At 42.3% G+C, this 124,921-nt stretch overlaps 1 protein-coding gene and 1 long non-coding RNA gene across 5 annotated transcripts; one reads left to right on the top strand and one right to left on the bottom strand.

Moving 5' to 3' along the window:
• Window positions 1-36,264: 36,264 nt before the first annotated feature.
• pasd1 (PAS domain containing repressor 1) lies at window positions 36,265-116,765 on the top strand. 4 transcript variants are annotated; one of them, XM_062964048.1, is made up of 22 exons: window positions 36,265-36,339; window positions 38,002-38,160; window positions 59,098-59,195; window positions 62,378-62,434; window positions 63,145-63,299; window positions 65,231-65,322; window positions 71,924-72,013; window positions 72,413-72,533; window positions 74,136-74,249; window positions 76,455-76,573; window positions 77,955-78,037; window positions 88,240-88,346; window positions 93,037-93,184; window positions 94,258-94,339; window positions 96,451-96,574; window positions 99,647-99,756; window positions 101,098-101,184; window positions 102,603-102,761; window positions 105,305-105,511; window positions 106,857-107,068; window positions 108,109-108,307; window positions 108,862-116,765. In XM_062964048.1, the coding sequence occupies exons 4-22, from the start codon at window positions 62,403-62,405 to the stop codon at window positions 109,033-109,035; spliced, it is 2,415 nt and encodes an 804-aa protein (XP_062820118.1). In that variant the 5' UTR covers window positions 36,265-36,339; window positions 38,002-38,160; window positions 59,098-59,195; window positions 62,378-62,402; the 3' UTR covers window positions 109,036-116,765. The 4 variants fall into 4 exon arrangements, with proteins under 4 accessions (XP_062820118.1, XP_062820119.1, XP_062820117.1 ...); XM_062964049.1 differs by lacking the exon at window positions 38,002-38,160; XM_062964047.1 differs by lacking the exon at window positions 36,265-36,339 and having other exon boundaries at window positions 37,364-38,160.
• LOC134294111 (uncharacterized) lies at window positions 93,659-94,581 on the bottom strand. The gene is made up of 2 exons (XR_010001089.1): window positions 94,466-94,581; window positions 93,659-94,349 (listed from the first exon to the last, which is right to left on the bottom strand). It is a non-coding gene; the product is annotated as an uncharacterized LOC134294111 (long non-coding RNA).
• Window positions 116,766-124,921: the final 8,156 nt, after the last annotated feature.

The following is a 124,921-nucleotide window of genomic DNA, read 5'->3' as shown; positions in this document are numbered from 1 at the left end:
CGTTCGCTGTTTAGCATTGCTCTCTGTGGAATCATGGGTTTGAGAGTGAAGGTGTCCATTGGTGGCTTGAAAGGGGCCCAGTTGGGAGGATTTGATGCGCGGCAACTGAATATATCTGATGTGAAGTATAGATTGAACCGTGGTGTTTTTCTCAAGACGAAACCAATTCCCAGCGGCCTGAAACTTAAATATTTTTTTGTTGTCTTGCTAGGTTTGATATATTATTCCACTTCTTTCCCTTCCGTGGTGTTCAAACTTTGTGAACATCTTCCTGATCTACAGATTATTAATAACCTCTGTCTTGTGTTAATATAAAACACTGGAAAATTCAAGTCTATGATGATGATGGGTTAGGCAGTCAAGGAGTCAAAGGAAGATTTACTGTTATTGAATAGGAATGTCTACTGTTGGGCTGGCACTCATTGTCACTTTCAATTGCAAATTTATTTTTTGGGGAAGTTTTTGTCTTCCCTTCTATATGAAATCTATGTTGTATGGTGAACTCTTCCTTTTAATAAAATATACTTGTTAATTTCTGGATCCAGCTAAATGCAGGTGTTGAAAGTAACTTCTGAACCATCCCTCATTAACTAGCACATTAATGTTTTATTGCTACTGCTGTTATTTTGCTGCTGACCATCTTACGCATTGGCTGTATGACATACCATGGGTCCGAGGCCTTATCCACAGTATACTCCACACCTGGGAAAACTATTATTTCCTTCCTTCTGGTGAGAAAATTGCCACCATAGACCAGTTCTGGAATGTTCATGGGATCTGTTTGAGTTTTGTTAGAAAAAGTTCATCTCTGGTACAAAACAGAGTGACAAGTGACACATAATATAGATCATGGAAATGTGTTGATAAGGAAAATAATTAGGAGGGGGGTGTTATATCTCTGTATCGTACTTGGAGGGGAGACCACCAAGGAAAACCAGGTGCTGTCGGTGATATTTTGGAGGAGGGAATTGGCAAAACATTCCTAAGGATTCCTTGCCTGAAAACAAAGCAAATGCAAGTGGTTACCATAAGTCAACAGAGACACAAAATACTGTTAAGTGTTGTATGAAATATGAATGAGCACCCTGAGAACTATGTACTTATGATTAAAATATTTGTACCCTACACTCAGTCTAAAAAATCTCAGGGCACTATACGTTAAAACCAATCCAACTAATTGAAAACAGCATAACAGTAAGAGAATTTAATAGACGGACAAAAGATTACATCATTTGGTTGCTGTGATTTTTCTGGGCTGTCTCACCATGTTCCAGAAGCACTCTCTCCTGACGTCTTGCCCACACCTATGGCAGGCATCTACAGAGGTTGTGAGGTCTGTTGGAAACTAGGCAAGTGTGGTTTGTATATCTGTGGAATAATGTCCAGAGTGGGAGAAAGAAAGAACTCTTGTCCGTTGGAAGCAAGTGTGAATGTTGCAATTGGACACCTTGATTATCATTTAATGGCTTTGCAGCTTAAAAGCCTGGCTGCTTCTTGCCTGAGGGAATCCTTTGTTGGGATTCCTCAAACTTGCCACAAACAGACAAGGGCTATTTCTCCAACAGATACACTTGCCTAGTTTCCAGCAGACCTCACAACCTTTGAGGATGCCTGCCATAGATGTGGGTGAAACGTCAGGAGAGGATGCTTCTGGAACATGGCCATATAGCCCGAAAAAATCACAGCAGCCCAGTGATTCTGGCCATGAAAGCCTTCGGCCAGTAGGTGTCAGCCTTGGATTTCAGTTGCAGATACACAGTTGTCAAAAAAATACCAAACAATCCTGTTTCCCTGATTCGGGAGATTACAGCTAAAGCTGACATGCGTGGTTGTGATCTCAGTGTTTTGGCGTTTGAGTTGATTAGATATGCAAAGTAGACAACCCCCCTATTAAAACAGCTCCACTGGCTGCCGATAATGTTCCGAACCCAATTCAAGGTAATAAAGCCCCAAACGGCTCGGGTCCAGCTTATCTTTGCAATCACATCTACTACTATGTATTTTATGCTGTATTTTATTGTACATTACTGGGCTTGGTCCCCATATAAACTGCCCCGAGTCCCCTCGGGGAGATGGGGCGGGATATAAGAATAAAGTTATTATTATTATTGTGTTAGAAGTGACTTGAGAACATACTACAAGTCGTTTCTGGTGTGAGATAATAGGCCGTCTACAGAGACGTTGCCCAGGGAATGCCCAGATGGGTTACCATCCTCCTGGGAGGCTTCTCTCATGTCCCCACAAACTAGAGCTGACAGACAGGAACTCACCCGATCTCGCGGATTCGAACTGGCAACCTTCAGGTCAAGTAGTTCAGCCAGCACAAGAGTTTAACCCATTGCACTACCTGCTTCTATTGGACTGTGATAAGTTGTAAAAGAGGAAGTGTAGAGCTACCATTTCCTGGCGAGTCTCGAGAGCCAAAAACTGTCCTTAACGCCTCAATTACAAGAAAATGAAATCTGGCGCAGTGAGGTAGACTGATATTATATTGAAATGTCAAATTGAACCTGCTGCGAGCCCCCTCTAAATGTAATCCTCAAAGGGGGAATTCCTGCTCGGCTTTTCTTCATAATTGTGGCGACGTGCTCAGCTTTTTGCTTTAATCAAAATTCGGAAGCGCAGAGAAGTCCAAAGAAATCTCCAGGCTCGGCTTCATGAAAAGACATCAGAGGCGAAGGGAGGAAAATAGACTTGACAAAACCAGGTCACACCATCTGCGAGAGGAGCGCTTCTTCTCCAACTCCGAAATTGGAAGAAAGGGTGCCTGTTTCAGCCACAGGGAACCAGGGATCTGTGGGGCAGGATGAACACTGCACTCTTCCCACTCTTTGGGGTCGAACTTGTCCAACACATTGCAAAAAAGGGCAAAGGGCCACCTTCTCTAACAGTGCCTCAAGCCTCATGGATGGGCCAAAGCAGTTCCCAAATTCAGGGTAAACCCTGTTCTGTTTTCGGTATTCAGATTACAGTGGACCTCCAGATCTGTTTTTTGGGAACCTCTCAAATCCGTTTGGGGAAAACAACCTGTTTTTCGATCTGGCAACCAATAGATCTGGGAAGATCAAGCCCATTGGCGGCAATGGGGAACTTATGAGGCTCCCCTTTCCATCATTTTTAGGTCGTTTCCCTTATATACATCAATAAGACTTGGGTTAAGGAGGCATCAGACTTAAGAAACCACCCTTTCTGGGATCCTTTCTCCTTACATCCTCCAATAAGACTTGAGTTAAGGAGGCATCGACTTAAGAAATCACCTTTTCTGGGATCCTTTCTCCTTACATCCTCCAATAAGACTTGGGTTAAGGAGGCATCAGACTTAAGAAACCACTCTTTCTGGAATCTTTTCTCCTTATATCCTTCAATAAGACTTGGGTTAAAGAAGCATTGATTTAAGAAACCACCCTTTCTGGGATCCTTTCTCCTTATATCCTTCAATAAAACTTGGGTTAAGGAGGTATTGGCTTAAGAAACCACCCTTTCTGGGATCCTTTCTCCTTACATCCTCCAATAAGACTTGGGTTAAGGAGGCATCGATTTAAGAAATCACCTTTTCTGGGATCCTTTCTCCTTACATCCTCCAATAAGACTTGGGTTAAGGAGGCATCAGATTTAAGAAACCACCCTTTCTGGGATCCTTTCTCTTTATATCCTTCAATAAGACTTGGGTTAAGGAGGCATTGGCTTAAGAAACCACCCTTTCTGGGATCCTTTCTCCTTACATCATCCAATAAGTCTTGTGTTAAGGAGGCATTGGCTTAAGAAACCACTCTTTCTGGAATCCTTTCCTCTAATATCCCTCAATTAGACCTGGGCAGGAATTGAATTGAAAGAGCTGAAAGAGCCGAAGCCTGTTTTGAAAAGCGTATTCATACACAATCCTAGTTCTCAATGTTTGTGCCCAGCTTCTTCGAGCTTTGAGCAGTTGTGTGCAAAGACTTCAGGCTTGCTTTCTGAGTTTTATGTGAACTTCACAATCCACCAGTTTGGCCCCAAGTTCAAAAGTAATTGGTTACAAGCAGGGCATGGCATGACTCATGACATGACTCAGTTTGGTATGTAGAACCATTTTGAAAATGAATTTTATCAGTCCAATTTAGATTCTGAATCCAAATTGGGATTTAGGAATCTAGAGCTGGTTCTAGACTGACCACAGAATGGAATAGAATGACTAGTGACAAATATATTAAAAAAATGTACAAGAAATGGTTTAACCAAACATCAAAAGGCACTAAAATAACAATTGAGACCAGCATCATGTAGAAGAAACCCTGAAGTGGTGTTCAAATGATGGTTGGAAAGAGGAGAAAGGAATCTGATGCAGGCATGAAGTTCTTGGGAAATCTTGGTTGCCTTCAAAAACGATATGAGTGGGTTGGCTTGGAGAGGCGTGTACATTTGTTCGACATTTTCTGTCTTCGTGCCTCGATGTTGCCGCATCTTGTTAGGGCTCTGTCATTAACTCATTAAATGTCGCTGGAAGCATCCAGTAATTGTATATATTTGGAGCTGTTATGGAGGGCATGGGGCGGAGGAACGGGAAGCTAGCAATCCATTTCCGACGCAATACAATATAAAAGGGATCCCTTTAAGACAGCGTCAGGCTGGAGGGAAAATGTCCCAATGTTGTTGTTGTGTTGTGCCGTTTCCTAGTAGCCCGTGTTCATCTGCACGAAGAGTATACATATAAAAGCAAGATATTTTTGTTTTCGCAAAGGGCCGATGATTAAAGAGTGCACGGGTTTGGGTACAGACTGAGGCCATAAACAGCCATCCACTCAGCCTTTTAACAACATCAATATAATTTTGTTCAAAGATGAGAGACAGCACCTGGGTAGCAGGACAAGCAGGCAGGCTCGGAAGCTGTGTTTTGATCCCTGCCTCTGTTTCATGTGCTTTTGTAGGTTTAGAATTTTGATATTTCCAAAAAAGAGTTGTCATTTGGATATATATGTGAACATTTATAAAGTGTAAGAATTTGTACAAAACCATCATCTGTGCCTGGCTGGATCTACACAGTCATATAATACAGTTTGAATGTCATTATAAGGTCAGTATAGATCAGGCATGGGCCAACTTGGGCCCTCCAGGTGTTTTGGACTTCAACTCCCACCATTCCTAACAGCCAAATTATTATTATTATTATTATTATTATTATTATTATTATTATTATTATCATTATTATTATTTTATTGTATGACACAGCAAACAAGATAGATATGCTGGATTTCGTATCACAAAATCACAAGTCGAACACTTCCCAAGTGTCTAGGACTGTGTGATGTATTTTCGGATGATGCGTGCAGATCCCAGCAGGGTGGCCTTTTGCAGTTGGCAGATAGTGATTTTGTCAATGTCTATTGTTTCCAAATGCCGGCTGAGATCTTTTGGCACGGCACCCAGTGTGCCCATCACCACCGGGACCACCTGCACTGGTTTCTGCCATAGTCTTTGAAGTTCAATTTTGAGGTCCTGATAGCGGCTGAGTTTTTCCTGTTGTTTTTCGTCAATGCGACTGTCACCTGGGATGGCGACATCAATGATCCAAACCTTTTTCTTTTCCACAACTGTGATGTCTGGTGTGTTGTGTTCCATAACTTTGTCAGTCTGGATTCGGAAGTCCCACAGTATCTTTGCGTGCTCATTCTCCAATACTTTTGCAGGTTTGTGATCCCACCAGTTCTTTGCTGCTGGGAGGTGGGACTTGAGGCATAAGTTCCAATGGATCATTTTGGCCACATGGTTGTGCCTCTGTTTGTAGTCTGTCTGTGCGATTTTTTTACAGCAGCTTGCTGTATTATTATTATTATTATTATTATTATTATTATTATTATTAGTCTATGGATAGAGGCTGGATGGTCATCTGTTGGGGTTGCTTTGATTGTGCCTTCCTTCAGGACATGATGGGGTTGGACTAGATGGCCTTGAGGGTCTCTTCCAGTGCTAGGATTCTGTGATTCTCTGCTTAATTGGGCATTTGTTGCTTGCAAACCCTGCACTCGGCTGCACCTGCCTTCGCTACGGAAGTGACCGAGACAGCCGCCCGTTCTTGCTGGCAGGTCGCCCTGCCCTTTTCCAACCCGCCCTCCTTGCAATTTGCAAAGGCACCGTGACCTTCCATCAAATAAAAAGGAAAGCGCAGCCTGCTTCCTTTGTGGCTCACCTAAGAGCTTTGAATTGGCTCTTTTGTCAGGTTTGTTTCACGTCCCAAGAAATTCATTCTCTGAACGACGGAGCGGAGGAGAAGAGCACAAGGCAATCTCGAGCAAGGTCTGCGTCTTTCTTTTTCAAGGCACCAGAGATCCAGGAAGGGGCGAGGTGCACTGGGATTAGTTTGTTTTTCATTTGCTAAATTACAAAGGATTAATTACACTATGTAACACGGTTTTTAGTTCCGGAGGTTCTAAATGTCATTTCCTAATTGTCTCGACCGTAAAAACACGGGAAATGTTTATTAAACTGCAAAACACTTTGGGTTGCTGTGAGTTTTCCGGGCTGTCTGGCCATGTTCCAGAAGCATTCTCTCCTGATGTTCTGCCCACATCTATGGCAGGCATCTTCAGAGGTTGTGAGCTTGAAAGACACACAGCAACCCGGTGATTCCGGCTGTGAAAGCCTCTGACAATACATTTATATGCTGGAACACATTTTGCTCTAGTTTTTCAATGAATATAATAATAATAATAATAATAATAATAATAATAATAATAATAATAATAACAATAATAATAATAATAAACTTTATTTATACCCCGCCACCATCTCCCCAACGGGGACTCGGGGCGGCTTACATGGGGCCATGCCCAGAACAATACAATTTGACAGAATATAAAAAGAGCAACAAATCATAACACATTGAACAATACAGTAAATGATAATATACACTACATTACGCAAAATCAGAAGAACAATAAAACCAAGGGCGGGCCACATGAACACTTAGTTAAAACTCGGGGTGAGAAAATATCTATCTCATCATCGAGTCTCAACCAATTCAACCTAGTTTGTGGCACAAAAACAAAGTTTCTGGAGTAGAACAACAACTTTCAAAGTAAGGGCCACACAATTAAACAGCAAATAGCTCCTTGATACCAAGAACAGAAAATTTCTCAAATTCTCTTATTCCAATTTGCTGGTCCTACTGCAGCTGCAAGTTACCTGGTGTGCTGTCTATTACGCAATGACAAGGTATGGAGCATCACAACACATTTGAAGTCGGGATTGTGGGACAGAGGAGGACAGTAGACTTCTGCTTCCCAGTCATGCTACACTGTATCTCCATTTTTGGGACTTCGCCAACACTTTCCTCTCCAGCCCTATACTACGTATCTTTTCTTTCCTCCTCTGAACCTCTGCATCATTGCAGAGATAATAAGAACAAATAACAGAATCTCAGAGTTGGAAGATACCACTGGGACCATCTAGTCCATCTGCCTTCTGCCATGCAGGAAAGACACAATCAAAGCACCTCCGACAGAAGGCCATCCAGCCTCTGTTTAAACACCATCCTTATGCTGCCCCATCCTTATGTTGGAAGGAAGGCTCAAGGAAGGCACACAGTGACATATACAACATAACCTATATAAATCTCAACAGGAAAAAAAGTTCTAGTTTCTGGTATACACATGACACAACAACTGGTAATTCTGGATACAGAGTCGGGGATCCTTCATCAGTAATGTAGTCTATAACAGTCTCCTGATGTGTGATTGCTTTCTTATTAAGCCCGTGGTCAATAAATCTTCTCATAAAATAGACTTTGGTGTGCTGTTTCCAATATATTGCTGACTCTTTATCTTAGTTTCACTTGCTTGGTCTTGCTCCAATTCAGAGCATGTCAGTGCTACTTGTTTTATGACGTAGCACATACAGAGCTCCATCAGTCCTTTCAAGTTGTAAGATATAGATATCTGATTGACTGTACACTTGTGCACCTTGAGCATCCATTGCCATACAAGTGTCCAATTTGCAGATTGAATAAAGCTCCGGTAATTTGCTTTCCTGATTTCTGTCTCGGAACATTCGCTGTTAGCAGATCTCGCCAGGCTTCCCTCGGTATCCGCGGGTCCTCAGAAAACCTCAAATTTTCGGTTTCAGTAGCAGTTGATGATAGATACTTCTTGGAGGATATGTTTTCTCAGGTTCAACTATCTATATTATAGCATGTGTTTTTTTCCATTTTTGCAGAGGTCATGTGCTCCTGACCTCTACAGTGAATTTGAGATTTCAATGGGAACATCCTACCATCTCGCATGAGATATATTCCTGTTCTCTGATCTTTCTTTCAACTGACCAGAAGCACCTCTCTCATGTTGATAACATTCAATCCATTAAATTAAATGTGGAGGGCTTGCTAGACCTCCTTTCTTGGTTATCCGAAGCCAGTTTTGACTTGCCTTGGCCAATGTCTGTTTGGAAACTTGCGGTACCTTGAGTCTCCTACTGTCATCGCTTTGAAAGGTTCTTGTTGCTATGAATTCCCGCTGCACGCTTTGGTGACCTGGAAAATCTCATTTGCAGGTGGTTGTTTTATTTTGTTTGCAGACGATCTCTCTATTCCCCACTTGTTTTCTTTGGCTCTGTTTATCCATCGCATGGCAGCCACATCGAAAAGGAGTTTGGGTATTTGGAAACGCAGGCACCTTTATGCGCAATTTACGGCTTTCATTTCCTTTGTGAGGCCACCCCCAAAGCAATTCTTATTTCCTAAGGTCATTAACACGAGAGTTGGTGTGCGTTGTATAACAGCACCTGATTGAACTTTGATGGTATAGTGTACATTTAACATGATTATCCTTCGCCTTAGCGGGAGACTTAAGGCCAGAAGGTGAAACCGGCAATGGGAATAAAAAATGCCAGGCTTTCCGTTGACGGCAGAGTTTTTGCAGCTTCGGCAGGTGGAGCGAAAGCAAGAGATGCGGATGGGAATCTTCCATGTCTAAAAATGCCTTTTGAAAACCCACGCTCCCGACAGCACAGGCCTTAAAATCACGGAATTAAGGAGCCGGTGAGAGGATTACGACTTGCATAAGAGTTTTATGTCTGTGCTGGAGCTTCGGGATTCATTTGTGCGCATTTGGGCTCTGCCTGGTCAGCCCACATCTGACTCCGGCAGGAACGGAAAGCGATTGTTTGCGACACCGCGCGACCCCGTCTGGGCAAAGCACGAAAACAGGAGATAATTCCCTCCTCCACATATTCAATTTTTTCTCTTTCTCCTGATGAAGAAGCTGATAGATTTCCTTTCCAACCCACATGCCGAGAGCGCAAGACTGAATTTCCTTCCCGCCTGTTGTTTCTCCCTTTTGGTGTCAGGCAATCGAGTGGCAGCCCTTTCCATCTCACACCTTCCAAATATATATTAGACTTGTCCTGGCCATTTGGGAATCAATAAGGCTGGAGCTACGCTGCCATATAATGCGGTTCAAACTACATTATACAGTCAGTATAGACGAGTGTTTCTCAACCTGGGGGTGGGGACCCCTGGGGGGGGGTCGTGAGGGGAGTTTGAGAGGGTTGCCAAAGACAACAACAACAACAACAACAACACTTTATATACCACTCTATCTCCAAAAGGAGTAGTTTACACATCATAAAAACAATCAATATACAGTAGAGTCTCACTTATCCAAGCCTCGCTTATCCAAGTTTCTGGATTATCCAAGCCATTTTTGTAGTCAATGTTTTCAATGTATCGTGATATTTTGGTGCTAAATTCATAAATACAGTAATTGCAACATAACATTACTGCGTATTGAACTGCTTTTTCTGTCAAATTTGTTGTAAAACATGATGTTTTGGTGCTTAATTTGTAAAATCATAACCTAATTTGATGTTTAATAGGCTTTTCCTTAATCTCTCCTTATTATCCAAGATATTCGCTTATCCAAGCTTCTACTGGCCCATTTAGCTTGGATAAGTGAGACTCTACTGTATATACAAAATACAAGAAACCAATATCACAGCAATTAACAAATATGTTTAAACAATAATGAAACGATGGCATCAAATGAACCGGGGCCTAGAATCAAAGCGTTCTGTTGACTCTGATGTGTCGGAGGCGTTTCCATCAGTGATGAAAAGCAAACAGCTCCTTCTTTCTTCCATTTGCATGAATGGTCATCTTCCAAGCTGTGCCAGGAAAATCTAGGCCAAGCTGAGCCAGGGTTGTTTATTTCTGCAGACGAGAGAACATTATCAAACTATTGAGCAGTGCGCTACGGGAGCTGCGGGTGTGGCGCATGATGTGCCCCCATCGGTTGTGGGAATCCTTTGGAATATATCCCTCCTGCGTGCCCCGTTTCCTCCCTCTCCCCCTCCGCCTTTCCTATTAAAACCATCTACCAGAGCCTGTCCGCCCCATTTATTTCCCTCCATCGCCTCACCGCAGCAGAGTGTTTGCAATATATATATGTGTGTGTGCCAGTCGGGGTGGGTAAGGAGCATCATTTCAGGATGCAAAAGTGGCAACGGGTAGGCACTCGCTGCCTACAGAAAACGGTGCCGGTTATATAACTCCCACTATGAGTAATAAGGCAAAATAAAAAGAGATGGGAAAGGGGTGGGAAATGAAGAAGAAAGCCTCTTGGCAGGAGGCTGTCGGAACTTATTCCAGGTCTGGCACATTTCAAGGTAAGAAGGGCTTTTTGGGTGCCCACCCCTCCGCTTGGCTGCCAAGTTGGCTTCTGGTGCCCTGCAGTGGTTTGCAAACATCTAAATGTGCAGTGGTTGAACTGTGCAAGATGAAGACGATAATACCAAACGAACAAGGATAATGCCTTGTTTGAAGTGTGGAGATAGATATAAAAACAACAACAACAAAACTTTATTTATATACCGCTCTATCTCCGATAAGGACTCAGAGCGGTTTACACATCATAAAAACAATACATACATATACATAATACAAAATACAAGAAACCAATATAAGAGCAATTAACAAACATGTTTAAAATTCCAACATTTTAAAACAATATAATACCTAGTAGGAGCAATTGCAAATCGCTCCATTGAGTGGTTTTGGGAACTGTGTTTTTAAAAAGGAAACCTCTTTGAGGAATATAGTTAAAAGCCTTCAGGAAAGGAAGGGCTGAGAACTATATTGTGACTCTATAGTCTAGAATGTTAATGTTAAATCCCAGGAGAAGTGGATTTAAAAGCTGAAATTGTCCTGTTTGTGTTTTCTTTGTAAAAGACCATATTTCCACAGAAACCAAGTTTTAAAACCATCCTTTATAAGTGAAAAGCCTAACTTGTTATTGAAACCACTACGCATCTTTACTGTTATTGAAACCACTACACATTCTTTACTTCTTGTTTTCCTCACATAAAGTGTCTCGTGTGAGTCTCTCAAATCCTAACATAGAAGAGGCTCCTGAATATAACATTGGCGGCAGCATTAGTAGAGGATGCGAGTTCGAATCCTCCATATTTTTGGTGGTAACTAAAACAAAAGCCTGAGAGATGCGGCTGGAAACACTCTGAAGGAAACTCTTGTGGATACGTAATTCCTAGCCATACTTTTAAAAACATTAATCTGCTGTAAAATACGAGGCTCCTTTGTAATTTTACGGGTTTTGATGATTTAACTAAGCGGCAATGACTCATTAGTCAGGAAGCCGCTAATATGTACTGAAATGACACGGCTGGAGGGAGCTGTATTAGAACCATATGAAAAGGAATCTCCTGCCAGTCTGCGGAAACATAAGCTTTTTGGCCTATTTAGTCTTTCTGTCTCCAAGCGAACCCATCTGATGGGTTTTGCATCCCTCCTCCTGCAAGCCCATCCATCACTGCTAATATGCCTCTTTGAAATGCACGCAGCGGCGGTTTCTGAGCTTCTTCCGACCCACTCCCTGTCTCCGTTTGCTTTCCTCCAGACGGTAGCAGCAAGCTTCAGAAAGTCCAAGGAATGAAGTCAGACTTCTGTGTTTGAGCCAAATAGAACTTTAAGGAGCTTGAAGAGAGCTCCGTCCCTCTCTGATTTGCAGCAAAACGCAATTCCCTACCAGCCTTTTTCTGAGGCCAAAAATTTGGTTTAGTGTTCCCATAGCCATGGTGGCACTCTTGTGGACCAATGTCCTATGAGGGTTGAATGAAAAGTAATGCCTCCACCTTCGTAACTCCTCAAGAGATAGCAGCCCTGGTCTGCGTCAGGTCCTGACTTGTTCAGTAGATTCTCCTCTACAGTTAGTTCCATTTGGCGGGAAGCCTTAGCATTGAACGATTGTGTTGTTAAAGTGCCAAGTATGGAACTCTGCGCAGACGGGGAAGCCTTAGCATTGAACGGTTGTGTTGTTAAAGTGCCAAGTATGGAACCCTGAGCAGACGGGGAAGCCTTAGCATTGAATGGTTGTGTTGTTAAAGTGCGAAGTATGGAACCCTGCGCAGACGGGGAAGCCTTAGAATTGAATGGTTGTGTTGTTAAAGTGCAAAGTATGGAACCCTGCGCAGACGGACAAGCCTTAGCATTGAACGGTTGTGTTGTTAAAGTGCAAAGTATAGAACCCTATGCAGATGGGAAAGCCTTAGCATTGAATGGTTGTGTTGTTAAAGTGCGAAGTATAGAACCCTATGCAGATGCGGAAGCCTTAGAATTGAACGGTTGTGTTGTTAAAGTGCGAAGTATGGAGCCCTGCGCAGACGGGGAAGCCTTAGCATTGAATGGTTGTGTTGTTGAAGTGCAAAGTATGGAACCCTGCGCAGATGGGGAAGCCTTAGCATTGAACGGTTGTGTTGTTAAAGGGCGAAATATGGAACCCTGCGCAGACGGTTGGTCAATGCTACTTGAGTAACATGCAGTCATTGAATTCTTGACACCTCTTGTTCAGTTGCTGATCAATTCCTCTCTTAACTGTGTGCCATAGAAAAGGGTAGCAAAGGGTTAAGGGAGAGGAAGTGGGCAGGGCCATGCAAATTAGGGAACCCTGGGATATCCATTTTGGAGGAAAAACAGAACATCTAGGAGGGTGTCAGTGGAGGGAGGGCCATGGGTGTCTCCTGCTCAGTGGGAACTAGAGCTGTTTGTGGAGGCCCTACACCAGGGGTCCCCAAACTAAGGCCCGGGGGCCGGATGCGGCCCTCCAAGGTCATATACCTGGCCCCTGCCTTCATTTATAATATAATACTTTATATCAGTTTTAATCATATAATATATTGTATATACATATGATATTGATAATATTATCATTTTATACAATATAATGCTAATAATAATACCATATAATAATATATGTTATATATTACATATAATATTACAGTATAATGGTATAGTTCAATATAGTAATATATAATGCTAATATTGTCCTATGCTAATAATATCATTTATTGTATGTACATACAGCTGCTCTGAGTTCCCTTCAGGTTGAGAAGGGTGGGAAATAAATGTAGTCAATGAATAAATAATTTTAGACAGGCTCACACAGAGTCTGAAATGAATTGAAGACACACAACAACAACAATCCTAATTAACCTGACTATCTCATTTGCCAGACTCAGACCCACACTTCCTATTGAAAGCCTGATAGGTTTATGTTGGTTAAAATTGTTTTCATTTTTAAATATTGTATTGTTCTTTCATTGTTGTTGTTGTTTTGCACTACAAATAAGATATGTGCAGTGTGCTTAGGAATTTGTTCGTTTTTTTCCCCAAATGATAATTCGGCCCGTCAACAGTCTGAAGGATTTTGGTCCGGCCCTCTGTTTTAAAAGTTTGAGGACCCCTGCCCTACACATATACACATACACATTTTTTCACTTTTATTATGTGTATAGATTTAATGAGTCATTGAAATTTCTGCCAGGCAAACTTGTTTCCATTCAGTGCTATTTGTCCTTCTCCAGCCACTAGATGACTGCAAATGTTTGTTTTTCCTACGGAAAAAGGGGAAAGGAAATGAATGATGGACTCCCTTTTGTTTTGGGCTGATGGTTTCTATGATAAGGGACAAAAACAAACGCCTGGCCTGGGTGAGCTGTGGCTCTTTGGAATATGCTCAAATTTGAACACTGGTGGAGTTTGGGGATAATAGACCTTGACATTTGGGAGTTGTAGCTCCTGGGATTTATAATTCACCTAGAATCAACAAGCATTCCGAACTCCACCAACGATGAAATTGAACCAAACTTGGCACACAGAACTCCCAAGATCAACAGAAAATACTGGAAGGGCCTGGTGGGCATTGGCCTTGAGTTTGGGAGTTGTAGTTCACCTACATCCAGAGAGCACCGTTGATTCCAAACAACGATGGATCTGTACCAAACTTGGTACAAATATTTAATATTCTCAAATTTGAACACTGGTGGAGACCTTGACATTTGGGAGTTGTCGTTGCTGGGATTTATAGTTCACCTACAACCATAGAGCCCCTTGAACCCCACCAATGATAGAATTGGGCCAAACTTCCCACACAGAATCCCCCAGGACCAACAGAAAGCTTGCTCGCTCCTCCCTCTGACTTCCCATCACATCTTGATCCATGGCCCTCATCATGTCTCCTCTTTCTCAGCCTTCTCTTTTGCAGGCTAAACATGCCCAGCTCTTTCAGCCGCTCCTTATAGGGCTTGTTTTAGTCTCCCTCCTCTGGAGACATCCCAGCTTAGAGTCAACATCTCCCTTCAATTGTGGTGGGACATCACACAGTATGATTCCAGGTGAAGAGGTCTGACCGAAGAAGAAGAGACAGGCACCAGGCCTTCCCTCAATCTGGACACTAGACTTCTTTGGATGCAGCCCTGAATCCCATTGGCTTTTTGTGCTGCTGCATCACACTCTTGGCTCATGTTCACCTTCCTCCCCATGAGGAAGACCTATCTCACAGGGATTGTTGCCAAGTCCGGCATCGTCTCCCATCCTGTATCTTTCATTTCATTTTTCCTGCCTAAGTGTCGTATCTTATACAGTAGAGTCTCACTAATCCAAGCCTCGCTTATCCAAGCTTCTGGATTATCCAAGCCATTTTTGTAGTCAATGTTTTCAATATATCGTGATATTTTGGTGCTAAATTCGTAAATACAGTAAGTACTACATAGCATTACTGCGCATTGGACTACTTTTTCTGTCAAATTTGTTGTATAACATGAAGTTTTTGTGCTTAATTTGTAAAATCATAACCTAATTTGATGTTTAATAGGCTTTTCCTTAATCCCTCCTTATTATCCAAAATATTCGCTTATCCAAGCTTCTGCAGGCCCGTTTAGCTTGGATAAGTGAGACTCTACTGTATTTCCTCTTGTTGAAATGCATAGTGTTACGTTTTGTCCAACCATCTCTCTCATCCGTGAAGGTCCTTTCGAATCCTGATCCTGGCGTATTTGCTCTCCCGCCTCATGTGGTGTCATCTGCCGTGGTTTCTCCACAGCCAGCAGACGGTTGCTTGGAACGGCTTGAGTCTGGAAGGCTCCCTTTGTGTTCCTGTCTAGTCTCGAGCCTGGTTTTTGTGGTCAAAGGGGTGAAGTCAGCAGTGAGGAGGAGGAGGAGGAGGAGGAGGATGACCACAGGCTCTGAAGTTTCCCTCCGCAGGCTGCTTTTAGTTCTCGGGAGGTGCTCTCCTGCCTCCTCTGAGGCACTGTTGGTTTTGCAGTTATGTGGAGCTCTGGAAAGTAGGTCACTGGGTCAGGAACAACAAGTTCTGACTGTTTGCCAGGGCCGCCGCCGCCTCCTCCTCCTCCTCCTCCTCCTCCTCCTCCTCCTCCTCCTCCTCCTCCTCCCTTGATGCGTTGCACTTGGCGGCTGTGACCGGCCGGGCCGAAATGGGTGTCAAGACTTCATCCCGCTGAACATGTCAAGTGTTTGGAATGAATAGGTTTGCCATACAGCTCAGGAACACTCCGTTTTGAAATTAAATTGATGGTTTCCCTACCTCCGTCACATACAAAGCCTGAAAATCATCACCCAAGTGCTGTGAGATCATGGAAATTGTAGTTTTACAAGATCTTTAGCTTTCTCTGCCAAAGAGTGCCGGTGCCTCACCAAAATACAGCCCCCAGGTCCTGATAACATCAAGTCCTTGCAGTTAAAGCGAGATCAAACTGCATTAATTCTATAGTGGAGATTTAACTTAATTACCACTGAGCCTAACTCGATGTTTTGAAAGTTTCTGGCATCTAGAAAGAGTCCTGATTTGCTATCAAAGTGTGCTGTATATGTCTCAGATTCCATTTCCTCATAAACAACAACATTATGCAATTGGTTATTATAAAATTAGGTTAAAAAATATGGCTCAGGATGATTCTTTTCAAGCTATTGTTCTCCAGTCGTTTCGTATGTTTCTTCTTACCTAATTATTCCCCAAATGCAATCTGTAACTAGCTTCGAGCGCTTAGGTGTTCCAAAAGCTGTCAAGGGCTTTCCTTAGATATCAGGCCCACGGAGCTCCTTTCGGCAGCGGGGCTGCAGCTCCAAATTGCGTTGTTTTGACTCTTCTGTGCAAAGTACTTTCAAATGGAAATGATGTATGTTTACGCTTTGGAAGAGGAAGACACGCAAGAGGGAGAGATAACCTTCTTGGCTCCCCAGGAGGGCACCCTAGATATCCCTGCCAGCGGGACGGCACAGGCTTCTTCCCTTGCAATGACGACACTTTGCTCATTTCCAGTTGTCCGGGCAGAACATTGACAGCATGGGCTCAAGTGTTTACAGTGATGAATGAGGGCAACCAAGGTCCCCAGATCAGTGGAATCCAGTCTAAGTTTTAGGCATAGAATCCAAACATACATCTACACCAGGGTAAGGCCCGGGGGCTGGATGCGCCCCCCTGGGTGCTTCCCTCAGGCCAGGGCCGGTCCAACATGGAGGCCAAAGTAAGCGCCTGCTTGTGGCGCATTGTCCCTGAGGGCGCTGTCGAGAAGTCCCCGCGCCGGCGGTGGCGGGGACCATTGGCTCGCTCGCCGCCGAATGAGGAAGGCCTCGCTCTTCTCGCAAGGTCTCATGAGATTTCGAGAGGTCTTGCGGGGCCTCTCAAGAAGAGCAAGGTCTCGCGAAGTTTCGCGAAGTCTCACGAGAAGAGCGAGGCCTTCCTACTAGGCGAAATTACCTAGGTCCACCTCTGCCTCAGGCCCTTCTCATTTTCTCTGTCCTCTTAGTAGAACGACATGGCACCTTGTCATGTCTTTATGCCAAAAATATGGAGAAGGAAGGCACATAGTAGCCAAGAGCCAACCGGAGTGCTATCAGCCACCATGTGTCTTGCCCTCCGTCCAACATAAGGACAGTATGACCCCATCCTTATACCATGAGTCTGTCTGTGCTAGGAGAGATGATGTTTTGCATTCCTGTGGTCATTCCCAAGCAACGAGGGACAGTGAAACCAGTTCTCTTGGGAAACAGCCTCTGGTTGATGGGGAGTTTTCCCGAGAAGCCAGATTAGGTTTGATAATGGAGGGAGTGAAAGATAGACAAATCTGAGAGAATCCGTGAGAAGACCTTGAAGCCTAGGTGCGTTTGGCATGATCTCATGGCTACTTGGTCAGGTTTAAATTAAGGAGTGTTGGCCTTACGCTTCTCAGTGGAGACAACGTTGCCAAAGTATGGCTGTCTCTGCTCTCAAGTTCATGTTTCCAGTATCCTCAAGTTTCCTTTTCAAGTTCATGCCTACATTTCCTTGAAGGGTTTACCTTCAAAAACTTCCTCTTGGCTTGTTTATGGATTTATGCTTGCAGTAACGTTGTGGATTTTGGCACTCTTGACTTTATGGACTTTGTCCTGTTTGGCTTATTGCTACTTTTGTATTTGTTCTTCTCCTAAACATCTTGGAATTGCTTTCCCCCCTTTTTGCCTGTTTTCTTCAATAAACATTCTTGGATAAAACTATTGATCTCCTGTGTGGTGCTGGGTGAAAAGGTGTTTCAATGCCGGTGTGCAACAGACCGCAATCGGCCCCCGGGCCGGACTTTGGGCATGCCTGCCTTACAGAGATGATAATCCCTTTTGTTCTGAAAGCCACGACACAGTGATTTTTAATTACATTACAGCTAAGGCACCGAAGTCGGTCTTATCTCCTGGAAGATTACCGCTCTCGGTCAAATGGATGGGTTATAAATGCTCCTGCAAGATGCTCACAGATATATATATATATATATGTGTGTGTGTGTGTGTGTGTGTGTGTGTGTGTGTGTGTGTGTGAAAATGGATGAACTATTCTGAGGTCACCGCATGGTCCCCAGCATTGCCCGGGTTATTTGAAAAAGTCGGTGTTTTAATTGTTCAAAATGCATAAGGTTCTGGGTGAACTACAACTCACATCATGCCAAGTTAACCCCCAGAAACTCCATCAGTTTCTTGGATACCGAAATCCATTGAAATTCAGGTCCTGTTGTATACAATGGGTTCCCCTGTACAAAATGGTCAAATCAAGGTTAGCAATTTTAAAAAATTGTCAAGCCGTGGATGGTGGAATCTGTTTGGCACAGAAGCCGGCTGTAAATGTTGTCCCTTCCCCTGAAACAACACAAAAGTAGCACCGAAAATCAGAAATGAATTCTGTGTGCTTCCAGTCACTACTTGACCCCATTAATACGGTGCCAAGAATTCGCCTCCAATCCTGTTGCTGACATTTCATTTTTCATTTCTTCTTGATCCTTTTCAATCAAATCTTTTTTTTTTTTACTTTTTCCAGACATTTTGAAATGTTTTTGTTTAGTCTGTTGTATCATTTCAGCTGTCTCTGGGTTATCTATTGGAAACGCTTGTGTTGCACCGTTCTTTTGATGATTGCCTTCAGTGATGTGATACACACACACACACACACACATATATATACACACACACATACATACATACATACATATACATACTGTATATACTCGAGTATAAGCCTAGTTTTTCAGCCCTTTTTTTAAGACTGAAAAAGCCCCCCTCGGTTTATACTCGGATGAGGATCCTGGTTGGCTAATATTTGGGTCAGCTTATACTCGAGAATATATGGTACATTTATTATTTTTCTCTATTATTATTGGTATTATTACATTTATTATTTTTCTCTATTATTATTGGTATTATTACATTTATTTTACTCTATTATTATTATCATTAATAATAATAATAATAATAATAATACATTTATTATTTCACTCTGATCTTATTATAATTATTGCATTTATTATTTTACTCTATTTATTATTACTTGTATTATTTTCCTGTATTTATTATTATTATTATTATTATTACATGTATTATATTACTCTATTATTATTGAAAGGATACATGAGCACATTTACATTGAAGAAGATGAGAATAATGATTTAATCAGAGTTGGAGAGTCTTATCTTAAATTTGAGCTTTATGTAAATATTCAAAAACATTTAACCTGCTGATGCCTCAATAAATATAATTTTATTGGTATCTATTTTTATTTCTGACATTTACCATCCTCGGCTTATACTTGAGTCAACGTTTTCCCAGTTTCTTTGTGGTAAAATGAGGTGCCTTGGCTTATATTCGGGTCGGCTTATACTCGAGTATATACGGTAAATAAATAAATATGATTCAATTCAAAGCAGATGGCTCAGTGAGGGTTTGAACTCTGTTCTCCGGAGTCATAATAGCCTATTGCTCAAACTACTACACTACCTTGGCTCTTTACAATGAAACGACTAGAGGATACATGAAGTTTAATAAGAGGCGTAAAAGTCCTAGTCATTGTTAAGTTATCCCACAATGATGGTTATATCCATTGGCATGCATTTAGTTTGAGTGTTTGTAGTTGTATTGGTCTGTTTTGCTATTTTCTTGTGGCTGGGAGTTCCCTTGAAGTGGGGTTTGCAAACGGCACCATGTTATAAACATTGCATTTCGTGATTCCTTTTCTGTTCTGCTAGGCTTCGTCTACACTTCCTTATAATGTCATTTGAAACTGCATCGTATGGTCAGTGTAGATCCAGCCTGAAAGGCATGGTTGGAGCTGTGTCACTTTCTTTCCAAGGAGAGTTGAAGCCACTTTTCCTGCCAAAACAAGGAGCCGGCGACGATGTAGGTCACTCTGGCCGGTGTGCACACACTTGCCTTCCTGACCTACATATTTGGAGCTCTTGTGAGATGTTACTCATGGTTACAGCCGCCTGGGTGCTGCTTTGCATCTGGACCCATTATCGGCCGATCAAAGGCCTCCTTTTGTGTTACTGGGTTATATGACGTGGAGAGTTTCTGGAACGCGGTAGAAAATCCACCACTTCCCTCTCCCTTTATCGCAGGGGTCGTGAGTGGACTAAGCCTTCCTTTCCGTTCTTGGTTTCTTATGGATTTCCACCTGGGAAAGAAGCAATTCCCTCCCCAAAGCCTGGAACAGGATATTTGGATGCCTGAGGCAAAGGACAAGGCGGTCCCCACTGGCAAAGTGGCAGCTGGATTTAACGCGGGTTCAAGATATATGTCGATGTATGGAGTTCCCAGAAAACAGCTCTTGAATTGCTATTGTCTATAGGCATAAAGGTGATTGGCATTGCATGGAGGACCCAGAAAAACAAGGCTTAGACCACCACTTCCTACAAATTTGAAGGTCAATGTATGGAGGACCCAGAAGAAATTCTTGGATTGCCATTGTCTATAGGCATAAAGGTATATACACAAATGCATAGAAGACCCAGAAAACAATGCTTGAGTCACCTCTTCCTAAAGATATGAAGGTCAATGCATGGAGGAACCAGAAGAAATGCTTGGACTGCCATTGTCTATAAGCATAAACGTATATACACAAATGCATAGAAGACCCAGAAAACAATGCTTGAGTCACCTCTTCCTAAAGATATGAAGGTCAATGCATGGAGGAACCAGAAGAAATGCTTGGACTGCCATTGTCTATAAGCATAAACGTATATACATGAATGCATAGAAGACCCAGAAAACAATGCTCAACTCACCTCTTCCTATGGAAATGAAGGTCAATGTATGGAGGACCCAGAAAAACAAGGCTATGGCCACCTCTTCCTATACATATGAAGGTCAATGCATGGAGGATCCAGAATAAATGCTTGGACTGCCATTGTCTATAAGCATAAACATATATACATCAATGCATAGAAGACCCAGAAAACAATGCTTGAGTCACCTCTTCCTATGGGAATGGAAGGTCAATGTATGGAGGACCCAGAAGAAATGCTTGGACTGCCATTGTCTATAGGCATAAACGTATATATGTCAATGCATAGAAGACCCAGAAAAACAAGGCTTCAGCCACCTCTTCCTATGGGCATGAAGGTCAATGTATGGAGGACCCAGAAAAACAAGGCTTCAGCCACCTCTTCCTATAGGTATGAAAGTCAATTCATGGAGGATCCAGAAGAAATGCTTGGACTACCATTGTCTATAGGCATAAACGTACATATGCCAATGCATGGAGGACCCAGAAAACAATGCTTGGGTCACTAATTCCTGTAGCTATGAAGGTCAATGTATGGAGGACCCAGAAGAAATGCTTGGACTGCCATTGTCTGTAGGCATAAAGGTATATACGTCAATGCATAGAAGACCCAGAAAACAATGCTTGAGTCACTTCCTCCTTTGGGTATGAAGGTCAATGTATGGAAGACCCATAAGAAATACTTGGACTGCCATTGTCTACAGGCATAAAGGTATATATGTCAATGCATAGAAGACCCAGAAAACAATGCTCAAGTCACCTCTTCCTATAGGTATGAAAGTCAATGCATGGAGGACCCAGAAAAATAAGGCTTCAGCCACCTTTTTCTATAGGTATGAAGATCAATTCATGAAGGACCCAGAAGAAATGCTTGGACTGCCATTGTCTATAGGCATAAAGGTATATATGTCAATGCATAGAAGACCCAGAAAACAATGCTCGAGTCACCTCTTCCTATGGGAATGAAGGTCAATGCATGGAGGACCCAGAAAAACAAGGCTTCAGCCACCTCTTCCTATAGGTATGAAAGTCAATGCATGGAGGACCCTGGACAAATGCTTGGGCTGTTATTGACTGTAAGCATAACAGTATATACGTCAATGCATAGAAGACCCAGAAAACAATGCTTGAGTCACTTCCTCCTATGGGTATGACAGTCAATATGTGGAGGATTCAGAACAACTCTGCTTGAGTGACCATTGTCTATTGGCGTGAAGGAGTGTGCATTGCTAATGCATGGAAGCCTCAGAGAAACAAGGCGTGGGCTCTGTCAGTCAAGAGCAGACAAAGCTGGGCAAGAAAATCCAGTGTTGTGGCTTCTCTTAAGAAGACAGCCTTGTACATTTCTGTTTTCCAAGGGTGGCTCCTTCTTGAAAATCTATGCGCCAATTCTAGGTCAACCCGATCTCCAGTAAATCTGGGCCAAGCCATTGCCTAAGAGGCCACCAACGTTCCCTTTCTGGAGGCTGCCTTTTGCCTGACGCAGAAAGAAAGACGTCACCTCCCAAGTCTCAGAATTGTTTTCCTTTTCCTTCCAGGCCTGTGAACGGTTGCAGCAGTTTATTTAAAACAGTGGGGCGAATTCCTTCTGCTGGGATGGAGTCACCATTGGGAAGCCACAACCCAGTTTGGTTTTCTTGCTATGTGGACTCAGAGGGGGGGAAAAAACATGTGAGATCATTTATTTGTCAAGTGCGTTTTGCTGGGGCAACTTGAAATGTGAATGGCCTTTGAAAGGGCATTTCTGTTGTAAAACCTAACACTTTTCATACCTTTTCTCACACATTCCAAGGCGTCAAAGCTGCAGGAACCAGGTGCCGTTATTGCCTTATTTGTTCCTCCCATCTGGTAATATTTGTGTTCTGCTTTTGACTCTTGCTCTTGAGTCTGTCGTGATCCGTGGAAATAACTTACCACAGGGTTAGGCAATGGCATACTTTGAAGGGCAACATGCTACCATTATTATTACTCTAAAACTCGCAAGTGCGGTGCCAATTTGGTCCCCAATTTAAGTTTAAAATGCATATCATAATAATAACAATTATCATCATCATCATCATCATCCAGCAAAGAGGGAAAGAAGAGACATTCCAGTCGGCTCAGGCAAAAGGAAATAATAATAATAATAATAATAATAATAATAATAATAATAATAATAATAATTCACTGCACCCTCGCAGTGATGTTGACCGGCTATATCTGCCTAGAAGATCAGGGGGCAGAGGACTCTTACAAGTAAAACAAGCAGTCAAAGAAGAACATGCCCTGGCAGAATATGTAAAGCAAAGTGAAGAACCTGCTTTGATTGAAGTCAAAAATCAGAAACTCCTCAAAGCACAGCAGACAAAAAACCAGTACAAGAAAACCGCACTACAAACTAGAGCTGACAGCTGGCACAACAAAACATTGCATGGAAAGTTCCTTGACAAAATTGAAGGAAAAGCTGACAAGGAGAAGACCTGGTGATGGCTCACGAATGGGACCCTGAAGAAGGAGACAGAAGGCCTGATCCTTGCAGCCCAGGAGCAAGACATCAGAACAAAGGCCATTCAGGCCAAGATCGAAAAATCAGCTGATGACCCAAAATGCAGACTGTGCAAGGAAACCGACGAAACCATGGATCATCTCCTCAGCTGCTGTAAGAAAATCGCACAGACAGACTACAAACAGAGGCACAACTATGTGGCCCAAATGATTCATTGGAACTTATGCTCAAGTACCACCTGCCAGCAGCAAAGAACTGGTGGGATCACAAACCCGCAAAAGTAATGGAAAATGAGCACGCAAAGATACTGTGGGACTTCCGAATCCAGACTGACAAAGTTCTGGAACACAACACACCAGACATCACAGTTGTGGAAAAGAAAAAGGTTTGGATCATTGATGTCGCCATCCCAGGTGACAGTCGCATTGATGAAAAACAACAGGAAAAACTCAGCCGCTCTCAGGACATCAAGATTGAACTGCAAAGACTCTGGCAGAAACCAGTGCAGGTGGTCCCGGTGGTGATCGGCACATTGGGTGCCGTGCCAAAAGATCTCAGCCGGCATTTGGAAACAATAGACATTGACAAAATCACAATCTGTCAACTGCAAAAGGCCACCCGACTGGGATCTGCGCGCATCATCCGAAAATACATCACACAGTCCTAGACACTTGGGAAGTGTTCGACTTGTGATTTTGTGATATGAAATCCAGCATATCTGTCTTGTTTGCTGTGACATAATAAAATAATAATAATAATAATAATAATAATAATAATAATAATAATAATAATAATAATAAGCAGTCCATTTCAGAAGTGAAGAGCTGAGAAGAAGGTTCCATCATGGTTTCAAACTTTAACTTTGCAGGGGACGAGGGAGTTGTGTTCGATCCTCAAACACAATAAAAACAGGACAGTTTCATTGCAAGGTTGTGCCTGAATTTATGGGATCCCTTTGTGACCATAAAAGTAGCCTTCTGTTTGCACAGGAAGTGCCAGTTCTCACACATCCGATGCTGCCTCTCTTAAGACGGGGCTTTAGATCTGATTAGACTTTGTTCACATGCAGAAATGTCCTTGTTGACTTTGCTGTTAGAAAAGTTTACGAGAAAATGGAAATGTACCAGTCACGTCTTCAACAGATAGGAGGAAACCATGAAAATGAACAAAATCTGGCTACCAGTATTAAAAAAAAAAAACAAACTCCAAAATCAGAACAGTAAATAAAGAGCAATACTCTGAAAACAGAAGAATTCCAGACATGAATGAATCAGGGGCAGCTAACAACTCTGAACAAAGGATTTCCCCAGGCCAGGATGTGAAGCTTGGAAGGCCATTTAATGCTAATCAAGGTGATTAATTATAACAATCACACTGGCTTCCAACAGACAAGAGTCCTTTCTCCCAACCTGGACCTTCCAGAGATATATAAACTTTCCTTGCTTAGTTTCTCCTTTTATTATTATTATTATTATTATTATTATTATTATTATTATTATTATTATTATTATTATTATTATTTCTCACATTTATATCCCGTCCTTCTCACCCAAAGGGACTCAGGGCGGCTTACAACAGTGGCAACAATTAGATGCCCATACAAACCAATATAAAACAGCACATCAAACAGTTTAAACTATTATATACCTCACAAAATCTGAGGATGCCAGCCACAGATGCAGGCAAAACGTCAGGAGATAATACTTCTGGGACACAGCCATACAGCCCGGAAAACACACAACAACTCAGTTCTGATAATTGCAATAAAGAGAATCTATGCTTTAAAATGATTGAAAAGCTATTCATAACACTCTTATATGCGGCCGTTGTAGTTTTGGCCATAGAAGTGCTCTGATCACTGGAGATGACCGACATTTAATATATTTTGCATACAAAAATACGAATATAGGTCAACAGCGAGAACAACTTTCCATATTTCCTAATGCCGAGGTTGTAAGTCCATTGAGGTGGAAAAGGTACATTTAAATGTCTATCTGTCTCTGTGTGCTAACACTATTCAAAGAATATGCTAAGAATCTGAACTACATTGTAAATGGCACCGACAAGGTTCGTGTTTAATTACTTTGCTGATAAGCATGTAAATTTCTCAGAGAGAGAGAGAGAGAGAGAGAGATGCAATGATGACTTGCTAAGTTAGGAAAACAGATTTGAGGCCAAAAGAAATACAATTATTTCTCGGCGATGGAAGGATCTCATTCACCTCCAGGCGAAAAATAATGAGGAGACGCTTGTTGTTTGCAAAGCATCGTAAAATGTTTTCCGATCATCCTAACAAGTTCATCACGCGCCGTCGTTTTGAGCTGTGTTCATAAAGGCTTTGAGTGGAGCTTTAATATCCGCAGGTTTGGCCGGCTTTCGTTTTCATAACGAGCTCCTTGATTAAAAGCCATTCCGTTTTCCGTGTTCTTTGCGAAAAGAACACACAGAATCACACAGAGATGAGATTGGCTTTTGTTTTTGCTCCGGGTGTCGGGAAGGAACTCTCCTGCCACAAATAACACCGTGGAGTCCAAGGTCGTAAATGGGAATGAGGCAAAAGACGATGCCTTTGAAAGACCTTGGTCATGATGCCTCCAGGGCTAGAATCCCCCCAAAAACCCTAAATCAAGCAAAGGCAAATGAGTAGCAGGCATACAGTTAAAATTAAAGACTGGCCGTGATGGTGGTCTGTGGGCATATGCTCCGCCCAAAGATTTGGAATCACTGCCAAGAACCATTCCCAAAATGCCCAAAATCTTGGAAACTAAGCAGGATCACTTCTGGTTGATACTTGGATGGGAGGCTATACCATAGGAGACCATCAAGGGAGTGAAGATATTAGAGATGTGCACGAAAAAGTTACTTCGTTTCCATCGTGCTGTCGTTTCATTTCAACTGTTCATCTACACAAAATGAATGATGACATTTTCATTGGAAACGAGAAGCAACACGAAAATGAAAGCTGCACAGTCATCATGCTTGCTTTAGTTTTCCTTTCGTTTTTGCCGCATAACAATAAGCAGATACTGACAGAGAGCTGCTTTCCCGTTACATCTGATGTGTACCAATGGGTGTTAATAATAATATTGTCGAAGGCTTTCATGGCCAGGATCACAGGGTTGTTGTTTGTTTTTCGGGCAGTATGGCCATGTTCCAGAAGTATTCTCTCCTAAGAAGAGAATACTTCTGGAACATGGCCATACTGCCCGAAAAACATACAACAACCCAATAATAATATTAATATGGGGAGATGGTGGCGGGGTATAAATAAAGTTTATTATTATTATTATTATTATTATTATTATTATTATTATTATTAAATAACGATAGCTACTCTGGGACCCTTAGCTGAGTCTGAGAGAGGAGTGCCTCCCCCTTACATCTGATGTGTACCAATGCGTGTTAATAATAATAATAATAATAATAATAATAATATAAATAATGATATTTATTCTGGGACCCTTAGCTGAGCCTGGGAGAGGAGTGCCTCCCCATTACATCTGATGTGTACCAATGGGTGTTAATAATAATATTAATATAAATAACGATAGTTATTTTGGGACCCTAAGCTGAGTCTGAGAGAGGAGTGCCTCCCCATTATATCTGATGTGTACCAATGGGTGTTGATAATAATATTAATATAAATAACGATAGTTATTCTGGGACCCTAAGCTGAGTCTGAGAGAGGAGTATCTCCCCATTACAGCTGATGTGTGCCAATGGGTGTTAATAATAGTAACTATGTGTGTGTGTATGTATATATATATATATATATATATATATATATATATATATATATAGTTACTATTATTAACACCCATTGGCACACATCAGATGTAAACACATCAGATATATATATGATAGTTATTCTGGGAGTCTAAGCTGAGTCTGGGAGAGGAATGGCTCCCCATTACATCTGATGTGTGCCAATAGGTGTTCATAATAATAGTATTAATAACAATGGGAAAAACCCAAAGGTTTTAGAAGTTGGTGGGCAGGGAGGAAGCAGTGGCAGTCTTATTTATTTATTTATTTATTTACAGTATTATTATTGTTATTAATAATTATTGTTATTAATAAATTTATTAAATAAATAAATAAATAAATACCGCTCCTCCTTGCTTTTGGGCAGGTCATTGAGACTGGCAGGCGAAGGGCGTGTGTCTCCCGGGTGCTTCTGTGTCCTGGCAGACAACCCGTGTTCCCATCGTCCCACCCAGCCGGGTTGGCAATGGGATTTCAGGACGCGGGGCTGCTTTGGCCTCCGCCTGCTTCTCCTTGCCCAACCCCTGCAACTCCCTCACCTCCTCGGAACAAGGAGGTTAGTCATGAGAAGCAGGGCTGCCAATCACCTTGAGTGGAAGAAGGTACAGGGAGATCTCCAAAGGCAGGGCGACACTGAGCTCACGGTGGATCCTTGCCCTTTTGTTTTAACCCGTTCCCAGATGTTGTGCAGGCTGAGATGACTTGGGACACTTCCAGACAGCACGAAAACACGGGTTTAAGAGGGAGGACAAAAAAACAAAGCACCTGAGAGCTGTCAATCCTGGGATTTCTTCCTCTGCCTCGGAACAAGATAGAGGGCAAACAGGGGACATCTGGCGGAAGATTTTTAATATTCACGCAGTTATGCGCTGAACCGTATATGCGATTATGCGCACATGCGAATATCTAAATATAAATATGAGCAGATTCCCATGTGCGCATATGCGGTTTGGCACATAACAGAGTGAATCAAAACAAAAGGTTCCACTGTTGAACAACTCTTATTACAGTCACGAAGTTCTTCCTAATGTTCAATGGAATCTAATTTCCTGTCATTTGAACCCATGGCTCTATTGAGTCCAAGTCTTTTGTACCTTTAAATCAAAAATACAAACACAGAGTCAGGCCCCTTCCACGCCACTGTATAAAATCCACATTGAACTGGATTATATGGCAGTGTGGACTCAGATAACCCAGTTCAAAGCAAATATTGTGGATTATCTGCCTTGATATTCTGGTTTATATGGCTAGGTGGAAGAGAACCATAATGGGCCCCGTATTCATCCCCATCCTTTGCTCCATGACAACATCCCCAGGAGCTGAGTTTCAATGCTCTACATGGTTCTAAATGCAACATTCCATGAAAAAAATATTATGCAAAGTTATGGAAATCTATATACTGTATATACTCGAGTATAAGCCTAGTTTTTCAGCCCTTTTTTAAGACTGAAAAAGCCCCCCTCGGCTTATACTCGGGCGAGGGTCCTGGTTGGCTTATATTTGGGTCAGCTTATATTCGAGAATATATGGTACTTTTATTATTTTTCTCTATTATTATTGGTATTATTACATTTACATTGAAGAAGATGAGAATAATGATTTGATCAGATTTTGATACGGCCGATGGGCTAATCAATAAAACGTGATTTGATTTGATCAGAGTTGGACAGTCTTATCTTAAATGTGAGCTTTATGTAAATATTCAAAAACATTTAACCTACTGATGCCTCAATTAATGTAATTTTATTGGTATCTATTTTTATTTCTGAAATTTACCACCCTCGGCCTATACTGGAGTCAATGTTTTCCCAGTTTTTTTGTGGTAAAATTAGGTGCCTTGGCTTATATTCGGGTCGGCTTATACTCGAGTATATACGGTACATAATGTATCCTGCTTGCTGAATTTGGCCTTTCGTGTAATAGAACAATTTCCTTTTTCTTATTAACTGGTTGTCCAGACTAACCTGGGTCTGGATATAATTTGGAAAAATCCTTCTTTGGGACTGCACTGCCCAGAATCCTTCATCCAGCATGGCTTGGCTTTGCTGGCATGAGGATTCTGGGAACTGTAGTCCAAGAGAAGTAACTTTTTCCATGCTCTGATCATCTTCAACCAGTCTTGGGGATGTCAAGGTGAGCTGCCGAAAGCGTTCAGTGCCGAAGCTTTGAAAGGAGAATGTTTTTCCTAATAAACGCTACAGGCCGCCCGCTTGCTCCTTTTTTCCGTGCCTTTTGGTTACCTTGAGAGATGCCTCCCTGGATGAGTCTCTTCTGACTCAGACGGAGATGTCAGGTCACCACTTGCCCCGCTGAAGAGCTTGTTTGTCCTTGGATCCAAAAACGCAGCCTCTGGCTAGGAAAGCGCTGAACCACGGCTGTGGCTGAGTGCACACTTGGCGGAGGAGGCTTCTTCTTTGGACAGGTAGCAATAGGGAGGCTTTAGGAGGACAGGAACTAAGCAGAACTTGGGCAGAAGAACTGGTTCCGCTGGCCCGGTTGTGTCTGATTCACTCTCAGCAGCTCCTTTGGAGTCTGAATCAACAGCTAGTAGGTCTGTGCAATCGATGAAAAAAATGTTTCAAAACATTATAAAATTAGGGTGATGGCGTTTCGTTTCTAAAGTGTTTCTAAACTGTCATAAGTGCAGATTTCGTTACTACAGTAGAGTCTCGCTTATCCAATGTAAACGGGCCAGCAGAACATTGGATAAGTTAGTATGTTGGATAATAAGGAGAGATTAAGGAGAAGCCTATTAAACATCAAATTAGGTTATGATTTTACAAATTAAGCACCAAAACATCATGTTATACAACACATTTGAGGGAGTTCTTCCCAGCCCAGCACTGATTTAAATAAATTTAAATTATATTATTATTATTATTATTTTCTAGAAGTTTTGGCCATTCCTCCTCTTTGCAGATTCAACCATTCAAGTAATGAGTAAGTTTCAGTTCTCAAGTTTTTGGCACAGGCCATGCCCACATCTTGGATATTAAACCGTAAGTACAAATTTAATGCATTTGATCCGACTTACGAGGACTAAGGAAAAATTGTACATCACTAATTACTATATCAGTCTAGTCCAAGTCTGAAATCCCACCTAGGAACCACAGAACTATAGTCTGCAGGAAGTGTCCTGAGTTGGTTTAAACAGCTGATTTTAACGTTGATATACCTGATTTAAATGTTCAATATTTTTGATGTTTAATGTTTGTGTGCATTTCTAATTGTTTTATGTCCTGGTATGGAATGCTTATATTGGAGTCAATGATTTCCCAGGTGGTTTTTTTGTGGTAAAATTAGATGCCTCGGCTTATATTCGGGTCGGCTTATACTCGAGTATATATGGTATGATGTGAGTCCCCTTTGGGGTGGGAATGGTGGAATATAAATGTTTTAAATAAATAATAAATAAACCCAACTGGAAAAGGGCACAACGGAGATGTACCTGTGAAAAAGCAACCTGCTTGACATCCTTGATAGGAAAACATAGTTGTCATGGCGAGCGCTCGCTCATACTCCCCATAGCAACTGCAGAACGGGAGAATGAAGTCCGATGGAGAAGCCTCCCTTAAGCATCCATTTGTGGCTCTGTAACTTTGAATATGAGTCAATATGGCTGTGCTATTTTGCTGCAAAAGCCCTACTTTCATTTCGAGTGCCATTAGCAGAGTGCCATCCAGGTATAAAGTCACCTTGTTGCTCAAATCAATGCTGCGGAAAAAGAAGAAAGAAACAATTGCAGCCAAGAGGCAGAAATATTGCTACCAGTTGCAGCATTTGGAGAAGGGGAATTGCTGGTTCCCCATGCGAGACAGCTTTGAAAGCACTTATGTACTGCTTTATATGTTGGAAGTTGTAGAGTATGATCCCTGGCATCTATGTGGGATACCAGCTGTGGCGCAGCTGGTTAGTAGCCATCTGCAATAAATCATTACTGACTGAGATGTCATGGGTTTGAAGCTAGCACGGATCGGAGTGAGCTCCCGACCATTAATAGTCTAGCTTGCTGTTGATCTATGCAGCCCGAAAGACAGTTGCATCTGTCAAGTAGGAAATTTAGGTACCACTTTATACGGGAAGCTAATTTAACTAATTTACAGCACCATAAAACCTTCAAGCAGCATGCGGACGAATGAGTAAGCACTCCATCAAGGACTCGGTGTCACAAGTAGACGGTGAAGCAGTAGCTCCCCCTGTGGCCAAGATCGAGCACACCCTCATGAAGCCGGAAGCTGGAAAATGTTAAATTGCCTCTGTGTCTGTCTATATATGTCGTATGTCTAATGGCATTGAATGTTTGCCATGTATATGTGCATTGTGGCTCTCGATTTTTCCCAGGAACTGCCCGTGGAGAGCCTTCTTTCGCCAATTTTCTCTTCTGCTCTGAATTGCGTGTTTACGGTATTCACTCTTTGTCTTTTGCACTTGAAGCAGTTTACTATCAACTTCCCTCAATGTTGGTTCAATGTTATTATTATTATTACTATAATAATAATAATAATAATAATAATAATAATAATAATAATAATAATAATAATAATATTTATTTTTATATCCCGCCCCATCTCCCCGAAGGGACTCGGGGCGGTTCACAACAGGGACAAGCCTGAAAGAACAACACAACATATTTGAGAAAAAATTAAAACTTCTTTATGTTTTAAAAGCGTATGGCACTTTATCACTGTTCCTCATTTCCATGATACATCATCATCCCATATTTAACCTTTGGCGCTCCCTATATTAGAAGCGACATGGAGCACGGCAACCAATTTGGAGCAATCTTCTTCCAGAGGATCTTTTGCCTTGGCCAGTGAAGCATTGGTCACACAGTTGGCCAGTTGGGATTGCCGATTCGCCTATTTTGGCTTTGAAGTCATGGTAGTCCATGCTTCTTAAAAAGCAGGAAGGCCGGCTCTTGGTGTTTTGAATAACCATTAGGAACACTATGTAAATTGTTCAATTTGTCAACACGCAAGATTACAGGCTAATTATGAAATGTAGAAAGAGGAAGTTTAAAAAAAAAAAAGGATTTGAGTTTATGTATTTTTTAAAGTTCTCTGACAAGGAAGATGGGAAATGGTGGAGCCGGTGACCCACTTCTGTTGCCCGGAGCGTCTCCAAGGAAGCGCTTTGCTCGGCGCATAAGATTTCAGGCTTTGCCGGGAGCTTCCTGCTTGCGCCGCGGTGCCATTTGTGGCAAAGGGTGGAGCAAATTCCTGTAGTCGTTGGTGGCACCCAGGAGCTGAAGAGCAGATAGTTTTTATTTAGGCCAAACAAATGAGCCAAGACAAAGGACAATGGGTAGGCGCGTGTGCCGTCCCCAGCGGAGGCGGCAAAACAGAAGCCATGCTTTCCAGTATTTTATTTTATATTAAAATCTAAACCCACAATGCAAAAAAAAGGGTTGTGTCTATTTACCTTGATATTTTGTATATGTGCAAAGTGGTTCAAGGAGCACAGCGTAATAACAAGATGATCCTATTCCAGCCTCAGCCCTGCCTTAATGAGCACTGCTGACCAGCATTGCTGATCTTGAAATTCCAGTTTGGGCGGGATGGTGTGTCTACAACTTTCTCAGAAATTCCCTGCTTGGCCGGAAACAAAAGGAATATTCATACAAATACATAAGGGCTTCTTGTTGACGCGGCTCAAAGTGCCCGCGTTGTGGCCAAGGTCTCGTTCTGTGTGCAAATCGGCCGATTCATATAAAAACAGCACGTTGTTGACGTGAGAAAGGAAATGCCATCTGCGGATGGGAGGAAAGCCGGCTTCATTCATAAATGGCTGTCAGCGCCACTTCGGATCTCGCAGGAATACAATATGACCGGCTGTATGTTTCCCTCCACTCACCTTCCCCTATAAAAGTGACCTTTGAATATATTGGAGTTGCTTAGACAAATGAGGTGAAATTTCACAGGAATGGTTCCTTGATCCCGGTTACAGTGTCGTCACCTTTTTTGGGGGGAAAATAATATTCTTAGAGAAATACTAGCTGTCCGGCCACGCATTGCTGTGGCGTATGAGAATCCTTTGTTGGCCAGGTGGAATAGCACAACTTCAGACAGTTGTGACTTGCAAAATCCATTCAGACGAAGCGAGGCCATTTCTGGCACAAAAAGGAAAGAAACGGTGTGCTTTCGTGCTGTGATGACTTTCCGGCATCCTTTCGCTGGAGCCAAAGCTCACATCAGTTCACATAACTTCTTGATTCTCTCTGCACTGATTCCGCCCTTGAAACAAGCTGTTCTGGGTGATTACTCATACAGAGTTGTGAATCACTAACTTAACATTTTCTCCTTCCTTCTTCATTTATTTTGGTTTTTATCCCCCCCCCCCCCATTGGCACATAACAACCTCCCTTACGTCTCCCTCCTAAGGATGCATAAGATTAGCATTTGCTCTTATTCCCAAAGAGATGAGACACGCAAACAAGTGGGATAAAGAGGAAGAATGTCGCTCTAGATTCTTCTCAAGTGTGAAGCATAATGGGAAGAAGAAGACTGCCATTCTGTCGTTGTAATAATACTAGCTGTGCCCGGCCACGCGTTGCTGTGCTGGTATGGGAAATAAAGTATTGAGGAATTGGTGGTAGTTAAGGTACAGGGTAAAGGTTTTCCCCTGACATAATCTGTATTTTATAGGCCTAAGTGAGGCCTAACTCTGCCTGTCCCCTGGACTGAGTGGGTTGCTAGGAGACCAAGTGGGCGGAGCTTAGCCTTCTAACTGGCAGCAATTGGATAAAAACAATTATTCCTCTCCCTCTAATTAGGACTTTATTTTTCTTTTCTTTTTGTCGTATCAACCTAGAGGCGTGGATGATGGGTCGTGTTGTCAAATTTCGAGGTTGGGAGGCCTTTAGTTTTGTTGTTTTGTTGGTCACCAGGATTCCATCACTCTTTTATATATATAGATAGAGACAATGCACTGAAAATATTGCATGCAATTTTAGTTTAATGGTAGTCACTACACTTTTGCGGTTGGTAGAGAGTTCTGGTTAACTGTATTGGAATAATGAATAATAATACATCGACTGATTGACTGATTTTAGTTTTTGCTAAAGGTTAGTAGCTGAAAACAAATTCAGCATCGCTACTAATAAAATGCTGCATTAACGGCATGGAAAACAACAGTCAGCAAGCATCTACACTGTAGAATGAATGCAGTTTGACACCACTTTACCTGCCACGGCTCAATGCTATGGAACCCTAGGAGTTGTAGTTTGACAAAGAGAGCCAAACTACTGCTACTAGGTTTCCGTAGCACGGAACCACAACAGTTAAAGTGTGCCAAACTGCATTAATACTACACTGTAGATGCATCTCTAGTTGTATGAGCAGCTGGAGTTTGATGCAGAGGCCAGGTAGGGATCAGAGATAAAAGCATTGCACACAGAAAGTCAATGATTCAACCCATGATCTGTGTGTGTTTGTGTGTGGGCTGCAACACAGTAGAGAATATCGTTATAATTAGGGTGGTGCTTTTGCGGTAAACCTTTTTCAGACTTTCTTACTCTAGAGGAGGCGTCCGACTCCTTTTATCTTTAGTGGTTGATGTTGAATCATTACTCATTTTTTTCTGGTTTTATGTGTTTTATTATATTTAAAACCTTAAACTGTTTATTCTATTTGATTGATGTTATCATTGTTTTTGTTTTGATATTCGTTGAAATTGTGTTATTCTGCTTTTGTTTTGGGCTTGGCCCCATGTTAGCCGCCCCGAGTCCATTCGGGGAGATGGTGGCGGGATAGAAAAATAAAGTATTGTTATTATTTATTATTCCTTTCTTTTTCTTTCTTTCTTCCTTTTTTCCGTCCTTCTTCTTCCTTCCCTCCTCCCTTCCTTCTTTCCTCCCCCTTCCTTCCTCCTTTTCTTCCTTCCCTCCTTTTTTCCTTCTTCTTTCTTCTTCCTTTCCTCCTATTCCCTTCCTTCTTTCTCCTTCCTTCTTCCTTTCCCTCCTTCCTCCCTTCTTTTCTTCCCCCCTTCCTTCCCTCCTTTTTTCCTTATTTTCTTCCTTCCTACTTCTTTCTCTTTCCTTCCTTCTTCCTTCCCTCCTCTTCCCTTCCTTTTTTCTCCTTCCTCCCTTCCTTCCCCCTTCCTTCCCTCCTTTATTCCTTATTTTCTTCCTTCCTTCTTCCTTCGCTCCTCTTCCCTTCCTTCTTTCTCCTTCCTTCTTTCCTTCCCTCCTTTTTTCCTTATTTTCTTCCTTCCTCCTTCTTTCTCTTTCCTTCCTTCCTTCCTCCTTTCCTTTCTTCTTCTTTCCTTCCTCCTTCCCTCCCCCCTTTCTTCTTCCTATCCCTCCTTCCTTCCTTCTTTCCATCCTTCCTCCCTCCCTTCCTTCTTTCTATCCTTCCCTCTTTCCTTCATTTCCTCCTTTTCCCTTATTTCCTTCCTTCTTCTTTCTCTTTCCTTCCTTCCTTCCTCCTTTCCTTTCTTCTTCTTTCCTTCCTCCTTCCCTCCCTCCTTTCTTCTTCCTATCCCTCCTTCCTTCCTTCTTTCTATCCTTCCCTCTTTCCTTCATTTCCTCCTTTTCCCTTATTTCCTTCCTTCTTCTTTCTCTTTCCTTCCTTCCTTCCTTCCTCCTTTCCCTTCTTCTTCTTTCCTTCTTCCTTCTCTCCTCTTCCCTTCCTTCTTTCTCCTTCCTTCCTTTTTCTTTCTCACTCAAGTCTTTCACCAGACGACCTCTCCTGTCCCAAACACCTTCAGCAAAGCCAGGCCTGGGCCAGCTCTGTCTCTCCCTCCAGGTGTTTGGACTTCAACTTCATCAGAGCCCATCGCCTGTTAGGAATGGTGGGAGTTGGAGTCCAAACCCCTGGAGCGCCGGAGTTGGCTCAGGCCGGGCTTTGCTGAATCCCTGCAAAGGGAGCTTTGCACCAAAGTCGCGCCGAAGCCTTCAGTCGCGATAGAAAGCGGCGGCGGTGTGTCTTGCGGGCCAGGCGCACGCGGAGCGTCTGTGGATGTGTTTTCCCTGCAGAAGGTTCCTCCTGTTCCGGGCCGGGCGAGTGCGCGCTCCCTCCCCCCCCCCCGCCCAGGCCCACGAGGCGCGCTCCCGAGACTGCGCGCCCGGAGAAAGTAGGTCAGCGCCTGAATGGAGCGGAGGCGCAACAAGGAAAGAGGGAGGGAGGGAGGGAGGGAGGGAGGGAAGGAAGGAAGGAGAAGAAAGAAGGAAGGAAGGAAGGAAGGAAGGAGGAAGGAAGGAGAAGAAGGAAGGAACAAATGAACGAAAGAAGGAAGTGGGTAAGAAGGAAGGGGGTAGGAAGGAAGGACGGAAGGAAGGAAGAGAACATACAGGAGGGCTTGGGAAGGGAATGACCCACGTGCGTGGGAGTTGTAGTCCACCCACCCTGCTGCACCCAGAGCACTCTGGACCCCCCCCCCCCCCGGTAATGATCTGGACCCAACTTCGAATACAGATCCCCATGACACACTCCACGTCCTGGTGCAGTTTGAGGGAGGAGGGACCATGAATGATGGGATTTGCAGTACCTTCACCCTCTTCAGCTTCCTTCCTTGTGTATTCCCTCCCGCCCGCCTTTCTTTCTTCCTTTCTTTCTTTCTTTCTTTCTTTCTTTCTTTCTTTGTTTCCTTCCTTCCTTCCTTCCTTCCTTCCTTCTGTGTTTCCTTCCTCTCTTCTTTCCTTATTTTCTTCCTCCTTTCTCCATTTCTTTCCTTCCTTCTGTGTTTGCTTCCTTCCTTTCCTTCCTTCTGTTTTCCTTTCCTCCCTCCCTTCTGTTTCCTTCCTTCCTTCCTTCCTTCCTTCTGTGTTTGCTTCCTTCCTTCCTTTCCTTGTGTCCTCCTTCCCTCCTTCCTTTATTTCCTTCCCTCCTTCCGTATTTGTTTCCTCCCTTCTTTCTTTCCTTCACTTCTTTTCTTTCCTTCCGTGTATCCTTTCCTCTCTCATTCCTTCCTTCTTTCCTTTCTCCCTTCTGTATTTCCTTCCTTTCCTTCTTTCCTTCTGTTTCCTTCCTCCCTCCCTCCCTTCTGTTTCCTTCTTTTCTTCCTCCCTCCCTCCCTGCCTTCTTTTTCCTTCCTTTCTTCCATCCTCCTTTCCTTCCTTCCTTCCTTCCTTCCTTCCGTCTTTCCTTCCTTCCTTCTGTATTTCCTTCCTTTCCTTCTTTCCTTCTGTTTCCTTCCTCCCTCCCTCCCTTCTGTTTCCTTCTTTTCTTCCTCCCTCCCTCCCTGCCTTCCTTTTCCTTCCTTTCTTCCATCCTCCTTTCCTTCCTTCCTTCCTTCCTTCCTTCCGTCTTTCCTTCCTTCCTTCTGTATTTCCTTCCTTTCCTTCTTTCCTTCTGTTTCCTTCCTCCCTCCCTCCCTTCTGTTTCCTTCTTTTCTTCCTCCCTCCCTCCCTGCCTTCCTTTTCCTTCCTTTCTTCCATCCTCCTTTCCTTCCTTCCTTCCTTCCTTCCGTCTTTCCTTCCTTCCTTCTGTATTTCCTTCCTTTTCTTCTTCCCTTCTGTTTCCTTCCTTTCTTCCTTCTGTATTCCCTTCCTTTCCTCCCTTCCGTTTCCTTCCTTTGCGTGCGCGTCCCCCCCCCCTTCTCTCTCTCTCTCTCTCTCCCGGCCCCGCCCTTCCCTTTCCTCCGACAGGGAGCGCGCGTTCTCGTGCGCGCAAGCACAAACACACTCTCTCATTCTCTCTCTCGTGCGCGCGCGCGGTGGGGCGGAGGGTGGGGCGCGCCCCCGCGTGGCGCTGAGCCAGGCGGAGCAGCAGCGCCAAAGCCAAAGCCAAAGCCAAAGGCAGATCCGCGGCGGGCGAAGGGAAGCGGGCGAAGGCGGAGCGGCGGGCGCTCCGGAGGGAGTTACACAAGCAGCCCGGGCGGGTCGCGCGCCGGGCCGGCCAATGCGGAGGAGTTCCCCGAGTCCCCCCCTCTCTCTCTCTCTCTCTCTCTCCGTCGGGGAAGGATGCTCGGGGCGCCTTCGGGGGGCGAGGACTGACCCCGGGATGGCGCGCCCCCTCCCCGAGAAGCCCCGGCGCCGAGCAAGAGGAGACGGGCGCGCGCTCCGGGAGGAAGAAGAAGAAGAAGAGCGGGACGAGACGCGCCCCACGCAGCCCTCGCCCGGTGAGTGAGTGAGTGAGTGAGTGACTTCCCCCCGCGGGACTCTCTTCTCTTGACTCGACTGGCTTGGGGACCCGGCTTCGCTTGTTTTGGGCTGTTAGGTGCTGTCACTGAAGTTTGGTCCAGATCCCTCCTCGGCTGCGTTTCGTGCTCTCTGGATGCAGGTGAACTACAACTCCCAGATTCCCAGGCAACCATCCCCAAACGCTGACCCTCCTGTGCACAGTTGGCCGTGTTGGGTCTGTGCGCCAAGTTTGGTCCAGATGCCTCCTTGGCTCAGTTTAACGCTTTCTGCGTAAGAGTGAACTACAAATCCCAGATTCCCAGGGCAGTATTTGCAGTTGGCCATGTTGGGTCTGTGTGCCAAGTTTGTTCCAGATCCGTCATCAGCAGGATTTAGTGCTCTTTGGATAAGGGTGAACTACAACTCCCAGCTTCCCAGGGCAATCACCCCCAAAGGGCCTTGTTTGTTTTTGGATGTTAGGTCATATCAATGTGGTCACATATTACGATATGTCTTAGAAAAAAACCCTCAGTCTTTGCTTTTGTTTTTTATGGATGCTCCCATTAGAAAATGCATAAGGATGTGGGTGAACTAATATCCCCAAAAATGTTGGGTCAACCCTTCCCAAACCCCGCCAGTACAGTAGAGTCTCACTTATCCAATGTTCTGGATTATCCAACACATTTTTGTAGTCAGTGTTTTCAATGCATTGTGATATTTTGGTGCTAAATTCGTAGATACAGTAATTATAGCATTACTGCGTATTGAACTACTTTTTCTGTCAAATTTGTTGTATAACATGATGTTTTGGTGCTTCATTTGTAAAATCATAATCTAATTTGATGTTTAATAGGCTTTTCCTTAGTCCCTCCTTATTATCCAACATATTCGCTTATCCAACGTTCTGCCAGCCCGTTTATGTTGGATAGGTGAGACTCTACTGTATTTACAGTTGGCCATATTGGGTCTGTGTGCCAAGTTTGGTCCAGATCTATCATTGGTGGGGTTCAGAGGGTTCATGGAACACAGGTGAACTATAACTCCCAGAGATAAAGGTCAATTATTATGAGCCACAGTGGCACAATGGGTTAAACCCGTGTGCTGGCTGAACTGCTGATCTGAAGGGTTGCTGATGTGAAGGTTGGTGGTTCGAATCCACAAGACAGGGTGAGCTCCCATCTGTCAGCTCTAGCTTGTGGGGACATGAGAGAAGCCTCCTAGCAGGATGGCAACACACCCGGGCGTCCCCTGGGCAACGTCTCTGTAGATGGCCAATTCTCTCACATCAGAAGCAACTTGTGGTATGTTGTCAAGTTGTTTCTGACATGATTAAAATTATTATTATTATTATTATAATATTTATTCATACCTCACTTTACCCCCTGAGGGATACTCAGAACGGCTTAACATAATAGCATCAGCATCGCTATTTAAAATATGCAAATAGGAAAACATAAAACAGGATTAAATGTAAACAGTGTTGTAAAAAGTTCTTAATTAAAAACCAAAACATATTACCTGTATTGTATCTCTCTATATATAAAAGCATAGCTAGTATTATTATATTGTGCGTTTTTTACAAAAATCCTTTCTGGTGAAATGGGTTGGCTGCATCCTTGGCTTCAGTGGCTCCCTTGTGCCTTTACTTATTGCTCGGCAGGAAAGCCGGTAATATAAGGACGTGCCTGTGTTTGCTCTTCCCGGGAGTGAGTGAGCGATTCCTTGATTCCTTCGTTTCCTTGTCCTCGGCCTCCCAAATTAAGAGGCAACCCAATAGAGCAGACCTTTCAAAACTTCCGGCTGACAATGTGGAGTCAAAAGGTTCCTTTGGTTGTTATTTTTGGAGCCAGTTTTTGGATTCATCTGGAAAGGAAGAGAGGGTTTATTGCAGAGGTTGTGCATTGGGCTTCCATAGCCTTGAGTACTGCCACCTTGCCAAACTATAAATCCCGGGTTTCCATAGCATTGGGTACTGCCACCTTACCAAAGTATAAATTCCTGGTTTCTATAACTTGAGTGCTGCTGCCTTACCAAACTATAAATCCCAGGATTCTATAGCCTTGAGTACTGCCGCCTTACCAAACTGTAAATCCTGGGCTTTTGTAGCATTGGGTACTGCTGCCTTACCAAACTATAAATCCCACGTTTCCGTAGCATTGGGTACTGCTGCCTTACCAATCTATAAATCCCAGACTTTCAAAGCATTGAGTACTGCCGCCTTACCAAACTATAAATCTCATGTTTCTGTAGCATTGAGTACTGCTGCCTTATACCAAGCTACAAATCCCAGGTTTTCATAGCATTGAACACTGCTGCCTTAACAAACTGTAAATCCCGGGTTTCCATTGCTTGAGTACTGCCGCCTCACCAAACTGTAAATCCCGGGCTTTCATAGCATTGAATACTGCTGCCTTACCAAAGTATAAATTCCTGGTTTCTATAATTTGAGTGCTGCTGTCTTACCAAACTATAAATCCCAGGCTTTCCTGGCATTGGGTACTGCTGTCTTACCAAACTATTAATCCCTTATTTCCGTAGCATTGAGTACTGCTGCCTTTCTAAGCTACAAATCTCGGGCTTTCATAGCATTGAGTACTGCTGCCTTACCAAACTATAAATTCCGGGTTTCCATGGCGTTGAGTACTGCCACCTTATCAAACTATAAATCCTGGGCTTTCATAGCATTGAGTCCTGCCGCCTTACCAAACTATAAATCCCACATTTCCGTAGCATTGGGTACTGCTGCCTTACCAAGCTACAAATCCCGGGTTTCCATAGCATTGAGTCCTGCCATATTACCAAACTATAAGTCCCAGGTGTCCATGGCGTTGAGTACTGCCGCCTTACCAAACTATAAATCCCGGGTTTCCGTAGCATTGAGCGGTGGCAGTTGATTTTAATGGATTTTAATGGATTTTAATCTTGGACATTCTTAAAATTTTATATAATGTGATTTTGTTTTGTAATGGTACCTGTTTTATATGAACTGTTGTTTTGTAGATGGTTTTATATGAATTGTTGTTTTTACATTGTTTTTAGGCATTGAATTTTTGCCTATTTACTGTAAGCCGCTTTGAGTCTCCTCGGAGAGAAAGGCGGGGTAAAAGTGATGTAAATAAATAAATAAATAAATAAATAGCATTAATTTTACAATTAGCCGGTATTGTGGGAGTGGCAGTCCAAATTACCTGGAGGAAAGTCCGAAGTTGGCCCATGCCCGAAGTAGACGCGAATTGTTTCCAACAGGAATTGCAGGAAAATAATCCGGTCTTCCCATAAATGGAAGTTAGTAACTAGGTTGAAAAGTCACTCCTCCCCGTGTGTCTGTGGAAAGTGTTTACAGAGAAGGTTCCTCCCTCAGGAGATCCTCGCAGGCCTGGGTGAATCAGTGGTCAATCTGTGGCTTTTCTGGGTGGCTTTTGCCAAGTTAAGCTGTTCTCAAGTTAAGCGTTGACATTGTACGGAACACTCGGCCCTTTGTGAAATCCCACCGCCCTGAGATTCGAAGCGGTACCAGCCGACGTCCAGATCTATCCGTAAGCAGATTTAGAGAAACCAAAGTGGACCAGGAGCGAAGGGAGACGGGGGAGTCTGGGGGCGGCAAGGGGGCTCCTTGGCAGAGATGTGCAGAACATGCTCGGGAACATTGCTGCCGACTTTGACCAGGTGCCTTAAAGGTGGATTGAGTCCTCATGCGGCTTTGCAGCCTTCTTTTTAGGAACTGTCGCATCTCAGAATAGTTCACCTTGCTGTTGACACCAAGTCACACACAAAAATAGGCTTTTGTAATTTTATTAAGCTAAGGCAGAATATATATATATAATATATATCAAAGCAGGCAGAAATAAAGATCCCAAAGTACAGTAGAGTGTCACTTATCCAACACTCACTTATCCAACGTTCTGGATTATCCAACACATTTTTGTTTTCAATGCATTGTGATATTTTGGTGCTAAATTCGTAAATACAGTAATTACTCCATAGCATTAATGTGTAATGAACTACTTTTTCTGTCAAATTTGTTGTATAACATGATGTTTTGGTGCTTAATTTGTAAAATCATAACCTATTTTGATGTTTAATAGGCTTTTTCTTAATTTCTCCTTATTGTCCAACATATTTGCTTATCCAACGTTCTGCCGGCCCGTTTATGTTGGATAAGTGAGACTCTACTGTAGTTGCAAAAAAAAGTCAGTAAATCCAATAGTCTTTAGTCAACAACAACTCTTTATTGATTAGTCAGTTTTGACCATATCAAAACATATAAAACATACAAAACGTACACCCTTACCCATACATACAGTAAAATCATGTAAAACAGTAAAACCATGTAAAAACAGGGCATCCTGGCCTACTAGCCTACCAACCCACTCCTTGGTAGTTGTGCAAGTACAGAATAAAAAGATTAAAATTAAGATTAATTATTCCCTTAATAGTCTTTAGTCAAAAACCATGAGTCCATTTCCAAAGAAACATTAGTCCACTGGTTGCAAGGATTCAAGAACAGGAGAATTTCCAAGGCACGAAGCGAGAATTTGCTTTGACAAAGAATTGTGTCTAAGGGTTGTTGTATGTTTTTCGGGCTGTATGGCCATTTTCCAGAAGTATTCTCTCCTGACGTTTCGCCCACATCTATGGCAGGCATCCTCAGAGGCTGTCTCTAAACACACACTTTTAAAAGCAACCCAAAAATGCATTTCTCTTCCCTTTGGAGGCCTCCCGTTTTCCAGCTAATCTCAGGCTGCGCCGAGGCATTCCTTTCCATTGCAAAGGATCTGCTCTAGATAGCAATGGCGCTCCTTGATTGTCAAAGTCAACTAATTCATTATCTTGCACCTGAATAGGAACCTGAGACAAATCCAGCTCCTTATTTCCCATGGGAATGTCTCCCTGGTTGTTATTTTTGACAGGCTGGTTCGGGAGTTCATCATCTTGCCCTTCTGAACTAGCCCGTATAACTCCATGATTTCTCACCCCATGACATCATCCTGGAATTCACCTTGCATCCCATCTTCTGGCTCCTGCATCTCAAACCCAAAATCCCCTTCCTCATCTTCACTCTGGTTCTGCTGCTGAGTCACAACAGGAACACGTCTGCATTTGGGCAACGATTAGCCCAACCGTCCCTAGCAAAGCCTTGGCCTCCCTAGATGTCCCCAAAAAGGGTTGCCGTTTTTCATTTCCCCGAAAGGCAAGGGTTACTTCTGGCAGGGATTATATTTTGCCTTGCCCAGGGAAAGCAGCCCTGATCTAATTAATGAGACAAGATGTTCCATTTGTTCAGGCGCGGTACAGCTGGGAGTGGTTTTGTGGCTAAAAAAACCTCAGCGACGCAGTATATTTATTTATTTATTTCATTGTTTATTTTATTAATTGTTGTGTTGACTCTGATTTTAGTTATTGATACTTGTTTTAACGTGTTAGGTTTTGTTTCTGTTCTGGGCTTGGCCTCATGTTAGCCGCCCCGAGTCCCTTCGGGGAGATGGTGGCAGGATAGAAAAATAAAGTATTATTATTATTTTATTATGACACAGCAAACAAGATAGATATGCTGGATTTCGTTTCACAAAATCACAAGTCAAACACTTCCCAAGTGTCTAGGACTGTGTGATGTACAGTAGAGTCTCAGTTATCCAAGCCTCGCTTATCCAAGTTTCTGGATAATCCAAGCCACTTTGAAGTCAATGTTTTCAATATATCGTGATATATCATAACCTATTTTGATGTTTAATAGGCTTTTTCTTAATTTCTCCTTATTATCCAACATATTTGCTTATCCAACGTTCTGCCGGCCCGTTTAGCTTGGATAAGTGAGACTCTACTGTATTATTATTATTATTATTATTATTATTATTATTACGGTAGAGTCTCACTTACCCAAGATAAACAGGCTGGCAGAACCTTTGATAAGCAAAAATCTTGGATAATAAGGAGGGATTAAGAAAAAAAAGCCTATTAGACATAAAATTACACTATGATTTTACAAATTAAGCACCAAAACATCATGTTTTACAAGAAATGGACAGAAAAAGCAGTTCAATACACAGTAATGTTATGTGGTAATTACTGTATTTATGAATTTAGCACCAAAACATTGCAACATTTACTACAAAAACATTGACTACTAAAAGGAAGACTGTCTTGGATAATACAGAACATTGGATAAATGAGACTCTACTGTATTATATTTATTTATTTACAGTCCTTGATGGTAGCACTTCCTCATTCCTTTCCACATGGTGCTGGCAATTTTATGGTGTTGTAAATTAATTAAATTAGCCTCCCTGTGTAAAGCGGTACCTAACTTTCCTACTTGACAGATGCAACTGTCTTTCGGGCTTCTTAGGTCAACAGCAAGCTGGGCTATTTAATGGTAGGGGGCTTAACCCGACCCAGGCTTCGAACTCATGACCTCTTGGTCAGTAGTGATTTATTGCAGCTGGCTACTAACCAGCTGCACCACAGCCCGGCCCCAGTATATCTATTTATTTACTTACAGTATTTATATTCCGCCTTTCTTTCTCACCCCAAAGGGGACTCAGGGCAGATCACAATGCACATATACATGGCAAACATTCAATGTCATTAGACATACGACATATATAGACAGACACAGAGGCAATTTAACATTTTCAAGCTTCTGCTTCATGAGGGTATGCACGATTCCGGCCACAGGGGGAGCTCCCACTTCACCGTCCACTTGTGACATCGAGTCCTTGATGGTAGTACTTCCTCGTTCCTTTCCGCGATGCTGCTGGCAATTTGCTTGATGATGATGATGCTGATGATGCTGATAATAATAAGAACTTTCGATGTGCAAATTCTATTTATACAAAACTTTCAATAAAAAATATTTGACAAAAAAAATAAGAACATTAATAGAGTTGGAAGAGACTCCTTAGGCCATCTAATCCAACCCTATTCTGCCATGCAGGAAAAGCACAATCAAAGCACCCCCCGACAGATGGCCATTCAGCCTCTGCTTAATGATCATGACGATGATCACAACAATAACAACAACAACAACATTTTTTGGACCGCGTCAGATTTAGACAAGGAAGGCGCACGGAATTGTAACCCAGAAACACCTGGAAGGCCAAACATTCCTCACCTCTGTTCTGCATTACTGGGCGGGAATGCTTTGCGCAGGAACCGTATGGATGTGGGAGTTGTTTGTGGGACGGAGACACAAAGGCATTACTCACTCATCTCTCAGCACCGGTCTTGTCTTGACATAAAGGATCAAAGGACGGGCCCCAGAGCAGAGCAGAGCAAGCGTGTAGGAGCACATAGGTGTGAAGTCATTATGCTTCCCTTGCAGAGGAACACTTCGGTTTTTAAGGAATTATGCATGCGGAACAGACACCCGCCTCTTCTTCCTTTTTGCTAGAAAAAGACAGCAGCTTGAGGGTGCTCGCCCGGAGAAGCGATGCAACGCCCGATAAGAAGTGGAAACGTGGGGAAATGGCAAAGTCATCAAAGAGGAAGTCCCGTTTGCTTACCTCCAGCAAGTTATCAGATATCCGGCAATCTTGACTTTATTCCGCTCGTGCCGCTTATGAAAGGCAGGCACACAGCGCTCGTAAAGCGCAACCTGTATTAATTAATCCTTCAGGTGCTGCAGCCTTGTATCAATTGGCATTTCTGGATGTTCGATAAATCAGGGAATAAATAGCAGTGAGTCGTCAAAGGCTTTCATGGCCGGAATCACTGGGTTGCTGCAAATTTTCTGGTCTGTATGGCCATATTCCAGAAGCATTCTCTCCTGACGTTTCGCCCACATCTATGGCAAGCATCCACAGTGGTTGTGAGGTCTGTTGGAAACGAGGCAAGTAATAATAATAATAATAATAATTTTATTTATTTATTTATTTATTTATTTATTTATTTATTATTAAACTTATATACCGCTACTCCCAGTTTGGCTCGGAGCGGTTTACAAAAATAGATTAAAACAATACACTTGGCTTTAAAATAACAATAAAAACAATAAAAACAACAATAAAAGCAACCATAAAAACAGACATAGCCCAGAGTTTTTCATATAATAATGAAACTTAATAAAACTTAATAATAATAAGTTTATTTATATCCCGCCTCCATCTTCCCCGAAGGGGACTCGGGGCGGCTTACAGCAAAATCAAAATACAAGCGATGATAAAATATGACACATCAAAGGACAACAACAGAAACCAATAATAAAATATACACAATAGGTGGAAAAACACAACACAGAATTAAAACATCAGATTAAAAACAATGAGGTTGCAATAGTGGATAAGCAAGGTGCACATTATGGGGTTTATATACAAGTGGGGTTTATATACCTGTTTATATACCTGTGGAATGTCCACGGAGAGAGAAAGAACTCTTGTCTGTTGGAGGCCAGTGTGAATGTTACGATTAGCGTTGAATGGCCTTGCAGCTTCAGAGCCTGGTTGATTCCTGCCTGGGGGCATCCTTGGTTGAGAGGTGTTAGCTGGCCCTGATTGTCTCTGTCTGGAATGCCTCTGTTTTCTGATTGTTGTTCTTTATTTACTGTCCTGATTTTAGAGGTCTTTTTTTTAAAAAAAATTCTCGTAGCCAGATTGTATTCATTTTCATGGTTTCACCCTTTATGTCAAAATTGTCCACATGCTTGTGGACTAGATGGCCCATGTGGTCTCTTCAGACTGTATTATTATTATTATTATTATTATTATTATTATTATTATTATTATTATTATTATTGAGGCTGGATGGCCATTTGTCAGGTGGTGGCTTTGTGCTGTTCCTGCATGGAAGAAAAGGGTTGGACTAAATGACCCATGTGGTCTCTTCCGACTCTATTATTATTATTATTATTATTATTATTATTATTATTATTATTATTATTATTGAGGCTGGATGGCCATTTGTCGAGTGGTGGCTTTGTGCTGTTCCTGCATGGAAGAAAAGGGTTGGACTAGATGACCCATGTGGTCTCTTCCGACTCTATTATTATTATTATTATTATTATTATTATTATTATTATTATTATTATTGAGGCTGGATGGCCATTTGTCAGGTGGTGGCTTTGTGCTGTTCCTGCATGGAAGAAAAGGGTTGGACTAGATGACCCATGTGGTGTCTTCCGACTATTATTATTATTATTATTATTATTATTATTATTATTATTATTGAGGCTGGATGGCCATCTGTTGGGGACACTTTGATTGTGCTTTTCCTGCATGGCAGGGGATGGGACTAGATGGCCCATGGGGTCTCTTCCAACCCTATCATCATCATCATCATCATCATCATCATCACTTAAATGGTGTCAAACTGCATTAAAACTATAATGTAGACGCACCCCAAGATGCTCACATCCTGCTCGATGTGGTTAAACACCTTCTTGAGCTTTTCTCGCATTGTGTTTTTAAGACCTAGACCCAGTTTGAGCATTAAGATCCTGGCATTTTAAAGCACTTGCATGTTGCCGTTTTGTGGGTGCCACCAAGTCAACCATAGTTTCTTGTTATCTCTGTTTAATGGCTTTTATACAAGTCAGGACTTTTCAATCATGTTCAGCTTATTCGGAAGGCATTGCCCATAGTGTTATGATTTAGATGGAACCTGCAGCTATCAACGTTTGTGGTTTCCTGATGCTCAGAGGAAGGACTGTAGTCAAATAGAATAGAAATAGAGTAGCTTTGTTGTCATGGTCCTATTGCAGAACGGAATCAAATGCCTTCCCCAGCACACACCACAAAACAACACAACCATCCCTCCACATTCTAATCCCTATTGCACAGCCTGCGATGCCACATCAATGCAGAGTTCAACATAGTATAAAAGCTGTCTCTCGGTCTGTTTGTCCTGTGAAATTTTGTCGAAATGCAGCCTGTTGAGAGGCATTTTTAACGGCGTCTTCTGCATACGATGTCCCGCTCTCTCGTTGACCCAGACAGGGCTCTGCCGTTGCATTTTCACCCCAATGAACTCTTTCTGAACCATTTCTCAAGTGAATGAATTTACTGCAGGGAGAGGAGAAATCGGTCCCTGGCTCAGCCTAAAACGCAATGTTGCTATTGGGATGGTGCAGCCGTCGGACCACGTGCAACCCCGTACGTTGATTTTGTGGGCCCAGTTTCCTCCACACATCCTTGTTTTGCCCATTAAAGGATGAATTGCCTCTCGCTCAGTCTTCCAGAAATGGCCTTTTAAGTAGGTTTCAGTGTTGCTGTCCATAGTCCTGACTAATTCCTCCATACGGGATGTCCCTGAGTTACATTCAACTTTCAGACGACTCATTCTTAAGAATTGGGCTGAGACAACAGGAAGTGAAAGGAATCTTATATTATTACTAGCTGTGCCCGGCCACGTGTTGCTGTGGCCAAGCCTGGTGATATGGGGAATAAAGTATTGAGGAACTGGTGGTACAGTAGAGTCTCACTTATCCAGCACTCGCTTATCCAACGTTCTGGATTATCCAACACATTTTTGTAGTCAATGTTTTCAATATATCATGATATTTTGCTGCTACTATATTTTGCTTACTACATAACATTACTGCAAATTGAACTACTTTTTCTGTCAAATTTGTTGTATAACATGATGTTTTGGTGCTGAATTTGTAAAATCATAACCTAATTTGATGTTTAATAGGCTTTTCCTTAATGCCTCCTTATTATCCAACATATTCGCTTATCCAACGTTCTGCCGGCCCGTTTATGTTGGATAAGTGAGACTCTACTGTAGTTGGTACAGTAGAGTCTCACTTATCCAACACTTGCTTATCCAACGTTCTGGATGATCCAACACATTTTTGTAGTCAATGTTTTCAATATATCGTGATATTTTGGTGCTAAATTTGTAAATACAGTAATTACTACATAGCATTACTGCATATTGAACTACTTTTTCTGCCAAATTTGTTGTATAACATGATGTTTTGGTGCTTCATTTGTAAAATCATAGCCTAATTTGATGCTTAATAGGCTTTTCCTTAATGCCTCCTTATTATCCAAGATAGTCGCTTATCCAACATTCTGCCGGCCTGTTTATGTTGGATAAGTGAGACTCTACTGTATATGTTATTTCCCAAAGCTTGTGAATATGCAGTATTTCTGGTTCCTTCTTTTTTTGTCATTTGGAGGTATGTATGAATGCTTCAATCGTCGTATCACTCATAATTGGCATTTAACAAGAATGTGTGGGTCATATTATTGCTTTGCTTCTCTATCACAAGATCTGTGCACGATGGGTCCTGTGAGACGCGGGTTGCGGAAACAGAGTGTCGACTTCTTCCGTGACGGCTTCAGAAAACTTGTTCATCGTTGGCAGAAATTTATCCAATTGTCTGGTGATGATGTGGAAAAGTGAATAGTGGTACAGTAGAGTCTCACTTATCCAACACAAACAAGCTGGCAGTATGTTGGATAAGCGAATATGTTGGATAATAAGGAGGCATTAAGGAAAAGCCTATTAAACATCAAATTAGGTTATGATTTTACAAATGAAGCACCAAAACATCATGTTAGACAACAAATTTGGCAGAAAAAGTAGTTCAAGACGCAGTAATGCTATGTAGTAATTACTGTATTTATGAATTTAGCACCAAAATATCACGATATATTGAAAACATTGACTACAAAAATGGCTTGGATAATCCAGAAACTTGGATAAGTGAGGCTTGGATAAGTGAGACTCTACTGAATGTATGAATGCTTCAATCGTCGTATCACTCATAATCGGCATTTCACAAGAACGTGTGGGTCACATTATTGCTTTGCTTGGCTGTCGGAAGATCTGTGCACGATGAGTCCTGTGAGACGCCGGTTGCGGAAACAGAGTGTCGACTTCTTCCGTGATGGCTTCAGAAAACTTGTTCATCGTTGGCAGAAATGTATCCAATGGTCTGGTGATGATGTGGAAAAGTGAATAGTGGTCGTTAAAGAGCACATTCTGAGGATTATTTCTGTGTTCGATTTATTTAATTATTCCTGTCCAAACCGAAGTAACGAAGGTGGAGGCATTACTTTTCATTCAACCCTCGTATTTTCACTTTTATTATGTGTATAGATTCTTTGCCGAAATGAGTTACGCATGTTCTGCAATGACTGTGCCTTAAATCCAGTTGTTCATTCCGTTTACAATAAGCTTTTCTGGGAATGGAAAGGGTAACTTTCCCACCATCTGGTCAAGGAAGACTCATAACGGCAAGGAAGGCTCAGTAAGTGAGGCATCATCCCGGGCCATGACAGTCAGATTCCGTATTTCCTTCTCTCCGCCTAATTCCGTTGGCAAACGCTGAAGGTTTCAGCCCTGGGGGGAATGGCTTTTCTGTTGCTAACTGTCAATGTATGTAAGTGACATTTCTGAAACAAAAGCCTTGCTTTAAAATTAGAAGCTCCTGTGGAAGCTCTCTGCGAGCTGACTCATGCTTGCTTGGCTCGTTGGTCTGATGAAGGACCCAGCCATGCGCAAGAGCCATAGGGCCAAAGACGCTGAGGATTTAAATAAAGCACATCAAAGCCTGAGGTCTTTTGCAAAGAAATGCATGGCTTAGGACAACAATCAACCGGGACGCGTGGCCATGACGACGCCTTCCTTTCCAAAAGACTACCTCCAGTCACACTTGTGTCTTACTGATGGGATAATAATAATGCCATTGAATACAGCTCTTTGAAACTGCATTATATAGTCAGTGTAGATTCATATAAGTCTATACCAGGCATGGGCAAACTCCAGCCCTCCGGGTGTTTTGGACTTCAACTCCCACAATTCCTAACAGCCTCAGGCCCATTCCTTTCCCCCCTCGGCCGCTTAAGATATTCAAGAGTAAGGAACATAAATCCAAGGCAGGCAAATCTAACTAACTACTATATATACTCGAGTATAAGCGTAGTTTTTCAGCCCTTTTTTTAAGACTGAAAAAGCCCCCCTCGGCTTATACTTGGGTGAGGATCCTGGTTGGCTTATATTTGGGGCAGCTTATACTCGAGAATATATGGTACATTTACAATAGAGTCTCACTTATCCAAGCTAAACGGGCAGGCAGAAGCTTGGATAAGCGAATATCTTGGATAATAAGGAGGGATTAAGGAAAAGCCTATTAAACATCAAATTAGGTTATGATTTTACAATTAAGCACCAAAACATCATGTTATGCAACAAATTTGACAGAAAAAGTAGTTCAATACGCAGTAATACTATGTAGTAATTACTGTATTTACGAATTTAGCACCAAAATATCACAATATATTGAAAACATTGACTACAAAAATGGCTTGGATTATCCAGAACCTTGGATAAGCGAGGCTTGGATAAGTGAGACTCTACTGTATAATTTTTCTCTATTATTGTTGCTACTATTACATTTATTTTACTCTATTTTTATTATTATTAATAATACATGTATTATTTCACTCTGATCTTATTATTATTATTATTATTGAATTTATTATTTTACTTTATTTATTGTTACTTGTATTATTTTTCTGTATTATTTTATTATTATTATTATTATTATTATTACATGTATTATTTTATTATTATTAAAAGGATACATAAGCACATTTACATTGAAGAAGATGAGAATAATGATTTGATCAGAGTTGGACAGTCTTATCTTAAATTTGAGCTTTATGTAAATATTCAAAAACATTTAACCTACTGATGCCTCAATTAATGTAATTTTATTGGTATCTATTTTTATTTCTGAAATTTACCAGCCTCGGCTTATACTTAAGTCAATGTTTTCCCAGTTTTCTTGTGATAAAATTAGGTGCCTCGGCTTATATTCGGGTCGGCTTATACTCAAGTATATAGGGTAAAGAGATAAATAAATAAACTATGTCTCACAGGACCAGGACACAGGACCAGCTCGAAAACTTGAATACATGAATTGCAAGGCCCATGGAACTGAGAGCTCTTCACCTGAATGCAGCGTTGCTCTCACAGAGATTGTTTACTCCTAACGAAAAACAAAACGTGGGGTTCATATATGCAAAGGAAGTAGGAAATGGAAACACAGACTTCTTTTTTCTCGCTGTTTGGACAGAAAGGATACTGTCATATATTATTATTATTATTATTATTATTATTATGACACAGCAAACAAGATAGATATGCTGGATTTTGTATCACAAAATCACAAGTCGAACACTTCCCAAGTGTCTAGGATTGTGTGATGTATTTTTGGATGATGTGGCCAGATCCCAGTCGGGTGGCCTTTTGCAGTTGGCAGATTGTAATTTTGTCAATATCTGTTGTCCCCTTATCAGCTTTTCCTTCAATTTTGTCAAGGAACTTTCCATGCAATGCCTTGTTGTGCCAGCTGTCAGCTCTAGTTTGTAGTGCAGTTTTCTTGTACTGATTCTTTGTCTGCTGTGCTTTGAGGGGTTTCTGATTTTTGACTTTATTGTTGTTGTTGTTGTTGTTGTTGTTATTTTACTGTGAAATTAGTTCTCAGCGGAGCTCCTGGTGGCACTGAGGGTTAAACCGCTGAGCTGCTGAACTTGTTGATTGAAAAGTCAGGTGAATCCCAGCTTCTGCCAACCTAGCAGTTTGAAAGAACTGAGTAGATCAATAGGTACTGCTCTGGTGGGACAGTAACAGCGCTCCATGCAGTCATGCCCATGGCCACATGATCTTGGAGGTGTCTACAGACAACGCCAGCTCTTGGGCTTAGCAATGGAGATGAGCAGCAACCTCCAGAGTCAAACATGACTAGGCTTCATGTCAGGGAAAAACCTTTACCTTGACCTAGTTCTCAGTAGTATGTTTCCTAAAAACGGTGATAAACCGCTTGCGCAGCGTCATTGCACTTGGAAAGAAAATGGGTCCAAAATGTCAAGGGGGTGAGTGGGGAAATTACTTATTGAGATTTAAATTGTAAGCCAAGAAGAAGCAAGCGGCTTGATCAGATTAGTTCGGTCTGAATAAAAATAGCACTAAGCAGAATCCGGCAAATGTGTGCAATATATTCTCGACTGGAAGAATTACCCGCTTTGTGGGTTTGAATCTTTGGGAAGCCCGTCTTTGCAGAAGGAAGTGGGAAGATTCTGCTGGTAAATTGCCCCACGGCTCAGGTTTAGCACTTCTGGGAAGTTCTCCTCCTCTCCTTGCTGAGTATTTCCCTTGTTCTGCCCATTTCCCCGAAATCTGTCTTTGCCATTCTCCCTGATGCCGTTTTCCTAGGTTGTTCCTATCATTTTGCCTTCTGGAGGAAGGACTTCAACTCTTGGAAGGTCCATTGCTATGGTCAATGGCAAGGGATTCTGGAAACTGAAGTCCAAAACATCTGGAGAACTTAAAGTTGGGAACCAACTCTATGACTCTATGATAACCGCTCTGGACGTCTCTTGTTTTCTTTCATGGGCATCCGGGTTGAGCAAATAATCCGACAACCACACCTCTTTTGACATATTTCAATTGCTGAACAGATCTGGCCTTGTTTACTGTATGTTAAAGGGATGTGATTACAAAGTCAAGGCGAGAGGAGAGACTAGTTGGGACTCTGTATTTCCTCATCCGAGTGGAGACCGGTCTCTTTAGAAGCAAAGGGATTCCATCCCCAAAGAAGATCTTTGGACATGTTTCTGCTTAGCGGGAAATCCTTGGCACTGAAGTTCACCTATCTTTTTAAAATAATGACCCAGATGTACGTGAGGAACCTTTAATGGGCGCAATAGTGGCCGCACTTGTGCTAAAAGGAGGGAAGAAGAGAAAGGCTCTGAAGAAGAAGGCAGGCAGAGTCTGACATCAGATGTCAAGGTGTTCCCTCTGACTAAGGCCGTTCCCTTCCCACAAAAGGATTTACTTGCACATTAAGCCCATGTTTACTTTCCTGTGACCAACCGCAAAACAAAGTACCATAAGCGCAAGATGCATAGGTGAGGCAAATGGCAGGCATTTTTTCCCCAGCCACTTGGGAAACTATTTCTGCCGAAGGACAGTGCTATCAAGTTTGACTCTGTGTCAATCTACAAATTAGTTTCATGCATTTGTCTCTTAACTCCCCCCACTTCCATCCAAATTTAAAAGATCCCTTATCTTTGTTATATCATTTTTATTTAAATTTATTATCACTTTTACATATATCCAATCTTTTTTATTATCTAATGTTCCTATTGGGAGTAAGGAATCACGGTGGCGCAGTGGGTTAAACCTTTGTGCCGGCTGGACTGCTGACCTGGAGGTTGGGTTGCTGACCTGAAGCTTGCTGGTACAAATCCGTGAGACAGGGTGAGCTCCTGTCTGTCAGCTCTAGCTTGCGGGGACATGGGAGAAGCCTCCAAGCAGGATGGTAACATATCCGGGTGTCACCTGGGCAATGTCTTTGTAGACGGCCAATTCTCTCACACCAGAAGTGACTTGCAGGATGTTCTCAAGTCAGGTGAGCTCCTGTCTGTCAGCTCTAGCTTGCAGGGACATGAGAGAAGCCTCTCAGCTAACACATCCGGGCATCCCCTGGGCAACGTCTTTGTAGACAGCCAATTCTCTCACACCAGAAACCACTTGGAGTATGTTCTCAAGTAGGGTGAGCTCCCGTCTGTCAGCTCTAGCTTCCCATGCGGAAACATGAGAATAATAATAATAATAATAATAATAATAATAATAATAATAATAATAACAACTTTATTCTTATACCCCGCCCCATCTCCCCGAAGGGACTCGGGGCGGCTTACATGGGACTATGCCCGGACACAATAGCACAAAATCAAAACAAAAACAATAAACAAATAAGCCAACAATAAAACATCAACATGAATAAGAGAAGCCTCCCAGGAGGATGGTCATACATCCGGGAATCCGCCAGGCAACGTCTCTGTAGACGGCCAATTCTCTCACACCAGAAGCGACTTGCAGGATGTTTTCAAGTCACATCTGACATACTTTTTTTAAAAAAAATTGTGAGTCTGTCTAATTTGTTCAATGGGAGTTTGTTTTGCTGTTTTCCCCAGCATTCAAGTGTCGAAGAGAATGGGCTTGCTTTTACTTTCTTCATTCCTTGACTGTCCATCTTTTCCTTTAGGCACGAACCGTGGTTCTGCCCATGTAGTGACGTCTTAGTTCTTCCCCATCGTTTTGGAAATGCCATTGGAAAATTACGTTTTCCGTACGAGGTTTAATCTCTGTGACAACAGAAACATATATGCTATCTATCCAGGCTAATAGGTGTTTTGTGTACGCCAGAGAAGTTATCTATTGCCTAACAACAACAACAACAACAGCTAGCCTTTGTAGTTTGTGAAATAGCAAGGAAGAAGGGATCCAAATGCCAGGAGTGTCTCTTCTCTCTCTCTCTCTCTCTCTCTCTCTCTCTCTCTCTCTCTCTCTCGATTACGTCCTCGGCTGTGGGTTGTATCTAGGTTAGCGGAACAGGCTTGTGTGAGATTTAAAATTAAAGAAATGTGTTTCTGGGGCAGAGGAATGGCTGTCTGTCTCTCTGCCCTGGAAGAGGAAGAGGAGGAACGTGGTCCAAACCCCATTCCTTGTTATTTGACGTGGTGTGCGCACACAATGCCCCTTTGGATGGCAAAATGCCACTCTGGATTTCCAACATTCCTCCGACAGCAGGAGGTAGATTTGAATGCTGCCAATATCGGCTCTTTAATTATCTTGCTCTCTCCGTATATATGCGTCTCACCGAGACATAAGGAAAAGCGAGCGCTCGCCGGCTGTAGAAATGTCATCTCTCAAAATGTGTCATAATTGAATCAGTGACACTTTGCTGGAAAGGTTAAACTTGCCGTCTCATGCACACGCGCGCATAGAGGCCAACGGAGCCTTGCGCATTCGGATGCGAGACAGAATCTGCTTCTTTCTTCCACTTTCTGTAGAAGTAAGCACCACAGCATAGAATTGCCTCTACGTGGCATATGGGAAGTCTTGTCTCAAAGAAATGGTGCGAGACAGTCCCCGCTCTGCTATGCTCCTTTTTAGATGCCGTCATGTTGGGTTTGGACTCTGCAATGTTCGGGGCAACAGTGGTGCAGCGGGTTAAACCGCTAACTTGCTGACCAGAAGGTCGGTGGTTCGAATCTGCGGGACAGGGTGAGCTCCCATTGCTAGCCCCAGCTTTGTATTCAGTTATGTATTGATTTGATGTTAATATAATGCAACAATGGGGGTGCTATGGCATATGTATTTTATGTATGTTGTTGTTCTTTTTATACATGTATTTATTTCGTGTCAAAAGCATTGCATAGTGATAAAATAAAGGAATCACAAACAGCTAAATAGTTTTGGACCAAAAGCGGGCAACAGCAATCGCATTGTCCGTAGCTTTAAACAACTCCTCCTCCGTGCATGAGGCAGGGCATTGTGGGCAAGCAGACATATGAGGAAAAAGCATTGCATTGCCTTTAAACATTTTTTAATACATGTAAATATAGTACCAGAGACATATCTCTTACTGGAATACGAGGGTTGAATGAAAAGTAATGCCTCCACCTTCGTAACTCCTCAAGAGATGGCAGTCCTGGTCTGCGGCAGGTCCGGGCTTGTTCAGTAGACTCTCCTCTACAGTTAGTTCCATTTGGTGGGAAGCCTTAGCATTGAACGGCTGTGTTGTTAAAGTGCAAAGTATGGAACTCTGCGCAGACGGGGAAGCCTTAGCATTGAACGGTTGTGTTGTTAAAGTGCAAAGTATGGGACTCTGCGCAGACGGTCAGTCAATTAAACTTAAGCAACGTGCAGTGACTGAATTCTTCACAGCAGAAGGTGTCACCCCAAAGGAGATTCCTCAGAGAATGCAAGCTGTTTATGGGGATTGTGTTGATGTGAGTCCTGTGCGTCGTTGGGCAAGTAAGTTCAGAGATATTGAGGTGGGAACATCTGACTTGTGTGACAAACAAAGAGTTGGACATCCTATGACAGCAACCACCAAGTTTCACAAGCAAAAGGTTGACAGATTGATTCAGGACAATCGTTGTATCGCTCAGAGAGAAATTTCAAGCATCATCGGCATTTCAAAAGAACGTGCGGGTCAGATGATTGCTTTGCTTGGCTTTTGGAAGATCTGTGCACAATGGGTCCTGTGAGACGTTGGTTGTGGAAACAGAGTGTCGACTTCTTCTTCAGAAAACTTGTTCATTGTTGGCAGAAATGTATCCAATTGTTTGGTGATTATGTGGAAAAGTGAATAGTGGTTGTTAAAGAGCACATTCTAAGGATTATTTCTGCATTTGATTTATTAAAATATTCCCTTCCAAACTGAAGAAACGAAGGTGGAGGCATTACTTTTCATTCAACCCTTGTAATACGCAAATCCAAAAATATACAAATCCGCTAAAGTTATGCCCACGAATGTGCAGGGCTGACCTTAATTTGCCTTCTTAATGCATCAGCATGGCTCAAATTAGGCCTTTGCCAGCCCTGTATATCTTCCTGGGTATAATGGTGGCCAATGATACTCTCGTCCAGCCAGGATCTATTTTATTTCTTCCTTCCACCTGCAAAAGCTTCTGTACATGGCACTAGATGCAATGATCATGGCGAAGATTACATACCGGGCATAATTAATTACACAATTGTGAGTTTGAGCACAGATTCTCTTATGAAACTTTTCTGACGTCTCTTGAGTCAATGCTATTTTAAGCCCCGGCTTAAAAGAGGACGGCGAATACTTAGCGCTCCATGTAGCCCTAAACTGTTTAATCTGGTTAAGAATATTTTGACCTTATTTGTGCCATCTAGGTTAGTTCTTTTTACAGCTCCTCGTTTTGCTGCATCATGCTAAAGCGCGGTGCGTGTTTTAACAAGCGTGTGGGGGGTTTTGTTTTGTTTTTTTGCATGCATATTTTTATTTACATACGTGTTTCACTCTTGAGCAGCTGGACAAATAAACATTAATTCCATCTTTCTAATCTGGCTCCTTGCACTCAGATCACGCAATATGATTTGAGCTTGAAGTGAACTCTAATACAAATGCTAATTAGTTTATGTTGTTATTACACTGTGATTGGCTTCTTGAGCTGCCAGCTTATTAGATCCGTTTTCTTAACCGTATCCAATGCAAACTCGTTTAGGAAAAGTTACTTTTGAGGACTCTAAAGCAGATGATATGACACATGATTTATGGCAGAAATTTAAAAAATGTACGTTAAAGATATGGAATAAACGACATAACATATATACCTGAGTATAAGCCGACCCGAATATAAGCCGAGGCATCTAATTTTACGCAAAACAACTGGGAAAACATTGACTCAAGTATAATCTGAGAGCGGTAAATTTCAGAAATAAAAATAGATACCGATAACATTAAATTAATCGAGGCATCAGTAGATTACTGTATATACTCGAGTATAAGCCTAGTTTTTCAGCCCTTTTTTAAGGCTGAAAAAGCTCCCCTCGGCTCATACTCGAGTGAGAGTCCTGTCTGGCTTATATTCAGGTCAGCTTATACTTGAGTATATAGGTATTCAGACTTGGACAATCTTAAAGTCTTATTATCTTAAATTACAGTTTTATATAATATAATAATAATAATAATAATAATAATAATAATAATAATAATAATAATAAAACTTTATTTATACCCCGCCACCATCTCCCCGTGGGGACTCGGGGCGGCTTACATATTCAAAAACATTTAACCTACTGATGCCTCAAATAATGCAATTTTATTAATATCTATTTTATTTTTGAAATTGACCCATAGCTGCTGCATTTCCCACCCTCGTCGAGTCAATAAGTTTCCTCAGTTTGTGTGGTAAAATGAGGTGCCTCGGCTTATATTCGGGTCGGCTTATACTAGAGTATATACGGTAAATGTTTTTGAATACATAAAACTGTAATTTAAGATAAGACTGTCCAACTCTAATTAAATCATTAATCTCATCTTCAGTGTAAATGTGCTTAATTAGCCTTTTAATAATAATAGAGTAAAATAATACATGTAAGAGTAATATTAAATATAGTAAAATAATAAATGTGCTAAAGCCTTCCTTGCTTTTTTCTTCTAGGATTCGTTTCTTCTCCACCGCTATTTTAATGGTTTTAATAAGGCACACGCTTATCTTACCCTGCCATCCTGGACTGATGAATCTAAGGGATAGAACAGGTAAGATCTATGCTGATTTTATTTTCTTAGGCAGCCTCCTCAACCGGAGTTGCTCTCTTTTGCAAACGAGACGCTCTGCGAGTTCAAATGGGAAGTATTGGGAAAAAATAGTTTGGAATAATTACTCCCTAGAAGTGTAAGTCCTAGTATCCCCAACTATTTTTTTTTCTGTATCAGAACTAACTGTTGCACCTCAGCGTGGGTTCACCTTGCTCTTAACACACACTCCACCACAGCAGGCATGGTTTGTACAGTTTATTGATAAAAGATAGCAAAGTCTGAATAAAAAGCAGTAAAGAAGGCAATAATCCAAATGCAAAGGCAATCTGTAGAATATAGTTCAAAGTCTCTAATATAGCAAAACAGTCCTGAAAACAAGGCAGCATGAACTCCAAAATGCAATCCAAAACACAGGATCTAGGCATGAATAAAAACAAGAATCCTTTTCCATGAGCATAGACAAGGCAGGAATATAGCTTCAGACGTTGCTTCATCTGAAATCTTTCCTTGTTTCTCCCTTATTTAACCATGCTTACAGGCCAAGAAAGCATTCCTTTGTCTTTGAGTTTCCACACTTTTACCAGCTATTCTAAGACAATGTCTTAACCTTAACCTTGCATCCCTATCTAAGGAAGACTCCTCTGACTCGCTGCCAGAAACACCTGGGACTTGTTGATGTTCTGAATCCTGTGAAAGGTCATTCTTATCACTGGCTTCTACTTCACTGCTAGTCTGTTTATCACAGGCTTCTGCTTCACTGCTATCCTATGGCCTTTCTGACAATTCAGAGCCTTCAACATTTCCTTGGTCAGCCTGCATAAGCCCAAATCATCCAGAGGAACTAACTCCCACCGACAATGGACTGGGACCAAACTTGGCACAGAGAAGCCCCATGACCAACTGAACATACTACAGGAGTTAGTGGGAATGGACCTTGATTTTGAGAATTATAGTTCACTTGCATCTAGAGAGCACTGAGCCCAGCTGATGTTGGAGCTGGACCAAACTTGGCACACAGACCCAACATGGCCAGTTGCGAATATTGTCAGGGTTTGGGGGTGATTGCCCTGGGAATCTGGGAGTTGTAGTTCACCCTTATCCAGACAGCACTGAACCCAGCCAAAGACGGATCTGGACCAAACTTCAGTGATGTGACCTAACATCCCAAAGCAAACAATGCGTTGTTCTAAAAACCTGGGCACTGCCGGGTCCCCAAGCTAGTGTGTATATATACAAATCTATAGAGAGAGAGATAGAGATGATAGATAGATAGATAGACAGATAGATAGAGATTTGCACCCACCCAAGAATGTCCCTGAGGCCTTAGGTGTGACAGATTCACCCGTGAAAGTACACCTGAGCTCTTGGGAGTCCAATCGGCTTGTTTCAACGGCTTCCAATGAAGACGTCTTGATTGTTCAGCCCTGGCTTTCTCTTGTGGGAGGATTTTCCCGAAGTGAAAAGGGCGTGGGACCAGATCGGGCCTCGGTTGTCTGTACTGGCCTGCCTGGCGAATCAGGAATGCGGTTCCTCGTTCCCCGCCTGGCCTGGTGGAAATGTCTCCTCGCATTGTCTCCGGGTCCTCACATCTCCTTTCCCGGTTCTCCTTCAATGGAAATTGGTCTTAATTCTTCATAACAGATTATTTCACATTCAGTCTTTTCCTTAAATTATGTATCATTCACACTTACCAAGAAAGTTCTATAATTTTCATTTAGATTGTGAGTTTGTTAGTGTTTATATCACTTTATTATTATCATGCTCTCTCTCTTTCTATATTTACATCAAATCTTATTTTCCATCAATCACTCTTGCCTGCCTACTTTCTCCCTTCTCCGGCTCTGAGCAGGCCTACATCACGATGCTTCCGTGGCAGTGGTGGGCAGGCTCTCTTTGGGGCTCCTTCCCTCCTTCCACGCCTCCACTCATACTCATGTCACCTCTCTTTCCCAGTCGACATTACAGCGGGCCACTTCACCTAGCAAGAGCCAATCCTTCACTGAGTAACAGCTAATCTGGTGACATCACAGAGGGCTACTTCACCTAGCAACAGCCAATCCTTCACTGAGTAACAGCTAATCCGGTGACATCACAGAGGGCCACTTCACCTAGCAACAGCCAATTCAATGACATTACAAAGGGCCACTTCACATTGCAACAATTCCTTATCTATCAATAGCTAATCCGGTGACATCACAGAGGGTCACTTCACCTAGCAACAGCCAATTCAATGACATTACAAAGGGCCACTTCACATTGCAACAATTCCTTATCTATCAATAGCTAATCCGGTGACATCACAGAGGGTCACTTCACCTAGCAACAGCCAATTCAATGACATCACAAAGGGCCACTTCACATTGCAACAATTCCTTATCTATCAATAGCTAATCCGGTGACATCACAGAGGGTCACTTCACCTAGCAACAGCCAATTCAATGACATCACAAAGGGCCACTTCACATTGCAACAATTCCTTATCTATCAATAGCTAATCCGGTGACATCACAGAGGGTCACTTCACCTAGCAACAGCCAATTCAATGACATTACAAAGGGCCACTTCACATTGCAACAACTAATCCCTTATCTATCAATAGCTAATCCGGTGACATCACAAAGGGCCACTCCACCTAGCAACAGCCTTTTTTGTTACAAGCAGGCAAACATGCATGCATACATACTTTGACTTAGATAGATAGATAGATACTCCTGTCTTTAAAAAATCTGGCTTAAGAATCTGAAATATTAGTGGATAAACAAAGCAGGTTCGTTTATAAAGCTAAGTTTTTGGTCTCTGGTGAGTTTATGGCTAATTTTGACTAGTTTGGAATGAATTCTGGCTCAGACTCGGGATTTGTGGGGCAAAGAAACATGTCAATAAATATTTAGGGATATTTAAAATAACCTGAATAATAATAACCCTAGGAATATTATAGAACTAATGATTAGAAAAAATATTTTACGGGCAACAGTTCTCGGAATCCTACAGCCGGCATGTCCATTGGGCTTGTCAGTCCAAAAAAAATATTTCCCCCCACCCAAACTTTGGATTGTTTGTTTGTCTATCTAAAGAAATAATGGAATAGATATGAAAGCAGAGAAGGACTGATGAAGTCCCAGGCATTATGCAATGTTTTGCTTGCTCCTCCAAATGTGATCTTTGTTTTATTTCCTTTCCAGAACTCTGCATTTTGTAAACGAGCTGATGGACGAAGATGAGAAGGACAGGGCAAAGAGGTAAGCCAATACGCAATGTACCTGTATGAGTTTTGTAAGTAAATCAACTATGTTAACTTTTAACAAAGACTACTTAATATTTTTAGTTTCTTGAGAGCATGATTTGAATGCAAAATATTTTATGAGAGAGTAGATGTCCTTTTGGGCAACTGAAATAACACTTCTGAAGGTCTGCTATATATTTTATGCATTGGCTTATCTTTGTTCCTAACAGATCAAAGATATAACTAGGCATGTCAGTCTAACAACTGAGAAACCTAAATTGCCTTGCATGAATGCTAATGGATAATATATTGGACTCAAGTGAGTTTTTAACTCTTCTCAGGAAGGTCATGCCTTTCCAAAAAGGTTATGATTGTTCCAAATAGTGTGAATGCCAATTCAGCTCCAAAAAGCATCCTTTCCTTAAGTATTAACATATGAAACACAGAAGATAATCATATTATTTATCTTTTTAGTTATGAAAGTTTTCTAGTTTTAACGTTTTTTTTTTAAATGTAGTTTCCATTTTGTTATGAATTTTTATCCAGAAGTCTTTAGTCTTTGGGCAGGTCCACCACATGTGATAACAAGTTCCTTTCTTCTGTTTACATTCCCAAGTCTGAAGTTGTATATATTTTTGTGAGTTTTTCTGGAGTTATGTGCCATCTATACATACATCATTTTGTAGAGGTTCATTTTGAGTCTCCTCTTGTGTTGCCATTGACTAGGGCATCGCGCAACAAGTCCGAGAAGAAGAGGCGAGACCAGTTCAATGTCCTCATTAAGGAGCTTTGCACCATGTTGCAGGGCCACGGCCACCCGCTCAAGATGGACAAATCCACCATATTGCAGAGGACCATCGACTTCTTACAGAAACAGAGAGGTACTCCCATGTGTCCTTTCCACAGAGGGGCTATTTTGATTCCCCCTAATTATTGTAAAACTTTATCTCACAGTGAAACTAAAGGTAGAGCTAATGCAGTTTGACACCACTCCAAATTCCAAAGTTGCCAGGGATAATCCTCGGTTGTGATGCACATAGTCCCTCTACTGTTCTTGTTTATTTTCACCCTTCTTCAATTGGTGCAAAAAGAGCTCAGAGTTCAAAAAGCCATTTGTACTTAGTTCTCTAATCCTAATCCGGGACCAGAATCTCACCCATCCTAGTAGGTTTAGGCATCAGCAAACGACTGTATTCTAGGGATGTGCACGATATATATTTCCTTAGTTTCCTTTGTCCAGTCGTTTCACGTCGACTGGACAAATGAATGACAACATTTTCGTAGGAAACGAGAGGCGACACAAAAATGAAAGCCACACAGTCATCGTGCTTATTTTCGTTTTCCTTTCATTTTGGATGTATTGCAATAAGCGGGTACTGACAGAGGGCTGCTTTCCCATTACTACTGATGTGTACAAATGGGTGTTAATAATAATATTAATATTAATATTAAGAAAAACAGTTATTCTGGGACCCTAAGCTGAGTCTGGGAGAGAAGTGCCTCCCCATTACATCTGATGTGTGCCAATGGGTCTTAATAATAAGAATAATATTAATAACAATAGTTACTCTGGGACCCTAAATTGAGTCTGAGAGAGGTCTGCTTCCCCATGACAGCTGATGTGTGCCAATGAGTCTTAATATTAATAATTATATTAATATTAAGAACAACAGTTATTCTGATACCCTAAGGTGAGTCTGGGAGAGAAGTGCCTCCCCATGACAGCTGATGTGTGCCAATGGGTGTTGATAATATTGATATTAATATTAAGAACAATAGTTAATCTGGGACCCTAATCTGAGTCTGGGAGAGGAGTGCCCCCCATTACATCTGATGTGTGCCAATGGGTTTTAATAATAATATTTATATTAATATTAAGAACAACAGTTATTCTGGGACCTTAATCTGATTCTGGGAGAGAAGTGCCTCCCCATTACATCTGATGTGTGCCAATGGGGTCTTAATAATAATATGTATATTAATATTAAGAACAACAGTTAATCTGGGACCCTAATCTGAGTCTGGGAGAGGAGTGCCCCCCATTACATCTGATGTGTGCCAATGGATCTTAATAATAATATTTATATTAATATTAAGAACAACAGTTATTCTGGGACCCTAAGCTGAGTCTGGGAGAGGTCTGCTTCCCCATGACAGCTGATGTGTGCCAATGGGTGTTGATAATAATTATATTAATATTAAGAACAATAGTTAATCTGGGACCCTAATCTGAGTCTGGGAGCGGAGTGCCTCCCCATTACATCTGATGTGTGCCAATGGGTCTTAATAATAATATTTATATTAATATTAAGAACAACAGTTATTCTGGACCCTAAGCTGAGTCTGGGAGAGGAGTGCCTTCCCATTACATCTGATGTGTGCCAATGGGTCTTAATAATAATATTTATATTAATATTAAGAACAACAGTGAGCCTCAGAAGCCCTCCCATTGCTGCCAATGGTCCAAATTTTTTTGGTTTTTTTTATAAGTGAGATGAAAATTCTGTTTGTATAGGCGCCCCATCTTTGGAATTGGGGACAAATACAAAACTGATACAAAACGAATGAAACAAAACAAAATGAACAGCGATTCCATACAATTGCACACCTCTACTGTATTCTCTTCTAATGTCTTTTGCCGTAAGGTCTACACTTTGATGCCGTTCGGCCACGTGTGTCCCATTTCAAGTCTGCAAACTCTTAGAGGCAATAGGTGTTGCCTGTACCTTCACTCATCCCTACGTCATGTTGCCTGTGCCGCTCTTCATGAAACCAAGATTTGATTTTCCTCTGCCTCCCTTTTTCCTTTCAGAAATCACAGCACAGACCGAGGCCTGTGAGATTAGACAAGACTGGAAGCCTTCGTTCCTTAGCAATGAAGAGTTCACCCAGTTGATGTTAGAGGTAAGACGTGGGGACGTGGGTTGTATCGAGTGACTTACAAGACGTTTGGTGTCATTCGCCAGCAGCTCATGCATCCGGATGCCTGTCAAAGCGTATTAGAGGAAACCCCATTTTGCCTAATCCAAGATGTCACCGACCGACGGATTCATATGTATGACGACAGACTGGCTTCGTTTTCACTAAATGCAGTCGTTTTGCACAGCTGTTCTGTGGAGTCCAATGATTTCGCAAACTGTGCCCGAATTAAAGATATTTGGGATTGACTTATGTAGTTGAAATGAGTATTCTTTTATATAAGAATCTGCATTTTTCCAGTTCAGATTTGTATTAAAAGTGCCTATGGCCTCATCTATAAATGCAGTTTGAAACTGCATTATAGGATCAGCGTAGACTCATATAACGTGGTTCAATGCAATTATTATTATTATTATTATTATTTATTTATATCATGCCACCATCTCCCAAAGGGACTTGGGCGGCTCACAAAACATTGGAGGTGTGACACAAAATACAAAATACAACAAGTGCAAAACAAAATATAGACAATAAACAGACAACACAACATCATAATTTCACAGTATTCCCTGGTAGAAATAATACAATACAGCAACTGCTGTAGATAAAGCAGCAGTATTTGTATGAGTCTACACTGATTACACTATGTAACCTAATTTTTATTAGGTTGCTGTGTGTTTTCGAGGCTGTATGGCCATGTTCCAGAAGTATTCCTTCCTGACATTTCGCCCACATCTATGTGGTTGTGAGGCCTGTTGGAAACTAGGCCAGTGGGGTTTATATATATCTGTGGAATGATGTCCAGGGTCGAAGAAATAACTCTTGTCTGTTGGAAGCAAGTGTGAATGTTGCAATTAATCACCTTGATTAGCATTGAAAAGCCTTGCAGCTTCAAAGCTTGGCTGCTTCCTTTCTGAGGGAATCCTTTGTTGGAAGGTGTTAGCTGGCCCCAATTGTTTCATGTCTGGAATTCCTCTGTTTTCTGAGAAGCCATTATTCCTCTCCCTCTAATTAGGACTTTATTTTTCTTTTCTTTTTGTTGTATGAACGTAGAGGCATGGATGAGGGGCTGTGCTGCCAAGTTTAGTGTTTCAGGGATGTGTAGTTTTGTTGTTTTGTCCTAGGCCGAAATTTCATTACCTTTTTATATATAGAGATAGTTTCAAACTGCATTCTAGGGCAGTGTAGACGGGGCCTCGATTCGCCGTGTTTCCTTCCTCTTGCCAACAAGACATTTCATTGCGTGTGAAAGCGAGAGCTCCTGTCCTTTGCAAACAATGCCTCGTTTTGTTTTCCTCTGCTAAGGTTTAAGGGTGTGCTCTGGCCTAGAATCGCAATGCCTTGATCATTTCCTTCTCATAGAGATGCGATGACTCACCTTCTTGGGAAAAGTCGGCCTGTTTATCTCCATCTGCAGGCGCTTCTTGCTGAACAAGTTGATCCATCGCGGTTTGGTCATCAAAACAAGCTCCTGCCTCACAGGAGCTCTTCATGGGCCTTGCTTGCGGCAGGTGACCGTTTCGGAAAACACCTTTTAATTCAGGGTCAAAATATATGAACAAGAAGAAACCAATGAACAAGCCAGCAGCGGTGTGAGCGTTTGGCTCAAATGTGGGAGATCAGGGTTCATGAAAAAGTACATGAGATCCATACATGAAGTCAGTAACAAAGGCATTTATTTATTTGTGTTGTCGAAGGCTTTCATGGCCGGGATCACAGGGTTGTTGTATGTCTTTCGGGCTGTGTGGCCATGTTCCAGAAGCATTCTCTCCTGACGTTTCGCCCACATCTATGGCAGGCATCCTCAGAGGTTGTGAGGTATGGAGAAAACTAAGCAAAGAGGTTAATATATATCTGTGGAAAGTCTAGGGTGAGAGAGGTCAGTGTGAATGTGTAGTTAATCACTTAAATTAGCATTGAAAAGCTTATCTGCTGTCTTCTTCCTGCCTCTGGGGCATCCTTTGTTTAGAGTCGTTAACTGCCCTTGGTTGATTCATGTCTGGAAACCCTCTGTTTTCAGAGTATTGCTTTTTATTTACTGTTCTGATTTTTGAGTTTTGTAATACTGGCTACACAGTAATTTCTGGCTACACAGCTACAAACCCACATTGGGCTCACTGCACATTATATCAAGGACTCTACACACTTTATAGAAAAGATCAGCAACCTCAATCTAAGCACCAAGGACATCCTGATCAGCTTTGATGTGGTGTCCCTTTTTACCAAAGTCCCAGTAGCTGACACCCTCACACTAATCAAACAAAACTTCCCAGAAGACATCACAGCCCTGTTTCACCATTGCCTCACCACTAGCTACTTTCAGTGGGACACTGGATTCTATGAACAGAAGGATGGAGTGGCCATGGGGAGCCCTCTCAGCCCAGTAGTAGCAAATTTCTATATGGAATACTTTGAAAAACAGGCCCTAGAAACAGCACCAAAAAAGCCAACTGTTTGGTTCAGATACGTAGATGACACCTTCACGATTTGGAGCCATGGAGAGGAAGAACTCAGCAAGTTCCTGGACCATCTTAACAGCATCCACTCAAACATCCAATTCACCATGGAAAAAGAAAAGGAAGGAAAACTGCCATTTCTAGATGTTCTGGTCATCCGCAAACCCAATCAACAATTGGGCCACACAGTTTACAGAAAACCTACACACACAGATAGATACCTTCATAAAAACTCCAACCATCACCCAAGTCAAAAAAGGAGCACAATCAAAGCCCTGACAGACCGTGCACAAAGAATCTGCGAACCTCACCTCCTCCAAGGTGAACTCAACCACCTAAACTGGGCTCTACAGGCCAATGGATACTCCACCACAGACATCAGAAGAGCTGCAAGGCCAAGAACAAGCCATGAGAGTCAAGACAAAGATCCACCCAGAGGAAAGGTGTACTTACCATACATCAAGGGAACTACTGACCGCATAGGGAAGCTGATGAAGAAGCACAACCTACAAACTATCTACAAACCCACGAAGAAAATCCAACAAATGCTACGGTCAGCGAAGGACAAGAGGGATCCTCTCTCTTCTGCAGGAGTCTACCGGATACCATGCAGCTGTGGACAAGTCTACATAGGGACCACCAAACGCAGCGCCCAAACAAGAGTCAAAGAACATGAAAGGCACTGCAGACTAATTCAACCAGAGAAATCAGCCATAGCAGAGCATTTGATGAACCAGCCTGGACACAGAATACTATTTGAGAACACAAAAATGCTGGACCATTCTAACAACTATCATGTCAGACTACACAGAGAAGCCATTGAAATCCACAAGCATGTGGACAACTTCAACAGAAAGGAAGAAACCATGAAAATGAACAAAATCTGGCTACCAGTATTACAAAACTCAAAAATCAGAACAGTAAATAAAAAGCAATACTCTGAAAACAGAGGGTTTCCAGACATGAATCAACCAAGGGCAGTTAACGACTCTAAACAAAGGATGCCCCAGAGGCAGGAAGAAGACAGCAGATAAGCTTTTCAATGCTAATTTAAGTGATTAACTACACATTCACACTGACCTCTCTCACCCTAGACTTTCCACAGATATATATTAACCTCTTTGCTTAGTTTTCTCCATACCTCACAACCTCTGAGGATGCCTGCCATAGATGTGGGCGAAACGTCAGGAGAGAATGCTTCTGGAACATGGCCACACAGCCCGAAAGACATACAACAACCATTTATTTATTTATTTGCTACATTTATATTCCGCCCTTCTCACCCCGAAGGGGACACAGAGCGGCTTACAAATTAAATTTACATACAATATTATATTATTAGCATAGTACAATACTGGTAATAAATTATTATATTGTACTGTATCAATATATTGTAATATTATTAGTAATATATAAAGGGTAATGAAATTTCGGCCTAGGACAAAACAACAAAACTACACATCCCAGAAACACTAAACTTGGCAACACAACCCCTCACCCATGCCTCTACGTTCATACAACAAACAGCTCCAGCTACTCCAGAAAACGGTCAGGCTTTGAGGCTGCAACGCTATTCGCTGCTGTTCCACCTGGCCAACAAAGGATTTCCATCAGCCACAGCAACGCGTGGTCGGGCACAGCTAGTTATTAGTAATATTACATGTAAAATATAATATATAATTAATATTATTATATTGTATTATTAGTATTATATTTTATTACAATATTATATTATATTATATGTATATACAATATGTTATAATTATTATATATTATTGTAAACATACATATATATAAAACTAGCTTAGCATGTGTGTGTGTGTGTGTGTGTGTGTGTATATATATATATATATATATATATATATATATATATATCCATAAGCATGGAAACAGGAACTTTTCCCAGGCAACACTATTACAGAAACAAAAGCAAACATGAACTTGATATTAACACAACTTTGCTCTGAAGAGACCAGGAAAATACCACAATTTAAGTGCAAACCTGACCAAGAAGCCATGAAGTCATCCCTTCGACACCTGGGTTTCAAGGACTGTTTCTCACAAAGTCTTTCTGACCTTCTAATTAACCTTTCTTTTGCTGTCTTTGAGCAAAGCCCTAATCTCATATCTCGGGATAACTCCCAATCATCTGAAGACCGAGAAGGCTGATTCTCAAGAGAAACGGAACCCCAAACACCCTCAGGCCTTAGATCAGAGAGAGATGCCACTTGCAGTTCAGACAGAGGATGTTTGGGATGCTAATGTTCGTTCTTTAGCAACTGGGAGAAAATCTGTTTCTCTTGGGAATCGACCTTCAACAGATGATGAGAAGTTTTCCTGCAATATGATATTAGGCCTCCACATGGAGGGAGTGAAGAGTAGATTAATTAGGCATTTAGGAAGACTGTGAGAAGTCCTTGAAATCCAGGTGTCAAAGATATGACCTCATGGCTTCTTGGTCAGGCCTGAGCTTAAATTACTATATACTTGAGTATAAGCCGACCCGAATATAAGCCGAGGCACCTAATTTTTACTGCAAAATCTGGGAAAATTTATTGACTCAAGTATAAGACGAGGGTGGGAAATGCAGCAGCTATTGGTAAATTTCAAAAAAAATTAATAATAAATTAATAAAATTGCATTATTTGAGGCACTGGTAAGTTAAATGTTTTTGAATATTTATATAAGACTGTAATTTAAGATAACAATAAGTTTCCCATACCACCATACTTTGCCACAGCAACGCGTGGCCGGGCACAGCTAGTCTTTAATAAGATGAGACTGTCCAACTCTGATTACCTATCTACTCAAGAATATAAGCCAGCCAGGGCCCTCACTCGAATATAAGCCGAGGGTAGCTTTTTAAGCCCTGAAAAAGGGCTGAAAAACTGGGCTTATACTCGAGTATATACAGTAAGTGATGTTTACTTGGTGTCTCCAGAGCAGACAGCATTGCCCTAGAGTCAAGTTCTATTCATCTCTCAAGCTCATGATTCAAGTCTCCTGTGTTTGCCTATGTTCCTGTAAGAGCTTTGCCTTGGAAAAGTCCATGTATTCATACTTATACTTTATGTCTATGATCTTGACTTCTGGGATTCCATGTACCTTGCTATTTAGGACTACTGAACTTTGTATATATGGGCTACTGCTATTTTATAGCACCTTTTCTGCTGCTTTTGGGAAAATGTCCCCTTTTCCCCTTTCATACACGCTTTTTTTTGTAAATACTTTTTATTAAAGATTTTCTAAATATATATACAATGAAAGAGTGGGAACATTATTTATAGAAAAGTTTAGGAAAGAAGGAGAAAAAAAGAGAAAAAAAGAGAAAAATAAAAAAATAAAAAATAAAAATAAATTATGAGCTTCCGTTCATCTCTTATTCCTGTCCTTTGTTCTTCAAGTCTGTCTATTTTCTGTTCTCTCCCTTTTGTTTATAAAGTCATTGGATTTATTTTTTCTCTTAAGGATTGTACGTCATCTTCATATATTCTTCAAATGACGACCAGTCAGTCTTTTTTACTCCCTTGCCAGTGTTCTTTTTCAATAGGAACGTTAATTGATCCATATCTTTTATTTCCCATACATGCTTTTGTAAATAAACTGCTGTAGTTAGAAACTACAGGACTCTGGTGTGGTGCTAGTTGAAAAGGTGTTTCTAAGGCTATAAAGCAACACTACATTTCCCAGGGTTCTGTGCTTCTTCCCAGGGAACTCTGCTTTCTCCTTCCTTTCCCTCTCCTAATGGCGAGAGGCCATTAATTTACAGAGGAATGGGAGCCTTTTTGGCTTTGCTTTGCTTTGCTTTGCTTGCTTGCTATGAAAATGAAGCCGACTTTGGGAGGGAGCCTTCTAAGATTTACAAAATACAAACAAAAATGTATTGGGTAAGTTCCGGATCTCGCTTTGGATGTACAGATTTAACCATTTTTTATGACTTACGAAACCTCTGAAAATTTGCACATGACTACTATGCATATTTATTGTTGCAATTAGTTCTGAGTTAAATAGCCGGAATATTATCACACCTTATCTGCTTCAGGTAAATTCTGCGGAAGACTTAATGAGTGCCCTTGCAAACAGGATGTGTGTAAATGTCTTTCTGAAGCGCTCTTTTCTTCTCCCTCTAGGCATTGGATGGTTTTCTCATTGCACTCACCACTGACGGGATTATTATTTATGTATCTGATAGTGTTTCTTCTCTTCTTGGACATTTACCGGTAAGTCCAGCCTGAAAACTCCTTGGTTAACCTTATCTATGTGTTCCTTAGAGCTACAAAGGTATTGGGAAAACATTCAATCTTCTGGGTTGCTGTGAATTTTCCTGGCTGTATGGCCATGTTCCAGAAGCATTCTCTCCTGACGTTTCGCCCACACCTATGGCAGGCATCCTCAGAGGTTGGATCTCCACTATTTATGCCTCTGAGTTTTTTTGAAGAACAACAATAAACAAAATGATTTGGCATGAGATTTCGCCATCGTTGTCACACCTTTGGCTAAGAGATTTAATTCTTTGAATGGCCAAAGATAGTTCATGCTCAGGCGGAACAGCCCGTTGTGTGTCGAGGTTGTTCTGCATGTCCTGCCGTTGAACATGACACAGCGTTCTTTTGCATCAGTCAGATTTGGTGGACCAAAATATATTAAACTTCCTGCCGGAGCGCGAGCAGAGCGACGTCTACAAGCTGCTTTCCCCGCACGTGCTCATGGCCAACCCCGCGGCCACGGATTTCCTGAACTGTGAGTCTCCCTTTGCAGGGCGTTGCTTTGCTTTTGTGTTGGATGGAAAAGAGGAGATGCAAAGAGTTGGGGGTCGAACCGGAAGGATGCGAGGAACGTTCTTGCTCTCATTTCTTCTTTCTTCCTGGTTCAATTGTTTTCTCCCCAGCGTTTGCCCACATGGGACCCAAAGTAGATTTGCACTTTACTTTGCAACTTACGTATTTGCTTCCCCTCCCACCTTTCTTCTTCCTTACCTTCCCCTTCTTTTCTTCCTTCTTTTCTTCTTCTCTTCTCTTCCTTTCCACTTTCCTTCCTTCCTTCCTTCCTTCCTTCCTTTTTTCTTCTTTTCTTTCTTTCTCCCTTTCTTCTTTTCCTCTTTTCTTCTCTTCCTTTTCACTTTTCTTCCTTCCTTCCTTCCTTCTTTCCTTCCTTCCTTCCTTCCTTTTTTCTTCCTTCTTTTCTTTCTTCCTTTCTCCCTTTCTTTTTTCCTCTTTTCCTCTCTTCCTTTCTTTCTTCTTCTATTCTTTTCTTCTCTTCCTTCATTTCTTCCTTTTTCTCTTCCTTTCTTCTTCCCTTCTTCTCTTCCTTTCCACTTTTCTTCCTTCCTCCTTCCTTCCTCCCTTCCTTTTTTCCCTTCTTTTCTTTCTTCCTCTCTCCCTTTCTTCTTTTCCTCTTTTCTTTTCTTCTCTTCCTTTCTTTCTTCTTCTATTCTTTTCTCCTCTTCCTTCATTTCTTCCTTTCTTTTCTTCCTTCCTTCCTTCCTTCCTTCCTTCCTTCCTTCCTTCCTTCCTTCCTTCCTTCCTTCCTTCCTTCCTTCCTTTCCCCCTTCTTTTCTTTCTTCCTTTCTCCCTTTTTTCTTTTCCTCTTTTCTTCTCTTCCTTTCTTCTCTTTCTTTCTTCCTTTGCTCTTTTCTCCCTTTTTTCTTCACTTCTCTTCCTTTCTTCTCCAATTATCTTCCATTCCACTTTCCTTCCTTCCTTCCTTTCTTATCTTCCTTTCTTCTTTTCCCCTTTTTCTATTCTTTTTCTTCTCTTCTTCTCTTTGTTTCCTCTTTTCTTCTCTTCCTTTCTTCTCTTTCTTTTTTCCTTTCCTCCTTTCTCCCTTTCTTCTTCACTTCTCTTCCTTTCTCCTTCAATTGTCTTCCATTCCACTCTTCTTCCTTTCTTCTTTTCCACTTTTCCTTCCTTCCTTCCTTCCTTCCTTCCTTCCTTCCTTCCTTCCTTCCTTCCTTCCTTCTCTTCGTTTCCTCTTTTCTTCCTCTTTTCTTCTTCTCTTCCTTTCTTCCTTTCTCCCCTTATTCTTTTCTTCCTTCTTTTCTTCCTTTCTACCTTTTTTTGTTTCTTCTCTCCTCCTCCTCCTTCTTTCCTTTCCTCTTTTCTTCCTTTCTGCACCATCAAGGGTTCTATGGACCATAATAAATATTCTTGTGTCCTTCTTGTTGTGGGTTTTAGGCCTATTTTGGGAGCCAAAGCTTAAGCGACACGTCTCCATAATTGAATGTCAGCCTATGGAGAGGCGACATTTCGCTGCCATTTGCAAAGTATAAAACAAAGCACCGGCCAATGCAAATCATGCCGTTTCAATTCTGCAATTCTGAAATGTTGTCCCTCTTTCTTTCAGCCGAAAAACAAATAGAATTTTGCTGCCATTTCGCCCGAGGAAACTTGGACCCAAATGAAACCATCACGTACGAATATGTCAAGTTTGTCGTCGACTTCAAATATTTTACGCATGGTAAGTGGCCGCGTCGTTCTCTTTTTTGTCATATGTGATTTTTCACATATTACATGGAATAGCATGGAATGTGCTGCATTGACTGTTTGGGTCAATGCATCACATTCCATGCTATTCCATGTAATATAACACTGGTCGGCTTATATTTTGGCGCCTACAATGTTAATAATAACTGCAAAAGGCAACTTTACTGGGATCTGTACGCATCATTTGAAAATACGTCACACAATCCTAAAGGCTTGGGCAGTGTTCGACTTGTGATTTTGTGATATGAAATCCAGCATATCGATCTTGTTTGCTGCGTCATACTGTGTTTTTGTGTCAGTAAAATAATAATAATAATAATAATAATAATAATAATAAGTTTATATCCCACCACCATCGGGGCAGCTTGCAAGTGGGACCAAGCCCAACACAACAAAGTTTACGAGCTAAAACACATTTAGAAATACAGTATAATAAATATATAGACATCTGATTAAAATAATTAAAAACAGCAGCATATAAAAACAACCATAAAATACCGTATATACTCAAGTATAAGCTGACCCGAATATAAGCCGAGGAACCTAATTTTACCAGAAAAAAACTGGGAAAACATTGACTCCAGTATAAGCCGAGGGTGGTAAATTTCAGAAATAAAAATAGATACCAATAAAATTACATTAATTGAGGCATCAGTAGGTTACATGTTTTTGAATACTTACATAAAACTCAGATTTAAGATAAGACTGTCCAACTCTGATCAAATCATTATTCTCATCTTCTTCAATGTAAATGTGCTTATTTATCCTTTTAATAATAATAGAGTAAAATTATACATGTAATAATAATAAATACAGGAAAATAATACATGTAGTAATAAATAGAGTAAAATAACAAATGCAATAATAATAATAATATTAATATAATATCAGAGTGAAATAATAAATGTATTAATATAATAATAATAGAGTAAAATAAATGTAATAGTAGCAACAATAATAGAGAAAAATAATAAATGTAATAGTAGCAACAATAATAGAGAAAAATAATAAATGTAATAATACCAATAATAATAGAGAAAAATAATAAATGTACCATATATTCCCGAGTATAAGCTGACCCAAATATAAGCCAACCAGGACCCTCACCCGAGTATAAGCTGTGGGGGGCTTTTTCAGTCTTAAAAAAAGGGCTGAAAAACTAGGCTTATACTCAAGTATATACAGTATATACAGCAAGCATTCCATGCCGGGACATAAAACAATTACAAATACACACAAACATTAAACATCGAAAACATTAAACATTTAAATCAGGTATATCTACAGTAGAGTCTCACTTATCCAACATAAACAGGCTGGCAGAATGTTGGATAAGCGAATATATTGGATAATAAGGAGGGATTAAGGAAAAGCCTAATAAACATCAAATTAGGTTATGATTTTATAAATTAAGCACCAAAACATCATGTTATACAACAAATTTGACAGAAAAAGTAGTTCAATACACAGTAATGCTATGTAGTAATTACTGTATTTACGAATTTAGCACCAAAATATCACGATATATTGAAAACATTGACTACAAAAATGCGTTGGATAATCCAGAACGTTGGATAAGCGAGTGTTGGATAAGTGAGACTCTACTGTACTTTAAAATCAGCTGTTTAAACCAACTCATGACACTTCCTGCAGACTATAGTTCTGTTTGCTAGGTTGGATTTCAGATGTGGGCGAAACGTCAGGAGAGAATGCTTCTGGAACATTATTTATTATTTATTTACAGCATTTATATTCCGCCCTTCTCACCCCGAAGGGGACTCAGGGCGGATCACATTACACATATTAGGCAAACATTCAATGCCTTTTTAACACAGGACAAAGACGAACAACATAGCTCCGAGCGGGCCTCGAACTTATGACCTCCTGGTCAGTGACTCATTGCTCTCCTGTCTGCGCCACAGCCCCGGGCTGTGGAAAACATGGCCAGACAGCCTGGAAAACCCACAGCAACCCAGTGATCCCAGCCATCAAAACCTTTGACAACGCAAAGTATTATTGTGTTTGTCATTCCGTCTTTGAGACAGAAGAGGCATTTGAAACCCAACTCGTGGAAGTGTTCCTTTTGCTAACACAAGGACAAGAGGAAAAATAACTTCAACTTTTAAAAATTGATGTATTTATATTTATGCATTTTGTTTGCTTTTGTTGTTGTTCCCAGTGCCTACATCATCTCACAACGGCTTTGAATCCGCCATCGCCCGGGTGTTTCGATCCGCCAACGAAGAGCAGATCTGCCTCGTCGCAACCGTCCGCCTGGTCACGCCACAGTTCCTGAAGGTATGCCGTGTCTTTGCTCAATTATCTGCCTTCCAAATAACCCAAAAAGCAATGCAAGTGAGTAGCCCTGCAGCTTCAAAGCCTGGCTGCTTCCTGCCTGGGGGAATCCTTTGTTGAGAGGTGTTAGCTAGCCCTGATTGTTTCCTGTCTTGAGGTTCCCAGTTTTCTGAGTGTAGCTCTTTATTTACTGTCCTGATTTTAGAGTTTTTAAAATACTACACAGCATATTATTTGAGAACACAGAAAATGTTGGACCACTTTAATAACCACCATGTCAGACTACACAGAGAAGCCACTGAAATCCACAAAAAGCATGTGGAGAATTTCAACAGAAAGGAGGAAAGCATGAAAATGAACACAATCTGGCTCCCAGTATTTAAAAAAACACACAACTTTAGAATCAGGACAGTAAATAAAGAGCAACACTCAGAAAGCAGGGGAATTCCAGACAGGAAACCATCAGGGCCAGCTAACAACTCCCAACAAAGGATTCCCTCAGACAGGAAGCAGCCAGGCCTTGAAGCTGCAAGGCTATTCAATGCTAATCAAGGTGGCCAATGGCAACATCCACACATGCCTCAAGCAGACAAGAGTTCTTTCTCCCACACTGAACATTATTCCAAAGATCCATTAGAGTCTCACTTATCCAACACTCGCTTATCCAGCGTTCTGGATTATCCAATGCATTTTTATAGTCAATGTTTTCAGTATATCATGATATTTTGGTGCTAAATTCGTAAATACAGTAATTATTACATAGCATTACTGCGTATTGAACTACTTTTTCTGTCAAATTTGTTTTCTAACATGATGTTTTGGTGCTTAATTTGCAAAATCATCACCTAATTTGATGTTTAATAGGCTTTTCCTTAATCCCTTATCCAACATATTCGCCTATCCAACGTTCTGCCGGCCCACTTATGTTGGATAAGTGAGACTCTACCGTATATCAACCCCACTTGCCTAGTTTCCAACAGACTTTATAACCTCTGAGGATGCTGGCCATAGATGTGGGTGAAATGTCAGGAGAGAATGCTTCTGGATCATGGCCATACAGCTTGGAAAACTCACAGCAACGTAATGCAAGTGTCTTTAAACCCAACCAGTTAAGGGATTATTGAGACTGAATCCTCCTTTTCGACATTGATCCGGTCCAGAATCCACTGGATCCCCTTGGAAGCCAGACTAAGGTTGTCCTTCAGAGGGAAGCTGTGATGAGTCCTTGCGGTCGCGATGTAAAGCCTACATAGCCGGCAGCCCTGTTCCCCATATGTCCTCGTGTCTTTATTTGTTTTCCAAGAAGTGCATTTATTGAAAGGAAGGAAGGAAGGAAGGAAGGAAGGTAGAAACGTCAGCTCACTTTGCCATCTCTTTTCTGCAGGAACTTTGCAACGTGGAAGAGCCGTGTGAAGAATTCACATCGAGGCACAGCCTGGAATGGAAGTTTTTGTTTTTGGATCACAGGTAAATGCATATGTGTTTGAAAGTGACCAGGGGCGGTTCACCCGTAAGGCAAATTAGGCAGTTGCCTCGGGCGCCATCATTTGGGGGGCGCAATTGAGGCTGTCTCTTGGAAACGAGGCAAGTGGGTTTTATATATATGTGGAATGTCAGTCCTTGAGGCAAGTGTGAATGTTGTAAGTGGCCACCTTGATTAGCACTGAATGGCTTTGCAACTTCAAATCCTGTCTGCTTCCTGTCTGGGGGAATCAATTGTTGGGAGGTGTTGGCTGGCCCTGATTGTTTCCTGTCTGGAATTCCTCTGTTTTCTCACTGGTGTTCTTTATGTACTGTCCTGATTTTAGAGTTTTTTTTAATACCAGGGGGCCAGATTTGTTGGGAATAGACAAGCCGTTAAGCTCTAATCACCCTCTTTATGAGGTAAATTGCCATTAAAATAGCAGAGTAAAAATTGCAGCAGCGGTGAGACTTACGCGGTGTGAGTTTTGGAAGATCTCTGTGTCATCAGGAAGACAAAGGGGTGCAAAGTTAGCTATAAAGTTTAAAAGCATTTATTGAGGCAAAAAGAAATCCATTGATGGATAGAAAAGGTTTGGAGCTAACTATCTAATCTATCCTGTTCTAATACACATAGACGGATTAAAATAGCAAAGGTATAGATAGCTACACCTTGACTAATAGAGGACAGAGGTGCGTCCTCTCTGGAGCAAAGCAGGAAGCTGGAATGGCGACCAAGCCTCGTGGGGCTCTTCTTCTCTAGGGCCATAAACATTCCAAGGCCAAATTGGGGAAGTTACGTCAAAGCCCTAGGAGAGGTCACATTTCTAGAAACATCAAAGGGTGGGCTGACCTAAATAAGAACAGGAAACAATGGTGAAGCCTATCTAGGCATGCTTTGGAAATAATGCAGTTTGATACCATTGTAACTCCCAATGCTATGGAGCCACATAATTTGGCACTGGCAGAGAAGGCAAAAGACCAAAAGACCTTTGAGCCATGGCAGTTAAAGTGATGTCAAACTGCATTCATTCTGCAGTGTGGATGCACCCAAAATGTATGATCATCACCTTCACTCATAGGTTAGTTGTAACAGAATTATGGCTTTGAAAGCCGGTGATTTTCATGGACTTCTCAGCCATGAATTTTGCAGATCAGTTGCATTCCATTTGAAGCAATACTTTCTTTTCTTGGTGTCGTTCCCGTCCCAAAAAAATATTCTTGTTGGAGAGAGACCGAAAAGTAAAGGAGAGATCATTTCTTGGTTTTCTCTTGAGCTTAGATCTGACCAAATGCCAATATACAGGGTGTCTGAAAAAGAACTCCCTAGTTTTAATGTGTCATAGAATAGAATTAGGGAGTTCTTTTTCAAACACCCTGTATTTTCTATATTGGTTGGTTTATTATTTCTTTCCCAGCCCTGCCCTCAAGTTGTACAATGCCTGTGTCATAATGATGATGATGGATTCACAATGAAAGGTGTGGCAATGATAGTCTTAATCATTCTGTGGAGATGAGTGTTGGTTTATATATTCCCTTAGCAACGTGGCTTGTTTGGCTCCGGTGGTTATATGCAGTGGGAGGACAACCAAGTGAGATCTATTAGAGATGTGCGTGAAATTTTTTCCTTTGTTTCCTTTGTGCTATCATTTCGTTTTGACTGTTCGGCTGCACAAAACAAATGGTGACATTTTTATTGGAAACGAGAGGTGATACGAAAACGAAAGCTGCACAGTCATCATGTTGCTTTCGTTTTGCTTTCGTTTCTGCCCCGTAACAATACGCAGATACTGACAGAGAGCTGCTTTCCCTTTACAGCTGATGTGTACCAATGGGTGCTATTATATTATATTATATAGATATTAGTGTTGTGCTTTTGTATGGAAATGCTTTTCGTTTTGTGTATTTCATTCATGTCGCCTCATTTTCGTATTTGGTTCCCTCTTTCCTACTCCATAATAATAATAATAATAATAATAATAATAATAATAATAATAATAATAATAATAATAATAATTTATTTTTATACTCTGCCTCCATCTCCCCCAAAGGGGACTTGGGCCGGCTTACATGGGGACAAGCCCAGATAAAACAATAGCAATATAAAATCCATCAATAGTCAAAACATACACCATTATAAAATTTAAACATTAACCTATAAAGATAAATAACAAACTAATAAAACATGAATTATCCATGAATCCTACAGTGGACAAATTCCACCACGGAATTTAAAAATACATTTAAACAACAACTACAACAATAATAATGATTCTGTCTTTTTTCTCTATCGAAAAGCACCCAGAGTGGCTGACAACACTAAAACCAATACAATGTACAGTTTCGTGTAAACACAAGAATACAATTAAACAAAACTTTTAACATAATTAAAGACCATAAAAACCCATTGAACACATTTAAAAGCTATTAAAATGCATAAAGCCCTACTTCCCAAACCCTTCTGGGAGGAAAGTTGACTATTATGTTTAACTGTTCTAAACCACGACTTCCCTTTGGGAAGAAAAGAATAAGAGACGACATGATGGCTCATCATAGAGAGGACTGTCCTTGAAATAAATGCAATTTACGTTATTGCAATACTACAAGCCCTTTTTTAATTATTATTATTATTTTTATTATTATTATTATTATTATTATTTTATGACACAGCAAACAAGATAGATATGCTGGATTTCATATCACAAAATCACAAGTCGAACACTTCCCAAGTGTCTAGAACTGTGTGATGTATTATTATTATTATTATTATTATTATTATTATTATTATTTTATTATGTCACAGCAAACAAGATAGACATGCTGGATTTCATATCACAAAATCACAAGTCGAACACTTCCCAAGTGTCCAGGACTGTGTGATGTATTTTCGGATGATCCGTGCAGATCCCAGCAGGATGGCAGATCGTAATTTTGTCAATGTCTATTGTTTCCGAATGCCAGCTGAGACCTTTTGGCACGGCACCAAGTGTGTCCATCACCACCGGGACCACCTGCACTGGTTTCTGTCAGAGTTTTTGAAGTTCAGTCTTGAGGTCCTGATAGCGGCTGAGTTTTTCCTGTTGTTTTTCGTCAATGCGACTGTCACCTGGGATGGCGACCTCAATGATCCAAACCTTTTTCTTTTCCACAACTGTGATGTCTGGTGTGTTGTGTTCCAGAACTTTGTCAGCCTGGATTCGGAAGTCCCACAGTATCTTTGCGTGCTCATTTTCCAAGACTTTTGCAGGTTTGTGATCCCACCAGTTCTTTGCTGCTGGGAGGTGGTACTTGAGGCATAAGTTCCAATGAATCATTTGGGCCACATAGTTGTACCTCTGTTTGTAGTCTGTCTGTGCGATTTTCTTACAGCAGCTGAGGATATGATCCATGGTTTTGTCGGTTTCCTTGCACAGTCTGCATTTTGGGTCATCAGCTGATTTTTCGATCTTGGCCTGAATTGCATTTGTCCTGATGTCTTGCTCCTGGGCTGCAAGGATCAGGCCTTCTGTCTCCTTCTTCAGGGTCCCATTCGTGAGCCATTATTATTATTATTATTATTATTATTATTATTATTATTATTATTATTATTATTATTATTATCATTATTACTATTGTTCCCTGAATGCATTAGTTTGCACTCTGATTCGTAAGGTAAATATTCCGAGTCACAACAAAGCGACATGCAAGATGCAGGCATTTTCAAAAACGGGGACCTTAGAGGCAGGAGACGCCGATTGTACGCAGCGTCCTGGAAAAAATGTATTGTGGAAAAAAATCATGCTGCTATTTTAAACAGGGGAAAATGTCACAGGAAATCCTATCTTGAGACAGAAGTGTGAAGCCGCTCACAGTCTCAGCCCTCGCCGTCGGTCGGAGGCATTGCTTTGCGCATTAGTCATTGTGATCGAGCGCTGCTTTTGAGATCCACAAACAACCAGGGCTGCAGTTGTTTTCAGGGCAAGGCAGCATTTGGATGCCTTCAAAGCCAGAGTTTGCGAGCGAGGACGACGGGAAACATCAAAGCAGATGGGTCTGTCTATCAGGAATGGGATTCAGCACCGCGGAGAGCGCCGGCAAACCTTGGGAGTAGAGCTGAGAGCAGAGAGACATTGGAATCGCTCAACCTACGTTGTGCGCGATTCAAGCAAGACTTTTCAATGTTGTATCCTATCAAGCCTTGGCATCTTATGCTGCCAACTCAACAAGCAAGTCAAAGCCAGAGAAACATTACATGTTTAAAAGGCCTTAAATCAGTGGTTCCCTTAACACATTTCCTCATGTTGTGCTGACCCCCAACCATGACATTATTTTCGTTACGACTTTTCGTTTGATCCTCAAAGCTCTTGCATCTCTTAATGTGGAGGGATAAGAGAGCGTGTACGTCATTGCTTGTCAATCTATTTGCACTGTTGGTATGAAAGCGAGTGACAAAAATGTTAATAATACACTATTCCATCTCTTTTTGGTTTTGTTTTTTTTTTGACCAACTTATGATAAGCCTGAAAACCTCAATTTGTGTTCAGAGCAGTGGGGATTTTTTAATGTCTACATTCTTTCTTTATTCTGTCATTTTGCTACTGTTGTGAATCGTCATGTAAATATCTGATCTTCAGGGTGTATTTTCGTTCACTGGACCACATTTGGCACAAATACCCAATATGCCCAAATTTGAATACTGGTGGAGTTGGGGTGTGTGTGTGTGTGATTTTGTCATTTGGGAGTTGTAGTTCTTCTTTGGAGGCTTTTAAGCAGAGGCTGGATGGCATTTGAATACGATTTCCTGCTTCTTGGCAGCGGGTTGGACTGATGGCCCATGAGGTCTCTTCCAACTCTATTATTCTATGATTCTAGTTGCTGGGATTTATAGTTCACCTACAATCAAAGAGCATTCTGAACACCACCAATGATGGAATTGAACCAAACTTGGCACACAGAACTCCCATGACCAACAAGAAATTCTGGAAGGGTTTGGTGGGCATTGACCTTGAGTTTGGTAGTTGTAGTTCACCTACATCCAGAGAGCACTGTGGACTCAAACAATGATGGATCTGGACCAAACTTGGCACAAATACTCAATAGGCTCAAATGTGAACACGAGTGAAGTTTGGGGAAAATAGATCATGAGATTTGGGAGTTGTAGTTGCTGGGATTTATAGTTCACCTACAATCAAAGAGCATTCTGAACACCACCAACGATGGAATTGAACCAAACTTGGCACACTGAGCTCCCATGACCAACAGAAAATCCTGGAAAAGTTTGGTGGGCATCTTGACCTTGAGTTTGGGAGTTTTAGTTCACCTACATCCAGAGAGCACTGTGGAGTCAAACAATGATAGATCTGGACCAAACTTTGCCTAGCAGCCATTAACAACCATATTTTGCAAGTCGATGTGCAATACGTTTTTAAAGCTGCATAAATCGCTGGCCGGTTTCGTAATCGAATACAGACTTGCCTTGCTTGTGCCTACCCATTTCCATAATTTGGCTGCCAATTTGTTTCTATGTGACCTATAAAGCTGGGTATGACCTATAAAGGCCTATATGTCTCACCCAGGCTGCTTGGCGGATTGTATCTCCTGGGTTCCTGGCCAACATGACTAGTGAACAATGCGGTTGATAATTCAGTAGAATCAGAGAGCAGTGTTATCCAGTTTAACCCAATGATGTAAACTGGCTCTTCGTATTTTTCTAAAGCTTCGTTCAGGAAATACCAATGATGCAGAATGGGTGAAGCAGAGAGAATGTCTTTGAATGACTGGCCTAAATGAAACGTAAACATGAGGCCACGGGCTCCCTTGACCCCAGGATCTGCCCTGAAATCGAATACCCTTTTAGATCCCCGTCTGCAAATTAGAAACCGTTTCCACATCGAGCAAACATTCAGTGGCATTCAAAGAAAAGGCTCATTTCCAGGCTTGTAAACAAATCCTTGCTCGGGATACGAATGAGTTGTTTTGAAGTCCTGTTTGCTTATTGCAATGTGCCAGAATTGCAGAGAACGCTGGCATATCTTTCCTCAACTGAATACTTGTGCATGTTTTCGTGTTGTTTGCGCATGGATCCTTTTGCCAGAACGAACAGCTGAGTTCTCCAAGAAGCAAAGGCTTTGCTTTCTATCTCAACAAGGATCCTGATTTTTTTTATGTCTTTCATACGATAGTTGCATCACTTCTGACACTATTTTGACTGCTGTCCCTGCATCCTATAAAACTTTGGGATCTCTGGTTTAGAAATAGTTCTATGTAATCAAGAACTCTAAATACTTCACCAAACTCATAATCCCAAGAGTCACTTGTTGACTGAAAGGTCGGCAGTTCAAATCCGGGGAGCAGGGTGAGTTCCCGCTGTCAGCCTCAGCCTCTGCTAACCTAGCAGTTCGAAAACATGCAAATGTGAGTAGATCAATAGGTACTGCTCTGGTGGGAAGGTAAAGGCACTCCATGCAGGCATACCGGCTGCATGACCCTGAAGGTGTCTAAGGACAACTCCAGCTCTTCAGCTTAGAAATGGAGATGAGCACCAACCCCCAAAGACGGACACAACTAGAAGTCTTGTGAATATACATATTCGATAAAAACATGTTTCAAAACTCATTACAAAATTAGAGGCCTCTGACATTTTGCTTCTAAAGTGTTTCCAAAGTATTGTTAGTAAAAAATTCGTTACTATAACGAGCGTAGTGAAATTTCGTTACTTTTTTTTTACAGTAATTGTGCAAGTCAGGAAATTTCATGGGCTCCCCCCTCCCTCATTTTTACAGCTATTGGGGTGAAACTTGCTACAACAGGTAGAACACATCAAGTTTCAGAACGTTTCACTCATCCACAGAGTTTTGGGGAATTTTCAAAGTTTTCGTAAACATTTTTAAAAGAAAAACTACAAGCGCTATCTCTTTGAATTGTGTATACAATGAGACAAGATAACAGGGGATAATTTCTGCCAAGTTTCAGAAATAATCATACATTTATTGATTTTAGAGAATTTCAAAAGTTTTAACAGTTTTAAAAGTATTTTAGAAAAAGTCACAACAGCAATCTCCTTGAATGTCTCTCTTTCATATGAACCAATAGAACTTCTATTGAGGGACTTCTTCCAAACCCAGCAAAGAGATTGACTTACTTGAATTATCACTCAGTCCGCACTCCTCTTTGCAGATTCAACCATTCATTAAAACTCTGGCTGGCTGCTGCGACGGAGGGACACATCTCCCCCTCTCCTGACTGGGGATTCAGTTATGCTGAGCAGAATCCTGGGAAATGTAGTTTAGGGCAGGGCCTTTTGCATTATCTGCTATAGGGCTCCTTGCCTTCCCAAACTACATTTCCCAGTGTTTGGTGCTTTCTCCGTCTCTTTCCCAGCAAACTCGGCTTCCTCCCTGCTTCTTCCCTCTCCTCATGGCGAGAGGAAAGGCAGCCTTTTGGCTTTGCTTTGCTTCCTTGCGCTGAACATGAAGCTGACATTGGAAGGCTTCCCAGGTTTACAAAATGCAAATGAAAAAGTCTTGGTTACGCTTTGATTCTTGAGTTTTTGGCACGGGCCACTCACACGCATCGGATATCGCCTCGTGAATACAAATTTTAACGAATTTGATACGACTTACGATGACTAATGAAAAAATTGCACACCCCTAATGTATACATACATACTATGATGCATATTTACATATATACCAGGACGTCTGCACCTATGGAAAGGGACCAGCAGAAAGGATATATTCACATACACCCTGCATTGGTCCCTTTGCATCTTTTTGTTCCATTTTCCCCAGTAGTAGAAGAAGGCGTTGCAATGTTTTTGCCTTCCTTGCTGGCTCTTCCTGCACTTTAAAGCGAGGCATTTCATCCTCTGCTGAGTCACCCATTTCCGACTTGGACATCTAAACAAGAAGATCCAATTCAGAGCAGCACAGGAAGTTACCAATATCCTGGGCATGAATAAACTGAAGAGGAGGAATGCTTTTCAAATGGCATGGCTCATATGCCTCCTCGTGTTTAGATTACTGTTGGGGAGCTGTACAGTGTTCCCTCACTACTTCGTGGTTCACTTTTCGTGGATTCGCTGTTTCGTGGTTTTTCAGTAAACTCTAAAAGACTATTATAAATCATAAAAAATTACAATTTACAGCCTAAGGAAGGGAGGAAGGAGAAGCCAAAGGGAGAGAAAAGGAGCCCAAGCGGCAACAGGAGGAGATGGAGGTGATTTATCAACACACAATTGGTTGATAAAGACTTAAAATAGTGTATAACTACTAAAATCTCTCTCTATATTAATGTAATGTGCATTTTTCCCATGGACTAAACAACAACAACAACAACAACAATAATAATAACAACAACTTTATTTTTATACCCCGCCCCATCTCCCCAATGGGGACTCGGAGCGGCTTACATGGGGACCAAGCCCGAAAACATACAACAATAAAATGATAAAACAATTATTCCATCAATAAAACATCAATTTCAATAAAACTATCATAGTAATCAACATATAGCATAAAATATTAAAAGCAGGAGAGTAAAACAAGGATCTGGGCGAAAGTGCAAAATATATTAAATGGGAGAGGTAGTTTCTCAGTAAAGTGCAAAATAGTAGTGGCAGAAAAAACCTGTAGTTGGATGGGCAGATAATTCAACCTAATACAACAAAACCACCGAACCAAATCATACCAAATTTGGCCACAAAAGACATAGTCATCCAATCTATGTCTTCCAATCAAAAAAACCTAGAAAATCAAGTCCAAATTATAGAGGACGAGGAAGAGCTGTTCTCCCCCTGCTTGCCAGTCAGAAGGGTAGGCCCCGCCCCCTTTAGGCCTCGCTCATTTCGTGTCCTAGCAACCCCCTCAGTTGTGTTTCTGGAAGCTAACCCCCACGAGATATAAAAACGTGGAACGTTCCAAAAGGGTTTGTTCTTGTGACTTGACTTCTGTTGAAACATTTCATCGTTCTTTGTTGGTTTGCCCCAGATATAATACACGGATGAAATATTTGATTTTTTTTTTCACCGTGTTCTCAATGGCGAGGGGGTTACACAATTCCCTATCTTCCAAACAACATAATTTGCAACCTCTTTGTAGGTCAACTTGCAAGACTCGCTGCCTGCAAAAAGCATCTTCGGGTTCAGCAGAAGGGATTTGTTTTCCCGTTTATGCGAATATCCCTCCAGCTTGTTCCTGCGAAGGCTGCAATTTGGGAACATTAGCTGTTTCCTCAGCCGGCGCAGGTTGTCATTTATGGCCTTTTTACTCCCAATTAAAGGACTAATTGGGCTCAACATCCTGTTGCCGACTTCAGTGAGTTTTCATGGAATTCATCCCATGGTAGGTTTAATAGAGCTTAGAGTGCGTCTACACTGTAAGAAGGAATGCAGTTTGACATCACTTTAGTGACCATGGGAGTTGTAGTTTAGGGAGGCAACATTATTATCTTTGGCATCTTTTGTGGCAAAATGAGTTGGCTCGGCTTATATTCGGGTCAACTTATATTCAAGTATATACGGTACTAGCTGTGCCCGGCCACACGTTGCTGTGGTGAAGTGTGGTGGTATGGGAAATAAAGTATTGAGGAATTGGTGGTAGTTAAGGTCAAGGGTAAAGGTGTGGAGTCCAGATAATCCAGTTAAAGCAGATAATATAAGATTACATGGGTAATATAGCTGTGTGGAAGGGCCTTGAGTCTACACTGCCATATAATCCAGTTAAAATCTGATAATCTGTATTTTATAGGCAGTGTGGAAGAGGCCTAAGTGAGGCCTAACTCTGCCTGTCCCCTGGGTGAGTGGGTTGCTAGGAGACCAAGTGGGCGGAGCTTAGCCTTCTAACTGGCAGCAATGGGATAAAAACAATTATTCCTCTCCCTCTAATTAGGACTTTATTTTTCTTTTCTTTTTGTTGTATCAACCTAGAGGCGTGGATGATGGGTTGTGTTGTTAATTTTCGAGGTTGTGGGGTGTTTAGTTTTGTTGTTTTGGCGGTCGCCAGGATTCCATCACTCTTTTATATATATATAGATAGATGTGATGAAGTGGCTGTTGTGCCTGTATAAAATTCTCAGCCGTATATATGGTATCCATCAACTGTGTCTGATCTGGGTAAATGGGTTTTTGCAGAGTTTGATATTTTAAAAGCATCTTGTTTTTCCTTGTCAAAGTCCTCTCGACATAAAATGACTCCACGCCTTGTGTTCACGGCTTCCTTCTTTGCTTCCAGAGCCCCACCGATTATCGGATATTTGCCGTTTGAGGTCCTCGGGACGTCTGGGTACGACTATTATCACGCCGACGACTTGGAGCTCCTCGCTCGGTGCCACGAACACTGTAAGTGGTTTTACTTCCTTGTTGCCATGGGCTTCGGTGTATTTAAAGAGCTACTTAATTTAAACCGATGATGCAAACCCCTACTGACAGGCAAAAACATTTAGGAAAGCAATTTTTACTTTGCCCTTTGTTCTAACCATGAGGCCAAAACTGGGATTTGAAAGGTTAGAGTGTTTTTTTGGAATATATAGATTAGAAGGAGCTCATCCTAGTCTTTAGACGAGCTTGTTTTCTTCTGCTTTTGAAGCTAGGACTTGGAGTCATGGGTTCAAACAGCAGGAAAAAATAGATTCCACCTGAACATAAGGAAGAACTTCCTGACAGTAAGAAGAGCCATTCAACAGTGGAACTCTCTGCCTCAGAGAAAAAGCATTCCGAACTCCACCAATGACGGAATTGAACCAAACTTGGCACACAGAACTCCCAAGACCAACGGAAAATACTGGAAGGATCTGGTGGGCATTGACCTTGAGTTTTGGAGTTGTAGTTCACCTTCATCCAGACAGCACTGTGGACTCAAACAATGATGGATCTGGACCAAACCTGTCACAAATACTCAATATGCCCAAATGTGAACACTAGTGGAGTTTGCGGAAAATAGACGTTGACATTTGGGAGTTAAAGTTGCTGGGATTTATAGTTCGCCTACAATCAGAGAGCCCCTTGAACCCCACCAACAATAGAATTGGGCAAATTGGGCATTTGGTGGGAGGATTTGCCGTCTGTTTCCAAAAAGGAAGCGAAGAGGGAGGGATTCCTAAGACCATCAGAAATAAGAAATAAGTCCCGACCCCCAGGTTGAGAAATGCTGAACTAGGGTATTAGTATGGAAAAAAATACACTTTCACTAAAGACTATAGGTAGGTATGCTATTGACCTTGCAAAGGTTTATGGAACTCAAAAGCATGTTCTTTTCCTAAGTTTTCGACGGTGAAGGCTATCCACTAAATTGTTTTTAGATGCAGGAAGACATTTCCCAACAGCTCCAGTACAATTGGAGCAGATAGTATACAATATATATATCTGCCACAGATGTGGGCAAAACATCAGGAGAGAAAGCTTCTGGAACATGGCCGTACAGCCCGAAAGACTCATAGTAACTCATGATATCATTCTTTATCAATTGTCCTAGTCTTTATATATATATTTTTACTCACCAAAGTCCAAAATCATACATGCATCCACCTCCACTGAGGTCTGAACAGCAACCTGTTTTCATTGAAGACCAAACACATACTGAACACAAAATGGAGTCCTGAGTCTGAACATGCTCAGTACAATCACATGTCTATAGCTCCTCCCACACCAAAGAGGTCAGTCAAACTGGCAAATCAACATACACCTAGAATACAGGTTAGCAAATATATACATTAACACATAAATAGTGAAAGGCTTGGGAGGTTGCTATTTCCAACATGGAGGGCCAAAGACTCACAGCAACCTGGATGGGATATTGGTCACAGAAGTTGTAGTTGTTAGGACCTGGGAGGGAAGTCTGAAATGATTCTTCTGCTGTTTGAATTTTGACAAGATCCCAATGTGCTCGCTGAATGGCAGAAAGAACATTTGGCAGCACACTTAGCCCGACTCTTCAGTTTCTTGCCCTCCATCCCTCCCATCCACGGGTGAAGATTGTGCGTCTCCATAGCAGTGCATTATCCTGTGCCGGGATGACCCGAGATGCGGTGTACCTTCTTCTTCTTCTTCTTCTTTATATCTGCCTTCCTCCGCCGGTTTGGGATTACACAAAGAAGCTCTCTTTCTATGGCACTCGGAGCCGGTAACTAGGGCAACACACCGAGGCCGGGGTGCCTTTGATTTCCACGTTAAACCTCCATCGAGACGGGGCGAAAGGAACAAGAATTAAACTGATCTCTTCTGCAAAGCTCACCCTAGCAAGCGCTTGGCAGAGCCTAGATTGCATGACCTATTACACAGTGTGCTGGATGTTCTCATTAACCAGATTAAGAGGCACATTTAACTCCCTGCCAAGTTTTGCTGTTTGCTTCTCGTTGAGGTCTCCTCGGGCAGATCCAAATCCACACTCCCTCCAAGGTAGTCTCTTCCACTTTTCAACAAAACTTCCCAATGTTTAGGTTGAATCTCACCTTTTGTTGTAAACATTGCTCTTTGTCCTACCTACACTCTGGAGCTGCAGGGAAACACCTGGCCCCATCTTCTACATGACATCCCTTTGGACATTTAAGGATAGCTATTAGAGATGTGCATGAAAAATTACCTTCGTTTCCTTTGTGCTGTCGTTTTGTTTTGACCGTTCGGCTACAAAAAATGAATGATGACATTTTTGTAGGAAATGAGAGGCGACACGAAAATAAAAGCAACACAATCGTCATGTTTGTTTTCGTTTTTCTTTCGTTTCTGTCCCGTAACAATAAGTAGGTCCTGACAGAGGTCTGCTTCCCCATTACAGCTGATGTGTACCAATGTGGGTTAATAATAATATTAATATTAATAACAATAGTTATTCTGGGACCCTAAGCTTAGTCTGAGAGAGGTCTGCTTCCCCATTACAGCTGATGTGTACCAATGGGTGTCAATAATAATATTAATATTAATAACAATAGTTATTCTGGGACACTAAGCTGAGTCTGAGAGAGGGCGGCTTTCCCATTACAGCTGATGTGTACCAATGGGTGTCAATAATAATATTAATATTAATAACAATAGTTATTCTGGGACACTAAGCTGAGTCTGAGAGAGGTCTGCTTTTCCATGACATCTGATGTGTACCAATGAGAGTTAATAATAGTAATATTAATAACAATAGTTATTCTGGGACCCTAAGCTGAGTCTGAGAGAGGGCGGCTTTCCCATTACAGCTGATGTGTACCAATGGGTGTCAATAATAATATTAATATTAATAAGAATAGTTATTCTGGGACCCTAGGCTGAGTCTGAGAGAGGTTTGCTTCCCCGTGACAGCTGATGTGTACCAATGGGTGTTAATAATAATATTAATAACAATAGTTATTCTGGGACCCTAAGCCGAGTCTGAGAGAGGGCTCCTTTCCCCTGACAGCTGATGTGTGCCAATGGGTGTTCATAATAATATTAATATTAATAACAATAGTTACTCTGGGACCCTAAGCTGAGTCTGAGAGAGGGCTCCTTTCCCATGATAACTGATGTTACCAATGGGTGTTAATAATAATAATAATATTAATATTAATAACAATAGTTATTCTGGGACCCTAAGCTTAGTCTGAGAGAGGTCTGCTTCCCCATTACAGCTGATGTGTACCAATGGGTGTCAATAATAATATTAATATTAATAACAATAGTTATTCTGGGACACTAAGCTGAGTCTGAGAGAGGTCTGCTTTTCCATGACATCTGATGTGTACCAATGAGAGTTAATAATAGTAATATTAATAACAATAGTTATTCTGGGACCCTAAGCTGAGTCTGAGAGAGGTCTGCTTCCTTGTGACAGCTGATGTGTACCAATGGGTGTCAATAATAATATTAATACTAATAACAATAGTTATTCTGGGACCCTAAGCTGAGTCTGAGAGAGGGCTGCTTCCCCGTGACAGCTGATGTGTACCAATGGGTGTCAATAATAATAATATTAATAACAATAGTTATTCTGGAACCCTAAGCTGAGTCTGAGAGAGGGCTGCCTTCCCATGACATCTGATGTGTACCAATGGGTGTCAATAATAATATTAATATTAATAACAATAGTTATTCTGGGACCCTAAGCTTAGTCTGAGAGAGGTCTGCTTCCCCATTACAGCTGATGTGTACCAATGGGTGTCAATAATAATATTAATATTAATAACAATAGTTATTCTGGGACACTAAGCTGAGTCTGAGAGAGGTCTGCTTCCTTGTGACAGCTGATGTGTACCAATGGGTGTCAATAATAATATTAATACTAATAACAATAGTTATTCTGGGACCCTAAGCTGAGTCTGAGAGAGGGCTGCTTCCCCGTGACAGCTGATGTGTACCAATGGGTGTCAATAATAATAATATTAATAACAATAGTTATTCTGGAACCCTAAGCTGAGTCTGAGAGAGGACTGCCTTCCCATGACATCTGATGTGTACCAATGGGTGTCAATAATAATATTAATAACAATAGTTACTCCAGTACCCTAAGCTGAGTCTGGGAGAGGAGTGCCTCCGATGTGTATCAATGGGTCTTGATAATAATTTTTATATTAATATTAAGAATAGCAGTTATTCTGGCACCCTAAGCTGAGTCTGGGAGAGCAGTGCCTGCCAATTACATCCGATGTGTATCAATGGATCTTGATAATAATAATAATATTAATAACAATAGTACTCTGGGGAAGACCCAAACGTTCTAAAAGTTGGTGGGCTAAAAGCGGTCGAAATGGTGGAATCTCTTTTTCTGCAATTTTTACTTCCTAATGATACGGGCTGTTTAGTGGTGAATATACTTCCTCGCAGTCAGATCTCTGGAGGTTTTTAAATCCAGGTTGCAGGAGGGCTTCTGTTGCGGATTCCTACGTGGAAAGGGGTTGGTCTGGATGGCCTTTGGGGTTCCTTCCACTTCTGTGTTTCTATGATTCTGTGACTGCAACTCCCAGAGTCTTAAATCCACGAGGGACGTGGAGGATGCCAGGAGGAACAATCCGGAGAAACCTCTTTCCAAGTGCCATGCGTTTAATAAAATCTTTGTTCTTTCTCTACCCAGTGATGCAGTTTGGCAAAGGGAAGTCCTGCTACTACCGGTTCCTGACCAAAGGCCAGCAGTGGATATGGCTGCAAACGCACTACTACATCACCTACCACCAGTGGAACTCCAAACCCGAGTTCATCGTCTGCACCCACACGGTGGTGAGGTAAGGAGACCGGTCCCATCACGCCGTCTGCTCAGATATTTCCCTGCGTGCGTCGGCTCGCTCGGATACTCCCTTATATAAAACGATTACGGCTGAGAATTGGGTTGCAGTGTTTTCATTACTCACGTCCGTTTGGCAGTTGAGGCAGGAGAACGCAAGCCGCCTTGGCTGCCAATATTGCCACACGCTCTCTTATTTTTCTCTTCGGGAGGCGAAAGTGGGTCGCTGCCCAATTAGTGACATTCAGAACCGAATCTAAATTACGTTTTAGTTCAGGCATGGGCACAGTTCGGTCCTCTGTGTGTTTTAAACTTCAACTCCCACTATTCCTAACAGCCTCGGGCCCCTTCCTTTTCCCTTGAAGCTACTTAAGCTGTCACATGTGTTGAGAGTCATAGAAATAAATAAATAGAAGCTTTACCACCGTTTCTGAATCAAGATAAACTTTGCTGTATAATAAAACGTCACTCAGGCTTGTGTAACAATTAACAATATCTTTACTTCAGTTCAAAAGTTCAAACAGGGCAACAACATATATATGAGTCTTTCTGAAATCACACAGAGAACATAGGGAATAAATATGCCTCAAGCCCCCGGTGGTGCAGTGCTGCTGAACTTACAGACCAAAAGGTCGCAGGTTCGAATCCGGGGAGCAGAGTGAGTGCCAGTTGTTAGCTCCAGCTTCTGCCAACCTAGCAGTTGGAAAACATGCAAGATGTGAGTACATCAATAGGTACTGCTCTGGCAGGAAGGTAACGGCGCTCCATGCAGTCATGCCTATAGCCACATGACCTTGGAGGTGTCTACACATACACACATACGCATTTTTCACTTTTATTATGTGTATAGATTTTGTATGTTTGACCCCATCAGCAAGCAAAGGCCTCACTATCTCAGCAGCCCAGATGGATAATTTCTGAGTGTTTTGGATTTTGGGTTTCAAAGTAGAGAATGCTGGACCTGTAATAGAGACTTCAGACGAAGAAAAGGGCCGATTGGGGGAATGCAAATAGAAAACAAAACATTGCATTCCTCGCATTGAAAACTCTTTTCCTTTTCCTTTTCCCCCCCAGTTATGCTGAGGTTCGAGCGGAAAGAAGACGAGATCTCGGCCTTGAGGAGTCATCTGTGGAACTGGCATCTTCTTCCTTGAAGGTAGTTTACGCTGTAAAGGGCAACAAGTGGTGCTGTTTTCAATTGTGACAAAATGACATGCACAAGTAAACAGGAAAGAGCACTTCCAGGCCATGTTTGGAAGCATGGGCCTCTGTGCTGACTCACCAGTTTGGATCTGGGAGAGCGGGGCGGATGGCGATGCATCGATCTGTTTTCCCTCCGTGTCCGTGTTGGGCATCATGCTCTTTGGGTCTAATGGCAGGACTGTGGTCATGACGACACTTTCCATTGCCTTTTAAAATAATCAATCTGGCATCGTCACGCCTGCCCAGTTAATAGGGTCAACTCGGTTAACATGTTAAAAATAAACCATTGGCAGTGTTTTCATAACGAGATGTAAAAGTGGCAGAAGAAATGCAAAGGTTTTGACGAAAACGTTTTACAGCTTCTTAAACCTTTCTCAATAATAATAATAATAATAATAATAATAATAAACCTGCTTTGATTGAAGTCAAAAATCAGAAACTCCTCAAAGCACAGCAGACAAAAACCAGTACAAGAAAACCGCACTACAAACTAGAGCTGACAGCTGGCACAACAAAACATTGCATCGAAAGTTCCTTGACAAAATTGAAGGAAAAGCTGATAAGGAGAAGACCTGGCTCTGGCTCACGAATGGGACCCTGAAGAAGGAGACAGAAGGCCTGATCCTTCCAGCCCAGGAGCAAGACATCAGGACAAAGGCAATTCAGGCCAAGATGAAACAATCAGCTGATGACCCAAAACGCAGACTGTGCAAGGAAACTGACGAAACCATGGATCATATCCTCAGCTGCTGTAAGAAAATCGCACAGATAGACTACAAACAGAGGCACAACTATGTGGCCCAAATGATTCATTGGAACTTATGCGTCAAGTACCACCTCCCAGCAGCAAAGAACTGGTGGGATCACAAACCTGCAAAAGTCTTGGAAAATGAGCACGCAAAGATACTGTGGGACTTCCGAATCCAGACTGACAAAGTTCTGGAACACAACACACCAGACATCACAGTTGTGGAAAAGAACAAGGTTTGGATCATTGACGTTGCCATCCCAGGTGACAGTCGCATTGACGAAAAACAACAGGAAAAACTCAGCCGCTATCAGGACCCCAAGATTGAACTTCAAAGACTCTGGCAGAAAATAGTGCAGGTGGTCCCGGTGGTGATGGGCACACTGGGTGCCGTGCCAAAAGATCTCAGCCGGCATTTGGAAACAATAGACATTTACAAAATTACAATCGGCCAATTGCAAAAGGCCACCCGACTGGGATCTGCGCGCATCATCCAAAAATACATCACACAGTCCTAGACACTTGGGAAGTGTTCGACTTGTGGTTTTGTGAAATGAAATCCAGCATATCTGTCTTGTTTGCTGTGTCATACAATATAATAATAATAATAATAATAATAATAATAATAATAATAATAATAATAATAATAAAAGATCTCAGCCGGAATTTGGAAACAATAGACATTGACAAAATCATGATCTGCCAACTGCAAAAGGCCACCCTGCTGGGATCTGCGCGCATCATCCGAAAATACGTCACACAGTCCTAGACACTTGGGAAGTGTTCGACTTGTGGTTTTGTGATATGAAATCCAGCATGTCTATCTTGTTTGCTGTGTCATAATAAAATAATAATAATAATAATAATAATAATAATAATAATAATAATAATATTTTTATTCTTATACCCCGCCTCCATCTCCCCGCAGGGACGCGAGGCGGCTTACAAATGCAAAACAAGCATACATACAATAACATCAAATACCGAAAACGCATGAATGAAAATTAAAACATACGATAAAATCATAACCATTAATAAGACAAAGTTAAAACGCAGCAATAAAACATAATAAAACCTTCCAGATCAGAAGTCTTAATATCCACAAAGAACTTGTTTTGTAGTTATGCTACAAATCTTAATTCTAAAGTTTTCTTAAAATGTCAGTCTTCAACAAAACCCAAAGCCACTCTTATCAATAGTCTCTCTCTGCAGTTCTCCGTTGTTTCTTTCTCTCGCTTGTGTCCTTTTGGGAAAGTGTGAGTGGGCCTCTGCCGCTGGCACTGCACTCACGCAAGGCTGGCTTTGCTTCTTTCCAGAGTCACGGGAGTTTCCTCGACATCCGCCATTGCGCTCCCAGCCAGGAGGCCAGCCGAGAAAGGCTCTCCGCCTCCTCGCCCAGCTCCCGACGATCCTCACACACGGCACTTTCGGACTCTGCGTGTAAGTACCGTGTGGAGCCGACAAACCAGGGCACCTTGCAAGCAGACTGGTCCAATGTGGGCTAGGCAAGGCTGTGGGGACCGGGCTGTGGCGCAGCTGGCTAGTAACCAGCTGCTATAAATCACTGCTGACCGAGAGGTCATGAGTTCGAAGCCCGGGTTGGGTTAAGCCTCCGACCATTAATAGCCCCGGCTTGCTGTTGACCTATGCAGCCCCGAAAAACAGTTGCATCTGTCAATTAGGGAAATTTAGGGACGCTTTATGCGGGAGGCTAATTTACAACACCATAAAACTGCCAGCAAAACACGAGGAAAGGAATGAGGAAGTCCAGCCACTACTGGACGGTGAAGCAACAGCTCCCCCTGTGGCCGGAATCGTGAAGCTGGAAAAATGTTAAAAATGCCTCTGAGTCTGTCTAATGTATGTTGTTTGTCTGTTGGCATTGAATGTTTGCCATATATGTGTTCATTGTAATCCGCCCTGAGTCCCCTTCGGGGTGAGAATAAGGGCGGAATATAAATACTGTAAATAAATAAATAAATAAATATTAAGTGGATCTACAATTGGTTAGGAGACCCCGGTGGTGCAGCGGGTTAAACTGCTGAGCAACTGAACCTGCTGACCGAAAGGTTGGTGGTTCAAATCCGGCGAGTGGAGTGAACTCCCTGCTTCTGCCAACCTAGCAGTTTGAAAACATGCAAATGTGAGTGGATCAATAGGTACCGCTCCGGCGGGAAGGTAATGGTGCTCCACACAGTCATGCCAGTGGCCACATAACCTTGGAGGTGTCTACGGACAATGCCGGCTCTTTGGCTTAGAAATGGAGATGAGCACCAACCCCCAGAGTTTGATATGACTGGACTTAACATCAGGGGAAAACCTTTACTTTTATCTAAGAGGCTGGAACTCCTGGTGGCACAGTGGGTAAGACTAATTACTTGCTGACTTGAAGGTTGCTAGTTCGAATCCAACCTGGGGAGAGCGTAGATGAGCTCCCTCTATCAGCTCCAGCTCCATGCCGGCACATGAGAGAAGCTTCCCACAAGGATGGTCAAAACACCAAAAAATCCGGACAATGTTCCTGGGCAATATCCTTGCAGACAGCCAATTCTCTCGCACCAGGAGCGACTTGCAGCTTCTCAAGTTGCTCCTGACACAAAAATAAAATCTAAGTGGCTGCAATTTCTGGGAGGTTGTGAAAGGAGGATAGAATATTTGGGATTATGAAAGTGACATAATTATTTGTGCATAAAACAGGGCAACAAAACCACAGCATAACATTCAATCCGGTTTGAATCTTGCAGTCGTGGATGAGGATCTTGGCCTGTTTTCATGCTGGATCAAGAGGGATCCTTTCTTTCCTCCAAAAGGGGAGTAAGTGGCAAGCAAAAAGTGGCAAGCAAAAATCAAAAAGGGATAAACGGATAGAGGCACAGGACGTCTTCAACTAAATTAATCTCTAGGACTAAAATCAGCCGAAGCAGATGCACGAGCAGCCTTGGCAGGAGAAGGCCTTCCCTTTGTGCGCACGATGCAGGGAAAGCACAGCCTGCTCCTTCCGCGGCTGAACCGAGACCCGGAGTGCTGAGCGGAGGATTAGGCCCCAATCTCGCAATCTGCTTCCATCGCCCGAGGGACAGAACACGGCAGAAAGAACACAAGGTCCGGGAACGCAGCACTTCCTAAGCGGCTGGAATTATCTCCGGCTCTTCCCGCCCTCCTCGAGGCAAAAACCCCGCACATGACTGACTCTGCGATTAATCTGCTCGCTCGCAAGGGCTAAGCACAAAAAGGGGGTGGCAGTGGCTCTCGTGACACAATTGCAAGAGAACATTGACCGGCCGGTTGGGCCAAGGATTCGTATCTCAGTTAACACGCCTCTGAGGAAGAGGCTCCACCACTTTCTCCCTGTCTTCTATCTCTGACCATTTTGTTTATTGGGAGGTTAATGAAAGGGAGCAAGAGAAATAGACTCCCAGGAAAAAGGAGCAAATCTGCAGTTAGATAAGGGTAAAGATTTTTCCCTAACATGAAATCCAGTCGTGTCCAACTCTGGGGGTTGGTGCTCATCCATTTCTAAGCCAAAGAGCCGGCGTTGTCCGTAGACACCTCCAAGGTCATGTGGCCATAGGCATGACTGCATGGAGCACCATTACCTTCCCGCCAGAGCGGTACCTATTGATCTACTCACACTCTGGGGGTTGGTGCTCATCTCCATTTCTAAGCCAAAGAGCCAGCATTGTCCGTAGACACCTCCAAGGTCATGTGGCCAGCATGACTGCATGGAGTGCCGTTACCTTCCCGCCAGAGCAGTACCTATTGATCTACTCACATTTTCATGTTTTCGAACTGCTAGGTTGGCAGAAGCTGGGGCTAACAGCAGGAACTCACCCTGCTCTCCAGATTCAAAATGCCAACCTTTCGGTCCGCAAGTTCAGCAGCTCAGTGGTTTAACCATAATAATAATAATAATAATAATAATAATAATAATAATAATAATAATAATAATAACAACAACAACAACTTTATTTATATACCGCCCTATCTCCCCGAAGGGACTCAGGGCGGTTTACAACAATAATACACAATATACAATACGTAACAATATAAAATAGATTATTACACAAAATAAAAATTTACACCAAAATAGAAATCAATGATAATCACAACAGCTTCCAGTCGGGGAGCGAGAATCAATAATATAGGAAAGTGAATGTAAGGTCTAAAACTTTGGATAGTTGGGAGAGGATTCGTGGGACAAAGAGGTTGAGAAACTTAAATGCTTTTATGGTTTTAACCTGGATTGCTTTCATAATAATGTTGTTTAATACTGTTTAAATATTTGTATATTTAGAGTTGTACTGAAGTGCTTTTAGTTGTGAGTCTCTTTATGGAGAGAAAACATAATAAATAGGGAGTTAGACACGGTGGGAGGCTGAGCTTGGTTGCATTTTCAACAGGTTTTTCATCTCCACAAATGCTTAGGGTGAGGTGAGAGCTAGAAAGCCCCTTTTTTGTGCCGATCCCCTTATTGTCAGTGCATCCCTTCACTGTTGCTTCTCTCCTTTGCAGCCTCCTCCTCCATTCGGCACACTGAAGCCAGCACCCCGACGCGGCAATCGTTGCCAATGGGGCCGTCAGAAAAAGCACCTTTGAGGCTCCCTTCAAGCAGCAGCACACCGGTAAGAAATGGCAACCTGCCCAAAAGATACCAGGAAAAAAAGGGAAGCAAGGAAAGGATTTGGGTTTAGTTGTTTCTATGGTGGACTCAAGCCATCCGCTGATTACAATATGTAACACTATTTCTTCATCGTGGTCTCTGTGAAATCACATATATGAAACTTGTTGCACCATATGTTCAGATTTCACAAATGGCCACTCGAAGAAACACAGTTACAGGTAAGCAACTATTACTTCTTCATTGTGGTCTCTGTGAAATTACATCTATGGTAGTTGTTGTGCCATATGTGCAGATGACCACTTGAAGAAACACGGTTACAGGTAAGCAACAATTCCTTCTTCATCGTGGTGTCTGTGAAATCGCACATATGGAGCAACAACCACCATTTCTGCAGATTTCACAGATGACCATTCAAAGAAACATGGTTATGGGTAAGCAACCATTCCTTTTGTTCCTGGGTTATAAATGTCATTTCCTAATTGGTTCTATCATTAAAAACATGAGAAAAGTTTATTACACTGTCAAAACTAACAGAGGATGTAAAAGTTGTTTTGTCCCATTGAAGCCTGAGTTTCCTAGAAATTAGGAATTTGCCATAAAAACTCAGAAAATCTTCCTGAGATGTTAGGCTTGTAAACAGGGATGTTTTTCCCCACAGGGAACAGGGAAGAACAGGGAAGCCATGGATTCAAATCCTTCATATTCATGGATTTGGTACCTATGGATTCAGCCATTCACAGCCTAAAAATATCTATTTATAAAAATACCAAAAAAATGATTATGCCTTTTTATAGAACAGACAGCATTTTAAGCAAAGGTTTTCCCCTGACACGAAGTCCAGTCGTGTCTGACTCTGTGGGTTGGTGCTCATCTCCATTTCTAAGCTGAAGAGCAGGCATTGTCCATAGACTCCTCCAAGGTCATGTAGCCACGGGCATGACTGAATAGAGTGCTGTTACCTTCCTTCCGGAGTGGTACCTATTGATCTACTCACATTTGCATATTTTCAAACTGCTAGGTTGGCAGAAGCTGGGGCTAACAGCGGAAGCTCACCCCGCTCCCTGGGTTCGAACCTGCGACCTTTCGGTCAGCAAGTTCAGCAGCTCAGCAGTTTGACCCGCTGCACCACCGGGGGGCTCCCTAAACAACATTTTACTACACCTTATTATGGGTTCTGGATATGCATGAATTTTGTGTTCATGGAACCAAATTCCAGCAGATTCCAGATTTGTGTGTTGCACAAAAAGTAAGACAATCATATTCATTTTTGCATTGGATGTGTTATGAATCAGTCTCTCCCCCTCTCCTTTCTCTTCTTTCTCTCTCTCTCTTTCTTTCGAAGGGTATAACAACACCGCAAACACCCACTGAGCATCTCCCGCAGCATCACATGGCACAGCCCACGGTTCCGGCACAGCAGACGGTCATGGTACGTTACGGTCCATCATGCAAACCAGTCCTGTGCCTTCACTGAATGGCACCTGGTGGGAAGATTGCTCAGGACCTACGTTGACATCACAGGATTTCTTTCTTTAGGATAACACTGTGTAACACGATTTGTGTTCCTGGCCTATCAATGTCATTTCGCAATTGGTTTTATCATAAAATAAACATGAGAAAATTTATTAAGTTTCTGTGGGAGAGACATCATCCTGCGATAGCACATTTAGCTCTAGTTTTCCAATGAATATCTCATGCAATCACAAGCAATTCAACCTAGTTTGTGCCTCAAAAGCAAACGTTTCTGGAGCACAACTACTACTTTCAAAGTAGGGACCACACAATTAAACAGGAAATAACACTTCCAAACTAGGAAGAGTTTTTCTTCAAATTGTTACATAGCGTAATGGCCAGTTTGTGCAATGTGTGCTGTGACAGCTTGTTGCACCGCATGTTTTTCCTTGCCTTCACCTTAGATCAGTGACTTTTAGCAATGGGGAAATGAATGATGTGGCTTCAGGCAGCCCCTAAATTGGGATCTTAACAGAAAAAGAGAGGATATGTGTCCGATTCTGGGAGATCTTGGGATAATATGTCAGACTTTAGGAGATCTTGGAATAATATGTCAGACTCTTGGAAATCTTAGAATTAAAAGCAAGCTCACAAGAATATATCACTGGAAACATGTTGTTTATTCCATCTTTCCAAAATCTTAAGAAGACAGTTCTAAGGTTTTCCCACTCAAACTTCCCATATATATCAAACTCCCATTCTCATTCCCCCCAGTGGCCCAGTGGGTTAAACCCTTGTGCCGGCAAGACTGCTGACCTGAGCAATGGTTTGCTATCCTAACTGGGATGACAAAGATTGGAAGAGAAGAGCGAGGAAAGCCACCTGTTAAGGATTCAGTGTGAAAGCAAGTTCAGGAGGCAACTGAAACAAGTCCTCCCACCCCAATCTGTTCCCTTCCTCAAACTAGAAGAAAGGCAGTCCTTCCTGCTTCCTCGCCTACCTTTTTGGCATAAAGGGCATGCAGCAATAATGAATCTGGTTGCTTGAAGCAGAGCAGCAGAGGCCATTTTTAATAGGGGCTTCCAGTAGCCTCTGTGCAAAAAGTGCGAGGCTTGCACAGAGACTTCCTCCTATATAGGTAGCCCCTATTAAAAATGAATAGGCCCTCTGCTCAGCTTCAGGTGCTCCAGAGTAACAGGGAGAACAAACCATTTCCAACATTAAGTTAACGCAAGTTTCTTCAGTGTATTTTTGGCACCATTTGTTGACTTCTGCACAAGTATACACAGATGTGTCCCGTGTGTGACAAAGCTTCTGCTTCTCCTAAGCGACCAGTGTAAATGGTGGGTCCAAAGGTCTGGTTGAGTAACACGCCTGTCCCTTCTGTGCTTGCAGCCGGTGTATCACTTCCCAGCCCAGATGGGGATGATGCATCAGCTGAAGGAACAGCTGGAGGAGAGGACACGCATCTTGCAGGCCGACATCAAGACGCAGCAAGAAGAACTGCACGTGATCAAGGAGCAGCTCCAGCTGGTGCAAGACTCCAACTTGCAGGTATCTCTATGAGGCTTCAGTTGCAACTTGTATCCATTCACAATCCCTTTAAAACAGGCATGGGCAAACTTCAGCCCACCAGGTGTTTTGGACTTCAACTCCCACCATTCCTCACAGCCTCAGGCCCCTTCCGTTCCCCCCTCAGCTGCTTAAGTGGCTTTCTGATGCTGAGCAGACTTCTGGGAAATGTAGTTGCGGGCAGGGCCTTTTGCATTCTCTGCCATAGGCCTCCTTGCCTTCCCAAACTACATTTCCCAGTGTTCCGTTCTTTCTCCATCTCTTTCCCAATGAACTCTGCTTCTTCCCTCTCATGGCGAGAGGCCATTCATTTCAAGAGGAAAGACAGCCTTTTGGCTTTGCTTTGTTTCCTTGCACTGAACAGGAAACTGATTTTGGAAGGCTTTCGAGGTTAACAAATAGGAAATGATAAATATTGGTGATTTTCAATTCTTACGTTTCTGGCTCGCATGCCAGATATCGCGTCATAAGTACAAATTTGATCCGACTTACAACGACTAACGAAAACATTGCACAGCCCTACTTAACGACCACTGTCAAAACTTCTTAGTGTTTTTGCATTATCTTTTGCAAGCTTTCAGGTTCCTCTCTTCCAGCAATCAGGTGGGAAGATGAAGAGATGCCTTATATCAAGCCAGGTTATTGATCCAGTGAAATTAATGTGGAATATGATCAGTATTCACTCTCTCCCGTGTCAGACTCAAGGCTTCCCCAGTCCTTCCTAGACATGGAATTGGGGATTCGTGGCTGCAAAATGTCTGCTCTGCAACCAAGACAAGAGCGTAGATCGCTGTCTTGTACGGAGTCAGATACTGCTTTTTTCTAGCTCAGTTGCTGTCTGTGCAATGCTCAATTTAATGCTTGACCTGATGTTCAAAGCCTGACATCTAGCGGCTTGGTTGATTATTGTGCCATTTATGTAATTTGTTGTTGTTGAACCATTTCTGGGTTAATGAGACCTTAAAGTGAACCTGAGCGTCAGCGTGGAGGAGTAGTTTGACTAGGACTCTGGAGACCAGGCTTGGAATTCTCACAACAGTTGTGGAAGTAGAAATAATAATAATAATAATAATAATAATAATAATAATAATAATAATAATAATAAGGACTTTTGGGGGAAATCCAGTCTAGGCTGGGAAGAAAAAGCTGCAGCTGTTGCCAAGAATTGTGTTTAACTCCTTCTGCATAACACAATATTTGGTAGCTGGACACCGTGGTCCCCTTCCAAAAATTAAATCTGCAGATTGCACAATCTTCTGCCCTGTTTGGCCCATCGGTTTTGTCCTGACGTCATGCTTTATCCGCACAGCCTTCTCTCTTGCTAGAAATTGATTTGCGCTTCAGTGAGACTCTTTAAGTTCTCTGCTGGGGATTTGTAGTCCACTTAGCTGAGCTATAGCACTGGAAATCTCCAGGAGAGGAGGAGCACAAGTACCTCTCGTACCTCCAAACCCAATGGAACCATGACAGTTTTAACTGCTATGTATCGAACTGCTATAACTCTATGTTGTATCTCCTCATGGTGAGAGGCCATTTATTTAAAGGGGAAAGGCAGCCTTTTTGGCTTTGCCATGCTTCCTTGCACTGAGTTTGGGAGGCTCCTGAGGTTTACAAAATGCAAATGCAAAAATATTGGATAAGTTTCGATCCTTAAGTTTTTGGCGCAGGTCATGCCCACGTGTCAGATATTGCATCGGAAATATAAATTTAACAAATTTGATACGACTTAACGACGACTAGTGAAAAATGGTACACCTCTAGTATATAGATACTTTTTTGGGTAAGATGCTTTACGTTCATCTTATGGGGAAATGTGAGCTGTATGATATGTCAGGAAAACGGTGTCCTGGATGATGGATATGAAGCAGTTCTCCTCCTCCTCCGTTAGACCACTTAACAACTGTTAAGTGGCACCAACAAACAAGACAGCATAGCCAATCTGATCTGCCGATCCCAGTCACTATACATCTTTATTTTACAAGTATTTACAAAGTAAGCCAGAGCTGCTTTGGACACATGTTGCTACGGCAGAGAGATTAATGGAGTCTTTCCATTGCTCTTATCAGCGAACACTAAGACACAACCCACATTCCACAGTCTATGACATATCTTCCTGCTACAAATGGAAGTCTTGATGCTTTGCCCTTCTAGCCATAAATCAGGGCTTTGTGCAATTAACCACTTAACTACTGAAATACACTTTAACAGTGAATGTACATTTCACACACACACTACAAAAACCCTGACATGATAAACATTCATGCAAGTATGTTCCGCCTCCAAGTGATGAAACAGGCTTCTTGCTGTATCATTTTTCACCTGGCACAATTTTAGATGCACTCTAAAACTACCCGGGTTTTCAAGACCAGCTTCTGCCTGGGTGCAATGCATGGGCTTGCTTGCGTACTTCCATATACCCGAATGACTTAAGAGGATGAAATATTGGAATGAAAGTGCATGATTCCAAGCTTGGAATGCAAACGTGTGTTGCCTCCCGCGAGCTCTTTATCCTTTTCCCCCGACAGATGTTGATGCAGCAGCCCATGCCGATGGTCTTCGGTGGCGTTCAGCACCAGAGTCCAAGGCGGCCTTCCCAGCAGCAGGCAACGGCCGCAGCAAACAGACCGGCCGCTGCAAAGAAGTCCCAGCAACAGCAGCAACAGCAGCAGCAAGGCCTAATGCCATCCAAGCAGTTCTGCGGCACACACTTGGCCTCACCGCAGCAGTTCCAGGTAGGGATATAGCCCGGTCCGTAGCCAGAAAAAAATGGGTAGCTGTTGAAACTTCTTTCCCCCGAGATGAAGGAGATATCCCAGCCAGCTTACCAGCTGTTAGGAACAGAATTTTCTCAGCTAGATCACCTTAAGGACCAACCATTGCTGAACGGACCTGTCGGGATGCTCGGATCCTGATTCATCTTATCCCTGAATCCAACTGACGCAGGATGACTTGCAGCCTCTCCTACTGGCAGGAGATGCTGCTCTTCTAGAATCCATATACTTGGCCTGGATCCCGTTGTTGATGCACACTGGCATTCGCACCAAGTTTTATCAAGGGATATTGCCGTACTGACGCAAATCTAATGCTCACAGTTTTTGGCCGAGTTGCCTCACCAAAATTCGGTTGCGCATGAGATTCGAGTCATACGGCAATCTTAGCACAGAGCCAAAGCAAAAGGGGACGTGACTTTAATATTATTTCAATATATATTTTATAGAGATACATTTTGGTGTGTTAACTTTTATAAGCGTACATTTTAATATGTGTCTTGGTGTTTTTATTGTGCTTATGTGTTTTAATTGTTCTGTAACCCACCTCGAGCCATGAGGAGAGGCGGGTAAGAAATACAATTATTATTATGTGCAGTTATTATTATGTGCAATTATTATTATGTGCAACCTCTGAGGATGCCTGCTATAGATGTGGGCGAAAACATCAGGAGAGAATGCTTCTGGAACATGGCCAGACAGCTCGGAAAACACATAACAACCCAAATATCATTATCATTATTATTACTATTGCTACTATTACTACTACTACTACTACTTCAGGAGCACCTGGAGCTTCTGTTTGAAGGACCTCACCTCTAATTCAGTGACTCAATGCTATGCAATCCTGGGATTTGTAGTTTGGTGAAGCATCAGCCTCCTTTGGCAGAGAAAGCTCAAGACCTTTATAGAACTACATCTTCCAGGATACCATAGCATTGAACCAAGGCAATTAGAGCGCATTCATTCTGCAGCAGGGATGCACCCCAAGGTTTTGCTCTCTGTTGCTGGAAGATATGGTGCAATAAAAGTTTTGTTTGTAAAGAAGGAATTCTAAGCAGGCAGGAACTGGAATGCACAATTTTTGGGGGTGCAAATGACAAAGAGCGCACCCTTTGCTGCTGCGCATGACATTTGGTAGCAAATACTTTTTATAGTTTCCGGGTTTTGAAAATTGAGCTGCGCATTAAGTTCTATGGCACATTCAACTTGAGTCAATACAGGTGTGTTTGGGGGTATGTGTTGCTTCTCTACATCCACTTTCCGAACCTGATTCTATTTTTGTGTGTGTTTTGTGCCTATATTTTAGGTGCAGCAGCAGCAGCAACAGCCAAAGCACGTCATGCGAGGCAGCCAGGTCCAGCAGGCCTGCTTGCCCATGCAGATGAGCATTTCGATGCCGCTCTACAACAACCCCATGGTGTTCTCCCAAGCGCACCCCATCACTGTGTCTGCTCCGATGGCGGCCGAAATGGGCGAGCGGCAACCGCTGCCCGACTACAACCAAGATCGGAGCTTAAGGTATTGGAATGCATGACAGGAAGATGCTGCTGCTGGTGGTTTGTTTGCCTATAGATTCCCCACTTTGTTTTGCATGGCTTTATTTTGTGTCTTGATAATCAGGGAAGGGGCAGTGGCGTGGAAATGTAGTTAATAGCCATGTGAAAAAAAAATCGGAAAGTGTCACAAGTTGAAATCAGTTTCGGATGATTTGTACTTACGGCACAATATCCGACGCGCATGTTCAGTCCGCGCCAAACATTAAGAAATTGAAATTTACCCCATACATTTTTGTTTTAGTTTTGTAAATCTTGGAAGGCTCCCAAAGTCGGTTTCATATTCAGTACAAGGAAGCAAAACGCAAAAAGCAAAGCCAAAAAGACTGCCTTGCCTTTCCTCTGTAAATTCATGGCCTTTCTCTCAAAATTCTGGGAAGTGTAGTTCAGGGCAGAGCCTTTTGCATTCTCTGCCGTAGGGCTCCTTGCCTTCCCAAACTACATTTCCCAGTGTTCTGTGCTTTCTCCCATCTCTTTCCCAGCGAACTCTGCTTTTTCCCTGCTGCTTTCCTCTCGTCATGGCAAGAGGCCATTCATTTAAAAGGGAAAGGCAGCCTTTTTGGCTTTGCTTTGCTTCCTTGTGCTGAACATGAAACTGATTTTGGGAGGCTTCTGAGGTTTACAGAATGCAAATGGAAAAGTACTGGGTAAGTTTTGATTCTTAAGTTTTTGGCGCAGGCCACGCCCACGTGTCAGATATTGCATCATAAGTATGAATTTAACAAATTTGATATGACTTGTGATGACTAGCGAAAAATGGTGCACCTCTAATATATGTATAAATACATAGATAGATACTTTTTCGGGTAAAATGCTTTGCTCTCATCTTATGGGGAAATGTGAGCTGTATGATAAACGTTCATACGACTATGTTCCGGCTCTAAGTGATGAAACAGGTTTATCGCTGTATCATTTGTCACCTTTCGCAGCTTTAGTTGTATGGCAACTTGGAAGTGGCGAATGAGGCCATGAACATGAACATTCTCCTTGTTTTCCGCCATCCAGGTTTGCTCAGGAGCAGCCGGGCCTTCCTCCTGCGGTGCAGATGCAGCCCATCACGTGTGCCACGATCGCCCCGTCGCCCGTTTTCACCCCGTCGGTGATGATCCCGCACAGCAACGTCGCTGCACAGCAGAACCACGCTCCCAATGCTCTCCACCAGTGGCAGCCTCCGCAGGTTCAGCAGCATCACCTCTACCTTCAGGTGAGGATGCCTCCCAGTGGCACCAGTTTCTGGGCAGGGAACAATCGGAGCATTATAGCTTCTGCCGCCTTTGCCGCCCTCCCTCGCTCACTCACTGGGCCGGGTCCTGGTTCTGCCGCTGCTGCCGGGATCCGTCTGGTGAGTGAGTGAGTGAGTGAGGGAGAGCGGATGAGTGAGTGAGAGAGGGAGGGAGGGAGGACAGGCTGCAAAGTCAACAACAGTGGCAGAAGCAGGAGCCTGGAAGAGGCAGCTAGGCTCCTGCTTCTGCCGCCTTTGCTGCCTTCCCTTGTTCGCTCACTCACTGGGCCTTAGTGGTAAGTGTGGCGGTGGCAGCAGCAGCAGAACCAGAACCCTGGTTAGTGAGTGAGCAAGCAAGCAAGGGGGGTAGGCAAAGGTGACTCCAGCCTCTGCAGGGTAGGGAACCAGGGCCTCCCTATTATCCAACAGTTTGACTTATCCGACATTCTGTCTGCCCATTTATGTTATCGAATTACCGAGCTATCGAATTCACTTGCCCCTGGCTGCCTGACTCAAGTGCTTGGCTTCCTCTGCAGATGCACGGGGCGGCTGAGCAGGGCCAGGCCCAGCGCCTCTTCCCGCAGCCCCACCTCTCGCAACCGAGTGCCGCCGCCATGGGCTACTTCCACCACCCGCAGCAGCCCCAGAGCCACCACATGCAGGGCCAGCCCTGCGGCTTGCAAGACCTTCCCGAAATGCAGCTGCCTTGAGGCCTACAGTGCTGGAGAGATGCTGGTGGAAATGGTGGGACGTGCGTTCGTTCGTTCATTCGTTCGTTCAGCAGCTGCTGTGCTGGAGCGGAGGCGAGAGGGCGAGCAAGCCCAGAAGAGAAGGCAGTTCTGCCCTGAGAGCCTCCCGGAGACAAGGCTCAAGGAGAGATGCAGCAGAGCCAAAGATGGATGCGCGGATAGATGGATGGATGGATGGAAGGACCCTCTCAAGAGCAGAGAGAGAGCAGAGATCCTCGGAACCCCAGAGAGCCAACCTGGCTTGATTATTATCCACATGAGCTTTGTGCCGGTGGGACATCTCTTCATCTGTACCCTGTGTCTCGAAATAGAGAGGAGGCCGTGAAGCCAGGGCGCTTGCGGAAGTTCCCGCTTTGGCGGAATTGTCGGTCTGGCGGATACAACTCCTGGCTCAGCTGACGTAAGAGGAGAGTAAAGAAGGACCTCGAGTAGGGGGAGAGCAAGCTTCAATTTGCAGTGGAGTAGGACCCTTCTGATGCTGCAAAGCCATATCTTTACTATGGCAGGTGGATTCCTCGCTTCAAAGCCGTTTCCTTTCCGTAGCCAAGTTTAAATACGGATGAGTTTTGGACCAGAAGCTGCACTCGATGAGCTTGGGCCAAGACTTTCCCGCGTGGCTTGGCTAAAAAATCTTGGCAGAATTCACTGTGAACCACTCTGAACACAGACCGAGGTCCCGCGATCGGCAGGTCGACCCCCTTTCTTCTCTTTTCTATTGTGTGTGAGGTTTGTAGATTTCTATTTTGGTACCGTCGTCGTCATTCACAGGTGGGTTGACCAACACATCCCCCCCTCCCGATCCACTTTCCCTTAGAGTTTTCCCATTGGTCGGTTCCCACGGTTTCCTTTTGGGAAATGCTGCTACTGTTGACGACAACACCACTCTTGCCTGAATTTCTTCTTTTTGCACCAGCTCCTTTTCACGGCTAGGATTCGGGTCCTAATACAAAGGTTTCTGCTATTTTTGTTACAAACCGATCTATTTCTACTCCCCGCTTAGCCAAATATACATAGATAGTTTTTTCTAAAGAGGTGCAGGAACCTTCCCCCCGTTTCTCCTATTTCTCTGCCCAACGAACCCTTTTTTGGGAGTTTATCAAAGGCAAACTTTGTGGTTTTGCTCCGTTTGGTGCGCGAGACGTGGGCGATTTCTACTCAGAGAGGACACACGCCTGCAACATGACAAAGGCCGTAGTGTTAGCAATAAATTGTATTTTTGTAAATGGTCACTTTAACTGTGTTTATATATTTATGATTATGTTTTTTTTTAAAGAAAAAAAAGGTTTTATTCCTCAGTGGGTGTGTATACCAAAGCATCCCCTACTGTTTCGTGTGTTTCCAAAGGAAAATGAATATTGACCGTTGTTAGGGGCATTGTTGTTTTTAATGTGTGTGTTATATGTTCTTGAAATGTAAGCAGTGCTGGGTTTGCACTTTTTGTTCTGTTTGGGAAACCAATGTCGTAGGCTCTGAAGGCGAGTCTCACCAAGACTTCTTTCGTGGGGATTGCAAAAAGCCTGGATCAGAAACGGTCCTTTGGAGCTCCGTCTTGATGGTTTCTAGCTCAGGCTGAGAAGATTGACAAGTTCACCTTTAAGGAAAAGCAGGAATCCTCCAAGCACTGGGTGTCTCCTTCTGGACACAGGCCTGTTTTCTTCTTACCTACCAGCATTATCATTGTGTTGTTATCATTGGCTGGAATCACTGGGTTGCTATGATGAAATAGTCCAAAGTTAGGATTGTTGTTGTGTGCCTGCAAGTCGATTCAGACTTAGGTCAACCCTAAGTCTAAAGTTTAGGACAAAGGCCAGGTCAATGACCTTGGAGGACCTTAGTTTGGGGACCCCTGATCTAGATGATCTCATAAGACCATAGGTAAGCAAAGAGACCTTCAAAGACCATCTAGATAATCTCATAAAACCATAGGTAAGGAAAGGGGCCCCCAAAAGCCATCTAGATGGTCTAATAAGGCCGTAGCTAAGCAAAGAGACCTTCAAAGATGATCTAGATGATCTTATAAGACCATAGGTAAGGAAAGAGACCTTCAAAGACCCTCTAGATGATCTCATAAGACCATAGCTAAGCAAAAAGACCTTCAAAGACCCTCTAGATGATCTCATAAGACCATAGCTAAGCAAAGAGACCTTCAAAGACCATATAGACGATCTCATAAGACCATAGCTAAGCAAAGAGACCTTCAAAGACCCTCTAGATGATCTCATAAGACCATAGCTAAGCAAAGAGACCTTCAAAGACCATATAGACGATCTCATAAGACCATAGCTAAGCAAAAAGACCTTCAAAGACCCTCTAGATGATCTCATAAGACTATAGCTAAGCAAAGAGACCTTCAAATACCCTCTAGATGGTCTCATAAGTCCATAGCTAAGCAAAGAGACCTTCAAAGACCATCTAGATGATCTCATAAGACCATAGCTAAGCAAAGAGACCTCCAAAGACCAGGTAGACTTACGTCAACCCTAAGTCTAAAGTTTAGGACAGGGACCAGGTCAAAGACCTTGGACGGGCCTTAGTTTGGGGACCCCTGATGTAAACACTAGAAGAGCTTGCGGACGCAATGCACAATTGCAAGAGAAGAAGAGTGAATGGTATAGATCAGGCATGAGCAAACTTCGGCCCTCCAGGTGTTTTGGACTCCAACTCCCACAATTCCTAACAGCCGGTAGGCTGTTAGGAATTGTGGGAGTTGGAGTCCAAAACACCTGGAGGGCCGAAGTTTGCCCATGCATGGTATATGATGGTTGCTTACCTGTGACCATGTTTCTTCGAGGGGTCATCTGTGAAATTTGCACAGGTGTATTTCACAGAGACCACGAAGAAGAAAAATAGATGCGAGCTATGAGTATGTATGTTTTGCACATCCGTCGGGGGAATGGCAATGTTGCGGAGCGGCGGTTAACTGGAATGTCAGGCAAATATGTAATTGAGAGTATTCAGCTCCTTGTCTTGGTCCCATAAAGGGCAGGGGTTGGATATCGATAAATTTGGGCCTCGGTACTATATTCAAGTCCTGGGAAGAGAGGCCAGAAACGGCAGCAGAGAATGTAGAACAGGACCTCATAAGCACGAGGCACCTTATGATTGCAAGCACTGCTTCCTTCCACTGGCCTTGTTTTGAGGACCACTGAGCTAGAGAGACTGGGATGAGCCACGGTTTGGGTGTTATGACGTGGTTTAAATAAGCCAGCCTTCGTAAAGTCAGAAATGAACCATGAAATTCCCAAACCATGTCTTGTTGGATAATGCATTGTTGTCAAAGGCTTTTACGGTCGGAATCACCGGTTTGCTGTGAGTTTTTTGGCCATGTTCCAGAAGCATTCTTTCCTGACATTTTTCCCACATCTGTTATTTATTATTATTTTATTTACAGTATTTATATTCCGCCCTTCTTTCTCACTCCGAAGGGGACTCAGGGGAGATCACAATGTACACATTCAATGCCATTAGATATATGATATACAGACACAGAGGCAATTTAACATTTTCCAGCTTCCGGCTTCATGAGGGTATGCTCGATTCCGGCCACAGGGGGAGCTACCGCTTCATCATCCACTTGTGACACTGAGTCCTTGATGGAGTACTTCCTCATTCCTTTTCACACGCTGCTGGAAGTTTTTATGGTGTCATAAATTAGTTAAATTAGCCTCCCCACATAAAGCGGTACCTAAATTTTTTACTCGACAGATGCAACTGTCTTTCGAGCTGCTTAGGTCAACAGCGAGCTAGGCAATTAATGATTGGGGGCTCAATCTGACCCGGCTTCGATTTCATTCCACAGATATATAAACTCCACTTGCCTAGCTTCCAACAGACCTCACAACTTCTGAGGATGCCTGCCATAGATGTGGGTGAAACGTCAGGAGAGAATGCTTCTGGAACATGGCCAGACAGCCTAGAAAACTCACACTGGCCGTGGCTGGTTTGCTCAATTAATTTTGGAGATGCCCTTCGCGAACCTAACCACTGTAGTTGCCATGTTTGTAGGGGACACAAGACAATCCTTGATATATTTGTATATTTTTTGTTCTTTGTGGTTCAAACCTGGCTCGAGGCTGAGAGCCAGTGGCTCCCTTTCCGTTCCCTTTCTTCTCCTTTTCCGCAAAGTATGTGCCGGACGGGGCTTGTTGGACGAGCCCTTACGATGGCAACAACGTGTGTGCCTGCGGAGAGAGGAATGAAGGGGGGAAACACCTCCAAAGTGGGGATTTTAAGTTGTTCACAATGAACCACCACTCCCAATGGATACGTATTGGCCTTTCTGAAAGCATGCACTTTATTCCGAAAGCACTATTTTCTCCGTATTATGCCAGACGCAATGGGCACCAACTGATGTAGGACAGTAGAAAAAACAAGGCTTCACAATTGGCAATCCGTCTCTTTCCGTACTTGATTCCGAGATGCATTTTTCCCCACGTCTCTGAAATCTTACCATCAGTGGTGTCTTGGGTCAGGGCTTCTTAAACTGTGAGTCCTTGGCTGCCGTTTTCAACATTTACAGGAACGTGTTTGTGCCGAAGATGCTTCGGATGCACCCAATAATGTGGAAGTCAGCCTGTTTATCAAGCCTTGCCAATGCTGGTTTGTTATCTGTAAACGTGTGGGTTTTATACATACTTTATATACCTCTATATATACCAACATTTCTCAGGCCAGAAGGAGAGAAGTTTAAGAAGCTCTGTCTTAGATCAGTTACATCAGGCATGGGAAAACTTTGGACTGGAGCGAGGGCCGAAGTTTGCTCATGCCTGAGCTAAATACAATATTTTTCTCTTGACCCAGGCAAGTGTGAGAAGGATCATGTCCTTCTCTCGGGTTTTCTGAAAGTTTCTTTCTCAGGAACTAACTTACTTTAGTTGTAGGCAGGGAAGGCACTAGTGTCAGGCAGGGTGGGAGGATGCCGGGTAGACTTTCTCTTGCGTCTTCTTCACCTGGGAGTTGTCTGCGTGTAACTTATTGTGCCAGAGTTCAGTAGGCAACGGGTTTGTAATTACACGGAGCCAATGGACACATCGAGGGAATGGAAAGAGGCATTAATCTCATGTACGAGGGCTATCCAGAAAGTAGATTACATTTTAGAATTTAAAATGAACAAAGTATAGGAGAAAACATTTACCATATGCAGTTGAAAGCCACACCCAAATATGACTTCTCAACATAGTCGCCATTCAAATCTAGGCACTTATCACAGAGATAAATGAGCTTTGCAACTCCTTCCCCACAAAACTCTGCCGCTTGCTTCCTCAAAAGGTATAGGAGAAAACATTTACCATATGCAGTTGAAAGCCACGCCCAAATACCACTTCTCAACATAGTCGCCATTCAAATCTAGGCACTTATCACAGTGATGAATGAGCTTGGCAACTCCTTCCCCACAAAACTCTGCCGCTTGCTTCTTCAACCACTTGTTTCCAACAATGGGGGCATGGCTGGCAACGCAACATTTTGGCGATGATGCGCAGTTGCGGGAAGGGGTGACCGGCTGGTTGAGGACGCAAGCGGCAGAGTTTAGTGGGGAAGGAGTTGCCAAGCTCATTCATCGCTATGATAAGTGCCTAGGTTTGAATGCCGACGATGTTGAGAAGTGGTATTTGCGTGTAGCTTTCAACTGCATATGGTAAATGTTTTCTCCTATACTTTTTGAGGACACAAGCGGAAGAGTTTTGTTGGGAAGGAGTTGCCAAGCTCATTCATCACTATGATAAGTGCCTAGATTTGAATTGCGACTATGTTGAGAAGTGGTATTTGGGTGTGGCTTTTAACTGCATATGGTAAATGTTTTCTCCTATACTTTGTTCATTTTTAATTCCAAAACGTAATCTACTTTCTGGATATCTCTCGTATTTTGAGTCTAAAAACTCTCTGTGACTGAGACAGGACTCGTGTGGCTCTCCCAATGTTGTTGAACTGCAACTCCCAGCATTTATTTACTATTTACAGTATTTATATTCTGCCCTTCTCACCCCAAAGGGCGGATCACAGAACACATATACGGCAAACATTCAATGCCGATTAGAACAATGACAAGACAGGCAACAGATAGGCTTTCCCATCTTTCGGCATCTTTGGAGGGTGTGCTCGGTTCCGCCCAACAGGGGGTGTTATCGCTCCTGTTCATAAACTTGCTTTTTTTCTGAGCCTAAATACCTCCCCCGCTTTAACGTGGTTCCTATTTATCTACTCACATTCGTTTTCGAACCACTAGATAGGCAGAAGCTGGGCTAAAGATCAGGAGCTCACCCTGACCCGGGCTTCGAACTCTCAAGGATTTATTGTAGCCTGGTGATTAACCTTCTGTGTTAAAGCCCTTCCCATGTTCCCATCACTATCTGGGGCTTATGGGAGTTTCAGTTCAGCAACCTTTGGATGGCCGCAAGATCCACGTATCCTAGAAGTTTTGCAATAAACATGGGAAGGATGTAGTATTAGTATTACTGTTCTGTCCCGAGCGATGCCAATTCCGGGTTTCAATAAAAACACAGGCACCTTTATAAAGTCTTTGCACTTTTAATGAAATATATATAAATATATTTTGTACATATATATAAAAAGCTAAAGGCTGGTTGATCTAGCTAAGCTGGTTTGAGAGGTAATTTGAGAGTCTAATCCAGGCATGGGCAAATTTTCGTCCTCCTTCTAGGTGTTTTGGACTCCAACTCCCATCATTCCTAACGGCCTCAGGCCCCTTCCTTTTCGCCCTCAGCCGCTTAAGCGGCTGAGGGCGAAAAGGAAAGGGCCTGAGGCTATAGCAACTCCGCAAGCCTTTCACTATTTATTTGTTAATGTATAGATTTGCTAACTTGTATTCTATGCGTATATTAATTTGCCAGTTCGCACCTCTTTAGTGTCGGCGGAGTTATAGACATTTGATTGTACTGAGCATGCTCAGACTCAGCACTCCATTTTGTACTCAGTGTCTGCTTAACACCTCAGTGGAGGTGGATGCATGTTTGACACTTAAGCGGCTGAGGGCGAAAAGGAAAGGACCTGAGGCTATAGCAACTCCGCAAGCCTTTCACTATTTATTTGTTAAAATATAGATTTACTAACTTGTATTCTATGCATGTATTAATTTGCCAGTTTGCACCTCTTTAGTGTAGGCGGAGTTATAGACATTTGATTGTACTGAGCATGTTCAGACTCAGCACTCCATTTTGTACTCAGTGTTTGCACCTCAGTGGAGGTGGATGCATATTTGCCACTTAAGCGGCTGAGCTGAAAAAGGAAAGGGCCCGAGAAATGGTGGGAGTTGGAGTCCAAAACAACAATCAGGAGGACCAATGTTTTCCCATGCCTGGTCTAATCTAAATAATGTATATCTTATGTCCTATTTTCTATGTGCAAAGGAAAAAAGAGAGGACCGAAGTGCGAGAAGAAGAAAGTGACAAAGGCTTACAACTGAATATTTAGTTTTGTTTTATATGATGTCAAATAGAGATGAATTTATAAATGTTCCTACTGAATAAAAAAAATGTAATTTTGTAAAACGGGCAGGGAGGGGGGCGAGGAAAATGTCTTATGGGGACACAAACCATGAGAAATACGTACTCGTCTTGCCCAGCGTGAAGGAGGCTCGGTCGGGCAAGGACCAGCATGTCTCCATGTGCTTTTAAAGATTTGTACATATATTTTGGAAGAAAAATAAAATAAAATTCTACTTTTAATGACACACATTGGATGGCTGCTATTGTATTTATGTGCAAAGAACGAAGGCCACTGGACCCCTCAACCATAAGGTAATACCAACTTGAAAGCAGGATTTTATGCTCCTGAGAGGCTATGGTGATGGGGCTAAGATCTTTAAGACAAGTATTTGATGAAAGGCCAAAGTATCCCAAAGCTCGATTGAATTTGGCGAATCCCAAAAACCAAATTTCATCCTGGATTGGTTGGAACTCTGATCAACAAGGAGGACATCAGATGTTGGAAGTTCCTGGCATCAGAAGAAAAGGAGACAGGGCAACCGGTCGGGACAAAACACTGCCAAGGTATTGGAAGGCCAACCACAGCGGACGAGGTGGAGTTTAGCAGAAAACACATTAAAAATGGAATGCTCCGATAATAAACATCACTATCAATGGCCGTGATTGCACGAGAAAACTCTCCAGGCTTGTCTTGCATGCCTATAAGCTTTTCCGCTGAAACTTCTTTGCAATTTTTAAAAGGGAGAGATGCAGGCGATGAACGCCAGAGGGTACTGCTTTCACACTTTGGACGGCAAGGGAGGAAAGCTTGGAGAAACTCTAGTTCCATTTCAAAGCATTCTGAGGATAAACACACACATGTATACACATGCCATTTCCTAGGAGGTTGTCCTCAAACTTTTTAAGTGGAGGGCTCGTCCATGGTCCCTCAGGCTGCTGAGAGGCCGAATTATCATTTGAAAAAAACAAAAACAAATTCCTATGTACACTGCAAATGTCTTATTTGTAGTGCAAAAAAAACCCCGCAATTATTTATTTGCTTGTTTGTTTACTACATTTATACCCCACCCTCTCTCACCCCGAAGGGGACTCAGAGCAGCTTACAAGATGTATGTACATACAGTCTATCTATATCTATAAAAGGGTAATGAAATTTTGGCCTAGGACAAAACAACAAAGCTACACATCCCAGAAACACTAAACTTGGCAGCACAACCCCTCATCCATACCTCTGCATTCATACAACAAAAAGCTCCAGCTACTCCAGAAAACGGCCAGGCTTTGAGACTGCAAGGCTATTCACTGCTATTCCACCTAGCCAACAAAGGATTCCCATAAGCCACAGCAACACGTGGCCGGGCAAAGCTAGTATATAATATTATTGGTACGGCACAATATTAGCATTATATATTACTACAGTAGAGTCTCACTTATCCAACATAAACGGGCCGGCAGAACGTTGGATAAGCGAATATGTTGGATAATAAGGAGAGATTAAGAAAAAGCCTATTAAACATCAAAATAGGTTATGATTTTACAAATTAAGCACCAAAACATCATGTTATACAATAAATTTGACAGAAAAAGTAATTCAATACACAGTAATGCTATGTAGTAATTACTGTATTTACAAATTTAGCACCAAAATATCACGATGTATTGAAAACATTGGCTACAAAAATCCGTTGGATAATCCAGAACGTTGGATAAGTGAGACTCTACTGTATATTGTACTATACCACTATGCCGTAATATTATTAGTAATATTAAATTTAATGTATAATATGCTATAAATATTATTATATTGTATTATTATTGGTATTACAGTAGAGTCTCACTTATCCAAGATTCGCTTATCCAAGGTTCTGGATTATCCACGGCATTTTTGTAGTCAATGATTTCCATATATTGTGAGTCCCTTTCTGTGGCCGCAGCCAGGGAGAGCCAAGTGCTGAATTCGGACAGGCTAGCTTACCGGTGCATGATTTGCAATGATAACATCTCCTTGATTTCGGGAGGATGAGAAAGCAGAACTGTCCTCTTTCCCTGAAGGGACTTGGCGAGTTCCGCTTTGCTAGTCAAAACAACCTGTTTTAGGTTTCACGAGATTGGCATTTAGGAAGAGAAGGGGGAGAGGATGTTTTGACTCACCTTCTCCGTGCCCCAGGTTGGAAAGGGCTTCCTTCCCCTCGCGCTCCATCACCATCTTGACATCTGGGCTCACAAGACTGGTTTGGTGGGTGCTTTCCAATCAGGATTGACACCGTGTCGGAAACGGCAGATCCACAGAAACACCAGATACAAAAACAGAGCTTTCATCTCTTGGGCAGTGGGACCAGGGGTCAAAGTGGCTCAATGGGACATCCCTAAGGATGTCATAAGGAAATAATAAATAATAATAACATTTTATTTATATACCACCCTATCTATCTCCTCAAGGGAGATCCTACAAAAACACACAGCAATTAAAACATTATTATACACATAATCAGGAATTCATAGAATAACAGTCATAACCAAGAATTTAAAACCAAATGACAGGGCTCCATCAATTAATCTGGATACAGTGGCCAGGATTTAACATTGGAGTGGCCAACTATAAAGTGCTAGTAAAGAAAGGAAACAATACTTATAATAATAATAATAATAATAATAATAATAATAATAATAATAATAATACTTTATTTATACCCCGCCACCATCTCCCCAACGGGGACTCGGGGCGGCTAACATGGGGCCATGCCCAGAGCAATACAATATAACAAAATATAAAACAACATAACATAGCACCATTAAAAATACAATAAATGCATCAACATCAAGAAATCAAAAAAACAGTAAAACAAGGGCAGGCCACGTGAACACAAAGATAAAACCTGGAGTGAGAGGGACATAGGGGTACTCCACTGCGGGCAGGGACATATGGAAGTGGGGTAATCTAGAGGATAGATGTTCGGGGTGGGAGTAACACAGAAATAACAGAATAACTTAAGGCCTTTTATTTGTAATAAAACAAGCTAGGAGAAGGCCAGAGGCTTGGTGAGCGAACCGTCCCTCTCTGTCCCTTCGGGGAGGGGGGGGGCACAAAAAATATTGTTTGTTTACACTTGAAAATTACCTAGGGCTTATCAGCAGCCAGTGGAGCTTCTTTCGCAGAGGTGTTTTATGCAGCGCCCTGTAATTGGCTCCAGTGAGGAGCCTGGCTGCCAATCTTCGAACCAGCTGGAGTTTCCGGGCCATCTCCAAGGGCAGCCCCACGTAGAGAGCATTGCTGTAATCCAGTCTGGATATCACCAGGGCGTGGATGGCTTCTCAGACTTCTCGAGATATGTTTGCAGTTGGCACACAAGTTTTAATTGGGGCTGAATTTTTCCTGTTGTTTTTCGTCAATGCGACTGTCATCTGGGATGATATAATAATAATAATAATAATAATAATAATAATAATAATAATAATAATAATAATTGGAACTTATGCCTCAAGTACCACCTCCCAGCAGCAAAGAACTGGTGGGATCACAAACCTGCAAAAGTATTGGAAAATGAGCACGCAAAGATACTGTGGGACTTCCGAATCCAGACTGACAAATTTCTGGAACACAACACACCAGACATCACAGTTGTGGAAAAGAAAAAGGTTTGGATCATTGATGTTGCCATCCCAGGTGACAGTCGCATTGACGAAAAACAACAGGAAAAACTCAGCCGCTATCAGGACTTCAAGATTGAACTTCAAAGACTCTGGCAGAAACCAGTGCAGGTGGTCCCGGTGGTGATGGGCACACTGGGTGCCGTGCCAAAAGATCTCAGCCGGCATTTGGAAACAATAGACATTGACAAAATCACAATCTGCCAACTGCAAAAGGCCATCCTGCTGGGATCTGTGAGCATCATCCGAAAATACATCACACAGTCCTAGACGCTTGGGAAGTGTTTGACTTGTGATTTTGTGATATGAAATCCAGCATATCTATCTTGTTTGCTGTGTCATAATAAAATAATAATAATAATAATAATAATAATAATAATAATAATAATAATAATAACAATAATAATAATAACAACAACAAATGATTATTAATAATAATTATTATTAATATTGATGATGATGATGATTATTATTATTATTATTATTATTAAAGCGGAGTGTCATCTGCATAGAGATGGTACCACACTCTACAGGAAGAGGCTTGATTCCTGCTGGAGATTAGGACCTGGAGTAATGGGTTCACATTACAGGAAAGCAGATTCCACTTGAACCTTAGGAAGAACTTCCTGAACATGAGAAGAGCTGTTCCACAGTGGAACTCTCTGCCTCGGATTCTGGTGGAAGCTCCTTTTTTGGAGGCCCATGGGGTCTCTTCCAGCACAGATTCTGTGGTGCATGTGGTGGCGGTGCTTTTTGAACTGGGCCCATCCGAGTAAGTTAAAAATAGACGGCGATTGTTTGTGAGATGACTTTGCCCCCCAGGAGCCCCACACCATCTGTCCACTGCCACCCCCCGGCCGCCCCACTCTTCCCACAGGGCTACATTGTCCGTCCATCTTGGCGATTTGGGGGGAGCGGGAGGCGGGTTCGGGGTGCCATAAGCAACACCTGCGTCTGCCGTGGGCACAATGGGGCCTGGGTTGTGGGTGTGCGAGAGATTGATGCCTTGTGGGCGGGAGGCAAGAGGGGCCTGTCATTCGAAGCCATGTGAACTCCAGCCTCGGAGGGCAGGCTTTGATGGACAGCTTTTGTGGGGGGCCACTGGGCTCCTTCTGCCCCTCTCCCCCGAAAAGGCTCTGCTTGAACAGACAGCAAGTTGGGCCAAGCCGTGGTGGGTTGGAGGCCGGGCTGCCATTGCAAACATTGGGAGAAATGTCCCCCCTTTTCCTCCCCACTTGTTATGCGCCCGGGAATGGCTTTGCTGCCGGAATGTGCCGCAGCATTAATTAAAAAGTGCCCAGAAGAAGACGTGGGAAGCGAGAAGGACCAAAGGCGTCAAGACTTGGCCTTTCCTGGTTTTCCATCCTCCATCACACCATCAGATAGTGGTCTGCTGGCCCAGATCCGTGTTTTTAGCCTTCCCGTTTTTAATCATTTTATGCTGTATGCCGACTTTTATGACTGTTTACTGATGTTGATGTTTTATTGATGCGACATTTGTTTTATTCTCGATATTTGTTTTATTGCTTTATTGCTGCTGTTGTATTGTTGTCGGGCATGGCCCCATGTAAGCCGCTCCAAGTCCTCCCGGGGAGATGGGGCGGGGTATAAAAATAAAGTTATTATTATTATTATTATTATTATTATTATTATTATTATTATTATTGACACAACAACGTTGTATCACACAGCAAACAAGATAGACATGCTGGATTTCGTATCACAAAATCACAAGTCGAACTCTTCCCAAGTGTCTAGGACTGTGTGATGTATTATTATTATTATTATTATTATTATTATTATTATTATTATTATTATTATATTATTATTGACACAACAACGTTGTATGACACAGCAAACAAGATAGACATGCTGGATTTCGTATCACAAAATCACAAGTCGAACTCTTCCCAAGTGTCTAGGACTGTGTGATGTATTATTATTATTATTATTATTATTATTATTATTATTATTGACACAACAACTTTGTATGACACAGCAAACAAGACAGACATGCTGGATTTCATATCACAAAATCACAAGTCGAACTCTTCCCAAGTGTCTAGGACTGTGTGATGTATTTTCGGATGATGCGTGCAGATCCCAGTAGGGTGGCCTTTTGCAGTTGACAGATTGTGACTTTGTCAATGTCTATTGTTTCCAAATGCTGGCTGAGATCTTTTGGCACGGCACCCAGTGTGCCCATCACCACTGGGACCACCTGCACTGGTTTCTGCCAGAGTCTTTGAAGTTCAATCTTGAGGTCCTGAGAGCGGCTGAGTTTTTCCTGTTGTTTTTCATCAATGCGACTGTCACCTGGGATGGCAACATCAATGATCCAAACCTTGTTCTTTTCCACAACTGTGATGTCTGGTGTGTTGTATTCCAGAACTTTGTCAGTCTGGATTCGGAAGTCCCACAGTATCTTTGCGTGCTCATTTTCCACAACCTTTGCAGGTTTGTGATCCCACCAGTTCTTTGGTACTTCAGGCATAAGTTCCAATGAATCATTTGGGCCACATAGTTGTGCCTCTGTTTGTAGTCTGTCTGTTCAATTTTCTTACAGCAGCTGAGGATATGATCAATGGTTTTATCGGTTTCCTTGCACAGTCTTATTATTATCTTTTTGAGCATCTCTCATGCTCAACTTTCCACTTCTTTCAGTGTCTTTTTGGAGTCTGTTTACTCCTGTCCCACAGCCTTTTTTCCATGCATGAAAGAAAGACGTTTCCACTACATTGTGTTTGGGCCTTCCTAGTACACGCCATTACCAACGCACACTGTGAACTCTAGTTGGCTGTTGTAAATTAATGTGGATGTTTGTTTGGATTTTAAGTTGTTATATAATTTTGTTTGACTACAAGCTTGCTCCCTCCTCCCCAGGACTTCCCCTCACATATTTATTTATTTATTACAATATTTATATCCCGCCCTTCTCACCCAACAGGGGACTCAGGGCGGCTTACAATAAAACACACGCACATATATATAAAATTCTACAGTGCACTAGACTGTTAGACTGAAGAACCATGCCAAATAAGAATTCGCGTAATGGCACACAGGTTACTCGGTTGTTATTTACTTATTACAATATATTTATCCCGCCCTTCTCACCCAACAGGGGACTCAGGGCGGCTTACAAAAAAACACATATATAAAAATTATACATTTACATATAATATAAATCAGTTAAAAATTATTATTAACTTACATCAGTATTCATAAAACACATTATAAAATACAGATATGTATACATGGCTATCATGTCTCCTCTCAGCCTTCTCTTTGGCAGGCTAAACATGCCCAGCTCTTTAAACCGCTCCTCATAGGGCTTGTTCTCCAGTTTTGCAGTGTGGACATATCCACAGAAATGGATATTTTAGTACAGATATTGTAAGACAATTGCCTTCAAAGGGTCCTGGCTCAGGAGGGAAATCAGGCAGACAAACTCAGTCTCGTGAAAGATGCAAAAAGCAAAGTGTATTTTCACCACAGCTGTACGAAGGTGGACAACCGTACACCCCAAAAGGTTTGTACTTGCAAATGGCTGCCGCAACATGTGCGTAGCAAACAAAGTATATATACCTTTGGCTTATCTAAAATTGACCAATGGCTGAGGGTCTTCCTCACCTTCCACACCCACTTGGCATAAGTGATACCTGTGACCTCACTTGTTGATTTCAAGCTAACTTTTGGTCTTGGAACTTCCTGGAGAAAGGCACCAGCTCACAGGAAGGGAGGGAGGGCATATGCAGAGGCAAAGCCACAGAGGCAAAAGTTTACTATTTTCTGGCTTATGGTCCCTTCAGTATAATCACTGAAAGGAGCATGAATGATAGTCTAAACCAGTGATGGCCAACCTATGACACGCGTGTCAGCACTGACACGCCTAGCCATTTTTGCTGACACGCTGCCGAAGGCAGATTGATTGGATGACTATGTCTTTTGTGGCCAAATTTGGTGTGATTTGGTCCAGTGGTTTTGTTGTTTACCCCATGGGAATTATGCACATTACATTTATATCTATATATCTATATCTATATAATATCATTCTATTATTATTGTAGTATATTATCATATTATTACTATTATATTATTATTGTATTATTTATTATTCATGACTATTTATTTTATTATTTATTTACAGTATTTATATTCCGCCCTTCTTTCTCACCCCGAAGGGGACTCAGGGCGGATTACAATGAACACATATATGGCAAACATTCAATGCCAACAGACAAACAACATACATTAGACAGACTCAGAGGCATTTTTAACATTTTTCCAGCTTCACGATTCCGGCCACAGGGGGAGCTGTTGCTTCACCGTCCAGTAGTGGCTGTACTTCCTCATTCCTTTCCTCGTGTTTTGCTGGCAGTTTTATGGTGTTGTAAATTAGTTAAATTAGCCTCCCGCATAAAGCGTACCTAAATTTCCCTACTTGACAGATGCAACTGTTTTTCGGGGCTGCATAGGTCAACAGCAAGCCGGGGCTATTAATGGTCGGAGGCTTAACCCGACCCGGGCTTCGAACTCATGACCTCTCGGTCAGTAGTGATTTATTGCAGCTGGTTACTAGCTAGCTGTGCCACAGCCCGGGTTCTAATTATAATACCATATAATAATATTAATTATATATTCTATATTACATATAATATTACTAATAATATTACAGTATAGTGGTATAGTTCAACATAGTAATATATAATGCTAATATTGTGCCATGCTAATAATATAATATATTGTATGTACATATA

This window comes from Anolis carolinensis, unplaced genomic scaffold, assembly GCF_035594765.1.
Source record: "Anolis carolinensis isolate JA03-04 unplaced genomic scaffold, rAnoCar3.1.pri scaffold_12, whole genome shotgun sequence".
NCBI lineage: Eukaryota > Metazoa > Chordata > Lepidosauria > Squamata > Dactyloidae > Anolis > Anolis carolinensis.
Note: the sequence above shows the minus strand (reverse complement) of the source record. Positions and strands in the feature narration are given on the sequence as shown.

Excerpts from the sequence above, each read along its gene's own strand:
- pasd1 (XM_062964049.1), top strand. The coding sequence starts at position 62,403 with ATGGACGAAGATGAGAAGGACAGGGCAAAGAG. Across the intron at positions 72,014-72,412 it reads CTCTTCTTGGACATTTACCG|TCAGATTTGGTGGACCAAAA; the intron begins GTAAGTCCAGCC and ends CTTTTGCATCAG. Across the intron at positions 94,340-96,450 it reads TGGCATCTTCTTCCTTGAAG|AGTCACGGGAGTTTCCTCGA; the intron begins GTAGTTTACGCT and ends GCTTCTTTCCAG.